Below are 113,382 nucleotides of genomic sequence, written 5' to 3' on the forward strand. Positions count from 1 at the left end.
GTTCCTCTATTAGTGGTCATGAAGGAACAGTACTTCCCTGTTCCTCTATTAGTGGTCATGAAGGAACTGTACTTCCCTGTTCCTCTATTAGTGGTCATGAAGGAACAGTACTTCCCTGTTCCTCTATTAGTGGTCATGAAGGAACAGTACTTCCCTGTTCCTCTATTAGTGGTCATGAAGGAACTGTACTTCCCTGTTCCTCTATTAGTGGTCATGAAGGAACAGTACTTCCCTGTTCCTCTATTAGTGGTCATGAAGGAACAGTACTTCCCTGTTCCTCTATTAGTGGTCATGAAGGAACAGTACTTCCCTGTTCCTCTATTAGTGGTCATGAAGGAACAGTACTTCCCTGTTCCTCTATTAGTGGTCATGAAGGAACAGTACTTCCCTGTTCCTCTATTAGTGGTCATGAAGGAACAGTACTTCCCTGTTCCTCTATTAGTGGTCATGAAGGAACTGTACTTCCCTGTTCCTCTATTAGTGTTCATGAAGGAACAGTACTTCCCTGTTCCTCTATTAGTGGTCATGAAGGAACAGTACTTCCCTGTTCCTCTATTAGTGGTCATGAAGGAACAGTACTTCCCTGTTCCTCTATTAGTGGTCATGAAGGAACAGTACTTCCCTGTTCCTCTATTAGTGGTCATGAAGGAACAGTACTTCCCTGTTCCTCTATTAGTGGTCATGAAGGAACAGTACTTCCCTGTTCCTCTATTAGTGGTCATGAAGGAACAGTACTTCCCTGTTCCTCTATTAGTGTTCATGAAGGAACAGTACTTCCCTGTTCCTCTATTAGTGGTCATGAAGGAACAGTACTACCTTCGTTTTTGTTTTTGTCTGGATAGATTTAGTATTTTTGTTCAGTGTACATATATGATGACATATTGAAAAAGCACTTTTTTATTTTTCATAACTTGAAAAAGGTCCTGTTCCAATATGTACAGATCGAGAGATATATCAGACAGCTCGTGTGAAACCTCTTCTCCTCTTTATTCATTAGTTCTGTGTGTATTTGTTGTTGTTTTTTGTTGTTGTAGAATGATAAATTACATATCAGTCTCACACAAAACCAAGCTTACTAAGCAACTATGAAATGCTGCATATAAAGATTGTGTCAGATTACGGTGCTTATTATTGTCAACCGCACTTGATTTATATGAATCTGGATAATCATGTTTGTTCACTGTCTGGACTTCTAGAGTGTTTTAAATAGGACATGTTTTTATACAGACATAGCTAAAAAGACCACATAAAACCTGTTGAAATGGTGACTATATTACTGTATATTTGTTACTGGTGCTAACAAGATCTGTACCCTCTTTTTAACTGACTCGGGCATTGATGGACAGTTATGTTTTTCCATATGCTGGGTATAAATACATTATACAAGTGGATACCAAACCAATCAAACCCCTTTGTTGTTTCTCATTGCCTCCTCTTCAATTTTTGGGAGACGCTGCTGACAAAATAACACACTCCTCAGATCGTTGCATCTCCTCAGATCGTTGCATCGTCATAAATTGTAGGCTTATCACGTATTGAGTCAGATTGTAGACCTCTACAGATTATAAACCTTCTTCTGATAGGGGCAACCATTTTGAGTATTAATTCATGCTCACATTAGTCAATCATAACCATGTAATAATAGGCCCATTCACTAATACTCAGTGCTTTGCTGGGGTAGGAGCGAACTGGAGCTGAATACTGCCACCTCAAATGTTCTACTGCTTGAGCTCCTGTTCCTCTTATAGACTATTAGCTCAAAAGTATTGTGGAGCTCCTACAAAATACATATCAACAGTACCGGTACCGACACTTAGTGCATTCCAAGTCAAGCACTGCTACTAATGTAATCGATTAGGCATCTGTTGCATTGATCTGTCTTAACATATGCTGAATATAAATCAGCTCAACGCAGATAAAGATTTCACTGGTGCTTTCATTTTACTAAAACACAGAGCTGGAAATGTTTGATTGTTTGGTTTTTGTCATCTTTTTTCTGTTGTTTTTCTCTTTGTTTCTCAGGTGTGAGTGAGGTTATTAATTTACCCAGGCTTCAACCCAACTAGGGCATTACCCAGGCTTCAACCGAACTAGGGCATTATCCAGGCTTCAACCCAACTAGGGCATTACCCAGGCTTCAACCCAACTAGGGTATTACCCAGGCTTCAACCCAACTAGGGCATTACCCAGGCTTCAACCCAACTAGGGCATTACCCAGTCTTCAACCCAACTAGGGCATTACCCAGTCTTCAACCCAACTAGGGCATTACCCAGTCTTCAACCCAACTAGGGCATTACCCAGTCTTCAACCCAACTAGGGCATTACCCAGTCTTCAACCCAACTAGGGCATTACCCAACCCAACTAGGGCATTACCCAGGCTTCAACCCAACTAGGGCATTACCCAGGCTTCAACCCAACTAGGGCATTACCCAGGCTTCAACCCAACTAGGGCATTACTTCAACCCAGGCTTCAGGCTTCAACCCAACTAGGGCATTACCCAGGCTTCAACCCAACTAGGGCATTACCCAGGCTTCAACCCAACAAGGGCTTCAACCCAACACAGTCTCCTAAAAAACGCTGTCTTCCAATAGTGTCTTTAACAGATTCACAAAGTCAAACCATATACTTAGACCTTTCCTCTGAGATAAGTATGTTGACACATAGATTGAATACATTTTATACAAGTAGAAAGGTATATACAGTACATATATAGTCAATTACATTATATTGAATGTAGGCCGTTGCAAGTTACTGATGTGGTAGAAAACAGTCACTTTAAAATGTTTACACCTTTACATAAGACAGTTTGTAAGAAAAAATATGATCCTGTAAACTTTTGTAATTTCTTCACTTGAAGATTTCTCGGATCTTCCTTTATGTGTGACTTGAAAAATGTAACTTACATCAAGGAGGAAAAACTAGCACCAGCATTTAAAACTCAAGGTTTTTATTGGAATAAAACTTTATAAAATACACATCATGTGAAACGGACTGTTTTTACTGTACTATTCATGGTTTGTAGATAACGAGCAGTCTTGCTATTTTGAAACTGATTTCCAAAATGACTGTATTTAACTGTGTATATCAATTTGACAGACTTTTAAAAAAAATACTAAATTCAGCATTCCTGTCAAAGGCTGCTGTCTGGTGATTTTGAAATAAAGATGTATTTATATTTTGGACTTGTGTGTCTGTTTTTGCTTTATTGACAATAAGCTACTTCAAACTGTACAAGTTCTAATACAACATTGTGTGTGTGTATGTGTGTGTGTGTGTGTGTGTGTGTGTGTGTGTGTGCGTGTGTTCTGTCTGTCTACTGTGTCACATTGACCCATTTTGAAATGTGAATTAAACCCATTCAGAACAGAGAGGAAGAGGCAAAGCGATAGGGATAACCGGGCCCAAAATCTTTCTCTAGCAGGTGGCGTTTTTGTCTTGTTTTGCTCACCAAGCTAGGAGTTTTTGAATGGAAGTTAATGAGAGTGTCAAATTTGGTTTAACAAAATATTATATGGCTTATTTTCTACCTGTGGCTTATTTGATCAAATATATGTTTTGTAATGCTTAGGTTGTTGCGAGTGTACTGATATAAGTAGGCAAATTTGAGAAAAAACACTTTATATCGGAGTCGTAGTACAGAAGTCCAGAGATGACATTTTAATACATTTAAAAAATCCCTTGTTTTGTCGAGATCACAAGATAAACTCTATAAAATAGGAGTGGACTTACTGATGATAGATTGACACTGAAAGTTTAGCTGAGGAGGCAGAGTCCACAGTGGATCACCACATCCATGTTTATTTTGTTCAGGGATTATGTCTGTCAATTATAGATGTCTTCCAATTTTGTCTCCAATCTAATTTTAAAGACATGTAAAAGTGTGGTTGCACTTCTATTTTAAATGGATTGAATGTGGAATGTTCAGAGCAAGAAAAGTTAACATTGAGGTCTGTGGTTGCAGACTACCAATAAAAGTTGATTTTAATATTTTTAACAAGGAGGTTGTCCTGTCAATAGCAGCAAAAACACAGTCACAAACAACAATTAACAAGTTGCACAGAAAAATGCAAATAGTAAAGCAGGTGAAGTGAATCACATGTCGAGGTTTCTAAATGATCCAACATTTCAGGTAGGCTATAGTCTATTTGTCATTTCAGCCACAAATGGTGGGCAAAATGTTTTGGTGCTGAAGGACAACTCCTCCATTCATCCAGCTATAAAAATTGTCTCACTGACTAGACACATACTATAACACGTGCAGTTTGTTTGTAATTTGTTATTCCTCAGTTTGCCTTTTTTTCTGGAGCTTTGATAAGAAGGCCCAGGCTTATAGACTAACACATGGCTACTTACAGTACAACGCTATCATCCACTTACAGTACAACATTATCATCCTCATGCCCCAAAAAAAGAAAGTAACTGAACTGAATGATTACTGACCTGTAGCACTCACTTCTGTTATCATAAAGTGCTACAAGAGGCTAGTCAAAGACCATATCATCTCCTCCCTCCACGACACACTCAATCCTCACAAATTTGTCTACTGCCCTGACAGATCCACAGACGACACAATCGCCATTGCACTGCACATTGCCCTTACACACCTGGACAAAAGGAATGCATATGTGAGGATGCTGTTCATCTACTACAGCTCGGCCTTCAATACCATAGTGCCCTATAAGCTCATTACAAAGCTCACGGTCCTGGGTCTGAACTCACGGTCCTGGGCCGCCCCCAGGAGGTGACGGTAGGCAACATTATGTCCTCAACACTAATTCTCAACACGGGCCCACAAGGGTGCGTCCTCAGTCTCCTCCTGTATTCCATGTACCCACAACTGCGTGGCCTCACACCGATCAAATCAAATCAAATGTATTTATGAAGCCTTTTTACATCAGCAGATGTCACATAGTGCTATACAGTTCCAACTCCATCATCAAGTTCGCTGACGGCATGACAGTAGTAGGCCTAATTACCAACAACAACGAGATAACCTACAGGGAGGAGGTAGGCACAATTGCGGTGTGGTGCCAGGTAAACAACCTCTCCCTCAACGTTAGCAAAACAAAAGAGCTGATTGTGGACTTCAGGAGGAACCAGGCTGGACCACCCCCATCCTCATCAACGGGGCCGCCGTGGAGACGGTCAATAACTTCAAATTCTTCGGCATGCACATCTCAGAGAAGCTGAAATGGCCTAACCACATAGACAACATAGTGAAGAAGGCACAACAGCGATTCCTCAACCTCAGGATGCTGAAGAAATTCGGCCTATCCCTCAGGGCCCTCACAGTGTCCTACAGGAGCACCATCGAGAGCATACTGTCCAGGTGTTTCACAGCCTGGTACGGCAAATCCACCGCCGTGGACCGCAAGGATCTTCAGAGGGTTATACATGCAGCTAAACACACCATTGGGTGCACACTGCCTGCCCTACAGGACACATACAACACCAGGTGTCGATGGAAGGCAAAGAAGATAATCGGGGACCCCAGCCACCCAAGCAATGCCATTTTCTTCCTGCTTCAATCCCTCAAGACACGGGTAGTACAGGGGCATCATTGCAAAAACTGAACGACTGGCCAATTATTTCTACCCTAAGACCATCAGGCTGCTGAATAGTCACCACTAGAACTACATTATCTCTCCTGCTGCCCAAAGACAATCCCTTCTTGCCCAGTATCAAACCTTAGATCAAACACAAACTCAGACGGCTGATTCAGGTGTAGCTGGCTTTAGATACTTACAATAGTCTATCCACTCAGAAATCATGAAATTCAAGATTATGAATCAACAACATGCAACACTGTTGCAGTTGTTAATATGCATATTATTACAATTTAACTACAATTTGTATTTTTTAATTTTTTACTTCACTGGGTCCCCACATCCTCTCAATGGTCATGCTGCTCCCCCTATGGGCCATTTGAGCGCCTCCATATGGGACTCCCAATGACGGCCAGTTGTGATACAGCCCTGGATCGAACCTGGGTCTACAGTGACGCCTCTAGCACTGCAATGCAGTGCCTTAGACCGCTGCGCCACTCGGGTGGCCCAAAAAAACAACTTTTGTTACATCATGATCACGAGATAAATAAATTGTAATCTCGACATAATTAGGGAATTATTGTATTTTATTCATGTCCTCTCTGGACTTCCGTAGTTGCTCCGCGTATCTGGCCTCTCATTGGCTAGAGTGATCCCATCTGATTTTTTTATTTATTTATTTTATTTCACCTTTATTTAACCAGGTAGGCTAGTTGAGAACAAGTTCTCATTTGCAACTGCGACCTGGCCAAGATAAAGCATAGCAGTGTGAGCAGACAACACAGAGTTACACATGGAATAAACGATTAACAAGTCAATAACACAGTAGAAAACAAAGGGGGGAGTCTATATACAATGTGTGCAAAAGGCATGAGGAGGTAGGCGAATAATTACAATTTTGCAGATTAACACTGGGGTGATAAATGATCAGATGGTCATGTACAGGTAGAGATATTGGTGTGCAAAAGAGCAGAAAAGTAAATAAATAAAAACAGTATGGGGATGAGGTAGGTGAAAATGGGTGGGCTATTTACCAATAGACTATGTACAGCAGCAGCGATCGGTTAGCTGCTCAGATAGCTGATGTTTGAAGTTGGTGAGGGAGATAAAAGTCTCCAACTTCAGCGATTTTTGCAATTCGTTCCAGTCACAGGCAGCAGAGTACTGGAACGAAAGGCGGCCAAATGAGGTGTTGGCTTTAGGGATGATCAGTGAGATACACCTGCTGGAGCGCGTGCTACGGATGGGTGTTGCCATCGTGACCAGTGAACTGAGATAAGGCGGAGCTTTACCTAGCATGGACTTGTAGATGACCTGGAGCCAGTGGGTCTGGCGACGAATATGTAACGAGGGCCAGCCGACTAGAGCATACAGGTCGCAGTGGTGGGTGGTATAAGGTGCTTTAGTGACAAAACGGATGGCACTGTGATAGACTGCATCCAGTTTGCTGAGTAGAGTGTTGGAAGCCATTTTGTAGATGACATCGCCGAAGTCGAGGATCGGTAGGATAGTCAGTTTTACTAGGGTAAGCTTGGCGGCGTGAGTGAAGGAGGCTTTGTTGCGGAATAGAAAGCCAACTCTTGATTTGATTTTCGATTGGAGATGTTTGATATGAGTCTGGAAGGAGAGTTTGCAGTCTAGCCAGACACCTAGGTACTTATAGATGTCCACATATTCTAGGTCGGAACCATCCAGGGTGGTGATGCTAGTCGGGCATGCGGGTGCAGGCAGCGATCGGTTGAAAAGCATGCATTTGGTTTTACTAGCGTTTAAGAGCAGTTGGAGGCCACGGAAGGAGTGTTGTATGGCATTGAAGCTTGTTTGGAGGTTGGATAGCACAGTGTCCAATGACGGGCCGAAAGTATATAGAATGGTGTCGTCTGCGTAGAGGTGGATCAGGGAATCGCCCGCAGCAAGAGCAACGTCATTGATATATACAGAGAAAAGAGTCGGCCCGAGAATTGAACCCTGTGGCACCCCCATAGAGACTGCCAGAGGACCGGACAGCATGCCCTCCGATTTGACACACTGAACTCTGTCTGCAAAGTAATTGGTGAACCAGGCAAGGCAGTCATCCGAAAAACCGAGGCTACTGAGTCTGCCGATAAGAATATGGTGATTGACAGAGTCGAAAGCCTTGGCAAGGTCAATGAAGACGGCTGCACAGTACTGTCTTTTATCGATGGCGGTTATGATATCGTTTAGTACCTTGAGTGTGGCTGATCTTGCCCCCTCCCGAGAGCGGCCCGCTCCCGACAGTGAAGTATAATCAGAGATATTTTTAAGGAGATAGAAAACTTAATTGGAGTCGTATTAACAACCATTGTGGACGTTGCTCATGCTACGTCAACAGACCGCGCGGTGCATTCTGGGATATTTTGGGACAAGGCAAGCTCTCCTCTAAGGAGTGAATTGGGCGCTAGCTCAAAAATCCAACATTAGCATGAATTTCGTCAACAAGAAGAACAACAATATAATTATTTTCCAAGATGTGAGATAATTAACTTGCTATCTGTAACATTGTACAGCTTTGGAATCGTGACATTATCTACTTTCGAGGAAAATAGGCACGTTTCAAGACTCATACCCTGTCTTTTGAGAAGGAATTGCCTGCGATTAGTTTATCAACCGCGTGAAGCAGTATGACGACGTGAACACGATTGGTCGACAGTTTGCTGCGTTATACGTTTTTCCACTCTTGTCCATCGGGATTCCCATCTCCTTTCTCTAAAATATCTGGTATAATTAAGCCTGCCAACTGCCTAACATTTTTTAAGACATTTATTTTAATTGTTAGTTAGAGCCGCCACTTGAATATCAATCTGGTCAATAAAATAGATCATCTTTCTTCAGACACAACCTATAGCAATACTCCTGATATATGTGTTGGCCTACTCGAAATGTCAGGAATTTTCTTTTGTGAACAGAAGTCAACACATTTCCTTGTCACACAGTGACATATTTACCTATCAGTCAGGAGATGGAGATTGGAATGGAGATTGAAAGAGTTGTTATAATTGGCCATAAATAGTGATTACAAGTCCTGCGCGCGGAAAGTATACCCTCAGATATAGTGGGCTTACTCGGTTTCCGTAGATTTTTTTAGTGGTTCGTGACGCACTAGCGCGGAACGGACAGGTTAATTTTGACAGGCAAGATGGCGACTTCGGAGCCGGTAAGCGAGATTGAGGTATATGGACATTTCGTGGTACCACACGACACATAAGACAAAAAATAAACCAATCATGTTTTTATATCAAGTTTAATCTTATGATAGTTAAATATACCCGGTTTCAATTAAATATTTGGCTTCGGAAGCTGAAACCGCGGGTGTCTGGTTCCAACATGCTCAGCAATGGATGCTAACGTTAGCGATGGATTTAGGGGGTGGCATTGGTCATACGGAGGGACTGGACATCGGTGGTTCACACTTGGATCTTTAATTCAATATAATTTGATATATCATACCACCTATCATTTTAATTTTGTCCTTTCAAATATATTAATCGTATTTGTGATCGGTTTTATTTACACTAATCAAACTGGTGACATCTGGACACGTGTGTCCGTGCTGCCTGTGCTAGCTAAGTTTTACATTAAGTTGCTAACTAGTTGCTATGGGGCTACCTAGACCATTTTGAATCGGAAGGATTTTTCCAAATGTAACTACCTGCTCTGGGGCCATGGGGCTACCTAGACCATTTGAATCGGAACGATTTTTCCAAATGTAACTCCCTGTTCTGGGGCCAATCGTAATGAATTTGCAACGGATCTATCATTAACTATTCGAATATCTGTAGCTAACTAGTTGGCTAATTATTAGCTTCCTTTCTAGGCTAGGTAGCTAACGTTAGCTAAATGGTGTTCCTAATTTGAATTAGCTAATGTTACCTAGCTAGCTATGTAAACTAACGTTAGCTATACGACATACTCTGACATTAATTAATTAGGTAGCTAGATGCCAACATTAGTGTTTGAAAGGGGTTTAGCCAGATAACAACATTAGTGAGTGAGCCTCCCAGTCAAATGAACTACACTACAAGACCAAACGTATGTGGACACTTGTTCATCAAACATCTCATTCCAAAATCATGGGCATTAATAAGAAGTCCCCCACCTTGCTGCCATAAGTCTCTTCTCCCACCCTCCTTTGCTGCTACAAGTCTCACCTCTTCGAGGAAGACTTTCCACTAGATGTTTGAACATGTCTGCCAAGACTTTCTTCCATTCAGCCACAAGAGCTTTGATGAGATCGGGCACTGATGTTGGACTATTAGGCCTGGCTCGCAGTCGGCGTTCCAATTCATCCCAAAGGTGTTAGACAGGGTTGAGGTCAGGGCTCTGTGCAGGCCAGTCAAGTTCTTCAACACCAATCTCAACAAAACATTTCTGTATTTACCTGCACAGGGGCATTGTGATGCTGAAATGGGAAAGGGCCTTCCCCAAACTGTTGCCACAAAGTTGGAAGCACAGAATAGTTTACAATGTCATTGAACGCCGTAGCGTTAAGATTTCCCATCACTAGAACTACAGGGCCTAGCCTGAACGATGAAAGAAACAGCCCCAGACCATTATTCCTCTCCCACCAAATTTTACAGTTGGCACTATGAATTCAGACAGGTAGCATTATCCTTGCATCCGCCAAACCCAGATTAGTCTGTCGGACTGCCAGATGGTGACGTGTAATTCATCACTCCAGAGAACACATTTCCACTGCTCCAGAGTACAATGGCGGCGGAGCTTTACACCACTCCAGCCGATACATGACATTGCGCATGATGATCTTATGCCTCCATCACACCTACAGCGTCATTGTGCATTGCAGGACTTACAGTTGACCAGGGCGGAAATTTAACGAACTGAATTGTTGGAAAGATGGCATCCTATGATGGTGCCACATTGAAAGTCACTGAGCTCTTCGGTAAGGCCATTGAGCAGACTAGCTACCCAATGTCTCCTCACTCAAATTAGGGCAGTGTGTCAGTTGGAGCTTGTTCTTGATCTTTCAATAGTGAAAGTCTAGATCTTCACCACTCCTACAGAGATGTTGGTAGATATTCAGTAAGCATATTGAGTCATTGTATGCATCATTCAGTAGTAGAAATGGCAGACATGGATTTAAAATTCTAGGTTTGGCTTGAAACAAAATTGTATATTCTAGTCAGACATGGATGGAATACATGCACATTTAGTATTGATCTAGTATCAGAAGTAGTTAGTATACATGATTATCCTTGATTTTGTTATGATTGTAAATGTTTAGAACTATTGGCAGGATGGGTCTAAGGATATTATTATTGTCAGGTTTCCTGCGAACAGCTTATATTGTATTGATTCATGTTTTTGGTGTCATCCCATCCAGAATGTACCTGAAACAGAAGAGCCCCAACCTGAAGTTATCCTCACTGCACCACCTGTGGTTGCTGGTTCTCAGCAGTACATCAAACACCCCTTGCAAAATAAGTATGGACACCACTGTGTGTGTGTGTGTGTGTGTGTGTGTGTGTGTGTGTGTGTGTGTGTGTGTGTGTGTGTGTGTGTGTGTGTGTGTGTGTGTGTGTGTGTGTGCGCGTGTGTGTGCTTCTGTCTGTATTAGAGGTCGACCGATTATGATTTTTCAACGCCGATACCAATTATTGGAGGACCAAAAAAGCCGATACCGATTAATCGGCCAATTTTTTTATTTGTAATAATGACAATTACAACAATACTGAATGAACACTTATTTTAACTTAATATAATACATCAATAAAATCAATTTAGCCTCAAGTAAATAATGAAACGTGTTCAATTTGGTTTAAATAATGCAAAAACAAAGTGTTGGAGAAGAAAGTAAAAGTGCAACACGTGCTATGTAAGAAAGCTAACGTTTAAGTTCCTTGCTCAGAACATGAGAACATATGAAAGCTGGTGGTTCCTTTTAACATGAGTCTTCAATATTCCCAGGTAAGAAGTTTTAGGTTGTAGTTATTATAGGAATTATAGGACTATTTCTCTCTCTACCATTTGTATTTCATTAGCCTTTGACTATTGGATGTTCTTATAGGCACTTTAGTATTGCCAGTGTAACAGTATAGCTTCCATCCCTCTCCTCGCTCCTTCCTGGGCTCGAACCAGAAACACAACAACAACAGCCACCCTCGAAGCAGCGTTACCCATGCAGAGCAAGGGAAACAACCACCCCAAGGCTCCGAGCACGTGAGGTTTGAAACGCTATTAGCGCGCGCTAACTAGCTAGCCATTTCACTTCGGTTACACCAGCCTCATCTCGGGAGTTGATAGGCTTGAAGTCATAAACAGCGCAATGCTTGACGCACAACGAAGACCTGCAAAACGCCCCAAAGTGCTGTTTGAATGAATGTTTACGCGCCTGCTTCTGCCTACCTCCGCTCAGTCAGATACTTAGATACTTGTATGCTTGTATGCTCAGTCAGATTATATGCAACGCAGGACACGCTAGATAATATCTAGTAATATCATCAACCAGGTGTAGTTAACTAGTGATTATGATTGATTGTTTTTTATAAGATAAGTTTAACTAGCTAGCAACTTACCTTGGCTTACTGCATTCGCGTAACAGGCTCCATGTGGAGTGCGACGAGAGAGAGGCAGGTCGTTATTGCGTTGGACTAGTTAACTGTAAGGTTGCAAGGTTAGATTCCCCGAGCTGACAAGGTGAAAATCTGTCGTTCTGCCCCTGAACAAGGCAGTTAACCCACCGTTCCTAGGCCGTCATTGAAAATAAGAATGTGCTCTTAACTGACCTGCCTAGTTAAATAAAGATTAAACAAAGGTGTAAGAAAGAGAGAAAAAATCGGTGTCCAAAAATACAGATTTCCGATTGTTATGAAAACTTGAAATCAGCCCTAATTAATCGTCCATTCCGATTAATCGGTCGACCTCTAGTCTGTATGTCTCTGTTTAGGCATTACAATTAGTGCCTTTTCCAGGGAGACAAATTCTTGTGGTAATCAGCACATGCAACAATCAGTGACAAAGGTAGCCCGAAACATAAGCTTATTACTTTGCAGAATAACAGGTTTATATAGCATAACAGATAGAACTAGAAGAGATAGAATGTGTCCTAATTGAATCTACTCTGTTAGTGATTGCCATATTATTCACCATAGGTTAATACGCAAAGAAACTGCATAGTCTGCCACTGTATCCCGTGACACACTACAGCAAGTAGCTGAGACTTTCTCTCTGACCCAGGTGGTGTACAGTAGCTGTGTTATTAAGCATACATGACTTACAGGTAATTCGGAAAGTATTCAGAACCTTTAGCCTTTTCCACATTTACAGCCTTATTTCAAAATGGATTAAATAAATAAAAATCCTCATCAACCTACACACAATACCCCATACTGACCAAACGACAACACATTTTTAGAAATTGATCACCCTTGAGATGTTTCTACAACTTGATTGGAGTCTGCCTGTGGTAAATTCAATTATTTGGACATGATTTTGGAAAAGCACACATCTGTCTATATAAGGTCCCACAGTCGATAGTGCCTGTCAGAGCAAAAACCAAGCCATGAGGTCGAATAAATTGAGCGTAGTGCTCTGAGACAGGATTGTGTTGAGGCACAGATCTGGGGAAGGGTACTAAAAAGGTCCCCAAGAACACAGTGCCCTCCATCATTCTTAAATAGAAGAAGTTTGAAACTCCGAGACTCTTCCTAGAGCTGGTTGCCCGGCCAAACTGAGCAAGCGAGAGAGAAGGGCCTTGGTTGGGGAGGTAACCAAGAACCCGATGGTCCCTCTGACAGAGCTCCTCTGGGGAGATGGGAGAACCTTCCAGAAGGACATCCATCACTGCAGTACACCATCAATCAGGCCTTTATGGTAGAGTGGCCAGACGGAAGCCACTCTTCAGTAAAAGGCACATGACAGCCCGCTTGGAGTTTGCCAAAAGGTACCTAAAGGACTCTCAGACCATGAGAAACAAGATTCTCTGGTCTGATGAAACCAAGATGGAACTTTTTGGCCTGAATGCCAAGCGTCACATCTGGAGGAAACCTGGCCTATCTACGGCGAAGCATGGTGATGGCATGATCATGCTGTGGGGATGTTTTTCAGTGGCAGGGACTGGGAGTCTAGTCAGGATTGAGGGAAAGATGAACAGAGGAAAGTATAGAGAGATCCTTGATGAAAACCTGCTCCACAGCGCTCAGGACCTCAGACTGGGGAGAAGGTTCACCTTCCAACAGGACAATGACCCTAAGCACACAGCCAATTTGATATTTCATTTTTTTTTATTTTTTATATATGTATATAAATTTGCAAACATTTATAAAAATCTGTTTTTGATTTGTCATTATGTGGTATTGAGTGTATATTGATGATGATAAATTTTTTTTTAAATGTGGAAAAGGTCAAGGGGTCTGAATACTTAACGAATGGGGTCCTGTAGATGTTTCAGCTTGAAGCAGTGCTTGTTTGGTACAATAGTTCTACTTTTTTGATAACTGGCTGCTGATTTACAACACACTTGCTGCTCATAGTTGACACCAGGGTTGTGTTTATTCATTAGGCATTGGCACCAAACAGAAGGAAAAGGACAGCTGGGCTTGTCAAATTAAGTTTGGACTTCAGTTACAAAACATCTTAACACACGTTATTGTGTGCCCAAATGAACACAACCCAGTTGGGATACAAGGGTCACGCACACTAGGCCAATAAAACGCTTTGGTGCTTCCCAAAATGTTTTTCCCATATTTCCCTTTACATTCTCACAGCTAGCTTTAAGCCTAAACCTAGATGAAGAACGAAGCTTATCATACTTGCACTCTACAGATGTGACATAAGTGATACCACCACTTTTGTCTCTTCTAGCACATCCCATCCAGTGGCTGTCTATTCAATAGGGCCCTAGGCCATAGACTACTGTAGGCAGTACAGCAGGCTGGGTAAAACTGCTGACATAGAGCACAGCCTCAGGATAGACACTCTCTAGACCTTTCCGTCTGTTCTGTCTCTGCCTCTCAGGTGGAAGCTGTTCCTCCCTAGCCACTGATTCTGGACTAGTATGATGCTTTAAAACTCCATGGTTCTGGTCTTTTGTCCTGTTTGAAAATGTGATCTTAGTCCAGTGGATTTCAGATTCTATTGGTTTTGGTGTTGTTACTTTACAGCTCTCTGAATGTTACTTTGGGGTGTCTGCACCAGAGAAAAAACAAGGCCAAACACTGCCTTGTGAAATCTCTTCCTCCTGTTTATTATGTTTTTCAGGGTGATACCAGGGATAGGAAGTCTGGAGTCACTCAACACACACACTGTATGACTACAGTAGGAATTACCTAGTGGAGGTCATTCCTACTAGTCCATAAGTCCACAGACTTTACCTCAAGTGACAGATTAGTGTTTGTTTACGCGTCTGTGACCTCACCCTGGTTCACCAGACGAGTCATGGCACACGTCGTCTTGTTTCTCAACATTATTGATGATTTGAGAAAGTCGCTAAAAAAGCTTGCGCTCTGTTCTCTTTCTAGTATTCTTTTCAGTGTTTAACTTATTGGATATGACCCCAGCCTATTCGTCAGATGCCTTTTTTACACTATGCCAGCCATGATTGGGAAAGGGGGATACCTAGTCAGTTGTCCAACAATGTATTGTGCTGAAATGTGTGTTCTACATTTAACCCAACCCCTCTGAATCAGAGAGGTGCGGCAGGCTGCCTTAATCGACGTCCACGTCTTCGGGGAACAGTTGATTAACTTCCTTGCTCAGGGGCAGAATGACAGATTTTTTACCTTGTCAGCTCGGGGATTCGATCCAGCAACCTTCCAGTTACTGGCTCAATCCTCTAACCACTAGGGCTGGATGTCGAGACGTGTGCGTTGGGGAAGGGTGTCCCTCCTACCCTAGAAAAGGTCAGACACAGCGTCAGACACAGCGTCTGAGTCATTCACACCTCCTCTCGCTTTTCATCAGAAAGCTTACCTCGACATGACTGCATTTTCCAAAATTAGCTTAACTGTGCACAGACAGAGCTTACAACTCACTCACCGGGGGCTATTCTCGGGACTGTGCGGTGGTGGCAATTTCCTTAACCATAGTTAGAGAGAGGAACGGCTACAGCTGTAACACAGCTAACTCGTTCACGACCAAGTTAGCTGTATCCAAAAAGTGACTGGTCGTTAGCTCGCTAGCTTTTGTGGTTTTACTATGACCTTTTTCTCTTTTTTTTTACTAGCTACACCAAGCTATCTTTTCTTTTCACTGAGTGCCACCGTCGGAGATCCCTAGTGATTAGTGGGTTATCGGACTAGCCTACCATGCTAATCATTTTCTGACAGCTAAAAACATAGCATTCCAGCTATGGCGAGAAAAGCATCACCCACCCCAAATGAGGAGATGACTCTGCTCCTGTGGAAACAAGATATTGGCCAAAGACACTGTGCTCCGCTTGCCTTGGGCTGCAACATGCCCAAAAAGTGTTAGCCTCCCCTGGCTCCTGTCCACATTGTGCCCCCTTCACCGTGAAGATCTTCTGTCGCAGGCTAGCACACCAAGCTAGACTGAGTCAACAGGACCCTAATATGGGGTCTGGCATCCCCGATGGCTCATCGGAGGCCATGGATATCCCCACAGGGTATCCAGAAGCGACTGCTAGCTGGCTGGGGCGACCAGCTCGAAGACATTGCCCCGCTTTTGGAGGACTCCAGCAACAACCTCGCGACCTCCCTGCCGGGCTTCCTGATTGGAGACAACATAGGGTTTTCCGGCAGTTTCCTTTTGGAATCATCTGACGGAAACCGACTCCATCTCCTCAGGCCACCAAACCTCCTGCTGGGGAAACTGAACACACAGGCAGGGCACCATCCCCACCAGCTCTCGGTGTGGACCTGCAGGATGTGTGTGAACTCCCAGATAAACCGGTGATTTCCTGGTCTAATGCAGTAGCGGAAACCACCACATCCCGCTACGAGGGTAAGAGGATACCCAAAGCCAAACGGGCAATTAGTACCAGTCTTCCCAGAATGTCTGGAAGGGGTTACCTGTGACTGGAGTACGCCTTTCTCCTCCGAGAACCCTGTCCAAGGTGTGTCGGTGTTAGCCTGTGTTGGCATGGAAGGGATTGGGCATGCCTTTTCGGTCCCACAGTCAAGATTATGCAGAAACGGTGCAAGGAGAAAATGAGGAAGGGTGAAGCCCTCCAGCTCTGTCTGCCCAGGAAGACACAGCCCTGTGCCTCGCCACACCCAGGTCGACCCCACTTAACCTTTTAAGATCCCCTGGAAGGTTTATGCACGCTGGCACGGTCAGAGACAATCTCTTTTCTAGGTTTAACCCTGTATAAGAACATTCCAGAATTGCCTAGTACTGTTTCGCAGAGGGAACCTGGTCAAATCAAATTTATTTATATAGCCCTTCGTACATCAGCTGATATCTCAAAGTGCTGTACAGAAACCCAGCCTTAAACCCCAAACAGCAAGCAATGCAGGTGTAGAAGCACGGTGGCTAGGAAAAACTCCCTAGAAAGGCCAAAACCTAGGAAGAAACCTAGAGAGGAACCAGGCTATGTGGGGTGGCCAGTCCTCTTCTGGCTGTGCCGGGTGGAGATTATAACAGAACATGGTCAAGATGTTCAAATGTTCATAAATGACCAGCATGGTCGTATAATAATAAGGCAGAACAGTTGAAACTGGAGCAGCAGCACGGTCAGGTGGACTGGGGACAGCAAGGAATCATCATGTCAGGTAGTCCTGGGGCATGGTCCTAGGGCTCAGGTCCTCCTCCGAGAGAGAGAATTAGAGAGAGCCCACAAAGATCTCCGCCATGGCACAACCCAGACAGGATGACCACATCAGTGAATCAACCCACTCAGGTGACGCACCCCTTCCAGGGACGGCATGAGAGAGCCCCAGTAAGCCAGTGACTCAGCCCCTGTAATAGGGTTAGAGGCAGAGAATCCCAGTGGAAAGAGGGGAACCGGCCAGGCAGAGACAGCAAGGGCGGTTCGTTGCTCCAGAGCCTTTCCGTTCACCTTCCCACTCCTGGGCCAGACTACACTCAATCATACGACCCACTGAAGAGATGAGTCTTCAGTAAAGACTTAAAGGTTGAGACCGAGTTTGCGTCTCTGACATGGGTAGGCAGACTGTTCCATAAAAATGGAGCTCTATAGGAGAAAGCCCTGCCTCCAGCTGTTTGCTTAGAAATTCTAGGGACAATTAGGAGGCCTGCGTCTTGTGACCGTAGCGGCGTGTAGGTATGTACGGCAGGACCAAATCAGAGAGATAGGTAGGAGCAAGCCCATGTAATGCTTTGTAGGTTAGCAGTAAAACCTTGAAATCAGCCCTTGCTTTGACAGGAAGCCAGTGTAGAGAGGCTAGCACTGGAGTAATATGATCAAATATTTTGGTTCTAGTCAGGATTCTAGCAGCCGTATTTAGCACCAACTGAAGTTTATTTAGTGCTTTATCCGGGTAGCCGGAAAGTAGAGCATTGCAGTAGTCTAACCTAGAAGTGACAAAAGCATGGATTAATTTTTCTGCATCATTTTTGGACAGAAAGTTTCGGATTTTTGCAACGTTACGTAGATGGAAAAAAGCTGTCCTTGAAATGGTCTTGATATGTTCTTCAAAAGAGAGATCAGGGTCCAGAGTAACACCGAGGTCCTTCACAGTTTTCTTTGAGACGACTGTACAACCATTAAGATTAATTGTCAGATTCAACAGAAGATCTCTTTTGTTTCTTGGGACCTAGAACAAGCATCTCTGTTTTGTCCGAGTTTAAAAGTAGAAAGTTTGCAGCCATCCACTTCCTTATGTCTGAAACACATGCTTCTAGCAAGGGTAATTTTGGGGCTTCACCATGTTTCATTGAAATGTACAGCTGTGTGTCATCCGCATAGCAGTGAAAGTTAACATTATGTTTTCGAATAACATCCCCAAGAGGTAAAATATATTGTGAAAACAATAGTGGTCCCAAAACGGAACCTTGAGGAACACCGAAATTTACAGTTGATTTGTCAGAGGACAAACCATTCACAGAGACAAACTGATATCTTTCCGACAGATAAGATCTAAACCAGGCCAGAACTTGTCCGTGTAGACCAATTTGGGTTTCCAATCTCTCCAAAAGAATGTGGTGATCGATGGTATCAAAAGCAGCACTAAGGTCTAGGAGCACGAGGACAGATGCAGAGCCTCGGTCCGACCTGGTCTCCTTCAAAACATGTCTGAGGCTGCTAGGTTTGATGGCATCGGCTTTACTAGTCATCCCATTAGGATGCTTGAATATGAGAGGGTTTCAATGCTGGATCTCTTCTCTAGGTCTGAGCTCATTACGTTATAACCATCACTGTGTACAAATTCTATAGATTGCATGGTAGCACTGCATTCCTGGAGACACCCAACGTTTTTGTCACAGGGTGCCAAGATGTGCACTGTTTTATCCAGAGAAGTAGTCACGTCGGACGCGTCTCTCTCAGGTTGGGGTGCAACCCACAAGGGCAGAACGGTCAGAGGGGTGTGGGGACCCCATTAATGTTCTGCTCACACAAACTGCCCGGAACTCCTTGCAGTGTCCCTAGCATTAACGTTTTGGACACGTTGGCGCACAAGTGGCCACGGGTCATCCTGGACTGGCCCTGTTTTCGCCCACCTTTAGCCAAAGTGCAGGAGAAGGGTCTCTCTCTCTCTCATACTAATAGCACCACATTGGACAGAGAAACACTGGCTAGCGGAAATCACTCAACTACTATGGCCCTTCCCTCTGCGTCAGCAGTGCCACCCCCCAGGCGCGCCGGGAGATTTCCTCAACCAGAATGGTTGGCACTCTGGGCATGGCCCGTGAATGATTCAACTTGAACACTGCTGGCCTTCCCCAAAATGACATTTCAACTATTCAGAGTAGAGTTCGACCGATTTATGGTTTTTCAGCGCCGATACCGATTATTGGAGAACCCCCCCCAAAAAAAGCCGATACCGATTAATCGGCAATTAAAATAAAAAAATATGTTTAAAAAATGTAATAATAACAATTAAAACAATACTGAATGAACACTTATTTAAACTTAATATCATACATCAATAAAATCAATTTAACTAGGCCAGTCAGTTACTCGCCAATGAAATTGCAGGGCGCCAAATACAAATCAACAGAAATCTTCTCATAAATCAAATTTCTCAAACATACAAGTATTAGGCACAATTTTAAAGATACCATTCTCATTAATCCAGCCACTGTCTGTTTTCAAAAATGCTTTACAGCAAAAGCTCCACAAACGAATGTTAGGTCACCACCAACTCACAGAAAAACCCAGCCATTTTTCCAGTCAAAGAGAGGAGTCACAAAAAGCATAAATGGAGAGAAAATTAATCACTAACCTTTGATGATCTTCATCAGATGATGCTCAAAGGACTTCATGTTACACAATACATGTATGTTTTGTTTGGTGAAGTTCATATTTATATCTAAAAATCTCATTTTACATTGGCGTATTACGTTCAGTAGTTCCAAAACATTAAGTGATATTGCAGAGAGCCACATGAATTCACAGAAATACTCATTATAAATGTTGATGAAAATTCAAGTGTTATGCATGAAACTTTAGATAAACTTCTCCTTATGCAACCGCTGTGTCAGATTTCAAAAAAACTTTACGGATAAAGCATAATCTGAGAGCGGCGCTCCGAGCCCAAACCAGCCAGAGAAATATCCGCCATGTTGGGGAGTCAACATTATTCATAAATAGCATTATAAATATTCACTTACCTTTGATGATCTTCATCAGAATGCACTCCCAGGAATCGCAGTTCCACAATAAATGCTTGTTTTGTTAGATAATGTCCATTATTTATGTACATTTATGTCCAATGGCTTCTTTTGTTAGGGTGTTTCCAAAAGCGCGATCTGGTCCAGTTGGACGAAAAGTTCAAAAAGTTATATTACAGGTCGAAGAAACTTTTCAAACTAAGTATAGAATCAATCTTTAGGATGTTTTTAACATAAAAGTTCAATAATGTTCCAACCGGAGAATTCCATTGTCTGTAGAAAAGCAATGGAACGAGAGCTACCTCTCATGTGAAAGCTCGTGACTGAGAACGAGGCTGCAGGCTGACCCCTTAGTCAAACAGCTCCCATCCGGCCCCCCTTCACATGAGAAGCCTGAAACAACGTTCTGAAGACGGTTGATATCTAGTGGAAGCCTTAGGTAGTGCAAAATAACCCATATCCCACTGTGTATTTGATAGGGGTGAGTTCAAAAACTACAAACCTCAGATTTCCCACTTCCTGTTAGGATTTTTTCTCAGGTTTTTGCCTGCCATATGAGTTCTGTTATACTCACAGACATCATTCAAACAGTTTTAGAAACTTCAGAGTGTCTTCTATCCAATACTAATAATAATATGCATATATTAGCATCTGGGACTGAGTAGGAGGCAGTTCACTCTGGGCACGCTATTCATCCAAAAGTGAAAATGCTGCCCCCTATCCCAAAGAAGTTAAGAACAAATTCTTATTTACAATGACGGCCTAGGAACGGTGGTTTAACTGCCTTGTTCAGGGGCAAAACGACAGATTTTTACCTTGTCAGCTCGGGGATTCAATCTAGCAACCTTTCGGTTACTGGCCCAAAGCTCTAACCACTAGGCTACCGGCCGCCCCTGAAAGTACGCAGGTACTTTCCCGAAACGGATGACGGAAACAACTGGATTCGTTATCCTTTTCATGTTCTGCCTCCAGTCCACTTACCGATATCTGAACAAGAGAGGCTCATCGAAATTGCAACAGGCGATTTTGTGAAAATAGAATTTAATCAGAAGCCACTGCCAGATTTCTGGATTGGGCTGCAGTCAGAGTATCCTGCCTTGGCAAATCGTGCTGTTAAGACACTGATGCCCTTTGCAACCACATACCTATGTGAGTGTAGATTCTTGGCCCTCACTAGCATGATAACTAAATACAGGCACAGACTGTGTGGGAAATGATTTAAGACTGAGACTCTCCAATACAACCCAACATTGCTGAGTTATGTGCATCCTTTAAAGCACACCCTTCTAATTAACCTGTGGTGAGTTATTCACCATGTTTTATGAAGAAATAAGGTTTTGTATATAAGATGGCTAAATAAAGAGCAAAATTATTGATTATTATTATATTATTATTTGTGCCCTGGTCCTATAAGAGCTCTTTGTCACTTCCCATGAGCGGGGTTGTGACAAAAACTCACACTCATTTGTATGTTTAATAAATGTATCGTATAGTGTCTGTGTGGCAGGCTTACAATGATGGCAAAAAACAACATTTGAGAGTGCGCTGACCCTGGTGCTTGAGGGGGTACGCAGCTGGAGGTTGAATGTTTGAAGGGGTACGGGACTAAAAAGTTTGGGGACCACTGCACTAGAGGAATGGCTACGTCCAGTTAACTTTTAATTTTTAAAAACTGAATTGCTGAATTTCTAAAAACCTGTTTTTGCTTTGTTATTATGGTGTTTTATGTGTAGATTGATAAGACAAATATATATTTTAATCAATTTTAGAACAAGGTTGCAACGTAACAATGTAGAAAAAGTAAATGGGTATGAATACTTTCCGAATGCACTGTATAAATGTCTGAGCTATGTGTATGCATAAACTCTAATATGCGTTTTTAATGAATCAATCTTAGAAAGCTGTCCATTTCGTTGTTAGGCTTTGAAACAACATCTACAATGCCATATTTTCCACTAAGTTTCAAACAGTTGTTGAACTATTTTCTTCAAATTGCTCAATCATGGTGAGGTTGAGTTTTTGAATGCAGTTGCATTGTCAGAGTGGTTAGAGGGACAATTGAGCACTGAGTACTAGCCCATTAGCTACCTGATGGTCATTAACGAGTTAGGTACTACCAACGCATGTCCAGAATGCATAAGAGGAGATCACGGTTACTCAACATTCACATGGAATTTTACTGCAATCAGGTCTCTGTCATGACTGCTGATTCATGACAGTAAACGTCCAACCTGTTCTGTCTGTGGGTACTGGGGAACACGATAGGGAATCTCTGACTTGAGTCTTCTCTCCTCAGATGGGCCCTGTGGTATTTCAAAAACGACAAGAGCAAAAGCTGGACAGAGAACCTTCGTCTCATCGCAAAGTTTGACACAGTGGAAGACTTCTGGGCGTGAGTACTCGTCCTCTTTCTTCTCCTTATCCTCTTTCTCCTCTCCACGCTATGACGTAACCATGACAATCAGAGTGCGTTGTACAGAATTGATACAAGTGTCTATGTGGAGTAAAGGACTGGCAGTTCTATGCATTGCATTGCTATCTGTGCCTCATGTATTATATATATATATATATATATAACCTTTATTTAACTAGGCAAGTCAGTTAAGAACTTTTTATTTTATTTTTTACAATGACGGCCTACCCCGGCCAAATCCTAACCCGGACGTCCCTGGGCCAATTGTGCGCCGCCCTGTGGGACTCCCAATCACGGCCGGTTGTGTTACAGCATGGAATCGAACCAGGCTCTGTAGTGATGCCTCTAGCACTGAGATGCAGTGCCTTAAACCGGCGCGCCACTCAGGAGCCCAAATGAGTCATTAGTTGTCTCCAAATAGAAATGATGGAGAATAACATGGAACAGGACATTGATATTTATAATCGTGGTGTCTAATATTGTTGCATATGGGCCTTTGTTTAAGTGTGCCTCTTGGTTTTGTGTTGTAGATTATATAACCACATACAGCAGCCCAGCAAGTTGGGCTTCGGCTGTGACTACTGCTTATTTAAGGTAAGTTCACTTCTGAAACCGTATCCCTTCAGAGGACTTGTCGCTGTTCTGTTAAATGAAAACATCAGGGTCTGTATGCATAAACCATCTCAGAGTAGGAGTGATGATCTAGGATCAGGTTTCTCCTGTCCATTTAAATCTTATTATGATCTGATAGGCAAAACTGATCCTGGATCGGCACTTCTACTTTAAGACACTATGAATAAGGGCCCAGGATCAGGGTTTCCATTAAGAAAATGTGGCGCCGGACAATATGTCCAGGAAGATTTTAATTTACAGGCCATTTTGAGAAATGTACTGGACCCATATGCGTTGGGTGCATAACCCATTAGGGTGTCTACCCATGGTGATCAGAATGACAGAATTCAAATTTAGATTATGGTAATGAATCTTAACAGAACATGCAACTCATGTAATGAAGCAGCCAATAAAATGTTATTTTCAAACATTTCCCAAAATACAATTTGGCAAAACAGCACACCTGGGAAAACACCATTGTAAACAGCGCACCTGATAGTGGGTCCATTTGTGACAGAGACGGAAAACTGAGGGGGGGAATCTAAAGATGCAACAACTAAGATGTGTTGCTAATGTGACTAGGATTGTGCCTTTGGCTTCTGGACAATGAAAGATTGCTATGAAGTTGCTATGAAAACCAGTAGAACAGGAGAGAAATGGCATAGTGGTGGGTCTAATAGGGAAGAAAATGGAAATATATTTGCCAAAAATTATTTAATTTCTCCTGTCTATACAGAATTATTTAAAAAATCATTCCACATACTTCACCAGAAAGCAGAACTTAGCCACAGAGGAATCGAGGATCATTAGCTTCTTGTAAAAAAATTGCTGTGGATTCTTTCAAATCACAAGCTCGTAGGCCTATGCCTATTTGGGAAGCCCGCCGTTTGGGCAGTGCACGTGGCAATAGGCCTAGTTGCTTATTGAGCTGGGCTGTCAGTGAAAAGCATCTAAAATATGTGTGAAGAGAATGTGTCTTGAGTATAATTAAAAATTGAGACAAGAAGGGGAGGGGTGTGTGCCAAAGATATAGACGAGCCTCTCCAGAATGGCTCAGCTATCTCCTGCCAATACTTGTGCATTCATTGTGTGAATTGTTTGCACTTAGATGATTAAAAAGTATTTAAAAAATTACCCATTTCATATGTCACCAGTAGTAAATGTACTAATAATCCCCATTTTGGTTACATTTATTTTAATGCATGTATTAGTCATTTGCCGTTCTCATTCTCAGAGTGGAAACATTATTTGCGGAGTTCACAACCGGCTACACTTGTGAGAAACAAGTTTTGGTTTATTTCATAACCATCATTAATGCGATTTTTTTTTCATTGTCTTTTATTTGGAGTGCTCCATGTGAGCAATGAGCATGCCTGGTTTCTCTGTCCTGATAATGTTGAGGGAGTGTGTGTGCCTGAGCACGCATAGAAGTACCTGGCCTGCTGCGCGGACATGAAGGAAAGTGTTGTTTTTTTACATCCATTGCGAATGATAATACACAATGAACAAAAGTATAAATGCAACATGTAAAGTGTTGGTCTCATGTTACATGAGCTGAAATAAAAGATCCCAAAAATGTTCCATATGCACAAAAATCTTATTTCGCTCAAATTTGGTTACACGTAATGTATTTACATCACTGTAAGTGAGAATTTCCCCTTTGCCAAAATAATCCATCCACCTGACAGGTGTGGCATATCAAGAAGCTGATTTAAACAGCATGATCATTACACACGTGCACCTTATGCTAGGGACATTAAAAGGCCACTCTTAAATGTGCAGTTTTGTCACAACACAATGCCACAGACGTCTCAAATTGAGACAACTGAAGAATTGCTGCTCAAACTGTCAGAAATCGTCTCAGGGACGCTCATCTGCTTGCTCGTTGTCCTCACCAGGGTCTTGACCTGACTGCAATTTGGTGTCATAACAGACTTCAGTGGGCAAATGCTCACCTTCGATGACCACTGGCATGCTGGAGAAGTGTGCTCTTTACGGATGAATCCCGGTTTCAATTGTACCAGGCATTTGGCAGACAGCGTGTATGGTGTCGTGTGGACGAGCGGTTTGCTGATGTCAACGTTGTGAACAGAGTGCCCCATGGTGGCGATGGGGTTATGGTATGGGCGGGCATAAGCTACGGATAGCAAACAATTGCATTTTATTGATGGCAATTTGAATGCACAGAGAAACTGTGACGAGATCCTGAGGCCCATTGTCGTGCCATTCAGCCGCCATCATCACCTCATGTTTCAGCATGATAATGCATGGCCCCATGTCGCAAGGGTCTGTACACAATTACTGGTTGCTGAAAATGGCCCTGTTCTTCCATGGCCTGCATACTCCACCAGACATGTCACCCATTGAGCATGTTTGGGATGCTTGGATCGACGTGTACAACAGCGTGTTCCAGTTCCTGCCAATATCCAGCAACTTTGCACCGCCATTGACGAGTGGGACAACATTCCACAGGCCACAATCAACAGCCTGATCAGCTCTATGCAAAGGAGATGAGTCGGACACGAGGCAAATGGTCACACCAGATACTGACTGGTTTTCTGAACCATGTCCCTACCTTTTTTAAAGGTATCTATGACCAACGGATGCTTATCTGTATTCCCAGTCATTTGAAATCCATAGATTAGGGCCTAATGAATATATTTCATTCGACTGATTTCCTTTTATGATCTCTAACTCTGATTTTGCTTATAGGCTACTTTAAGGCAAGGTAAGACATGTCTCAAAATTTGCCGGCTAATGGAAACCCTGCTCAGAATGTAGATTGGGGTCAAGTTACCTAACGTTCCCCTACTGCTCTGTGTGTTTCAGGATGGTGTGAAGCCAATGTGGGAGGATGACAAGAACAAGCTGGGTGGGAGGTGGCTAATGACCCTCAGCAAACAGCAGAGACAAATCGACCTCGACCGCTACTGGATGGAGACGGTCAGCATCATTATTCTTAAACCTGGGTCCTGTTCTTAGACACCAAATGGAAGAAAATGAGACTGAAACAAGGATGGACTACCTGAACTGAAAGCTCATTTTCATTGCTAAATGTTTCCCGTTGTGTACCCTGACGAATACGGCTCTGAGTTTGGAATAGTTCATTAGGACACACAAAAATAGTTTTGGATGGTCCAGTCAGTCAATTTTCTTCCATATGGTACCTAATGAACACAACCCTGCTGGAACTGTCCATGACTATACTTCAAAAGTATTGTCAAATAATCTAATGTATGGAATGGATTGCTAGAGGGCAACTTAACACGTAAATAACATTTTATTAATTCCATAACATCATGTACTGTGTGTGTGTTGTAGCTGTTGTGTTTAATCGGTGAATCGTTTGACGAGGCCAGTGAAGATGTGTGTGGAGCGGTGGTCAACATCCGACCCAAGGGAGATAAAATATCCATCTGGACCGGAAACTGTCAGAACAAGGAAGCCATCGTGACAATAGGGTAGGTCATCTCTCTGGCCTTTTGTCAATTGGGCAAAAGGCTGTCCTTTACTCCACTCCTCTGTGACTTGGAAACCGATAAGTGTTCACTTTGTTAATAAGTGTAGAGGATTTTCTTCCTCGAATGCCTTTCTCCAGTAGAGGATGCTCAGGTGTATCAAAGAGTTTTGAAATCAGCCACAGTTTTCTGGAAGGAGAAAAGCGTGCACACATTGATTAAAAACAATATGCTGCTTATTGTTTTATCAAAAAATGTCTAGCACAACTAGCTTATTTCTTTTTACCACTTTACTCATGTATTTTGGGATTGCACCCCTGTAAACGGAATTTGCTTAATTTCATACGCGCGCATTGGTTTCTACATTTTCTCGCTTACCATTGACCTTTTTCAAAAGGAGGTGAGGAAAGAACGTGAGGAGTTGAGAGAACCCAATTGAGTCTCTCATGCGCACACACACTTTTATCCACCAATTACACATTTCATTTGGCACATAAGCAAATTCTGTATATTATGTGAATTGAACAAGTTCAGATAATCATATATGTATGTTATTCATATGTGAAACTTTTCAGATGAAAAGGTTTTCTTTTAAGTTAACCCGGGAGTGCAAAAAGTGTGCAAAAAGTGTGTAGTTGGCAGAAATGCCATTGGTTCTGAGACTAACAGTACTGCTCTGTTTCTAGTTGCCCACTAAGTAGAGACAATGCATGTAAGACTGTACTGAGAACCTATTCAATATTATCTCACTCATCTCTCTCCAGACAACAGTATAAAGAGCGCCTGAGTATCCCCATCAAGCTCCTGATTGGCTACCAGTCACATGACGACACGTCTAGCAAGAGTGGTTCCACTACCAAGAACATGTACTCAGTCTGATCAACACCTACCCCCAATCTCAGCTCAACTATCAACTCCCTTTATCACCAACCCATTAATACTTTTCAGTTGTCAACTGCTGTTAGTGTCCTTCCTTTTTACAGACGAGAGAATTGTTGAAACGTATATAAAATTAGAGCTGCCTCCCTGACACCCGATGGACCGGCTGGCTAACCTCCGGTTCTTGTCGGGAAGAAGAGGAAAGAAAGAAAGGACAGCGTCAGCTGAAGCTGTTGGGATTTGAGCTAGAAGATCGTTAAATTAGTTAATTTTAGAATTGGAGTATATGTGACTAATAATACCAGTGGCTTTCCCCCTACTAACGTAACTGAGGAGAAGGTCTGTCGTTTATGGCTTGATTAAAAGACAGACAACTTTCTTAGCTGTAAAACCTTTTCCTTTTCTCATACAGAGTTTATGATCATTCCCTGTTATGAAAAGTGTTTCTCACCAACCACCCAGGATAGAAAAGTAGACGAGATTCATTCATTCAGCAGATTTTAAAGGGCAACCAGCGTTTTAACCTTCTTTAGTTGGAGGTGTTTGGCATGAGAAGGGATTGCAGATGCACCTGTTGCAGAAAAGACAACGGTACCTTAATTTGTTTTTGTGTAAAAGAATAGTAGCGGTAACAGAAGAACGGCCACATATAGTTTCAGCCATGCTGGGATTGTGGATCCTTTGCTTGTAGAACTATTTTGAACTTTTGTTTCCCTTACGTGCATTTATGATATATGCATTGCAGTTGAACTACATAGTTGGAGGACAACCAAGAAAAAGAAACTTGAGTTCCTTACAATTTTTTGTTTTTGAGGAGGTTAACGACATGGACTACTGCTTAATAATATAGAACATTTTTTACAGTGTATCATACTAAGTGAAGATGCCTGGACAAGTTTTAGGTCTGCTTCTTACCGTTTTCTTCCTAACAAACTGTAGAACATTTCGCACTACTCTGGGGCCTGTGCGAGTGGAGAAAAAAGGATATCTATCCATCGTGAAATGATTTAGCTTATAATGTATCTTTATTATCTGTAATTCCAGGATGTATATTACCTTCTTTCAAGTAAAGGTTAAGTGCTTTGCATTAAAACCAGAACCACACGGTCTCCTTTTCTGTGTCGTCTGTTTAGCATCACTTCCTATAGTGTCATGGGGGTGCGTTCAATATACAGATTATACATAGATCAGAGCCCTATACCACATACAGTGCATTTGAAAAGTATTCAGACCCCTTGACTTTTACACATTTTCTTAAGTTACAGCCTTATTCTAAAATTGATTTAAAAAAGTTTTTAAATCTCAATCTACACACAATACACCATAATGACAAAAGTTAAGACAGGTTTTTAGAAAAAAATTCAAATGTATTCAAAGTAATACAGAAAAATGTACATAAGTATTCAGACGCTTTACTCAGTACTTTGTTGAAGCACCCCTGGGAGCAATTACAGATTTGAGTCTTGGGTATGATGCTACAAGCTTGGCACCTGTATTTGGGGAGTTTCTCCCATCTCTGCAGATCCTCTCAAGCTCTCAGGTTGGATGGGGAGTGTCGCTGCACAGCTATTTTTCAGGTCTCCAGAAATGTTCGATCAGGTTTAAGTCCAGGTTCTGGCTGGGCCACTCGGACATTTAGAGATTTGTCCCGAAGCCACTCCTGCGTGCTTAGGGTCATTGTCCTGTTGTAAGGTGAACCTTTGCCCCAGTCTGAGGTCCTGAGCGCGCATCAAGAATCTCTGTACTTCACTCTGTTCATCTTCCCTCAATCTTGAATAGTCTCCCAATCTCTGCCGCTGAAAAACATCCCCACAGCATTATTCTGCCACCCATGCTTCACCATAGGGATGGTGTTAGATTTCTTCTAGATGTGATGCTTGGCATTCAGGCCAAAGAGTTCAATCTTGGTTTCATAAGACCAGAGAATCTTGTTTGTCATGGTCTGAGAGTCCTTTAGGTGCCTTTTGGCAAACCAAGCGGGCTGTCATGCCTTTTTACTGAGGAGTAACTTCTGTCTGGCCACTCTACCATAAAGGCCTGATTGGTGGAGTGCTGCAGAGATGGTTGTCCTCCTGGAAGGTTCTCCCATCTCCACGGAGGAACTCTAGAGCTCTGTCAGAGTGACCATCAGGTTTTTTGTCATCTCCCTGACCGAGACCATTCTCCCCTAATTGCTTAGTTTGGCCAGGTGGCCAGCTCTAGGAAGAGTGTTGGTGTTTCCAAACATCTTCCATTTAAGAATGGAGGCCACTGTTTTCTTTGTGACCAATGCTGCAGAAATGTTTTGCTCCCCTTCCCCAGATCTGTGCCTCGACACATTCCTGTCTCGGAGCTCAACGGACAATTCCTTTGATCTCGTGCCTTGGTTTTTGCTCTGATGTACTGTCAACTGTGGGACCTTATATAGACAGGTGTGTGCCTTTCCAAATCATGTCCAATCAATAGATTTTACTACAGGTGGAGTCCACTCAAGTTGTAGAAACATCTCAAGGATGATCAAAGGAAACCGGATGCACCTGAGCTCAATTTCGATTCTCATAGCATACTTATGTAAATAAGGTATTTATGTTTTTATTTTTAATGCATTTGCAAAAATGTATAAACTTGTTTTCACTTTGTCATTATGGGGTATTGTGTGTAGATGAGGAATACTATTTATTTAATCAATTTTAGAATAAGGCTGTAATGTAACTGTGGAAAAAGTAAAGGGGTCTGAATACTTTCTGAATGCACTGATATGTGGTTTGAGCAGTTAGTTAGGTAACTTTGGTCAACTGAGTTCAACTCGGGATAACTGGTACCACGAAAGTGGCTCACCTTTTAGACAGGTACATTTTTATGGTAATGAATCCTTTAGAACTAACCCCGATTGATCCTGAATTAAGTGTCTGATTATTGGTTTAATCGGCTCCCCATTAGCTTTTGCTGAAAAAGCAGCTACACTTCTTGGGGTCCACACAAAAACATAAAACACAACAAGTAGCAAACACTAATACACTAATATACAAGAACAGTCACACAAATTGTAAATACAATAGACAAACAATACTACTAAATACTGTGTAGATTGTGTTTGTATGTCATGTCACAGTCCCTATTGTGCCATGATGGTTTTTTTTAAATGTAAAGGTACTTTTTCTGTTTGCTTGAGTAATTGGAGATGGGGAGTTCTATACGATTATGGCTCTGTATATAACACTGCATTGCCGTGAATTTGTTTTGGACTTGGACTCTGAAGAGACCCCTGGTGGCTTGTTTTGTGGGGGCAAGTATGGGTGTCAGCTGTATGTTATTTGATAATGCAGACAATCTAGAATTTGACTAATTTTTATTTAAAAACTAGAAGATAAGCAGTTCATCTCTCAACCAGGAAAGACTGGCATGCATGTTGTTGATGTTCTGTATGTGCAGTTAAGGGCAAGATGTGCTGCTCTGTTTTGAGACAGCTGCAGCTTTGCTCAGTCTTTCTTTGCTGCACTTGACCATATTACTGGACAGTAATCAAGTTGGGACAAGACCAGAGCAGAACCTGAACAACTAGTACAGTTGATTTGTTATAACAGACATCTTTACAACAACTTTGTCAATGTACCGTGACCATGATAATTGACCTTCCAATGTTATACCTAGGAGTTTAGCTTCCTTAATTTGTTCAATGGTTACACCCTTTATGCAAAACTCTGGTTTAGGTCTTAGAGAATATTTTGAACCAAATACAATGCTTTTAGTTTTAGATGTACTTAAGACCAGTTTGTTATTAATCAACCACTCTGATACTGACTAACATATTATTTTGAATTTCAGTGAGCTCACTGGCTTAGGGTGCTGACAAAAGTGTGGAATCATCCATATACATATTAATTCTAGCTTCGTGTAAGACCAGTGGCAAATAATTTGTAAAAAAATATAAACCATTAACAGCACAGCACACTGTACATATCTTATGTTAGAGAAGCTCCCGTTGAAGAACACTGGGTTATATTGGATAAATAACTCCAACCATGTGATGGCAGTTTTTTCAATAACAATTTATGATCAATGACATAAGACTACACTGAAATCTAACAATGCAGCACCAACTACAGTATCACCTTACAAAAAATATTGCCATTTTGAAACTGCAGTCTACTGTGGTATTTTGGACGCAGTAATTGCAGAATAACTGCAGTTATACTGCAAAATTACTTTAGTAAAAAATACTGTTCTTTTGGACGCAGTATTTGCATACTGCACTCTGACTGCAATCTTTTTTTGTAAGGGTATCCATTTATTTTAACCAATCATCAGTCACCTGAGTCAGCGCAGTACAAGTTGAGTACCCTTCTTTATTTATGCATGCTGAAAGTAAGTAGTTAACGTTTTCTCTGAAAAATGGCGTTGTATTTGGTAAAACTCAATTCTCTCCATCAGTTTACTATCAGTTACTAACAATTCTCAAACTGATTGGGCGGCTGTTAGAGCCAGCAAAGAGTGCTTTCATTTTCTGTATGCAGGGGAATTACATTAGCTTCCTTCCACCCCTGTGGACACAAATTCCTTTAGGCTTTGGCTAAAGATATAGCAAATAGGGGTGGCAATACAGTCTGCCTCCATTCTCCATTGTTGCCCATGGGCAACCCTATTTGCTATATCTTTAGCCAAAGCCTAAAGGAATTTGTAGGCATGAACGATAAGGAATAAAATAAAGACGGCACTTCAACATTTCACAGCATAGTCTGCGGAATTTTCAAGAGCACTTGTCTTTATGTGGCACGGAGTCGCCCATAGGTTGATGTGTCAAGCATTGTGGCAATGGACCGTTCAGCTTTCGTCAAGCCACTTGCGACATGCGCGCGCTCCTAAACCTGCTGGAGTACGCTTCGTGGTCGTTATAAAGTGGAGAGCGTTCGATTTGCCTGCTGGGGGACAACGAGACTCCAAGCTCCGCTAAAACGTGCCAGCAGAATGTCGCATTTGCCGATGTACGGTAGTTTATAGGCATAATGTTTGCAATGCAAGCTACCGGTAGAAACGTTGTACAGTTGGCTAAACATATTGGTAAGTTAAGTAGTGCTCATGTATTTTTTTTCTCCAACCAACGTAGGCCTAGTGAAGTTAGCTAACATTATTTTATCCCCTTTTCAACATTGAGAGTGTTTAATCACGATTCATGTTGACAAACATGATAACAGATCACATCCATATGGCAAGTTAGACAAGTTAACTTTCAGGGGATAAACTAGATGGCTATGCTATATTTGCTTGGCATCTAGTGGTGATGACAGTAGTCCGACAGTAGTCCGACTGACAACTTTATCAGGATGAGGATCAATGGATGTTTACTGATCATGAAAAGCATGCAGTTACTTGCTGTGCAACTGATGATAGAGCTAAATGTGGAATAATCGGAAATGTGTAGTTCTGACTACTATGCTCTTCAAGAGGTGATATTATTTAAAACCAAATAGTTAACGTTTATTTAACAATCCCTTAAACGGCACGTAGTTGTCAATGGTTTTAGCAGCGCTGGGGGTCTCTACAGATGAAGCCTGGGCTGGAATGTGAAGATGGTAGCCTACTAGCTTTAGAAAACCCTAGGTAGAACTTGATTCAAACATAGTATACCGCTCTGGTCTGAATAGATAATCAGATCCTGTAGAAGCCTGTAGAAGTGTTTAATAACAATCCCAGGAAACATATTGTATGAACATCATATAATCTCCCAATAAAATGCACAGAATCTGGATCTGAAATGCACCCAGTATCTACTTTTGCTCTATGTTGAAATCCAGATCGTTCCCTACCCCTACAATGTATGTAGATCTCAAAGGATTGGATATAGTAGCTTCACCTTGCCATATTGCTTACCTTGCTTACCTTACCGGTTGGAGTGTTCGTCGCTGGTTCGAATACCTGATCCGATAAGGTGAATAATCGGCCAATGTGCCCTTGAGCAAGGCACTTAACCCTAATTTGCCCCAATGGACCCGTACTACTATGGCTGACTCTGTAGAACAACACATTTCACTGCACCTATCTGGGGGAAGTGACAATAAAAATCTATTTATATATATTTTTTTATAATCATGCACCCTTTGTACATAAAGTAGGCTAATCAATTTCAAGTACTTCTTGTTCTGTAGATTCCTAAGTCTTCCTCAGCCAGTGCACACACCCAACAGACATTCATTCTTCCAAGACCCTAAAATTCAGACAGCAATCAGTCCACAGTGAGAGTCAACAACACAATGACTAGGTTTCCCAAACATCTCCGGTTCAAACTCCACCAGAGTTACCTGTGCACCTACAGTACACACCTCTCCCCACGCAAATACCACCTGGGAGCCAATAACTTAACACCCCACAATGCCATAGTAATTATATAATGATGGGACAACACCTACTGTACCGAACACCACTGATATGAGTCATGCCTGTGTTCTAAGAACACTTAATACTTGTGTTCCAGAGGTAAGCACGTTTTTGACATTCATTGTGTTTGTACATTTCCTCAGACAATTGAGCAAGAGTAAAGAGTCAGCACTACTTGTTTCCACATCTTCCCACATATGAGTGAGGCAAGAGGGATGTTTTTGTGGACACAACTCATATACAGTATCAGGGTTGACCCCAACTCTGTACAGTATACCCCGGGAATAGCTAAGTCAGACCCCCCTTAGATATGTTAACATTCCATGTTTTTCACTGACTCCTGCCTGCATTCCTACACACACACACCTATAACAAACGGCCTACACACTGTCCCCTTTGGAGCATTACATAAACACATGACAGATCCTGGAGTGAGGTGTGTTGATGCGGAAACCATGCGGTTGAACTTGTCAAAGAAGTTTTCACGTCACTGATGACAGCTTAAGGGATGTGACGACTAGATCTTGTCATAAAGTGTGTGATATCATGGGACAGTCCTGCAGAGGAATCACAAATACAACAATGATTTCATTTGATCTTACACACGTTTTATTACTCAATTACGCTTGGCAAAAGAAATGCCTCCAAAAATTAAGAGCCTTTTAAGGAAACCTTCCAAGTTGATATTTTCATACTGAATTAGGCTAAATGCTTTTATTTATTTCTACCCTTAGTAAACATCAGTTTGTCACTATTTCGTTATATATTTATTTATTTATGTACCACTTGGTTAAGATGTAACTATATAGTCCATGATATATTGTTGTTGTAAACAAGTCTGAATCATCGTTACACAAATGCCTGAATAGGAACACTGTAGAAAAGCAGTAGAAAATGAGACCGATACATAAGAAGAAAGGAACAAATACAAAGTATTATGCCTTGCTAAGAAATTTGTTCTGTTCATAACATTTTCAGTTAGATTGTTTCTGGATGAAGGATTGCTTTTGTTCTGGTTCTTCTCTCATCTGCCATGTATGCAGTAAAACTTGTACAACCAGCTGTTCTACCATCAAAAAGCTTTCCAGAATGATCTATCACAAAAGACAGACACCTGCCTGAATTTCCTGCCTCCTTCACATTACATCACCTATTTTATCACAAAGGTTTAGAATCATCACTGGCTTCTAATCTCCACACCAATAACCAAATGACTTGATCATCATTTGAATGTTAAAGCTGTCGAGAGATTACTGGCCTCAGATTCCATCACAACATTACACCTCAATACTTCAATTTGCAGACAGTTACATTTTTTATACAACTTTTTTCTGTTGTTGCCTGGCATAGTAATGCCCCGAAGACTTTACGTTTTAGACATATAGACAAAACATTGAAAGAATAACATCATTCACAATTCTCCATGGCCCATAAAATAGGAAATTTCACCTTGATCAGAACATGAGAATAGAAATTATGATTTTAGTACTTACAGTGACTACTACGCAAATGCTAAGGTGTCCTGGTATTGGTCCATCAGTGGCTATGAAAGTTGTAGCATGGACAGTTTTACTTTTCCAAAGCTTTCAGAAATACTTAGATTTGTTGTGACCCGAATAACTCATCTTTCGTTTTGTATTTAGGGGCTTGCATAAGAAAAATGATTTCAGCCCTGATTAAAAGAATTAAAAACCACTTGGTCTGAGAATGAGATCAAAGGTTATGTTTGATCCCCATCTTTGATGCCACTAGGTCAGTGTTTCCCCGAACGGTGGGTCGTGGACGATTCAGCTGATTCATTTTTTGGTCGCAGCCAGAACCGGTTACAAACAATTGTTCCCTTTACTTGGTTGGTCCAATTCCACAAGCTTTAGATCAGTCACAACATAGAAAAGTTTGTAAACTACTGGGTTATTTCATTAGGGCACAACGTGACATTTTTTTTAACCGACACTTTATGGACAAGTCCAGCTGGTCTCTCCATTTTGGAACGTTTTCTTCCATTTCATGCATCACATGACCCAAGTGTCTCTTACAGTAGGTCCCCCAGCCCAGTAGCATCTCATCTTCTTAGGCCAGAAGGATAGGCTTCTCCTCATCTTTCTTCCCCAGCAGTGTACACAACATGGAGGAGGAGAAGAAACAGAACTCAACAGCGAAGCTGAGCTCAAACAGCTCCAGGTTGACGCTCAGTATCCACTCAAACACGGCCGCTGAGTGCTTGTACATGTATTCCTCCTGTACAAACAAGATTGCATCTGTCGTGGTCAGAGGTCAAGGAGGGAGAACTGTAGTTGTTAATAGTAACCCTATGCATATGTTCAAAGGAACGTCAAAGATGTTCAAACATTACTCATCAGTAAACAGACAAAACACACAGATAGGCAACCTCACTGTCAATGTTCTGGACGGTATCTTGTTGTTATCAAATACCACTACTACCTAGAACGTCCTGTGCCTTTCTGGGCCTGTGAGCGTTTGCAAAGTTGAAGACGTATGGAAGAGGACACTCCTGTTCTTATATATTTACTCTTGCATTGTGTCGTCTCTATAATTCTCCTGAGTGTATGCACACCCAGCAGAATTTAATAGGTTCAGGGGTTATATGGTCAGGGTTCAGGGGTAAGGCTTATAGTGTTCATCAGAGCAAGTGAAAGGATACAGCCAATAGTGACAATGATTTGGACCGCAGTAGACATGACCCGTACTGGGTAGAGGAACCACTCCATCCGGGTCAGAACACACTTCCCTGTGAGCACCGTGAGGAGCAGGCTGTAGAAACAGATACACAGGAAGCTTACCGCAGCCCCCAGGTAATGGGCCAGTGTTAGGTACTTGGGCTGGAGGAGAGAGGACAGGTTACAGTTAGTATTAGGTACCTTGGATAGAGGAGAGGCTTAAGACAAGGTTCCATTTAACTATTCTAGCTGCAAATGACAAAGCCAAAGCACTTCTAAGAAACCATTATGCCACACAATACTCCAATTCCTCAATGATGGATATGTTTGTGTTACAGAGAACATTCTAGAAACCTCTGCTGTCAAGCTCCTGCCTCTTCCTCTCTTTGGATTGGTGGATACATCTCGTTATTTTAATACTTTTTTTGTAATATTTGGTGAGAGGTGTTGATGTCAACCGCCTATATTCAATGGAAAGTGAGATGCTATGCTAGCCTCATGAATATGCATAGACCGTCCTGAATTTCAACAGGGATAACTCCGATAAGTGTTTTTTCTCAAAGTTGCTAGGATGTCACGTGCATCACACTTATATCAGTACACTAGTAACAACCTAAGCATAATGAAACTTGTATTAGATCAAATAAGCCTCACGTATGAAAATAGCAACACATGTTTATCTTGACTAAATTTGACACTCATTGCCCCTATACAAAAACTCCTTACTTGCTTAATATACTGAACAAAAATATAAACGTAACATGTAAAGTGTTGGTCCAATGTTTTATGAGCTGAAATAAAAGAGCCCAGAAATGTTCCATATGCACAAAAGGCTTATTTCTTTCAAATTTGGACCACAAATTTCTTTACATCCCTGTTAGTGAGCATTTCTCCTTTGCCAAAATAATCAATGGACTTGACAGGTGTGGCATATCAAGAAGCTGATTGAAATGCATGATCATTACACAGGTGCACCTTCTGCTGGGGGGGGCAATAAAAAGCCACTCTAAAATGTGCAGTTTTGTCACACAAGACAATACCACAGAAGTCTCAAGTTGAGGAAGCGTGTAATTGGCATGCTGACTGCAGGAATGTCCACCAGAGCTGTTGCCCGAGAATTCAATGTTCATTTTTCTATCATAAGCCACTCCAACGTAATTTTAAAGAATTTGTCAGTACGTCCAACTGGCCTCACAACCGCAGATCATGTGTAACCATGTCAGCCCAGAACCTCCACATCCGGCATCTTCACCTTCTGGATCGTCTGAGTGGATGCTGGGGCATATTTCTCTCTGTAATAAAGCCCTTTGTGGAGAAAAACTAATTCTGATCGGCTGGGCTTGGCTCCCAGGTGGGTGGGACTATGCCCTCCCAGGCCCACCCATGGCTGCACCCTTGCCCAGTCATGTGAAATCCATAGATTAGGGCCTAATGAATTTATTTAAATGGACTGATTTCCTTATATGAACTGTAACTCAGTAAAAATACATCATTGCATGTTACGTTCATAGTTTTGTTTAGTATAATTAATGATCTGCTTAACGTGGACAGATTTTGGGCGGAGTAAACCCTCTCGCTTTGCCTTCTGAATGTGTCTTTGTGGCAGCTCTAGAGACAAACGGAAAGGTCGTACCGTTCAACTTCATAGGTGTATGTATGATTCTCGGTCGCTAACTAAGGCAGTACGACCTTAAGGGCACAGGTCACGACATCTACCATTTTTTGGCCTATACAGACTTTGTGTGTTCCTCTGCCCAGGTGTTGCTGATGCATGCCAGATCTTACAATGCCTGGATAGTTATTTTAAGTATCAGCTAACCACATCATAAATTCTAGCAATGGGCAGATTGGATTATGCTGAGCCGCAGGGCACACACCAGTCTATGGCCTGCAAAAGCGGTGAGGGAGGAGCTCCCTTCTCAGTAATCTATGCCACACTGTCATGTTGTCAGCATGGTGTATCGTCCAGAAACATACATCACCTCTTTTCCATAAAATATACAGTATGTTTGAATTTGGGCAGATTAAGCGTTTTTTCACTTTTGCATGTGAAAACACAGAATTCTACTCATTATTACATCACTTTTGTTTTGAGCCAACTTCGCCTTGGGCTTTGAATGTGGCACCTGGCTCACACCCGGGAGTTAACCCGGTTCCAAAACGAATGGTGCAAAACACGCCTACCCGGGTGCCCGAACCAGATTAATCAAATCCCCTCAATCTGTCAGACAATGACACAGTCGATGACATGGCACACAACCATTGGTTGATGCATGCAACGTCTGACCATGGGAACTGGCTGCATCACCGCTTGGTATGGCAAATGCACCTCCCTCGACCGCAAAGTGCTATAGAGGGTGGTACTGGTGCCGACAGCCCAGTACATCACTGGGGCAGAACTCCCTGCCATCCACAACCTCTATACTGTATCAGGCGGTGTCAGAGGAAAGCCCGAAAAATTGCCAAGACTCCAACCACCCAAGCCATAGACTGTTCACTCTGCTACCGTCCGGCAAACGGTACCGGAGCAACGGCTCTCGGAACAATACGCTCCAAGACAGCTTCTACCCACAAGCCATAAGGCAGTTAACAGTTAATTAAGTGGTTACCCGGATGATATGCACTGACCCTATCTTGCACTGACTATGCACACTCACAAAACTATACACTCAGTGTCCAGTTTATTAGGTGCATCCATTTAGTACTGGGTCGGACCCCCTTTGCCCCCAGGACAGCCTGAATTCTTCTGGGCATGGAAACGTTGCTCTATTGGTATCAAGAGCCCTAACGGGTGCCAGAACAACATTCCCCACATCATTACACCACTGCCACCAGTCTATACCGTTGACACCAGACTCATGCTGCTTACCCCAAATCCTGACTGCCATCAGCATGATGCAACATGAACTGGGATTCGTCGGACCAGGCAATGTTTTTCCACAATTGTCCAGTGTTGGTGTACCCACTGGAGCTTCTTCTGCGGTCTCTTCACACTTGCTCAATTGTCTGAGGCAATGTACAAACACAATTGGGGTGTTGACAGCTGATAGGAGTGGAATCTGGTGTGGTCGTCTGCTGCAATAGCTCATCCGTGACAAGGACCGATGAGTTGTGCTTTCCGAGATGCCGTTCTGCACACCACTGTTGTATTGCACCGTTATTTGCCTGGTTATGACCCGCCTGTTAGCTTGAATGATTCTTGCCATTCTCCTTCGACCTCTTATCAACAAGCTCCTTTCGCACACAGGACTGCCGGCGACTGGATGTTTTTCATTTGTCCCACAGTTCTCTGTAAACCCTAGACACTGTCGTGCCTGAAAAGCCCAGAAGGCGAGCCGTTTCTGAGATACTGGAACCGGCGAGCCTGGCATCGACGATCATACCATGCTGAATGTCGCTTAGGTCACTCGTTTTGCCCATTCCAACATTCAATCGAACTGTAACTGAATGCCTCAATGTTTGTCTGCCTGCTTTATATAGCATGCCACATCGACGTGACTCAATGTCTGTAGGAGCAAACCATTTTTGTGAAAAGGGTGGTGTACATACACACACACACTACCATTCTCACATAAAACCCCCACACATTCACATACACTACATATGCATACTCACTCACATACTCATTCCAACCACTACAATGAGCCCATCCTCCTATAGCTCCTCCCACCAGCCTCCACTGACAAACACACATTCTGACACCACAAACACACACACACACACACACACACACTTTTGCACTCATCATGTGCTGCTGTACTTTGTTCTTTATTTTATTCTTATTATTATCATCTATCCTGATGACTAGTCACTTAGGATAGATGATAACTGTACATATCTACTTCAAATACCTCATACACCTGCAACTTGAACTGGTTTTGGTCCTCCCTGTATATAGCTCCATTATTTTATTTTTTCTTCTCTGCATCGTTGTGTACAGTGTAGCCAGCCGCACAGGCCTAAGTCGCCTGTAAGTTACTTTGGATAAAAGTGTCTACTAAATGGCATATATTATATTTACTGTTTGTAATACATGAAGTACTAACATTGCAGTTCCCAGCTACGAAGGCCCCAACGGCTGCCACTCCACCAAACACCAGGGCGATTCTACTGAGCATGGAGTGGACACTGTTCCTCTCCAAGATGTGAGCATGGTGGAAGATACAGAACACCATAACTAAGGAGGAGAGAGTAAAAATATTGATATTATAATGCATCTATAACAGTATATTTGATCAACTATTCATAAGATGTTTATTACATGTTTATACAATCGGTGCAACATCCCATCTGATCTAAAACCATGTGATTATATGATTATTATTCAATAACACAACAATCAACTCGTAATAACTTTTCTTTCTGGAAAAAAAAAATTCTCTAGCAGGACAAGCAACACATTTGATATGAAATATGACTAGGGCCCTGTGCTTTGGTTAATCATGTCATATGACCTGGATTTGAACCTTCATTTTAAGCCTTTCCAGAAACAAGAATTCAACAAAAAATATAAGCAATTGTCTGAGGATGGTGCTGGACCATCTGATATAAAAAAAAAGTGACAGTTTGATGAAAAAGCTTTAACTAAAGGTTAAAATCCAGGTCATGTGACATGATAATCCAAAACACAGGGCCCTAAATATGACACACCAAACCCTTTTATATTTATTGTCATTTTTTGGTACTTTCAACACTTTTTCTCCTCAATTTTGTGGTATCCAATTGGTAGTTACAATCTTGTCCCATCGCTGCAACTCCCGTACGGACTCGGGAGAGGCGATGGTCGAGAGCCGTGCGTCCCTGACACACAACCCCGCCAAACCACACTGCCCGTTTAACCCGGTAGCCAGCCACATCAATGTGTCGGAGAAAACACCGTACTCTTGGCGACCGTGTCAGCGCGCATTCGCCCGGCACGCCACGGGAGTTGCTAGAGCACGATTGGAGAAGGACTTCCTGGCTGGCCAAACCCAACCCTAACCCATATGACGCCTCATGATTCTCCCATTACATTACAACATTATGAGCACATACTCGCACACTCTCATCTTTGTGTCAGTATAGACATCTGCATAGTGCATAGAGATCCAGGTTGATTTGTGTATGTATAGAGTGGGTAATCTGCACAGTCACAGAGGTAATCTTACACAGAAATGAAGCAGCATTGATGGTGGCTGTGAACAAAGAGTTTTCAGGTGAGCTTGTTCCACTCGTGCTGCAACAAGGCCAAAGCATGTGTAAGAAACAATTATTTCAAACAATACTCAAATTCCCCAGTGACAGAAAACATTCTAGGAATGTCTGTCAAAAAGCTGACTAAGTGTTCTGATGTGAATGGAACAGAGTTAAAGTTCAAATTCTAATTCAATGTTAAATTCAATTTAAATTGATAAACTTAAAAATGAAAGGCCGTTTCAAAAAATGTATGTTCAGTAAGTATTTGTATTAATTTTTTACTGTAATTTCAATTATTTTCTTCACTTTCCTTCACTGAGATTAAATTCTGTTAGTTGACCCCAGCCTTGGTATAGTGGTCTATGGTTACCTTATGGTGGGAACTTGACAACATGCCATAGTTGTATTGTTTCCGCAGGGGTTCCCGGGGGCCCTGAAGACAGAGGGGAAATAATCATGGTTACAGACCTTCCTTTTATGTATAGTGTGTATACAGTATGCAGTGGTTTTCACCCTTGGTCTTGGAGGGCTACAGGGTGTGCAGGCGTTTGTTCCAACCCAATAGCAGCAACACACCTGATTCAACTAATCAAGTTGATGATTAGTGGACTAATTTAATCAGGTGTGTTGGTGCTGGGATAAAACAAAAAGACTGGACACCCTGTCAATCTCCAGGACTTGTGTTGAACAATACTGCTTTATAAATATGCTTGTGTTACATTAAAGCAATGTATTTCATTGACATATAATTGGCTGAGATAACCATTCACAATGGTCTGTAGGAATTCTCACAGACAGAGCACAACGTACCAGTTGTTGAGGGAACACACATGGTCATAGCTGTATGCCAGGCCATACCTGAAACAACAAAACAAACACACCCATTTGATATGATTGAAGTGCCTAATTATCTATATTAGGGCGTATGTTTTTTCAATGTATAATATTGTACTAATATTGTAATAATTATTTTATGAGCATAATTATTTAAAGCTCATAAAGCTCCTCCTTATCTCAGTTCACTGGTCACGATGGCAACACCCACCCGTAGCACGCGCTCCAGCAGGTGTATCTCACTGATCATCCCTAAAGCCAACACCTCATTTGGGCACCTTTCGTTCCAGTTCTCTACTGCCTGTGACTGGAATGAATTGCAAAAATCGCTGAAGTTGGAGACTTTTATTTCCCTCACCAACTTCAAACATCTGCTATCTGAGCAGCTAACTGATCGCTGCAGCTGTACATAGTCTATCGGTAAATAGCCCACCCAATTTACCTACCTCATCCCCATATTGTTTATATTTATTTACTTTTCTGCTCTTTTGCACACCAGTATCTCTACCTGTACATGACCATCTGATCATTTATCACTCCAGTGTTAATCTGCAAAATTGTAATTATTCGCCTACCTCCTCATGCCTTTTGCACACAATGTATACAGACTCTTTTTTTTCTACTGTGTTATTGACTTGTTAATTGTTTACTCCATGTGTAACTCTGTGTTGTCTGTTCACACTGCTATGCTTTATCTTGGCCAGGTCGCAGTTGTAAATGAGAACTTGTTCTCAACTAGCCTACCTGGTTAAATAAAGGTGAAATAAAAAAAATATAAAAAAATATTTATGAGTATTTATATTTTGTCAAACTTAAATAACCTGTTCCCTTTGGCCTTTATACACATTGCTTACAGCACATGTGGTGAATCGGTCTTTTAGGAAATAACTGTTTACCTAATTCTTTACCTAGTAACTAATTACCTGTTTTCTTATTGGCCAATTCATTAATTGTATGCTTTATATGCTTTATTGAAACAGAAAGTGACAGTCAGTTCTAGTGTGGTTGCTTATGGTGTTCAATGTGGTTTGACCTTTAAAGCTGCTAAATAGTTATCCGTCTCCATCTAGGCTTTGCTCCTACAGAAAAGTCATCCATCCACTTGTACTCACACCCTCAACTTACAATATGATACACAGTACGCTCGCATAATAAAACACTGATAATCTTGAGAGGTACAATGGGTAACCAGGAACTGATGAGTGTGACTAAGCAAGAGTACACAGTTGGAGGTCATTAGAATATTATTAGCATGAAGGTTAAATAAAATGTCTCACAATGTATGAATCAGTGAAACAATTGGTTTATATTTTGCACGTTGTGAGGTGGGGTGTAAGGTGGTGGCTCTGGCTCTACAGGTATCTTAAACAATAACTCAACCGAATAAAAATATTTAGTATCAGCATGGGACTTTCTTTCTGGAAAGTTTTGTTCAGGGTCGGCCCTAGCCACTAAGCGACATTTTACTTATTTAACTAGGCAAGTCAGTTAAGAACTAATGCTAATTTACAATGATGGCCAACCAAAAGGCCTCCTGCGGGGACGGGCACAACATGGCAGCAGCACAACATGGGAGCAGTACAAAACAGGTTACAAACATTATTGGGCACAGACAACACCACAAAGGGCAAGACGGTAAAGACAACAATACATCACGCAAAGCTGCCACAACTGATCCAGAGGCGGCACTCCTAGTGGCTGGGGACTTTAATGCAGGGAAACTTAAATCAGTTTTACCCAATTTCTATCAGCATGTTAAATGTGTAACCAGAGGGAAAAAAACTCTAAACCACCTTTACTCCACACACACACGTACAAAGCTCTCCCTCGCCCTCCATTTAGCAAATCTGATCATAATTCTATCCTCCTGATTCCAAGCAAAAATTAAAGCAGGAAGCACCAGTGACTCGGTCAGATGAAGCAGATGCTAAACAACAGGACTGTTTTGCAATCACAGACTGGAATTATGTTCCAGGATTCTTCCGATGGCATAGGAGTACACCACATCAGTCACTGGCTTCATCAATAAGTGTATCGATGACGTAGTCCCCACAGTAACTGTACATGCATACCCCAACCAGAAGCCATGGATTACAGGCAACATTCGCACTGAGCTAAAGGGTAGAGCTGCCGCTTTCAAGGTGTGTGACTCTAACCCGGAAGCTTATAAGAAATCCTGCTATGCCCTCCGATGAACCATCAAACAGGCAAAGCGTCAAAACGGGCTAAAATTGAATCGTACTACACCGGCTCCGACTCTCGTCTTATATGGCAGGGCTTGCAAACTATTACAGACTACAAAGGGAAGCACAGCCGTGAGCTGCCCAATGACACGAGCCTACATGACGAGCTAAATCACTTCTATGCTCGCTTCGAGGCAAGCAACACTGAGGCATGCCTGAGAGCATCAGCTGTTCCGGACAAATGTGTGATCACGCTCTACGTAGCCGATGTGAGTAAGACCTTTAAACAGGTCAACATTCACAAGGCCGCGGGGCCAGACGGATTACCAGGACGTGTGCTCTGGGCATGTGCTGACCAACTGGCAGGTGTCTTTACTGACATTTTCAACATGTCCCTGTGCCCAAGAACACTAAGGCAACCTGCATTAATGACTACAGACCCGTAGCACTCATGTCTGTAGCCATGAGGTGCTTTGAAAGGCTGGTAATGGCTCACAACAACACCATTATCTCAGAAACCCTAGACCCACTCCAATTTGCATACCGCCCAAACAGATCCACAGATGATGCAATCTCTATTGCACTCCACACGGCCCTTTCCCAACTGGGCAAAAGGAACACCTATGCGAGAATGCTATTCATTGACTACAGCTCAGCATTCAACACCATAGTATCCTCAAAGCTCATCACTAAGCTAAGGATCCTGGGACTAAACACCTCCCTCTGCAACTGGATCCTGGACTTCCTGATGGGCCGCCCCCAGCTGGTGAGGGTAGGTATCAACACATCTGCCACGCTGTTCCTCAACACTGGGGCCCCTCGGGGATGTGTACTTAGTCCCCTCCTGTACTCCCTGTTCACCCACGACTGCATGGTGCCAGGACAACAACCTCTCCGTCAATGTGAGCAAGACTAAGGAGCTGATTGTGGACTACAGGAAAAGGCAGGCCGAACAGGCCCCCATTAACATCGACGGGGCTGTAGTGGAGCGGGTCGAGAGTTTCAAGTTCCTTGGTGTCCACATCACCAACGAACTATCATGGTCCAAACATACCAAGACAGTCATGAAGAGGGCACAACAACACCTTTTCCCCCTCAGGAGACTGAAAAGATTTGGCATGGGTCCCCAGATCCTCAAAAAGGTTCTACAGCTGCACCATCGAGAGCATCCTGACCGCTTGCATCACCGCCTGGTATGGCAACTGCTCAGCATCTGACCGTAAGGCACTACAGAGGGTAGTGCAAACGGCCCAGTACATCACTGGGGCCAAGCTTCCTGCCATCAAGGACCTATATAATAGGTGGTGTCAGAGGAAAGCCCATAAAATTGTCAGAGACTCCAGTCACCCAAGTTATAGACTGTTTTCTCTGCCTCTGCATGGCAAGCGGTGCCAGAGCACCAAGTCTAGGACCAAGAGGCTCCTCAAGACCTTCTACCCCCAAGCCATAAGACTGCTGAACAATTAATAAAATCGCCACCAGACAATTTACATTGACCCTCCCCCTCCCTTTTGTACACTGCTGCTACTCGCTGTTTGTTTGTTACCTATGCATAGTTACTTCACCGCCATCAACATGTACAGATTACCTCAACTAACCTGTACACCACACACTGACTCACTACCGGTGCCCCTTGTATATAGCCTCGTTATTGTTATTCTTATTGTGTTACTTTTTTATTATTACTTTTTATTTTAGTCTACTTGGTAAATATTTTCTTAACTCTTCTTGAACTGTACTGTTGGTGAAGGGCTAAAGTCTGCACTTGTTGTATTCGACGCATGTGACAAATAAAGTTTGACTTGATTTGATATACAGTCCATGTCACCTGTTTCCTCCCCTTCATCTACACTGATTGAAGTGGATTTAACAAGTGACATTAATAAAGGATCATAGCTCTCACCTGAATTCACCTGGTAAGTCTGTCATGGAAAGAGTTCCTCATGTTTTGTACACTCAGTGTAACGTAACATACTAATTTGAGTGTCCCAGATTTACGTTTACTAAATTACATCTAGTCTATGAGACCAGGCTGAAGAGAAATCTAAGTCAATAAACTCAAGAACATGTTATTATTATCTTATAAAACATTAGAAGAAAATATAAATATAACTTACGTCACCCATGTGCCAATGAGAGACACCAAGGAGAGGGAGATGGGGAGTAGACTCCAGAGGACCATGTCTTGGTAGTTTAGTGAGAGCAGCAGCAGAAGTACAGTAGTGACAACCTGGGTCCAGACACGGTCTGTCTTTCTGGCACTTTGAAGATTTCTGCCTCTAGATTCCCCCACAGCAGAGTCAGTCACCCATAAACCTGACGCCTCATCGTAACTGTAGAATCCCAATAAGTATGTCCTGTTACCAAACTAGATCATTCAAGTATATCCAGCAGATTGACGTAGTACCAGTTTGTCTGTGTACCTTCCACCACCCAGGCAACATTCCTGCCATTTGAGAGCAGCAGAGGAAACTAAAGTTCTAACCAATATTGCCACTCCTTTTGGAAGGGAGTACCACCTTGTCCTGTCAGAGGACAGACGTGAGGAAACATGGGGTGGGCCCTCTCGACGCTATCTCCCTGTTTGTTTTAAATTACATAGCACACACTGTAGACTGCATAGCGGTCAAACTCTAGTTCCCCAGGGGCAGTGTGGAACTCTAGCCAACTATACGTTTCTTAGATTCCTTTACTGAACTGTAAACTATAACTTTCAGATTAGCTTAAAAATGTGTTATTAAAGTTGTCCAGAAATCAAACTTTATGCTATGGTAAATGATGAGATTGATTTGAAATAATTGGCCAACACAACTTGTGAAAGTGGAGGAGAGAGAGAGAAGGAGTGTTAAGGAAGAGAGAGAGAAAGAGAGAAAGAGAGAGAGAACTGCAGCTTTGTAGTAAATGGGCTGTCGAAGTTCTGCATTGAATGCATGTCTTGTCATTCCTGTGTTTAACATCTTGTTGCAAATTCCGGAAACTATAGTGGCAAATTTGACAAAATGCATACCAAATTTAGAGATGATTATTTATGTAGTTTATCACACATATTCCCACTTCAGTGATAATTTACATTAAATACCTATATTTTGCTTTAGTACCAGCAACAAAATCCCAATACATTACATGCAAGAATTCTGATTTATGTTTATCATTGCATAGTCTGCAGAACCAACAGTTAATAAATCTCAATAGTAGCTGGCTGTTCAGATGCCAATAGTCGTACATTCTATAAATGTATCTAGCTAGCTATATAGGTTGAATTTATGTTTATTTATTGTAATGACTATGAATATTTACTTAGTAAACGTACGATTAATGAACAGTGGAGCAATTGGAATCAATTTTAAACAGGATATGTCAAGCCAGCTGTCTGGAGTCCTCATTTTCAAAACAAATAAAATCATGGCGGCCCGCTTAAAATCGAGTTTTCTACAGTTGATTCGGTCACGAAATACAGCACATTTTAGGTTTGAGTTTAAACATTTTCTATGAAATTAAGAGTTCTACTTGGGTATACCAACTTAATGAAAGTCTTGCTGTGATTTCAACTCAGTAGCTAAACCCTAACTGCCACATCGTCGATGTCAAACCAGGTCCTAGCCTAATCCCATCCTCATGTTGCGCAGCTGAAATTTCCCTAAATGTATTAATGATAAAGTTCAGCCAACAATCACGATGGGCCATGAAGTATAACAATAACTCTGTTTGCCTGGGTCTTCTTCGGTTATGTAGCTAACGTTAAACCCGTCATCAGCAACTTGATTGAGTGACGTAGCTAACGACGTTAGCTAGGTAGCTAAAAATCATTCCGTTTTGTTCTGCAGTCTGGTCATTGAGGCATTCCCTAGCTTAGTCAGTGTCACTGCACAACCATAGGTAGCTAACGTTAGCTGCTTTGTTGTTTCTTTGCTTTTTGACAGTTTTAATTTAATGTTTCAAGACCATCGGACATTCATCCAACAGATTGGGTTTGTAAGGACAAACCCACTCTGTTGAATGAATGTCCGACCATCTAAATACATGACCTGGCATAACTGTCTGTTAAAGGTTTACAATTAAAACGAGAAACCAGTTCCACACACAATACACATTGGCCAGAACTTCCGAAAACGTCTGCCTCTGACAGTACCCACACAGTTCGCAGGTGAGAAACCGTCCTTTCTGACCACATTTACTAACTAGAATAACCACATTCAAAGGCTACAGTTGTCATGTTTTCTGTAGTATATACAGAGTATGCCTACAAGTGGAACTACAGGTTACTGCCAAAATAAAGGAAACACTTGCGTACATTTTGGATGCAAAGTATATTGAAAGCAGGTGCTTCCACACAGGTGTGGTTCCGGAGTTCTTCGTGTGAATTTCTGGCAGACTAGACGCTATGTTGCATATTTCTGCCTTTCTCACGTCGGATTGCACATTTTGGTCCCCCCCAAAAAAGTGGGAGGGGAAACTCTTAAATTGCACCACCATCTAACCCCTTTTCTCAAAACTCCTTGTAGATCTTCTGCACTACAATCTCTCACCCAAATATTTTTCTGCCGATGCGACTACCACATCTATGTTCTGTGATTTGCAGTCCATCAGTGCAGTGCAGTTGATCACCTTTGCTATAAATCGCAAGATATCCAAACTTACTGAAAAACTCATCCTCTCTGGGTCTTTCTTCAGACCTACTCACTGGGGAACTCCCAGTTGATTATCTCACCTTTGGGCTATCCTCTAGTCTCTTCACTGCCTCATAGGAAACTTTCTGCCCCACTCAACCGGTCTCTCTCTCACAGGGCACTTCGGATCTCCAACTGCATGGGCGCCCCCGCAGTTGACACATTGCTTTTTGTAACCCAACTTTACACTCCCATTGACTATGCCCTTCTGCACATTTCTCACATTGTGGGATCTCCTTTCTACACACTGCTGCAACATGTCTGAATCCTTGACACCTAAAGCACCGTAGCGTGTTTGGAACATATTCCCTCACAGAATAGCAAATATAACCTAACCTTCTCAGGTAGAAACTCTGTTAAAGTTCAACAAGACAGACAGGATATTCTCAGTTGCATTGCCACTGGGTCTACATCTTACCAAAAGGTGGGTGTCACAAACACCAGGGATATTCTTTTTCATTTGATCCACCTCAACGCTACCCACCAGTCACCCCTTTGAGACACGACACAGGTTGAGCCACGAGATGTGTGATGCACTGCGCCCGCTGCCTCTGGGCAGAGGATACAGAACAAATCTCAACAATTCCACTTTTCTAAACTTTCGAAGATGTAACCGCTCGCAGCTTGTCCTTTACCGTGACTTAATCAATGTACAGTTTGGCCAAAAAGCAGGAATCCACTTTTTCCTTAAATCTCACTCCAATCGGTCCAAAATCATTTGTGACAGGACTCCCATGCCAAACACTGGAAGTGTCTACCACACCTGTAGCTGCAGGTACTTCATCCTGGTCTGGCTTGACTTCAGAGCACTCACTACTGCTGACTGATGTTCTCAAGAGCACAAGTAGATTTATAGGTAATTTTACTTGGTTTGTATTCAGGAGATGTAGGTATGTACTTGCCTTTTTTATGCTTTTGTGTCATCGCACCCTGGTTCCCGAGTTAATTAAGAAATTAACATCCCATCATGCTTAGGGTCATGTATAACAATGCCCAGTTGCCCATCATTTTGGTTACCATGGCTAGAAGAAGAGATCTCAGTGCCTTTGAAAGAAGGGTCTCAATGGTGCATAGTGGGATTAAAGGGTGTGTCTGTGTCTGTCACTAGATCTCAACCAAATTGAACAGTTATGGGAGATTCTGGAGCGGCGCCTGAGAAAGCGTTTTCTACCACCACCATCAACAAAACACCAAATGAGGGAATTTCTCGTGGAAGAATGGTGTCACATGCCTCCACTAGAGTTCCAGACACTTGTAGAATCTATGTCGAGGCCTGTGGTGGCCCAACTCCCTATTAAGACACTTTATGCTGATGTTTCCTTTATTTTGGCAGTTACCTGTAGCTATATGCTCAAATGATTGCGTTACAGTTGTATTGATAGCAATATAGATTTATTGATGTATAATGTTTTGAGAGTCTGGGATAACAAATGATGGGAATAGGATAGGTTGACTATCTCTTATTTTAAATGTATTTATTCTATGCTGTGTAATACCAGGGTGTTTTTTTACTGTAGGGATTACTGTTGTTTTCTGGTTTTGTCTATATTGTGTTTATTCCATCGGGGGTCACGTTGGAAACAAGTGGAATTGCTTTAATGTGTTATTCCCTGGGTTGTACTCAGTGCATCTTTCCCATATTGGAAATATGAACAATGAGCAGTAACCATGACAAAACCAGACAGTGTGAATAAACTGAGGTTTTCCAACGTGAATCACAAATTGTTCTCTAAACATCAGCTTGTTTGCTTTTCAGAGTGTGGGAGAACCAGTGACATTTGTACATGAACTGCTGTAGGAGAACTCGAACCGAAGATAATCATTTGTGCTCTAGGAACATATTTCTTAGAGGTTTACTGTACCGATTAACCTAAGTTACAGTTCTATGCATGCCTCAAGTAAAAAATCTATTGCAATGTGCTTCTCCACTGTTTTTTGACCCCCCTTGGTTTTCACAGAAACCTGTTTGAAATGGAAGGAGTGAAAAGTGTGTTCTATGGCCCCGACTTCATCACAGTGACCAAGGTACCCAATAAATACACTAAAGTTTAAACCCTCATTTACCAACCCTATCCATTTGCTCTGGGATATGGTGTGCAATTAGACCATGATGACTGAATGGATCATGTCACAAATACAATTTAACTTACATTTTCTGATTCAATTCATGGGCCATGTCCAAATTTTCAACATTCTCCCAAATTGTGCACTTGCACAATCCTTGTCATTGATTTGAAAAAGTTGATAAAGATGAGCAAAAATGATAGTATAAAATAAATAATTAAAATATTGTCTATGTTGTATGCAAAAAAAATGGGATATTATTTTGTACTGATACAACTGCTCAGAGAAAGAGAAAACAATAATTAATTGAAGGATCTTTGATTATTCCTCCATATAGAATTTTTCAAGATCCTTGATATCATTCATCTGCACTTATGGACTGCTCTCTTCAATTCAAACCACAGGTTTTCACTAGGCTTGCCATTGCAAACTGTTGATGTTGTGGTCAATTAATTCTTTTTGTGGATTTTGATGTGCTTGGGGTTATTATTTTGCTGGAAGATCCACTTTTAGGCCAAGTTTCAGCCTAATGGTAGCAGCAACCAGGTTTTTGGCTAAAATGTCCTGGTACTGGGTAAAGTTCATGATGCCGTTGACCTTAAGGGCCCCAGAGGCTTCCCGAGTGGCGCAGTGGTCTAAGGCACTGCATCGCAGTTTGCGACCAGGAGTCCCATAGGGCAGCGCACAATTGGCCCAGCGTCAGTTTATTTTTAATTGAACCTTTATTTAACTAAGCAATTCAGTTAAGAACAAATTCTTACTTACAATGACGGGTTACCCCAGCCAAACCCTCCCCTAACCCGGACGATGCTGGGCCAATTGTGCGCCGCCCTATGGGACTCCGATCACGGACGGTTGTGATACAGCCCGGGATCGAAACAGGGTCTGTAGAAACGCATCTCGCACTGAGATGCAGTGCCTTAGACTGCTGCGCCACTCAGTGTTTCCTCCGACACATTGGTGCAGCTGGCTTCCGGGTTAAGTGGGCTGGTGTTAAGAAGCGCGGTTTGGCGGGTCATGTTTCTGAGGGCGCACGACTCAACCTCTCCCGAGCCCGTTGGGGAGTTGCAGCGATGAGACAAGATCGTAGTCACGAAATTGGGGATTAAAAAAAAGATATATATATATTTATATACTAAATAAAAAAACAAAAGGCCCCAGGACTAGTGGAAGAAAATAACATCAAAGATCCACCACCATATGCATCTTTCTTTCGACGCAAAACCCCCAACTGGTGTGCGTAGCCAGGGAGCTCTATTTTCATGTCATCCAACCAATGTAAATGCCTGGAGTTTGCTAAATGGCATTGGCACTTGGATTGGAACTGGTGCTTTGGTCAGATGACATGAAATTAGAGCTATTTGGCCATGCACACCAGTGGTGGATTTGTTGTTGAAAGAAAGATGCATATGCAATAGAAAAAAACATACCTAACCTAAAATATGGTGGTGGATCTTTAATGTTATTGGGCTATTTTCCTTCCACTGGTCCTGGGGCCCTTGTTAAAGGTAGATTCAGCAACTATAACATAGATGAAGAACGTAAACAGCATAGTGGGTCATGCTGTCAACAGCGTGAAGTGAACCCGTGCACATGCGCAGATACTGTCTGTGACTGTGAGAGCGAAGTCTTGCATCTTGCTCATCTCAATATCTGCGGTGCTGCTCGTGGCAACGTAATTTCGCAGTCGACCTTTAAGGTTAACCGCATCATGAACTTTACCCAGGACATTTTAAACAGAAACCTTGTTGCCTCTGCCAGGAGCCTGAAACGTGACCGGAAGTGAATCTGTAGTGTTTTCGGTCATAATCATTACAGAGCATGCACTTTTAACCCCACCCCTCAGCTACTCTCAGCCCATTCCACCTATCTCTGTAGACCACCCTCAGGCAGATTGTTTGGGCACTGAAGTTGTTCTACAAACAAATTATAGAAATGATGTTGATATGAAATAAAGACTATAGTAATGTCATCTTCAAGGACAGCTCAGTACAAATTCTCCCATCCCATCCCCCCTCTTAAACCTCTCTTCTTCATCCCCTCCATTCTTCTCTCCCTCCTAGTTTTTAATAACAATTGTAATATTACCTGTTATGTTGTTCAGTGACAAATAAACTCAACAAATAAACCCTCCCGTTTCACACAGACCCACAGTGATGGAGGATGGCGGTGATGTAATCTTTAAGGGCTTTGAGAATGGCACGGTAAAGCTGAAGCCGGTTGGCTCGTGCACCGGATGCCCCAGCTCCACTGTCACCCTGAAGAATGGCATCCAGAACATGCTGCAGTTCTATATCCCGGAGGTGGATGACGTGGAACAGGTGAGAGGCAGAGAGGAGGAGAAGAGGAAAGTGAGAAGGAGGGAGAAACCCATAGAGAGGCAGAATGAGGATAAAGTGAGGGAGGAGGGGAACAGTATTAAGCTTTTATGTCTGTTATAGCTGTTCTTTTTATTTTGTTTCTCTAGGTGGAAGATGAAGTGGATCATGTCAACGCAAACGTTTTCACCAAGTTGGAACGCAAGTTTGGAGACAAAACTGTCGGCCCCCATGCCTATAGATAAACGGCCTGTTGTATCAATGTCATGCAAACCAGGAAGACACTGCTTACCCTAGTGCAATGTTCATGATGAGAGAATAATATTCAGTATTGCAATTTCAAAATACCTAGAAGTGTTCTGTGCGCTGTTGTCTATTAGTGTGGAGAGAAAATTACTGTTATTGATTCTACATAAATATTTTCAGTGCACAGTAATTGGCCGTAATTTTGTAGGACTAACCTTGCTTCTGAATTTAAAAAATGTAGTTCACCGCACTGAAGAACTGGAAGTTGTCATTCCCACGAATCTAGCAAAAACAAGGATTATAAAATGGAAGTACATGCTCTAAAAGGAATTCTCCGATATCATAGCACTCTGCAAACAATCGCTTGTGCTGGAATATATGATCAATCATGATCTGACCAATTCAGTATTACCATTAAAATAAATCCAAATAAATACCTTAAATTCTATCACACCCTTCCCCTCCCCCTAAAAAACTCCCCAACCCCCCTGATCTATATCATGCTGAAACACTCCACCCTTAGGATTGTTCAGCATGTCAACAACCATTTCAACATTAACATCTCATACCCCCAATATCTCTTTTGCCGTCTCCACAAGTACCTTCAACCTGGCATTTCTGCTTTCCACAACCTGAGTCGTATTGATAACCTTACCAATAAAAGCTATGAAGTCAACTTCATTATCAGTGTCCTTTGCCAGTACACATTCATGAGCGCAAGATTTCTGAACAGGTGTCCAAACCATGCCAGGACCAGCCGGGTTATTCCTACAATGCGGTGCCATTTGGACCTCAAATCTTTTGGAAAAATGTTTGTATATTGTAGCAGGTTCAAGGGTGTGGGGTTTCCATGTCACAAGTTCAATAACCAAACACACACAAGGAGCACAACTAGAATGCAAATGGGGAGTTTATTTGGGAGTTTTGCACACTGGGGAAAGGGGGAATTCACCAACCATGTCACAGTCCACAATCCGCTTCTCCAAGGGTAATTAAAAAAAACTCAGGTCCTCGGCCAAACCGGTTCGGTACACAGTGGGGTAACCACACAGCCATTTCACTTGCTTCCCTCCCCATTCTCTGCCGCAACCTCTTTTATCCCCAAGCATTCCCTGGCTTAATGACCCACAGGCTCGCCTCCTTGGGGCAGGAAGTCCATATAAGGCTCAGGGGTGGAGCCAGCGGGCTGCAAGGCATCTCCCTTCAATTACCACTCCCCTCACCTCTCCCTGCCACAAATGTATGTGTTCTCTCAGAAAAAGGACATGTTTGACTTTCAGAAAAACATATTGATCAAGCTCAGGCACGTAAACATTGGGGTGCATTTTCCAATTTGTTAGGTGCATAATCCTAACAAGGTGAAACCTAACACGGTGGAAAGATTGAGCTATTGTATAATTTTTTTTCTCTATAATTTAGCCTAACAGTGTAATTTATGAGTGGAACATACAGACTAACAACATGAAACATGGACAAATAGATCAACTTAGTGTTTATTTCTTTAGCTTCACACTTCTTTTTTTTTTACCCATAAGAAATGATGACACTTCCTGAATATTGTAGGAAGGGGTTGATTTCTTAAATATAGAATTACAACAAACTAACAGGGTGGAAAGTGGTATCGGGGACACACAGAAAATCTTAAATAAAATAATAATAAATACAATAATCATGAAGAAAAAAAATATTGATACTTTAAAATAATTAAGAAAAATGTTAAACGTTATTATTTTAAGACTTGATAACACCTTGGGACATGGCAAAAACTCCTACACCCACTGACAAAAAGTGTTTATAATGCATTAAATTCCCTTTCAAGATCCATATTTGGTGTAAAGGACACCTGAGATTATATTTAAGCCTTTTGCAATCCACATTTTACACTAAATAAGAACTTCTATTTTCTGGGGACAGAAAAGGCACCGCTAGGCCTCCTGAGTGGTGCAGCGGTCTAAGGCACTGCATCACTGTCCTTGAGGCGTCACTACAGACCCAGGTTCGATCCCGGGCTGTGTCCCAGTCGGCCGTGACCAGGAGACTCATGAGGCGGAAAAAAGCCTCTTGGACCTAGACTTGGCGCTCCGGTACCGCTCGCCGTGTGGTAGCAGAGAGAACAGTCTATGAATAGGGTGGCTGGAGTCTTGGACAATTTTCAGGGCCTTCCTATGATACTGCCTGGTATAGAGGTCCTGGATGGCAGGAAGCTTGGCCACAGTGATGTACTGGGCCGTTCGCACTACCCTCTGTAGTGCCTTGCGGTCGGAGGCTGAGCAGTTGCCATACCAGGCAGTGATGCAACCAGCCAGGATGCTCTCGATGGTGCAGCTGTAGAACCGTTCTGCCCTCCTTTTCCTGTAGTCCACAATCAGCTCCTTTGTCTTGCTCACATTGAAGGAGAGGTTGTTGTCCTGGCACCACACGACCAGGTATCTGACCTCCTGCCTATAGGCTGTCTCATTGTTGTCGGGGATCAGGCTTACCACTGTTCTGTCATCGGAAACAGGGAGAGGGAGAGGTTGAAAATGTCAGTGAAGACACTTGCTAGTTGGTCAGCGCATTCTCGCTGTACACGTCCTGGTAATCCGTCTGGCCCTGCGGCCGTGTGAATGTTGACCTGTCTAAAGGTCTTACTCACATCGTCTGAGGAGAGTGTGATCACACAGTCTTCCTGTACAGCTGGTGCTCTCATGCATGTTTTCAGTGTTATTTGCCTCGAAGTGAGCATAGAAGTACTTTAGCTTGTCCGGTAGACCCGTGTCACTGGGCAGCTCTCGGCTGTGCTTACCTTTGTAGTCTGTAATGGTTTGCAGGCCCTGTCATATCCAATGAGCGTCACAGCCGGTGTAGTACGGGATCTTAGTCCTGTATTGATGCTTTACCTGTTTGATGGTTTGTCAGAGGGCATGGCGGGATTTCTTAAAGCTTCTGGGTTAGAGTCCCGCTCCTTGAAAGTGGCAGCTCTAGCCTTTAGCTCAGGGCAGATGCTGCCTGGAATCCATGGTTTTTGGTTGGGGTATGTACGTACGGTCACTGTGGGGACGATATCGTTGATGCACTTATTGATGAAGCCAATGACAGCCAGTGTACTCCTCAATGCCATTGGAGGAATCCCGGAACATGTTCCAGTCTGTGCTAGCAAACAGTCCTGTAGCTTAGCATCTGCTTCATCTAACAACTTTTTTATTGATCTAGTCACTGGTGCTTCCTGCTTTAATTTTTGCTTGTAATTTGCCAAATGGAGGGCGAGGGAGAGCTTTGTATGCATCTCTGTGTGTGGAGTATAGGTAGTCCAGAGTTATTTTCCCTCTGGTTGCACATTTAACATGTTAGAAATTCGGAAGAATTTGGGAAATTAGGAAGTTAGGTAAAACTGATTTAAGTTTCCCTGCGTTAAAGTCCCCGGCTACTAGGAGCGCCGCCTCTGGGTGAGCATTTTCTTGTTTGCTTATAGTGGAATACAGCTCATTCAATTATATGTTGGTGCCAGCCTCTGACTGTGGTGGTATGTAAACAGCTACAAAGCATATAGACAAAATCTCTCTCGGTAGGTAATGTGGTCTGCAGCTTATCATGAGAAACTCTACCTCAGGCGAGCAATGGCTCGAGACTTCCTTCGATATCGTGCACCAGCTGTTGTTTACAAAAATACATAGACTGCCAGCCCTTAGACCGCCAGCCCTGGGGTCAGGAGAGGCCTGTAATTTTCATCATAAGTACACTTCAACTATGACAGACAAAACGAGTAGAATAGGTGTGGCATATAAAGAAGCTGATTAAACAGCATGATTATTACACAGGTGCACTTTGTGCTGGGGACAATAAAAGGCCACTAAAATGTTCAGTTGTGTCACATATCACAATTCCACAGTTTTTGAGGGAGCGTGCAATTGGCATGCTGACTTCAGGGATGTCCACCAGAGCTGTAGCCAGAGAATATAATGTTAATTTATCAACCATAAGCTGCCTCCAATGTCGTTTTAGAGAATTTGGCAGTACGTCCAACCAGCCTCACAAACACCGACCACGTGTAACCACGCCAGCCCAGGACCTCCACATCCGGCCACGCGGACAGCTGCACAAACTGCCGGAAGCTGTCTCAGGGAAGCTCAGCTGTGCTCATCTTCCTCACTGGGGACAACGAACACGATTGATTCATTATCAATTTCAATTTGAATGCACAGAGACACTGTAATGAGATCCTGAGGCCCATTGTCGTACCATTCATCCACCACCATCACCTCATGTTTCAGCATGATAGTGCTGTCGCAAGGATCTGTACACAATTCCCAGAAGCTGAAAATGTGCCAGTTCTTCCATGACCTGCATACTCACCAGACATGTCACCTATTGAGCCATTTTTGGGATGCTCTGGATCGACATGTACGAGACAGCGTGTTCCAGTTACCGCCAATATCCAGTAACTTTGCACAACCATTGAAGAGCAGTGGGACAACATTCTACAGGCCATAATCAACAGCCTGATCAACTCTATGCAAAGGAGATTTCGCACTGCATGAGGCAAATGGTGAACACACCAGATACTGACTGGTTTTCTGATCCACACCCCTACTTTAAAAAAATAAGTTATCTGTAATCAACAGATGCATATCTGTATTCCCAGTAATGTGAAATCCATTAATTCATTTATTTGAATTGACTGATTTCCTTATATGAACTGTAACTCAGTAAATCGGCAGACTCATTCATTGTAACCTCATCGGCAGACTCGATAGCCTTGGTTTCTCAAATTATTGCCTCGCCTGGTTCACCAACTACTTATCTGATAGAGTTCAGTGTGTCAAATCGGAGGGCCTGTTGTACGGGCCTCTGGCAGTCTCTGGGGGTGCCACAGGGTTCAATTCTTGGGCCGACTCTCTTCTCTGTATACATCAATGATGTCGCTCTTGCTGCTGGTGAGTCTCTGATCCACCTCTCCGCAGACGACACCATTCTGTATACTTCTAGCCCTTCTTTGGACACTGTGTTAACAACCCTCCACACAAGCTTCAATGCCATACAACTCTCCTTCCGTGGCCTCCAACTGCTTTTAAATACAAGTAAAACTAAATGCATGCTCTTCAACCGATCGCTGCCTGCATCTGCCCTCCCGTCCAGCATCACTACTCTGGACGGTTCTGACTTAGAATATGTGGACAACTACAAATACCTAGGTGTCTGGTTAGACTGTAAACTCTCCTTTCAGACTCACATCAAACATCTCTAATCCAAAGTTAAATCTAGAATTGGCTTCCTATTTTGCAACAAAGCATCCTTCACTCATGCTGCCAAACATACCCTCGTAAAACTGACCATCCTACCGATCCTCGACTTCGGTGATGTCATTTACAAAATATCCTCCAATACCCTACTCAATAAATTGGATGCAGTCTATCACAGTGCCATCCGTTTTGTCACCAAAGCCCCATATACTACCCACCCACCACTGCGACCTGTATGCTCTCATTGGCTGGCCCTCGCTTCATACTCGTCGCCAAGCCCACTGGCTCCAGGTCATCTACAAGACCCTGCTAGGTAAAGTCACCCCTTATCTCAGCTCGCTGGTCACCATAGCAGTACCCGCCTGTAGCACGCTCTCCAGCAGGTATATCTCTCTGGTCACCCCCAAAACCAATTCTTCCTTTGGCCGCCTCTCCTTCCAGTTCTCTGCTGCCAATGACTGGAAGGAACTACAAAAATCTCTGAAACTGGAAACACTTATCTCCCTCACTAGCTTTAAGCACCAGCTGTCAGAGCAGCTCACAGATTACTGCACCTGTACATAGCCCATCTATAATTTAGCCAAAACAACTACCTCTTCCCCTACTGTATTTATTTATTTATGGCAAGACTTGAAAATGGCTGTCTAACAATAATCAACAACCAACTTGACAGATTATGAATAGTTTTTTAAAATAATGTGGAAATATTGTACAATCCAGATGTGCAAAGATGTTAGACATACCCAGAAAGAGTCACGTTGTAATTGCTGCCAAAAGTGACTGACATTTGTTGGCTCAGGGGTGTGAATGCTTATGTAAATGAGATATTTCTGTATTTAATTCTCAATAAATTTGCAAACATTTCTACAAACGTTTACACCTGATCATTATTTTTTAAATTTTACCTTTATTTAACTAGGAAAGTCAGTTAAGAACAAATTCTTATTTTCAATGACGGCCTAGGAACAATGGGTTAACTGCCTGTAACTGTATTATGGGGTATTTGTGTAGATGGTCGAAAATTTAAAAAATGTTTTTATCAAATTTGAATTCAGGCCGTAACAAAGCAAAATATGGAATAAATCAAGGGATATGAATACTTTCTGAAGATTACACAGATGCCTGACCGACCTTGTTATTTTGTCGTCAAAGAAAAGTATGTAGCGCGCGTGCGCGCCCCCTGATCTACGCATGCGCGGCGACCGTTTTTGCTCCATCTCCGCCGGCGAATGAACAGAGGACAGAGGTAAAGGCGTGAGGCCAATATTTTTTCCTCTATCTGTTAATGTAATAAACATTTTGGATGCTCCCATACTGCAGTTATTGTCGCAAAATTGGAATGCCCATCAACCTTGCTGTCCATCGGTCTTTTATAGAGCTGCGTCGTGTGTTGCCTTGCTTAGGCCTCGTTATAGCTAACGTTAGCTACGTTACTAGTCGTCTTTGCTTTGATAACAAAACCCACGAGTCATCATCGAAGCTAGCTATCATCATAGCAAACTAGGTAGCTATCTAGCTATTTATCTCCGTTTGCAAGGTAACCCAGCAAATGTTGTTAGTTAGCCTATGGCTATTTAGAGTTAAAGGCTAACCAGGTAGATTATATCTGTAATTGTCTAGCATGTGCATTAGCTAGATGGCCTGTGAAACTCTCGGTAGTTTTGAGCACGGTACAGGTACCCACCAAAAAATGTTTGTTCATAAAATAGAAAGTAAAAATCAATTGAAAGCTACATCTTTTGTAAGACCCCCCCCTTAATAAAGGCCATAAATCATGCGCAATGGGCATATTCATAGTGTGCAATGTAGGTCAAGTCACTAATTAGTGCAAACATTTAGTAGGAAAGGATACACACTCATTGTAAAACAATGCATTTTCTTCTCCATCCACATTACATTGTATGCATCCTCCACATGCACCGTTGATTTCTCACCTATTTACAATAGGAAACGTGAATGATGAAAATATGTTTTCTCACCTCGATAACTTGAAAGGCCTGATTGCTAGGATCATTTTAATATGTCAGGCTTGGAAATCCATTCAGCCTTTTTAGCACAGTGACAACTGATTTTACTGCATGGTCGGAACTAGAAGCACATGACATGCATTAACATTTGCTAACCATGTGTATGTGACAAATAAAATTTGATTTGATTTTAAAGTGGCCAAGAGACATCATGTGATCTACTGCTGTCTAGTGGACAAACTGGGAATCTGTTGTATCTCAGGCTCTGTAGTAAACACACTGTTTCCCACCTTTCTAACAGTACTAAGCTTGTGTTTGTCAGACTTAGTTCTGAAGTATAGAATATTATGCGTAGTTTAGAAAATGCCACCGGAGGGCATCAGAGTTGAAGAGGCTAACTAAATAGTATGCCACATTCATTCATTTTAATTTTTCTAATTCTAAGGCTTTCTAATTATTAACAAAAGGTCCCATACAGAAGATGAATTCGTCCAATGACTCTTATGTGTAATGTAATAAAACTGAGAGTCATGATCAAGGGATAGCTAGCTGGCCAACTAAGCGACATTTTCCAGCAGTGAAAGTTTTGCTAACCTGTCCATTAATTCTGTTGTTGCTAGTCTCACTATCCCGCCTAGTAGAGGCAGCTGTCAAGAGGCCCAACATTGTTGTTGTTTTAGCCAAGGTGGTAACTTAACGATATATTAGCCAAGCTAACGTTAGCTGATATGATTTAGCTAGCTAGGTATTGTATTAGCTGTAAGTAAATCTGTAACAATTTCCTCCTGTATTGTTTGTTTTTGTTGCTAGCTGCCTGTGTTTGTGGTCAATGAAAGCAAGGTAAATGTCAAATGAAGAATCCTTATACAAATAGGCCCGTTTCCGGTTATTGTTTTGACAGGATATAAACCTAAATCAGTTCTGTCAATACACTTAAGTTCGAGCCGTGACTCATGGCCCAGTTTGGGGGACAGAAGAACCCACCGTGGGCGGCTCAGTTCACTGCCACGGGGGTGTCCCAGCCCAGCCACTCAGGACAGTCCCTGGACCTCAACAGCCTACACTGTGAGTATGACATTTTTCTGGATGACTGCCTTTCCTTCTATAATCTGTACTCATCTGTGGGATACAATTAATGTGAGGTTGAGGCAGGGTTTCAGATAGGAAAATGTGACGCCGGACATTTGACCGGCAGTATTTTAATTTACAAGATATTTGTGATTAGGGTGTCCATCCAGAAGACTGACAGAAATCACATTTAGATTATGGTAATTCATATTCACCCCCTAGAGTCTACATTAATTAACACAAAACATTTCCCATCAAAATCCATCCGTTTTTTTGGCATGGGCTGCGTCTCAACCCACAGCATCTGCCGATGTCGCCCTTCCGCATCTGCGGTGAAGGTGGCAGAGCTAGAGCAGTGTTTGTCAGATCATGAGACATTCCGAAAATTTGTCTTCTCACGAAAACGTCTATAACGTCAGAACGGTTTGACCTACAAACTAAAGATGACTCCCACGAACACAATGGTGTTCTCCGTTTTGCTCTACGACCCCCAGAAACGTCACAGGACTTATCTGAAGTCGATACAGCCGATGTGCCAACTTCTGTCAGTAGTGTCCAAACAGTTTGGGCTACACACTAATATGCCCCCTCTAAGGAAAGGTGAGTCTCTCACAAACAGGTGGGTTGTTTTGCGCTAGGACACCCACAAGCCTCACAAGACTTGTCTGAAAGTAGCCCGGTACCAGCTTAAAAAATTTATGGAAGTACAGTATATATGGAGATAGTTTTGTGCCTAAAATAGGGGGTTAAAAACATGTTAATCTTTCATAACTTCATTTTTTGAATTATTTTGTTTTACTCTATATTTATCCATGTATGAAGCTGTTATTCAATGTGTTTCATCAAATTTTAGATTTAAAAAAAACATATGTATACCTTAAGGGGTCCTAATATTCTATATCATGTAGTCATACCACGGATTTTTAAATATTTTTATTGTTATATTTTTTTACCTTTATTTAACTAGGCAAGTCAGTTAAGAACAAATTCTTATTTTCAATGACGGCCTAGGAACTGTGTTTTTTTTGTACCTTGTCAGCTCGGGGATTTGAACTTGCAACCCTCCGGTTACTAGTCTAACGCTCTAACCACTAGGCTACCCGCCCCAAGAATCATTTAGCTATCTGAAGAATTCCATATGTTATTTTAGTAGACCGAACCCCCAGCTTAGACACTTAAGGATTAACAGAGCATGAATGTTGAGGACGATGTGCGGTCTTTCCTACGAAATTCTGATGTGCACTTTTAAGATGTTAGGCTAGTAAATGTGAACAGTTATTCTATGTCAATCTACTATCCCCCATAGTAAAAAAGTTGACACATTTTTTTGGTCAGCTGGTGGAGAAAGAAATGGCCTATTCCAGACTTTGGGACAGTTGTGGGACGATGGATTTCAAATTCATACAACCAGTAGACCTAGGCTACATTAAAGAAATTAAAATAAAAAATGGAAAGGGGGATACCTAGTCAGTTGTACAACTGAATGCATTCAACTGAAATGTGTCTTCCGCATTTAACCCAACCCCTCTAAATCAGAGAGGTGTGGGGGGCTGCCTTAATTGACATCCACATCTAAGCAATGAGTGATGCAATAGATCAGAACGTTTATCTTAAAATGTATAATGTTCTCTAATGCCTTGTGCGCAGCAATGCGCACTAATGTTCGTTCCATAATGCAATTAGCAGGAAAACACCATTATCAAAAGGACACCGCTCGTGCAAGTGGTTTCATGTGACAGAGAAAATAATTTGGCTACTGGACAATGAACTACAGTTGTCTAGGCTACACATTTTGAAGCTGGTAAGACATGTATGATAATATGTATTAAAATGTTCGGGTTTCAAACAATTAAGTATATGTTTTCAAAATGATACTGCCTCCAGCTCATTGCAAAGTGGTGTGTGATGCGCTGATGAAGCCTGACTTCCATTGCCTATGTTTGCTGTTTGAGATGCTGTAGCAGCAGCTTTTGCTGCTGACTGATTTTCTGTTCAAAGGCTCTGTATATGTTTGCTGTAGGGCTACGCCTGTGATAAATAAGATGCATAAAGAATATACTGTGCACCAATTTAATTCCACTAAATTATGCAAATGTACCTATAGACCGATAAGCATGACCACTCACATGTATTTACATTGACTGGTATTTCCATCAATAAATAGGCCAAAAAGCATTATTTCGCAAATTGGCTGGTGCCAATTTTATTTATCGTTTTTTTCTATTGTTATGTTTTGGGACAAAGGCTTGCTATTACCGGATAACGGTAACCATGGGTTGAGTGTACAGTGCTTGAAGGAAACTGAATCTCACTGATCTCTTTGGCAAAGTTTGTGATGGAGGGGGTTCAGATTAGTCCGCTGGATATTCAAAGTACTATACTTTTTTCTTTCTCTCTCTCCCGTCATTTGTTTTCTGTTTCTCGTTCTGCCGGTCTATCACTCCATTCCTCTCACTTGCCATACATCCTAACACCACTCTTTATGCATTCTTCTATTCCCACACCCATCTCTCTCCTGCAGCTCTAGGTGTGCAGCAGCCATCTCTCCTGGGTGCGTCTCCCTCTATGTACTCCCAGCAATCGGCCCTGTCTGCAGCCTCCCTCAACTCCCAGTCGTCCGCCTCCAACTACCAGCTATCCCAACAGACTGCAGCCCTGCAGCAGCAAGCCGCAGCTGCCGCCGCTGCAGCACTGCAACAGGTGAGCTACGCTAGGGTCAGCTGGGCAGTGTTCTGCTAGGCACAATGCAGCTAAATGTTCTTTAACAGAATATGATAATATTTGTGACTCACCACCTGGATTCGGTCTTATCTAGCAAAATGTGAAATGGTGTTTTTTTACATTGGATAAAAGTAGAGACTCAGAGCTACAAAATGGTTTATTATACTCTGCATTTGAGGAACAATGGGAAAGTAATTCTGCTTTGAAAGTTGATGAACTTGTAAACTCACTTTTGAGAAAATCACCTTTGAATGTTTTGGTATCTAGCTCTTCTTTGTCTACACCCATTCAGCATCGTTCACACCCTCTTAAGCTTTAGCCCCACCCATCTTGTTTCGCTCTTGGAGTGCACACTTGACGCACTGGCCGATGATTTGTTTACCTCTGGATAACATGAAAACAGCCTAACCAGCTCTGCTGGCAACAATTTAATTACGCTTTTTTGCAGACGTTTACTGACACCGGCCATATTCAGCAGGTGTTGTACACAAGCCACGTAATGTTAGCAAATGAGCCAGCCAGCTAACGTTAGCTAGTTAAACAACAATGAACAAAGTGCCAACAATGTCACAGTGCTAAGAGCTAACCAACCAGGTTCAATGTTAGCTAGCTAACATTAGGCTCTAACTAGAAAAGCAAACGGTACTGGGAAACAAAGAATAACGTTAGCTAGGGAGCATTATTTTGGTCAGACAAACTGGTTTGGGAACCACCGAGGTACAGAGATTGGTAAGTGGCCAAACCTCAGAAGACTTGAAGGAGCTGTGATGTTGGAAAACCTGTTCTCATGTTCTGATTTGTGGGTGATCAACTGATGAACACCCCCACACCATGAGACAGATCAGTGTGAACAACATATTCTTTAGATTCTGAGTGAAAGTCTGAGGAAAATAAAATTTGTTTTTCTCATCGCTGTGGTTGAGTATGAAGTCACTAACTGTTTAGTAAATGGTCTTCCCTTCAAAGCAACATCAAGTCATTTTAACTTTTTCTTTCTGTCTCATCTCACTTATTGTTTTAGTCTCAAATCAACTCGGCCTTGCAGCAGTATCAGCAGCAGCAACAGCAGCAGCAGCAACAACAGCAGCAGCAGCAACAGCAGCAGCAGCAACAACAGCAGCAGCAACAACAGCAGCAGCAGCAACAACAGCCTCCTCCTCAGCAGCCGCCTCCTCAGCAGCTCTACAATGTACCCCATCAGGTGAGACACATGGCCATTACACCAAGTGAAATACCCTGTTCTAGGTTGAATAGGATGAAGTTTCACTTCGAAGCTATTGACCTTATGTGTTTTGAGTTTTGCCCCTGATGACTATGATTGGAGAAGATGTTTAGTATGTCATATAATGTTAGTTCATCTGACGATCAATCTGGAATTCGTAATGTCTTCAATTTCTCCTGATGAGTACATATCTTTCCTTATTAGTTATACAAAATATTCTGTGGTTATAAAGGCTTTGAGAATGCCACTGGGTCTTATCTGGAGTAGTGCTCTGTTGTTGGGGGTTTGATACATGTTTTTGCCGCTTGGTTTTTAAACGAATTAGAGCTTGTCAGCAAAACTGTCGAACTGGGCAGAATTCCAGAACTTTAACCCACTTTAAGAACACAGTGTTCTAACCCAGAGCAGCCAGTTCATATCACGTCAGTTAGACCTCTCAGTCACTTAGTCACAGGCTTTCATTGACAAATGGGTTTCACTTAGATAAAAGAAAATGGCATCAGTGTTTGTCAAATCAGATTTTTTAGAGGCTAGACTCTGCAGCATAGTTTTCCCTCTTGTTCTCTTTGACCTATGTAGTAGTTGTCTTATACTACATTCCACAGGAGGTTGGTGGCACCTTAATTGGGAAGGACGGGCTTGTGGTAATGACTGGAGCGGAATCAGTGGAATGATATCAAATACAGTTGAATTCGGAAGTTTACATACACCAAATACATTAACTCAGTTTTCACAATTCCTGACATTTAATCCTAGTAAAAATGTCCTGTCTTAGGTCAGTTAGGTTCACCACTTTATTTTAAGAGTGTGAAATGTCAGAATAATAGTAGAGTGATTTATTTCAGCTTTTATTTCTTTCATCACATTCCCAGTGGGACAGAAGTTTACATACACTCAATTAGTATTTGGTAGCATTGCCTTTAAATTGTTTAACTTGCGTCAAACACTTCAGGTAGCCTTCCACAAGCTTCCCGTAATAAGTTGGGTGAATTTTGGCCCATTCCTCCTGACAGAGCTGGTGTAACTGAATCAGGTTTGTAGGCCTCCTTGCTCACACACGCTTTTTCAGTTCTGCCTACAAATCTTCTATATGGTTGAGGTCAGGACTTTGTGATGGCCACTCCAATACCTTGACTTTGTTGTCCTTAAGCCATTTTGCCACAACTTTGGAAGTATGCTTGGGGTCATTGTCCATTTGGAAGACCCATTTGTGGCTAAGTTTTAACTTCCTGACTGATGTCTTGAAATTTTGCTTCAATATATCCATATTATTTTCCTACCTCATGGTGCCATCTATTTTGTGAAGTGCACCAGTCCCTCCTGCAGCAGAGCACCCACACCACATGATGCTGCCACCCCTGTGCTTCACCCTATTTTTCCTCTTAACATAACAATGGTCATTATGGCCAAACAGTTCTATTTTTGTTTCATCAGACCAGAGGACATTTCTCCAAAAAGTACAATATTTGTCCCCATGTGCAGTTGCAAACATAGTCTGGCTTTTTTATGGCAGTTTTGGAGCAGTGACTTCTTCCTTGCTGAGCGGCCTTTCAGGTTATGTCAATTATAGGACTCGTTTTTACTGTGGATATAGATACTTTTGTACCTGTTTCCTCCAGCATCTTCACAATGTCCTTTGCTGCTGTTCTGGGATTGATTTGCACTTTACGCACCAAAGTACATTAATCTCTAGGAGACAGAACGCGTCTCCTTCCTGAGCGGTGTGACGGCTGTGTGGTCCCATGGTGTTTGTACTTGCGTACTATTGTTTGTACAGATTAACGTGGTACCTTCAGGCATTTGGAAATTGCTCCAAAGGATGAATCAGACTTGTGGAGGTCTACAATTATTTTTCTGAGGTCTTGGCTGATTTCTTTTGATTTTCCCATGATTTCAAGCAAAGAGGCACTGAGTTTGAAGGTAGGCCTTGAAATACATCCACAGGTACACCTCCAATTGACTCAAATAATGTCAATTAGCCTATCAGAAGCTTCTAAAGCCATTACATAATTTTCTGGAATTTTCCAAGCTGTTTAAAGGCACAGTCAACTTAGTGTATGTAAACTTCTGACCCATTGAAATTGTGATACAGTGAATTATAAGTGAAATAATCTGTCTGTAAACAATTGTTAGAAAAATGACTTGTGTCATGCACAAAGTAGATGTCCTAACTGACTTGCCAAAACTATAGTTTGTTAACAAGAAATTTGTGGAGTGGTTGAAAAACGAGTTTTAATGACTCCAACCTAAGCGTATGTAATCTTCCTACTTCAACTGTACATCAAACATGGTTTCCAGGTGTTTGATGCCATTCCGTTTGCATCGTTCCAGACATCATTATGAGCCGTCCTCCCCTCTGCAGCCTCCTGTGCTGCGTTCTCTAAGATTTTTTTTTTTGTGCAAATTATTGATGTTCAACACATCTTAAAAAATACCTCACTAAAGCTGGTCACTTGATATGTGTCAATCAAACAATGTAATGTTTATTCAATGAAAGACTTATTGCAATTTCTGCATTTGTGTGTGTACCCCGTCTCTTCAGCAACATCAACAACATACAGACTCATACGGGGTAAATTATTGATGTGCAACTCACACAGACAACTCTGAATCGCCTTGATTTGAAAAAGGCTATACTCATGATATCTATCAATCAACAAATGTATTATTTACTCAATGAAATACTTATTGCAATTTCTGCGTGTGTGTATCCCGTCTCTTCAGCAACATCAACAACATACAGACTCATATGGGGTAAATTATTGATGTTTGCAACTCGCACAGACAACTTTGAATCGCCTTGATTTGAGAAAAGCCATACTCATGATATCTATCAATCAACAAATGTATAGTTGACCCAATGAAAGACTTATTGCCATTTCTGCGTGTTTGTGTACCCTGTCTCTTTAGCAACATCAACAGCATACAGACTTATACGGGGTAAGCAGCAGCGGCTCGCAGTCGCAGCACAGTCAAATCATTCAAACCACAAGGCACTTCATGCTTGGTGCTGGGGTGTGGAATGTACTCTATTCTATATACGCACAGTAGTAACTGTTCTCTATTCTCTTTCTCTCCATCTTTCCCTGTCTATTATTCTCTCCACAGCTCCCCCAGCCCCAGCAAGCACTGCTTTCACAGGTAGGCTAATTAGGAACAAACTTGTCTCTCTTGTCAATTTAATGCACCTTTCAGAAAAAGTATTGCCACTTAAGTCATCTGGTCTTGAGTAGAATTATTTAGTCAAATATAATAGGCTTAAAAAAGATGCCATTTTGTCATGAAAATTGGGGAAAGAATTGTGACGGCATCATAATAGTCTAACATGACCGTGTCTCTTTTTCTGCCATCGGCACGGATGTTGAAAGAACTGGAGTGGTGAAAACAAATTCCCGGTAGGCATACCCACCTTATCACTTTTCAGTTTTAAAATCCAGGTTAAATGTTTTAACCTTCTTCATAGCCAAATACAATAACAGGACGTGTATGGCCACAATGAGAGTAATAATCAACACCTTGTAATAAATGAAGAGAACAGCTAAGGGACATTTGATTCAATTAAATCACAAATAACATGATAGGCTCGATATACAGTAGACACTTCAAACAGTTCCATTATTAGATACACAGATTTAGAATTTAGTGGGACTTCATACAATTAATCCATTTAGGACTTATACAGAAGGTAGGAGTAGGATGAAGATGTCCCTGGACACTGACCTATAACTTTCCTCCTCCCCAGCCCCCCGTGGCTCTCCCCACCAGCCTCTCTCTGTCCAACCCCCAGCAGACAGCCCAGATCACCGTGTCCTACCCCACGCCTCGCTCCAGCCACCAGCAGCAGAGCCAGCAGCAGAGCCAGCCCCAGAAACAGCGCGTCTTCACCGGCGTTGTCAACAAGCTGCATGACACATTCGGCTTTGTGGATGAGGACGTCTTCTTTCAGCTCAGGTGAGTGTTCAGACTCTGGACCAAGTCCTCTCAGATCTCCACAAGTGCATGGAGTTTAGGAGTCCGTTTAGGATCGGGCCATAGAAGACATCAGACCAATTGTCTTTTTTTCCATGGGTTTTCTATATTTTGCTGATCGCATTCCTAATTTGTGTACCTTTTTATTCTAAAGCAGTAATGTTTTGTTGAATTTCAAGTGTGAAGTCTCTGTATATTGCAGTTTCTAAAGCAATTTCAAGTGGGTAAATAATGGGTGATGTCTCCACAGTGCGGTGAAGGGGAAGACCCCCCAGGTGGGTGACAGGGTCCTAGTGGAGGCCGTGTACAACCCCAACATGCCTTTCAAATGGAACGCCCAGCGCATTCAGACCTTACCTCAGCTGGCCAACCAATCGGTGAGCCTCACCTAGCCCCTACACACACCTGGGACACATTCAGTAGACAGCCCTGAAGTAAAACTGAATAACTTTTGTCTCCCTACTGAAAATGATGGTGGTGACCATGTCAACAGCTAAAACCAAAGCCTTACGCCTTGATCAGACCGACAGCGGCATTTTGTTTTGGTACACCAGAAGTATATTAATTTCCAATGGAACTCTGAATTTGCCTTGCAGCATTGGGTTGCAGAAGCATTTGCAGTGCGTTCTGTGTGGTGCATTGTGTACAATTGTGTACAGACCCTTTCCACATGGGGCCGTGCATTATCATGCTGAAACATGAGGTGATGGTGGCGGATGAATGGCACAACAATGGGCCTAGCTTAAGTCTGCCCATGCCATAACCCCCTCCGCTGCCATGGGGAACTCTGTTCACAACGTTGGCATCAGCAAACTGCCAACGCCATACACGCCGTCTGCCAGCTGCCCGGTACAGTTGAAACTGGGACTCATCCATGAAGAGCACACTTTTCCCACGTGTCAGTGGCCATCGAAGGTGGGCATTTGCCCACTGAAGTCTGTTACGATGCTGAACTGCAGTCAGGTCAAGACCCTGGTGAGGAAGGTGAGCACACAGATGAGCTTCCCTGATACGGGTTCTGACAGTTTGTGCAGAAATTCTTCAGTTGTGCAAACCCACAGGCTTCCCCCATAATTTGCAAATAAATTCATTAAAAATCCTACAATGTGATTTTCTGGATTTTCTTTCCTCTTTTTGTCTGTCATAGTTGAAGTGTACCTATGATGACAATTACAGGCCTCTCTCATCTTTTTAAGTGGGAGAACTTGCACAATTGGTGGCTGACTAAATACTTTTTTGCCCCACTGTATATATATTTTTAAATGTAACTGTCATTCTGATCGAGGCATAAGCTAGTGACACCTTCCACCTCAATTTGAATGCTTCCAGGGTTTGAATCCAATCTGATCACTGGCTCGCTCTTCCTGTCTGCCCTGCTTGACTCACTCTCTGATTTAAATGTAATGTACTTGTAGCCTTCAAGCAGTATAGATGGAGCCATTGCCATATTCACCCTCCGATCTCAGTGCAGAGGTGAAGTTTGGGAGTGATCAGATTGGAACCCAGCCCTGTGTGTGTCTGTTATTAACCACTCTGATCTCCACCCTCCTCCTAGCTTCAGCAGCAGCCCCAGTCCTTACCTCCAGTTCCCCCACAGCTGAGCAGCTTCTATGCTGACCAGGGGATGCAGCAGCGCTACTCAGACATGCACTCCGTCGGCATGGACAACAGACAAAATGTAACCCTCTCCTTCCTCACCCTGCCCACTCCCACACACACCTCTATGGCCCTCTTATTCTCTTTCTTTTTTCTTTATATATATTCCTGCTTCTTTCACACAATCTGTGCTTCTCCCTACTCTCTTCTATTTCTCTCTCCTCAACTTTCTGTCTTCTCTCTCTTTTCCTTCACGCTGAGCATTTATTTGTGTTTCAGACCCAGGTGGTTTCCTGATCTATAAAAGCACATAAAATTCATTGAATACATTTTATCTCTGAGAAATGTGCAATTTTGAAGGTGCAATCCATAAGATTTAGGCTAACCATGCGAGTCCCATTGATGGTAATGCTTTTTGTGTTTTTCGCTTACATTTTTACAGACATTAAAGAAATTAAATAAACAAATACTAGGATTTCTAGGATATCGTTCAGAACGCACTTTTGACACACTTTTTCTTCACTTTTCTAACCCTTCTTCAATGTTATGATTACCACCTTTTCACCTCACAAACAGGTTAGGAACTACTATCAAAACTGTAAAGTTCTCCATACATCAAACAGAAAGTCATACACCTATCATTCCAGGGTTATGCAGAGTTTTATAACTTCACCTTTTTTTCTTTCTTTTTTTCTCGTGGAACCTGTCCTGTCTTTGCAGATAATGCAGACCGAATATGTGCTACTTTGGCAGTAGTTTTCTTGTTTGTTGACAGAAGTTAGTCACTGTACCTGATTGAAACAACTGAACCTGCCAAAAACATTTTGGGTGAAAGAAATGGTCGCCTTCCAAACCTCACTCCTCTAGTTCTGTTTTGCTTTAGCACATGGTTACCTGTTGGCAGCGACACAAACCTAATTTGGTGTATGTCCTCTTTGCATAATGATATCCATGAAGCACATTTCTTTAACTTACGCTCATATATGGGACAAGAAATCAAAATAAATCACTTACTCTGATAAGATACCTCATGGGACAGCCCTGGGGTAATGCTAACCTCTCTTCTCCCATACCCCACCCCAGAGCCAGCCTCCAGGCCCTAATATGATGAAGCCGGGTCCCAACATGCTCCAGTCTCTGCCTCCCCCCACCAATTTCAATGTACAGGCCCAGGGTCCCCCTCCTCCCCTGCTCCAGGCCCAGCTCTCTGCTGCCTCCTTGGCCCCGCTCCTCCATAACCCCCCTCCGCCCCTGCTATCACAGCCACCACCCAAAGGTAGGGGGCGCTATGATGTCCATTTGTCTTTTTCTGATGCTTTTAGATTTAGTTGTGACCTTTGCAGAAAATAAATAATTTGATTTGTTATATATCTGTCTGTGTTCATGTATTTGTCTGTCTGTGTCTCTTTCTCGCTTTGCGTGTTTCCCCTTTCCTCTAGATGTGTTCTCAGGTGGTCTGCTTCAGCCCCCAGTGAGGATGATGCCTCAGCCTGTCCGGCGTCTGGACCCCTCCCCCCGCTTCCCCAACCGTATCGACCGCCCTGAACTCATCCTCAGGACCAAAGATGAACGCAGTCGTGAAAGAGACCGTGAGCGCAGGAGGTCCAGAGAGCGCTCTCCCATACGTAAACGCTCCAGAGACCGTTCTCCGAGACGTGATCGCTCCCCTCGCCGCCCTCGCAGGGTGGTGCCTCGCTACACCGTCCAGTTCTCCAAGTTCAGCCTGGACGGGTGGGTCAATCAATCATTATAATGATTGGTCAGTTTCAGATTTTCATTGCTACTATATCAGGGTGTAATCTCGAACACCCGACCATTGGCAACACAGTGACTAGGGTCTGATTTAAATGATGGACTCTTGGCATAGAGGAACTACACCACTGCCTACATCACTAGTTTATCCTATTGAATAAAATGCTAAATAGTAGCTAGCAAGATGGAGATCAGAGGTCATCGTTAAAGAGTGCATTTCACAAGTGGCTAGTTTGCATCAACTACCTTAACTAAAATCACTGAAAAGGTTTTGCCTGCACACTTTGGTTTTCAATTGTGACGTTCTGGCTTGTCTTCCTTTTAATTTGGGGGGAGAGTTCCCTGAATTTGTTTTTTCCCCTTCATAGACAGTGACGTAGTTTCTCTTTGCCAAAAGAGTCAATTGAAACCAGAGGGCTATACTACGAAGGAAGCTAGATCTACTCAGGGTTTTCTAAAGCTAGCCAGCTTCAGTTAGCTTCACATTCCAGCACAGGCTTCCTCCTTACAAAAGTGTTTACTATGCTTGAAGATTCAAATGCATTCTGTCATTATTAAATGTGTAATGTGATAGGTATTTTAACATTACTATTTTTTTAACACTTCCTCAAATGAAGGGGAGGATGCTGCAATCTTTGCAAAAGGGAGGAAATCTGATTTAATTTGTCCTCAACTCGGTGCTCAGACACTTCATTCAGGATAAATGGAGTTAGCCCTGAGTTAGCCTGCCTCGGAGCAGGTTAGTTTTGAAGCGTTCGTTGCCATAGAAATGAACCTGGCTAAAAGGTGAGCCACTTTCGTGGCACTGGTTATCCCGGGTTGAACTCGAGATTGACCAAAGTTAACCGGGTACCTCCTCAAACCTGATTTGTAGTATAGGGCTCTGACCCTAGTCACTGTGTTGCCTTGGGTCAGGTTTTTGTCACTACTCAGGGGTGCAATTGACTGTAGAACTGTGTGTGTGTGTGTGTGTAGGGGCCTCCCGCATTGGTCTAAGTGCCAGAGGCATCTCTACAGATTCGAATTCGATCCTGGGCTGTGTCACTTTCGTCCGTGACCGGGAGACCCATGACGCAGCGCATAATTGGCCCAGCATCGTTAGGGGAGGGTTTGGCCGGCAGGGATGTCCTTGTCCCTTCTCGCTCTGGCGACTGCTGTGGCGGGCCGGGGGCATGCACGCTGACACGGTCGCCAGTAGTACGGTGTTTCCTCCAACATATTGGTGCGGCTGGCTTCCGGGTTAAGCAAGCAGTGTGTCGAGAAGCAGTGCGTTTTGGCAGGATCATGTTTCGGAGGACACATGGCTCGCGATATTCACCTCTCCCGGATCCGTACTGGAGTTGCAGCGATGGGACAAGACTGTAGCTACCAATTTGTATATCACGAAATTTGGGAGAAAAGGGGGTAAAAAAATAAGAAGTGTGTGTAGTGGAGGACTAGGTGAACTGTATATATTCCTGGGTTTCGGTACCAATTCTGAACCTCTCGGGGCCTTTCTTACAGTTGCTGCTCCTCGTGTGTCCCTGTTGTTTCTAATTGTTATAAAGAAGTGCATGTGAGGAGGTAAATTGAGGTTGTATTGAAGATGTTTTGTAATTGATAAAACAAAGCTATGTGGCTGCATTGAAGCAGGTTCTAGGTGCTTTGCTAGAACCGTTTGTAGTGACTACATTTGGTAGAACTGTACTATTTTCACTCCCCTCCAGTTCTAACTGTGACATGATGGAGCTGAGGAGGCGCTATCAGAGCCTGTACATCCCCAGTGACTTCTTTGATGCTGTGTTCACCTGGGTGGATGGCTTCCCCCTGCAACGGCCCTTCCAGTTCGGCAACTACTGTAACTTCCACATCATGCACAAGGAGGTAGACTCTCTGGTCAAGAACACTGCAGTGCTGGACCCTCCCGATGCCAACCACACATACAGTGCTAAGGTAAGGTATACACACAGACAGGTTGCATGCGCATGTACATACACCTGTACAGCGCTATGTTGTGATGCATACACTACTAATACCACATACAGCGCTAAGATATTCCACCCACACCCTCACCTGTCCTGTCTGTTGTAATGCATTGAATAGGTGATGTTGCTGGCCAATCCCAGTCTAGAAGAGCTCTACCATAAGTCCTGTGCTCTGGCTGAGGACCCTCAAGAACTCAGAGACTCCTTCCAGCACCCCGCCCGCCTCATCAAGGTCAGTTAGGTGTTAACCAATCAGTTTTTTCCCCAAGCCTGGTGTACAGTATGTCTAAGTTATAGAGTAAGCATGGCTTAGGCTTGTTTTTGACCTCTTGTTTGTCTCTCTTTCGGTCTCTCTCTGTCGCTCAGTTCCTGGTGGGGATGCGGGGTAAGGACGAGGCCATGGCCATCGGGGGCCACTGGTCCCCCTCCCTGGATGGAGCGGAGCCTGAGAAGGACCCGGCCGTGCTCATAAAGACAGCCATACGCTGTTGTAAGGCCCTCACAGGCATAGACCTGAGTCTCTGCACTCAGTGGTAAGTCCCGCTCTTTTCTCAACCTCCTTTCTCTCTTTTCTATCGCTGTCTTTTCTCTGTCTATAACAAGGCCAGTGGTAGTATTATAAAAATTAGAAAAGCGACAATCCATGATGCATGGTTTTGTTAACTCCCAACGATTAATATATAGCTTTTTTTTGTTGTTGGTTTTTGGACATTAATGACTGATTCTGTCATTTGATTTGCCTCTTAATTATTTTTTGTTTTCCAATGTCTTTGGCTACCATATGACGCCGTCCTGCTTCTATCTATCTTTGTATATCTATGTTGTGGATGAATGAATGCATTGATTTTTGTGGCTCGAAGCGCAGTCTCCCGGACCAGAAGACACCACCATTACTTTTCGTGTTTTAAATGTTTTCTTTTCATTCTGTTAAATATCTTACATATTTAACTTCTTGCTTTCACTGTCCTGTCCTCTGATTCTGTGTCTTCTCTCACAAACTCTCCCGTCCGCGAGGTCATAAGCTACACAAACACAGAAATACTGAGCTTTGATTGACTGAAGGCAAGGGTTGAGACGGGTTTGGGGTGTTACCAGGCTTGATGTTTTGTCAAAACAAAAAATGGCCGCTGTTTTCCCTGAAAACCAATGGACAACCAATGGAGAGCTGCAGACTGGGTTCCATGCTAATGTTGTGTGTTGGGTGTATACTGTAACAAGTTCAAAAGTCATTGGGGGGTAATGTAGCCTAGGCTAGCCCTAGCCCTGTTTTTGAGAGTTGTGTCCCTGACCCCAATGTTTCTTTCCAATGCGCCTTCTTCCTTTGCGACAGGTATCGTTTTGCAGAGATTCGCTATCATCGCCCTGAGGAGACTCACAAGGGGCGGACAGTGCCCGCACATGTGGAGACAGTGGTTTTGTTTCTTCCGGATGTTTGGCATTGTCTTCCTACCCGCTCAGAGTGGGAAGGGCTGTCGCGGGGACTTCGGGAGCAGCTGGCTGAGAAGCTGTCCGCGGAGCGGAAGGAGGCTGACGGAGAACAGGCACTGAACCGCTAATCCCTCTTCTCATTTCCCCCGCTTCTCACAGGAAGAACACAGCCACAGGATATTCACTAGACATAACCACCCCAGATACACACAGTACATTATGTTATACAAATCTAAACACACACAGAGGGCAAACCAGATATCACCATCGCAGGCAGGATATTGAACTACCTGGTCCCCTTTAGGTTCAGTTCCTCTCACTGGTCCCCCCCTCTCCTACCATCCTGCTACCTGGTACTACCCCCACTGTCCCCTCGCCAACACCCTCACCTGCCCTCACACTCAGCAGACGGAGACTAGGTCTTATCTTAATGACAATGCCGCGACTGGCCAATCAGCTTCCAGCTTAATAAATGACTCATAATTGGGTACTAAACTTGATATAGCTTAATTTTAATTGGCTTTATTTGCTTATGCCAAAATCACAATGAATAAAAAATTAACCCGCTTGCAATTTTGGCTGCTTGTATGAGGGGAGGATAAAATTACATAATTTGATTATTTGCTTTGGACCACTGAGGATTCTAAAAGAGAATGCTGGAACCTGCAGAGCCAGTTGCATTGGCATGTGTTTGTTCTAGATTTTGTTTTAGATTTTTTTTAAATATATTTTTTTCTTCAGTTCAATATCTGCTGAACTTGAAAAGAGAGAAAAACCCCTTCCCTAAGTTCTGTCTGTTCCTGTTTTGATTGGACTGTATCTAGAACTTAGTTTGTTCCAGGGCAGTTGTTTGGGCAGATGGTTTTCTATGATCTTCTAGAACCTAAAGAATGCAGAATCCTGAACTATCCAAATCAGAATCTCTGCCAGACTGGGATGGCTAGCTAGGGAACCCACATACAGACAGTTGGCATACACACTGAGTTTGGCAACACAAGCTTTGAGTTGAACCTGATGTACCTACCACTACACAGATACAGACCACACCCCCTTTGGAACCCACTGTCATTGATTTACCTTTTTGTGTTCCACAGAACGTGATTGATTGGCCGCTGGGGATGGGGGGCGGGGTATTGGTTTTCCGTGATAAAGGTTTTATATTAAAGAGATAGAGGGCGTCCCTGTGTTACCTACTACCCACCTTGCTGTAGCAGAGGACTACTTTATCATCCCAGAGCAACTCACTAGGACCAGAGAAACTATCAGACACATGATGTGAAGGATCACCTTTTGTTTTTTCACTATTTAAAACGACAGGAGAACGACTGTTTTAATGGTTTTCTGTCCCTCTTTCTTTTTCTTTCTCTATCTCTCTATCTCGGTTGGACATTTCTTTCTCAAAGGAGGAAGAGGAGAAGGATGAAGAAGATTCGAAGGAGGTGACCACCCCGACACACTGGACTAAGCTTGATCCGAAATCAATGAAGGTAGTATTTCGGATAGTTGATAGTTGAATAGCCTATACCTGAGAAATGACTGAATATTACTCAGTACAAAGTAGGTTACTTTGACTTTTAAAGCCACTTAGCAGATATACTTTTATTTAGAGTACAGTGAGTGCATAGCCTACATTTTTAATATGTGTATGTGATGCAGGATTTGAACCCACTACCTTAGCATTGCTAGCGAGTCAGGATAATGTTCTTCTGACATGCTGTTTTGTGGTTCCCCACATTTATACCTGGCATCATCTGGAACTGTGCAACTTAACAACAATCCTAACCAAAAAATTGCAGGGGGTGAAATGGTCCGGGATAGGGGAGGATTCAGGGTCCCCCTGGATAATTTTATTTAGAAGGGTGGAGAAGCTCAGTTCTGGCTTTTTAAAGGAGATTCTACTAGAAAATTATACTGAAAGAATCTAAAATATAATGTCCACCTACAGAAATGAGCCCAATAACATAATGGTAAAATTATTTAAACATATTGGCCCTTCAGGGGTTGCAGAAAAGGAAAGATAAAACGCTCATCTAAAATACTTCTCGGCTTCAGTCAGCGTTTGCTCCAAATCAGAATGTAAAATTGCTAATTTTGTGCTTCAGTCGCACTTCTCAATTCAGATGAAATATCTTTGCACTCTGACTGCTGTGTGGGCCACTTTTCTCCGGTGCTTTCCTTCTGTGTAGTTTTTCTCCGGTAGCAAGATTGACTTCAAACGAAACATTTGGAAATGTAGCTGGGTACATTCTTTTTATGATAAACATTAGAAATATGATGGCCATGCATCGTTTTTGCAAAACAAATACCTTGCTTTTTCATTGTAAGCTAATTTACTTGTGTGGCTGCTAGCCAAATAGCGTTGCGCTTCTGTTGTCTTCTGAGAAACGATGTTCTGCCGAATGTGTTGCACTAATGTATTTTGTGTGAAGAGAAACTATAGTCACACGGCCCTTATCACTCCATTGAAGCAAAACACCACTGTTGACTTTCAATATAACACTCAGGTTAAATGGTTATGAAAATGCAGGTTTCTGACAGCTAATACAACCCCTGGACCAGGCATAACGTTATAGCCAATTGATACAAATCATTATGCCAGGTAACGTCAGGTTAAGTTTATTTAGCCTTTAACATTTAATTTGGTGTAGGCCATCATATGATTCCCATGCCGTTACGTCTTCAGAAAGTTGCAAGAAATACACATCACTGATACATTCTTTACTATTCTCTACATGTAGACTTTGGATTGAACAAATCTGCGTGCACCGTTTTCTCTAGGGCATTCGGGAAAGAATTGCACAGTTAAACCTAGCACTACAATTGTTCTCTGGGTGATTTATTTAGATTTTTGTGGGGGTTGCACTGGTGCTCCCAAAATAAAATGTCAGGACACACAGCAAAATATCTAGGCTCGACCAAAATTGTCACACTTTAGAGCCCTGATCACAAGTCAATGCATTCTTGTCTGTAGCACCTCAGCAGGGCTAGCATTTTGGTAGTTTACTTGTGCACTTATATTTTATGTATTGTGTGTCTCATTCCAGCATTCCTGTATTGATGTGTAGTAAAGTGGTACAAAAAAAAGCAATCCATTTGTTCAGCACAAAATACATACAGCACAAAATACATTAAAAAAATAAAACACAAAATACATTAAAAAAAATAAACAATCCTTGGGAGTTTCCTATTTTGAATCACATTGTATATCCAGTCCATCCTAAATGTGTAACAAAATAGTTATAAATGATGAACTGACCACCTCTCCTGTAGGTGAATGACCTGCGCAAAGAGCTAGAGTCACGCTCCCTGAGCTCTAAGGGGTTAAAGTCCCAGCTGATCGCACGCCTCACCAAGCAGTTGAAAGTGGAGGAGCAGGTAGAGGAGGCCAAGGAGCCTGAGAAACCAGAGAGCCAGGTCCCTGAGGAGGAGGAGCCTCAACACATGGAGGAAGACAGAGAGGTACAGTACAGGAGGCTAGGGTACTTAAGACTAAGACACTTACTGCTAGGACACTTCTGCTAGGACACTTATGTCTACTGTACTAACACCAAAGCTGAACAGAGGTATGCTTTTAGTGCATTTAGATACAATTAGCACGATGACAAACAACATCACCAGGGATGGCTGATTTCTTGTTTCTGATTATCCCTTCTCTTCATCCCATTTCTCTCTGACTGTCTGTCCATCAGGAGGAAGAGAGGAAGAAGCAGGAGGAGTTGGAGCGCCAGCGCAGAGAGAAGCGCTACGTCCTGCCAGACGAGCCCACTATCATAGTTCACCCCAACTGGGCGGCCAAGAACGGCAAGTTTGACTGCAGCGTCATGTCTCTGAGCGTGCTACTGGACTACAGGGTGGAGGACAACAAGGAACACTCCTTCGAGGTGAGACAACAGTCACACACACAAACACTCACACTTTCAGAGGACATTCAGGACACACACAAAGTCTCAGGACACTCAGTGAACACGAGCATAGACACACGTATTAGCAGCAGCTGCACTGAGTATTGGTATCTCCCAGTCATACACTGAATTTTACACCCCTTCACGAAAATGGTTTGCTCCTACAGACATTGAGTCACTGGCTGTGGCTTGCTATATAAAGCAGGCATTGAGGCATTCAGTTACTGTTTGATTGGTTAGAATGGACAAAACGAGTGACCTAGTCACACCATTTCAGTATCTCAGAAACTGTCTGCCTCCTGGGATTTTCACGCACGACATTGTCTCGGGTTTAAAGAGAATGGTACTACAAACAAAAAACATCCAGTCAACGATACTGTTCCCTCTAAGCTGCGTTCATGCGCAGGTGCACAGCTCCCCTTGGACTGCCGCACAGAAGAAATATCAGCCTCCCCAGAGATGCACGAGATTGAACTTCACTCAACTTTCTAGAGTTTTCCCCTTTAGTTAACACTATCAAGAACGGCATCTCGGAAAGCACCACTCGTTGGTTCTTGTGGTGTAATTGCGTAGGGAATGTTTTCCTAGCACACATTAGGTCCCTTGATGCCAATTGAGCAACGTTTGAACGCCACACCTTGTAGAATCCATTCCCGCAGAATTCAGGCTGTTATCAAATTGTATTTGTCACATCCGCCGAATTCAACAGGTGTAGTAGACCTTACTGTGAAATGCTTACTTAACTTAACCAACAACTCAGTTCAAGAAATAGAGTTAAAATATTTACTAAATAAACTAAACTAAAAAAATAACAATAACGAGGCTATATACAGGGGGTACCGGTTAGTCGGGGTAATTTGTACATGTAGGTAGGGGTAAAGTAACTATGCATAGATAATAAACAGCGAGTAACAACAGTGTAAAAACAAAGGGGGGGTAGGTGTCAATGTAAATAGTCTGGGTTGCCATTTGATTAATTGTTCAGCCGTCTTATGGCTTGGGCGTAGAAGCTGTTAAGGAGCCTTTTGGACCTAGACTTGGCGCTCTGGTACCGCTTGCCGTGCGATAGCAGAGAGATCAGTCTACGACTTGGATGACTGGAGTCTTGGACCATTTTTGGGGTCTTCCTCTGACACCACCTAGTATTTAGGATCTGAATGGCAGGAAGCTTGGCCCCAGTGATGTACTGGGCCATACGCATTACCCTCTGTAGCTCCTTATGGTCTGATGCCAAGCAGTTGCCATACCAGCCGGTGATGCAACCGGTCAGGATGCTCTCGATGGGACAGCTGTAGATCTTTTGGAGTATCTGGGGACCCATGCCAAATCTTTTCAGTCTCCTGCGGGGATAAAGGTGTTGTTCGGCCCTCTTCACGACTGCCTTGGTCTGTTTGGAACATGATAGTTAGTTGGTGATATAGACACCAAGGAACATGAAACTCTCGACCCGCTCCACTTCAGCCCCGTCTATGTTAATGGAGGCCTGTTCAGCCCTCCTTTTCCTGTAGTCCACGATCAGCTCCTTTGTCTTGCTCACATTGAGGGAGAGGAGGTTGTCCTGGCACCATGCAGTCGTGGGTCAGTGAAGACACTTGCCAGTTGGTCTTTGCATGCTCTGAGTACACGTCCTGGTAATCCGTCTGGTCCTGCGGCCTTGAATGTTGACATGTTTTAAAGGTCTTACATCTGCTAAGGAGTGCGTGATCACTAATTTTGGGAGTAAAGGGGTGTCCGACCCGGTATTAGATGGGTGTACCTGATCAACTGGCCACTGAGTGTATACGTATGTACACCGGAAGAATGTACACAATATATGCTAACAATTATATGTACAGCAGTAGATATATTTGTGAGCTATGTCAAGAATCCAGTATATAAATAAATATGTGGTGTGTACAAACAGTGTAACTAAAATACAGAGTGTGTGTTTGAGTTAGAGGTCGACTGATTATGATTTTTCAACGCTGATAGCGATTATTGGAGGACCAAAAAAGCCGATACCGATTAATCGGCCGATTTATAGTAATAAAAATAACATGTTTTATTTGTAATAATGACAATTACAACAATTCTGAATGATCACTTATTTTAACTTAATACATCAATAAAATCAATTTAGCCTCAAATAAATAATGAAACATGTTCAATTTCGTTTAAATAATACAAAAACGCAGTGTTGAAGAAGAAAGTAAAAGTGCAATATGTGCCATGTAATAAAGCTAAAGTTTAACCTCTAGCGTCGAGCAATCCCGTATCCGGGAGCGTAATTATAGCCTCAAGCTCATTACCATAACGCAACGTTAACTATTCATGAAAATCGCAAATGAAATGAAATACATATATTGGCTCACAAGCTTAGCCTTTTGTTAACAACACTGTCATCTCAGATTTTAAAAAATATGCTTTTCAACCATAGCTACTACACAAGCATTTGTGTAAGAGTATTGATAGCTAGCATAGCATTAAGCCTAGCATTCAGCAGGCAACATTTTCACAAAAACAAGAAAAGCATTCAAATAAAATCATTTATCTTTGAAGAACGTCGGATGTTTTCAATGAGGAGACTCTCAGTTAGATAGCAAATGTTCAGTTTTTCCAAAAAGATTACTTGTGTAGGAGAAATCACTCCGTTTTGTTCATCACGTTTGGCTAAGAAAAAAATCTGAAAATGCAGTCTCTACAACGCCGAACTTTTTACCAAATTAACTCCATAATGTCGACAGAAACATGGCAAACGTTGTTTAGAATCAATCCTCAAGGTGTTTTTCACATATCTATTCGATGATAAATCATTCGTGGCAGCTGTGTTTCTCCTCGAAGCAAACGAAAAATACACGCAGCTGGAGATTACGCAATAATTGCAACGGAGGACACCAAGCGGCCACCTGGTAGATGTAGTCTCTTAAGGTCAATCTTCCAATGATTTGCCTACAAATATGTCACAATGCTGTCGGCACCTTGGGGAAACGACAGAAAGTCTAAGCTCATTCGTGACCCATACACAGCCATATAAGGAGACATTGGAACACAGAGCATTCAAAATCTGGGACACTTCCTGTATGAAATTTCATCTTGGTTTCGCCTGTAGCATTAGTTCTGTGGCACTCACAGACAATATCTTTGCGGTTTTGGAAACGTCAGTGTTTTTTTTCCAAAGCTGTCAATTATATGCATAGTCGAGCATCTTTTCGTGGCAAAATATCTTGTTTAAAACGGGAACGTTTTTTTATCCATAAATTAAAAGAGCGCCCCCTATATCCAATAAGTTAAGTTCCTTGCTCAGAACATGAGAACATATGAAAGCTGGTGGTTCCTTTTAACATGAGTCTTCAATATTCCCAGGTAAGTACCTGGTACTTGAATTTCTTGAACTTGAATGCTGTCTGTGTGAGTGGACCAATTCAGTTTGTCTGTGATGTGTATGCCGAGGAACTTAAAACTTGCTACCCTCTCCACTACTGTTCCATCGATGTGGATGGGGGGGGGTGTTCCCTCTGCTGTTTCCTGAAGTCCACAATCATCTCCTTAGTTTTGTTGACGTTGAGTGTGAGGTTATTTTCCTGACACCACACTCCGAGGGCCCTCACCTCCTCCCTGTAGGCCGTCTCGTCGTTGTTGGTAATCAAGCCTACCACTGTTGTGTCGTCCGCAAACTTGATGATTGAGTTGGAGCGTGCATGGCCACGCAGTCGTGGGTGAACAGGGAGTACAGGAGGGGGCTCAGAACGCACCCTTGTGGGGCCCCAGTGTTGAGGATCAGCGGGGAGGAGATGTTGTTGCCTACCCTCACCACCTGGGGGCGGCCCGTCAGGAAGTCCAGTACCCAGTTGCACAGGGCGGGGTCGAGACCCAGGGTCTCGAGCTTGATGACGAGCTTGGAGGGTACTATGGTGTTGAATGCCGAGCTGTAGTCGATGAACAGCATTCTCACATAGGTATTCCTCTTGTCCAGATGGGTTAGGGCAGTGTGGTTGAGATTGCATCGTCTGTGGACCTATTTGGGCGGTAAGCAAATTGGAGTGGGTCAAGGGTGTCAGGTAGGGTGGAGGTGATATGGTCCTTGACTAGTCTCTCAAAGCACTTCATGATGACGGATGTGAGTGCTACGGGCGGTAGTCGTTTAGCTCAGTTACCTTAGCTTTCTTGGGAACAGGAACAATGGTGGCCCTCTTGAAGCATGTGGGAACAGCAGACTGGTATAGGGATTGGTTGAATATGTCCGTAAACACACCGGCCAGCTGGTCTGCGCATGCTCTGAGGGCGCGGCTGGGGATGCCGTCTGGGCCTGCAGCCTTGCGAGGTTAACACGTTTAAATGTCTTACTCACTTCGGCTGCAGTGAAGGAGAGACCGCATGATTCCGTTGCAGGCCGTGTCAGTGGCACTGTATTGTCCTCAAAGCGGGCAAAAAGTTATTTAGTCTGCATGGGAGCAAGACATCCTGGTCCGTGACTGGGCTGGGTTTCTTCCTGTAGTCCGTGATTGACTGTAGACCCTGCCACATACCTCTTGTGTCTGAGCCGTTGAATTGAGATTCTACTTTGTCTCTGTACTGGCGCTTAGCTTGTTTGATAGCCTTGCGGAGGGAATAGCTGCACTGTTTGTATTCAGTCATGTTACCAGACACCTTGCCCTGATTAAAAGCAGTGGTTCGTGCCTTCAGTTTCACACGAATGCTGCCATCAATCCACGGTTTCTGGTTAGGGAATGTTTTAATCGTTGCTATGGGAACGACATCTTCAACGCACGTTCTAATGAACTCGCACACCGTATCAGCGTATTCGTCAATGTTGTTGTCTGACGCAATACGAAACATCTCCCAGTCCACGTGATGGAAGCAGTCTTGGAGTGTGGAGTCAGCTTGGTCGGACCAGCGTTGGACAGACCTCAGCGTGGGAGCTTCTTGTTTTAGTTTCTGTCTGTAGGCAGGGATCAACAAAATGGAGTCGTGGTCAGCTTTTCCGAAAGGGGGCGGGGCAGGGCCTTATATGCGTCGCGGAAGTTAGAGTAACAATGATCCAGGGTCTTTCCACCCCTGGTTGCGCAATCAATATGCTGATAAAATTTAGGAGTCTTGTTTTCAGATTAGCCTTGTTAAAATCCCCAGCTACAATGAATGCAGCCTCCGGATAAATCGTTTCCAGTTTGCAGAGAGTTAAATAAAGTTCGTTCAGAGCCATCGATGTGTCTGCTTGGGGGATATATACGGCTGTGATTATAATCGAAGAGAATTCTCTTGGTAGATAATGCGGTCTACATTTGATTGTGAGGAATTCTAAATCAGGTGAACAGAAGGATTTGAGTTCCTGTATGTTTCCTTCATCACACCATGTCACGTTGGCCATAAGGCATACGCCCCCGCCCGTCTTCTTACCAGAGAGATGTTTGTTTCTGTCGGCGCGATGCGTGGAGAAACCCGCTGGCTGCACCGCTTCGGATTGCGTCTCTCCAGTGAGCCATGTTTCTGTGAAGCAGAGAACGTTACAGTCTCTGATGTCCCTCTGGAATGCTACCCTTGCTCGGATTTCATCAACCTTGTTGTCAAGAGACTGGACATTGGCAAGAAGAATGCTGGGGAGTGGTGCACGATGTGCCCGTCTCCGGAGTCTGACCAGAAGACCGCTTCGTTTCCCTCTTTTTCTGAGTCGTTTTTTTTTTGGTCGCTGCATGTGATCCACTCGGTTACACTGGTTGTAAGGCAGAACTCAGGATCCGCATCGCGAAAAACATATTCTTGGTCGTACTGATGGTGAGTTGACGCTGATCTTATATTCAGTAGTTCTTGTCGGCTGTATGTAAAGAAACCTAAGATGACCTGGGGTACTAGTGTAAGAAATAACACAAAAACAAAAAACTGCATAGTTTCCTAGGAACGCGAAGCGAGGCGGCCATCTCTGTCGGCGCCGGAAGTAGTACCTGATTTTGATTTGATTTTTGATTTGATTTGATTTTTGAAGTTTTAGGGTGTAGTTATTATAGGAATTATAGGACTATTTCTCTCTCTACCATTTGTATTTCCTTTACCTTTGACTATTGGATGTTCTTATAGGCACTTTAGTATTGCCAGTGTAACAGTATAGCTTCTGTCCCTCTCCTCGCCCCTACCCGGGCTCGAACCAGGAACACATCGACAACAGCCACCCTCGAAGCATTGTTACCCATCGCTCCACAAAAGCCGCAGCCCTGGCAGAGCAAGGGGAACAACTACTCCAAGTCTCAGAGCGAGTGACGTCACCGATTGAAACGCTATTAGCGCGCTAGCTAACTAGCTAACCATTTCACATCGGTTACACCAGCCTAATCTCGGGAGTTGTTAGGCTTGAAGTCATAAACAGCTCAATGCTTGAAGCATTGCGAAGAGCTGCTGGCAAACGCATGTAAGTGCTGTTTGAATGAATGCTTACGAGCCTGCTGCTGCCTACCATCGCTTAGTCAGACTGCTCTATCAAATATCAAATCATAGACTTAATTATAACATAATAACACACAGAAATACGAGCCTTGGGTCTTTAATATGGTCAAATCTGGAAAATATCATTTCAAAAACAAAACTTTTATTCTTTCAGTGAAATACGGAACAGTTCCGTATTTTATCAAACGGGTTGCATACCTAAGTCTAAATATTACTGTTACATTGTACAACCTTCAATGTTATGGCATAATTATGTACAATTCTGGCAAATTAATTACGGTCTTTGTTAGGAATAAATGGACTTCACACAGTTCGCAACGAGCCAGGCAGCCCAAACGGCTGCATATACCCTGACTGCTTGCACGGAACGCAAGAGAAGTGACACAATTTCCCTAATTATAAGAAATTCATGTTAGCAGGCAATATTAACTAAATATGCAGGTTTAAAAATATATACTTGTGTATTGATTTTAAAGAAAGGCATTGATGTTTATGGTTAGGTTTGGTGCAACAACAGTGCTAAATCATCACCCGTTTGGCGAAGTAGGCTGTGATTCGATGAGAAATTAACAGGCACCGCATCGATTATATGCAACGCAGGACACGCTAGATAAATTAGTAATATCATCAACCATGTGTAGTTAACTAGTGATTGTAAGGCAGGTGGATGGACTGGTAACCGGAAGGTTGCAAAAACAAATCCCGAGCTGACAAGGTAAAAATCTGTCGTTCTGCCCCTGAACAAGGCAGTTAACCCACTGTTCCTAGGCCATCATTGAAAATAAGAATGTTTTCTTAACTGACTTGCCGAGTTAAATTAAGGTGTAAAAAAATTAAAAATAAATCCGATTTCTGATTGTTATGAAAACATTCTCGGTCGACCTCTAATTTGAGTATTAGGTTTGTGTGTGTGCATCACCTGATATATGGCTAGGGATGGCTGTTCAACTGATGGCATGGTAATCAAAGCTGTTTTTTAGTCTTGGTCTTGGTACTGATGCACCTGTACTGTCTCCGTCTGCCAGAAGGTAGCCCAGTGACGTCCTTAATAAGATTTGCATCAAAAGGTATCGTGTCTCTGTCTCCTCTTCTCTCCAGGTTTCTCTGTTTGCGGAGCTGTTTAACGAGATGCTACAGAGAGACTTTGGCTACAGGATTTTCAAGGCCCTGGCCTCTGTGCCTTGCAAGGATGACAAGAAAGACAAGAAGGATAAAGCCAAGAAGGAGGCAGAAAAGAAGGAGGCAGAGAAGAAATCAGATGTGAAGAAAGTGAAAGAAGAGGAGAATGGAGAGCCGGTGACAAAGAAGGCAAAAGAGGAGGAACCGGAGAAGAAGGTAGGTGGTTCATAGCTCTCGAGAGTGAATTGTATTTATATTGAGAAAAAGTAGGTGGGAGGTTCATGGCTCTTGAGTGAATTGTATTTACAGTGCTTTCAGAAGGTATTCATACCCCTTCCTTGACTTATTCCCCATTTTATTGTTACAGCCTGAATTCATTAAATTTTTCCTCACCCATCTACACACAATACCCCATAATGACAAAGTGAAAACATGTTTTTAGAAATGTTTGATTACAGCTGTGTCTTTCTGGGTAAGTCTCTTAAGAGCTTTCCACACCTGGATTGTGCAACATTTTCCCATTATTCATTGTTAGACAACCATTTTCAGGTCTTGCCATAGATTTTCAAGCAGATTTAAGTCAAAACTGTAACTCAGCCACACGGGCACATTCACAGTCTTCTTGGTAAGCAAATCCAGTGTAGATTTGTCCTTGTTAATATCCCAGTGTCTGGTGGGAAGCAGACTGAACCAGGTTTTCCTCTAGGATTTTCCTTGTGCTTTGCTCCATTCTGGTTCTTTTGTATCATGAGAAACTCCCCAGTCCTTAATGATTACAAGCATACCCATAACATGATGCAGCCACCACTATGCTTGAAAATATGGGGCGTGGTACTCGGTAATGTGTTGTATTAGATTTACCCCAACCATAAGATTTGTATTCAGGACAAAAAAATAAATTGCTTTGCCACAGTTTCTGTACAGGCTTCCTTTTTTTCACTTGATCCATCCTCAGTTTTCTCCTATCACAGCCATTAAACTCTGCAGCTGTTTTAAAGTCACCAATGGCCTCATGGTGAAATCCCTGAGATGTTTCCTTCCTTCCGGCAACTGAGTTAGGAAAGATGCCTGTATCTTTGTAGTGACTGGCTGTATTGATACACCATCCAAAGTGTAATTAATAACTTCACCCTGCTCAAAGAGATATTCGATGTCTGCTTTTTTAAAAATTGTATGACCAATAAGGTGCCCTTATTTGCGAGGCATTGGAAAACCTCCCTGGTCTTTGATTGAATCTGTGTTTGAAATTCACTGCTCGACTGAGAGACCTTAAAGATAATTTAAAATGTGGGTTACAGAGATGGGGTAGTTATTAATAAAATCATGTTAAACACTATAATTGCACACAGAGTGAGTCCATGCAACTTATTATGTGGTTTGTTTAGCACATTTGAACTCCTGAACTTATTTAGGCGTGCCACAACAAAGGATTTGAATATGTATGGACTCGACATTTGAGCTCAAGACATTTGTATTTTTCTATTTTGAAAAACATAATTCCACTTTGACAATATGGGGTATTTTTTGTAGACCAGGGACACCATTTTTAATCAGGCTGTAACACAACAAATTGTGGAAAAAGTCAATGGGTGGTGAAGGCACTGAACATACAAAGTTTGCTCCATGATGTAAAGGAAGTGCTTGGTTTTTCAAACAGCCTGCTAGTTCTAAGTTGTGCCTGTGCTATGTATTTTCCAAACCCAGGAGGAGGGTGAGAAGGAGGAGGAGAAAGTGCTGAAGGAGGATTCTATAGATGCGGAAGAGAAGGAGGAGGAGGATGAGAGCAGCAACACTAATGCTGAGGAGTACGACCCTCTGGAGGCCGAAGATGCTGATGACGATGACGAAGATGGTACATACAATGCAATGCCCCTGTCCTGATTCATTATGGGCCTGTGTCCAGGACACAAATTAGCACTAGTTCTGGACTAAAAAGCATGCTCAAGAGGATCACTATAACAAACCCTAGAAGTGTTAAGAAATTATTCCCTGTACGTTTCACACAATTTCACCAGTACAAATCTGACTGACGGACTTCTGGCGATTCTTTCTCAGATAAAGACGATGAGGACTCTAACGGCAGGGACAGGAGAGATGACCGCAGCAGCAGAGATGACAGGAAGTCCAAAGAGCGGTCCTCTAAAGACAAGGAGAAGAAGCAGATGGTGACCTACAACAAGGACCTGCTTATGGCCTTTGTCTACTTTGACCAGAGCCACTGTGGCTACCTGCTGGAGAAAGACCTGGAGGACATCATGTACACACTGGGGTTACATCTGTCTAGAGCCCAGGTATATATACACACACACACACACACACTGGGGTTACATCTGTCTAGAGCCCAGGTATACACACACACACACACTGGGGTTACATCTGTCTAGAGCCCAGGTATATACACACACACACACTGGGGTTACATCTGTCTAGAGCCCAGGTATACACACACACACACACACTGGGGTTACATCTGTCTAGAGCCCAGGTATATACACACACACACACACTGGGGTTACATCTGTCTAGAGCCCAGGTATATACACACACACACACACTGGGGTTACATCTGTCTAGAGCCCAGGTATACACACACTGGGGTTACATCTGTCTAGAGCCCAGGTATATACACACACACACACACACACTGGGGTTACATCTGTCTAGAGCCCAGGTATATACACACACACACACTGGGGTTACATCTGTCTAGAGCCCAGGTATATACACACACACACACTGGGGTTACATCTGTCTAGAGCCCAGGTATATACACACACACACACACACTGGGGTTAAATCTGTCTAGAGCCCAGGTATATACACACACACACTGGGGTTACATCTGTCTAGAGCCCAGGTTTATACACACACACACACACACACACACATACTGGGGTTACATCTGTCTAGAGCCCAGGTATATACACACACATACTGGGGTTACATCTGTCTAGAGCCCAGGTATATACACACACACACTGGGGTTACATCTGTCTAGAGCCCAGGTATATATACACACACACTGGGGTTACATCTGTCTAGAGCCCAGGTATATACACACACGCACTGGGGTTACATCTGTCTAGAGCCTAGGTATATACACACACACACACACACACACACACTGGGGTTACATCTGTCTAGAGCCCAGGTATATACACACACACACACACTGGTTACATCTGTCTAGAGCCCAGGTATATACACACACACACTGGGGTTACATCTGTCTAGAGCCCAGGTATATACACACACACACTGGGGTTACATCTGTCTAGAGCCTAGGTATATACACACACACATTGGGGTTACATCTGTCTAGAGCCCAGGTGTATACACACACACACACTCTGGGGTTACATCTGTCCAGAGCCTAGGTATATACACACACACACACTGGGGTTACATCTGTCTAGAGCCTAGGTATATACACACACACATTGGGGTTACATCTGTCTAGAGCCTAGGTATATACACACACACACACTGGGGTTACATCTGTCTAGAGCCTAGGTATATACACACACACATTGGGGTTACATCTGTCTAGAGCCTAGGTATATATACACACACACACTGGGGTTACATCTGTCTAGAGCCTAGGTATATACACACACACACACTGGGGTTACATCTGTCTAGAGCCTAGGTATATACACACACACTGGGGTTACATCTGTCTAGAGCCTAGGTATATACACACACACACACTGGGGTTACATCTGTCTAGAGCCTAGGTATATACACACACACACACTGGGGTTACATCTGTCTAGAGCCTAGGTATATACACACACACATTGGGGTTACATCTGTCTAGAGCCTAGGTATATATACACACACACACTGGGGTTACATCTGTCTAGAGCCTAGGTATATACACACACACACACTGGGGTTACATCTGTCTAGAGCCTAGGTATATACACACACACACTGGGGTTACATCTGTCTAGAGCCTAGGTATATACACACACACACACTGGGGTTACATCTGTCTAGAGCCTAGGTATATACACACACACACACTGGGGTTACATCTGTCTAGAGCCTAGGTATATACACACACACATTGGGGTTACATCTGTCTAGAGCCTAGGTATATACACACACACACACTGGGGTTACATCTGTCTAGAGCCTAGGTATATACACACACACATTGGGGTTACATCTGTCTAGAGCCTAGGTATATATACACACACACACTGGGGTTACATCTGTCTAGAGCCTAGGTATATACACACACACACACTGGGGTTACATCTGTCTAGAGCCTAGGTATATACACACACACACTGGGGTTACATCTGTCTAGAGCCCAGGTGTATACACACACACACACTCTGGGGTTACATCTGTCCAGAGCCTAGGTATATACACACACACACACTGGGGCTTGAGCTCAAGGTTACACACGCCTGCCCTGCTATTTTTATATTCATCACAATATATGTGATTGTTCATTTGTTTTTTTCATAATGTTGATTAATTTGCAGGTAAAGAAGTTGTTGAACAAGCCGGTGGTGAGAGAGTCGTGTTACTACCGTAAACTGACGGACGCAGCTAAAGATGAGTCTGCTCCTTCCTTCAGTGAACCCCTGCTAGACAACCTGCTAGGTGAGGGAAGGAGACCTGGCACTGGAATGGGTTATTCATTTTCTCTTTTTGACTTGTCTCAAAGCATTTTTTAAAGCTTCACTAAGGTGGATTGGAATGATCCATTCCTTCACCAATGCTTTCTGTGAATATCCAACATCCTAGTTAGAACTGACATAGTGTGGTTTATTTTTGAGTCTGACACTCTCTCTCTCTCTCCCTCCCTCTGCCTTTCCTCCTCGATCACCACCTCTCTCCTCCCTCCTCAGGTAACCGTGCCTTGCTGCCCATGCTTGTGTCTCGTGGCCAGGCAGCGCCAGTGGAGGCTAGTGAGTCTGGAGGCGGCAGCAGTCTAATAGTGTATAATGGAGCCATGGTGGACGTGGGCAGCATCATGCAGAAACTGGACAAGAGTGAGAAGGCCAGGGAGGAGATTGAGCAGAAACTCATGGTGCAGGACTCCAAGATGGGTAAGAGACAAGTCACCTCAACAGATTTACTCAGGCCACTACGAGCTCCCTCTACTTACTATCCGTGGCATCATTCTGTGCCTCACTCCAAGGGAGCCACTACTTATCTTTTCTGATCATTGTTAAACTCAGACTGGCTTTTTTAGGTCTTCAAAGGTCTTTTAAGCTCAGACGGCTTTGACGCAATGTTATCTTAATTCTACGACCTGATGGCATTAGAATTGCCCCTTGTGGGAGGAAAAAAATATCCTATGTATTTATAATACCTGCAATTGGTGAATGAACTTCAACCGGAAAAAAGTCTAATTTAATCGAATGTATTCCTGAGTGTCTAAACCTGTATGTGTGCGTTGTTGTGTTCCAGCCGAGGACACCAAGCAAATCCTCCAGCTGGTATCAGCTAACCGAGCCCTGTCTAAAGATCTGGAAGAGGTGAAGGGAACTCTGGGCCAGACGGAGAACAACTTCAGAGCTACGGTGGAAGAGAAGACTGTCTACCACGACCAGCTCAGCAGGACACTCAACAACCTGGGCAACACCATTAAGGAACTTCAGGGAGTCCTCAAAAAGGTAGAATTGATTTATTGGTAGACATGAGTTGGTTTTAAATGGTGATATTCATGGATTTACATTAGGTCTGGAAGAAAGCACCTTACAATTGCTGGTGGATTGAGTTAGTTGTTAATGGGAGATTTGCATGAAACTTTAAGTTATGTTTAATAATCAGCCCAAACCAACTGTGATAAGAAAGAAATGTACTTGTCGTACAACCGTCAAAGTTTCACTATTGCCCCTTTCAGACAAATGGAATGTGGCGCCTTGAAAGTGCCTCGGCTACGGCATGTTTGTTTGTCTGAAAAGGTGCGCAATGAATTTTTAAATGCGGCCACAAAACCTTCTCTGGAGATAGTTAAGAAGCGCCACTGAACAGGCAATTAACTTGTCTCTAACGGCTGCTTCTATAGCGGGACTAACGTCCATCACTTGGTCAATCAAATGACCTCGAGCTGCCTGCGCGCAGCCTGCCTTCACACAGACTCCTCCCTCCTAAAAAAAGTACTTTGAATTTTGTTAAATACAATGGCTTACCAATACATTTAGTCTAAAGAAAACACATCTATCTACCTTGCTATAAAGAAACAGCAGAAAAACAACACAACAACCCATCAATCAGCAATGTTTATTGTTGTCAGGGAAACGATACCGAGCAGAATTCTACTGGCTGAAAAAGTACAGACACTTCTGATGCGGCACTTTAAAAAATTGTCTGAAAGGTTATCAATTTCTGTTATCAATTGCTGCGTTACTGTAGTGACGTCCTATGTATGAAAAGGGTATATGTTACATAATGCATTCATAAGCAGTACAGCTATAACGTGACACATACGCCTAAAATACTGTTCATAAAGAGCTCATTAGTTTGCAGAATACCGCCAAACATTGTTCTATTTTTGTATGTTGAAATGAACTGAAGAATTCCTGTCTTGTTTCTCCAGGAGGTTCCTTCAGAAGCCGCAGCTGACCAAAAATCCCAAACAACTAATGGTTCAGACGAATGAAAGAATGAGTTGTGTAATCGGACACACTTCTTACAAATCCTGTACATATGCACTAAAAACCAGTTTCATTTGGGTCTATAGTAGTTGTTTTCTCTCTCATGGCCATAAATAGATTGGCATTGTGTGGCTGAATCCCAAAGGGCACCCTATTCCCTATATAGTGCACTACTTTTGAACAGGACACATTGGGCTCTGGTCAAAAGTAGTGCCCTATGTAGGGAATAGGGTGGCATTTGGGACTTAGCGTTCACTTAATTAGTTCTAATGTTTTTAAGTGACCTCACTGTTTCTACCTGAAAATAAAATGTTAATTTCATTGGTTTGAAATGTTAGTTTGATTCTCGGGTTATTATGATGCGTTCTAATTGTGAAACTATTAATAACTATTTTGTTCAAAATTGTGTTCATTTCATTGAGAAGTGCTTCTTTGCTTACGGTATACATTTTTCATTTTTGTAGCTGCCTCAATTGCTCATGATAATTTAAATGTTTTGTTTTAGTCTGCATTGGTTTACTCGTTCATAGCCCTACCCAAATTAGTAACACAACATTGATGCCAGTATGTGTGAGTAGTACCTTATATCAGATCATTCTAATTAGCAATAATGGTGTTATTTATGTTCAAGTGAATTCATAAAAAAATATATATTTAAAATAAATAAACAATGATATTTAGAGGGGAGGGATGAGGACCTTGAAGAAGATATGTTTTTGATGAGTCAACAGAATGACTATAACATGTTCCTCCTCTTCTCCCTGACAGCTGATCAATAAAGTAATTGATAATTTTGTATTTCCTCATCCTACTAATCTATGTAACTGACAAGACTGGCTGCCACTGTGTTGAGACATGGGTTGTATTCATTAGGAAACACTAACAAAGTAACGGATTCTTATTGGACATGTTCAGATAGTACCTCCCCATTTTGGCCAGTTTGCTTCCGTTTAGTCCCCAATGAATACGACAGTGGTATTGCATGCATCTCCTTATGAGAAACCTCAGTCTCTTGAGGCCTCTTCCAGTAGCAAGCTTGTTTGATCCCAGGAGTTGTGAGACCATGGTAGTCAGTCAGTCGTGTGGTCTATGTTACATCTATCCAGGGTGGGATTGTTTAGCATTGAGTTGTTTGTTTATTGAAAGTGAAGTAAATGCAAAGCCAAACCATAAGCTGATTGTCACAACTAACATCAAAGGAACTGGAGCCCTAGGTCTCATCCTGCCTTTTGACCACAGATAGAATGGTTGTGATTCTAGACTAAAACAACATGAGAATACTACTGGAGTTCTGTTGTAGAATTATGGATGTTCTAGAAGTGATGTTTTCTGTTCTGGGGTTGTTGTAAAACTGTGTGAGGAGTTATGATTCTGTCCCTCAATGTTTGGGCACCAGGTGTGATGGTGTATGTATGCATTTCTGGATGAGAGCCTAACTTGACACATGAGCCCAAAGCATATACTTTTTCTATTGAAAATGTACTGTATGGCTGTCCTGTGCAGAATTAAAGGAGTCCATTTTAACATTTTGTCTTATTTTTTTTTGTCCTGTATTTTAGAGATGTTTTGTATGTAAAATAAAATGTGTACAGTATATTTTGGTTAACATTGATATTGAAATGCTTATTGCAATGAAAGATATGGAAAATGCTTATTGGAGAGCAATTTATTCAAAATATTCTTATGTGTAAAAGTCTGTTACTGGAAGTAGAATTTAGAAAGATGTAATAGAATGACAACCACCAGGGGGCATTGTATGTTCTTTGAATGGTTTCAACACATCTGACGTCTGTGCATTGTTTTGGTGTGTGTTCCTCCTGGTGATGTATTGTTGCTAGTCAGTTTTTGTCCCCGGCAGCTTCACACCACTCCCATCACACAAACAATGTTGTAGTGGTAAGAACATTGGTGGTGGTGGTGGTGGAAATACTAAACGCTCACTATACTGCAATGCAGTTTTCTGCAAAAAAATGGGTAAACTATGTTTACCCTCCACTGCGTGCACACACACACACACGGAATAATAATGGATGTGATGGGAAGGAAGATCTTCTTTCCTTCCACATTCCAAAACATAACTCAAAGACAAATGATTGTATGTTCCCTGAAGGTGATAAAACAAAACAATGTCTCTGTGTATTGAATTTGTTCTCGTTCACATTATGTGCCTCTTACTCCCTATGAATGTGGGTCAAATCAAATCAAATCAAATTTTATTTGTCACATACACATGGTTAGCAGATGTTAATGCGAGTGTAGCGAAATGCTTGTGCTTCTAGTTCCGACAATGCAATAATAACGAGCAAGTAATCTAACTAACAATTCCAAAAAAAACTAGTCTTATACACAGTGTAAGGGGATAAAGAATATGTACATAAGGATATATGAATGAGTGATGGTACAGAGCAGCATAGGCAAGATACAGTAGATGATATCGAGTACAGTATATACATATGAGATAAGTATGTAAACCAAGTGGCATAGTTAAAGTGGCTAGTGATACATGTATTACATAAGGATGCAGTCGATGATATAGAGTACAGTATCAACGTATGCATATGAGATGAACAATGTAGGGTAAGTAACATTATATAAGGTAGCATTGTTTAAAGTGGCTAGTGATATATTTACATCATTTCCCATCAATTCCCATGATTAAAGTGGCTGGAGTAGAGTCAGTGTCATTGACAGTGTGTTGGCAGTAGCCACTCAATGTTAGTGGTGGCTGTTTAACAGTCTGATGGCCTTGAGATAGAAGCTGTTTTTCAGTCTCTCGGTCCCAGCTTTGATGCACCTGTACTGACCTCGCCTTCTGGATGACAGCGGGGTGAACAGGCAGTGGCTCGGTGGTTGATGTCCTTGATGATCTTTATGGCCTTCCTGTAGCATCGGGTGGTGTAGGTGTCCTGGAGGGCAGGTAGTTTGCCCCCGGTGATGCGTTGTGCAGACCTCACTACCCTCTGGAGAGCCTTACGGTTGAGGGCGGTGCAGTTGCCATACCAGGCGGTGATACAGCCCGCCAGGATGCTCTCGATTGTGCATCTGTAGAAGTTTGTGAGTGCTTTTGGTGACAAGCCGAATTTCTTCAGCCTCCTGAGGTTGAAGAGGCGCTGCTGCGCCTTCCTCACGATGCTGTCTGTGTGAGTGGACCAATTCAGTTTGTCTGTGATGTGTATGCCGAGGAACTTAAAACTTGCTACCCTCTCCACTACTGTTCCATCGATGTGGATGGGGGTGTTCCCTCTGCTGTTTCCTGAAGTCCACAATCATCTCCTTAGTTTTGTTGACGTTGAGTGTGAGGTTATTTTCCTGACACCACACTCCGAGGGCCCTCACCTCCTCCCTGTAGGCCGTCTCGTCGTTGTTGGTAATCAAGCCTACCACTGTTGTGTCGTCCGCAAACTTGATGATTGAGTTGGAGGCGTGCGTGGCCGCGCAGTCGTGGGTGAACAGGGAGTACAGGAGGGGGCTCAGAACGCACCCTTGTGGGGCCCCAGTGTTGAGGATCAGCGGGGAGGAGATGTTGTTGCCTACCCTCACCACCTGGGGGCGGCCCGTCAGGAAGTCCAGTACCCAGTTGCACAGGGCGGGGTCGAGACCCAGGGTCTCGAGCTTGATGACGAGCTTGGAGGGTACTATGGTGTTGAATGCCGAGCTGTAGTCGATGAACAGCATTCTCACATAGGTATTCCTCTTGTCCAGATGGGTTAGGGCAGTGTGCAGTGTGGTTGAGATTGCATCGTCTGTGGACCTATTTGGGCGGTAAGCAAATTGGAGTGGGTCAAGGGTGTCAGGTAGGGTGGAGGTGATATGGTCCTTGACTAGTCTCTCAAAGCACTTCATGATGACGGATGTGAGTGCTACGGGCGGTAGTCGTTTAGCTCAGTTACCTTAGCTTTCTTGGGAACAGGAACAATGGTGGCCCTCTTGAAGCATGTGGGAACAGCAGACTGGTATAGGGATTGGTTGAATATGTCCGTAAACACACCGGCCAGCTGGTCTGCGCATGCTCTGAGGGCGCGGCTGGGGATGCCGTCTGGGCCTGCAGCCTTGCGAGGGTTAACACGTTTAAATGTCTTACTCACTTCGGCTGCAGTGAAGGAGAGACCGCATGATTCCGTTGCAGGCCGTGTCAGTGGCACTGTATTGTCCTCAAAGCGGGCAAAAAAGTTATTTAGTCTGCCTGGGAGCAAGACATCCTGGTCCGTGACTGGGCTGGGTTTCTTCCTGTAGTCCGTGATTGACTGTAGACCCTGCCACATACCTCTTGTGTCTGAGCCGTTGAATTGAGATTCTACTTTGTCTCTGTACTGGCGCTTAGCTTGTTTGATAGCCTTGCGGAGGGAATAGCTGCACTGTTTGTATTCAGTCATGTTACCAGACACCTTGCCCTGATTAAAAGCAGTGGTTCGTGCCTTCAGTTTCACACGAATGCTGCCATCAATCCACGGTTTCTGGTTAGGGAATGTTTTAATCGTTGCTATGGGAACGACATCTTCAACGCACGTTCTAATGAACTCGCACACCGTATCAGCGTATTCGTCAATGTTGTTGTCTGACGCCTACGAAGAGTTTGCTTCAGAGAAAATGAACTAGAGGTGACATTAAAGAGGGTACAGATCAAAGGTTGTGGCCAGAAGTCAGCTCACTGGGAAGCCAGTGTGACATTTCTAAACTTCTCTGTCTACCTTTCACAAAATGTCACCTCATACTCCTCAGGTATTTTACATTTCAGGGGTCAATGGTTCACTTTCGTCTCATATTTACGCATTCAGAAAACCTTTTCAGATGGTCAATATTTCAAAAAAGTATCTTTGTACTGTAAAAGCTCATTGTATAAGGGATTTTACCCAGTTTTTCCCTAATGGTGGTGTTATGATATGGGGGGGGGACAAACACACTACCATGATGCACTTACACACTCCATCCCCAGGTGGCAGCAGCAACTGGGTCTAGCCGCTGAGCCAGGCCTTTATTGACACACAGGTGGTGATCTTCATTCAGTGTCCCAGCGGGCATAGCCGTGAGGTTGCTGGTTTTGTTTGGTGGCCATGATAATTTCGTTGTTTTTTCTCTTTATTTTGGGCATGCCAGTGTATTTTATTTATATATAAATATATATTTATGTTTCGTTACCATCTGAACAAATAATAAACTGTTTGTACTGGCTGACCAAGAGGTCAAGAAGCAGCCAGCCCTGGACCTAAGGTAAGATGGCTGTCTCCTGTAAACATATTTTCAATACCTTCAACACATGCTTACATCCCACATTTATGCACACATCAAATCAGGTTACAGACCATGTAAGTTAACCAACCAACTTTATACATCGTTTGCTAGGCATAAGACTCCTAGACCTAATGAGTGCAGCAAAATCAGCAGGTTAGTAACATAGTTTTGTAACAGTGGGAAGGGATCACTGGTGGTAGGTTGCAGCTGACTCCTTTTGAGTCACAGATCAAGACTGGATCATGGCTAGAAATAGTTGTATTTCTTACATGGTGGGTCACAAGAAGAAAGACCAGTTTGTATGAACTTCTGACTTTACATTTTGTTGACATTTAGTCAACAGCTCTCTATATGTCATTTCCTGGGGAACAGTCAGAGGAACTGCAGTATGACTATCCTAAATCCTTAGTTCGTCTGTCTGTATGTGTTGTGAAATCAGACCCCTGCCAGAGAGATTGATGCAGGTAACCTCACTCCCAGACTGAGACAGGGCCTTTGTGGCCTCCTCCCCTCTCTCCTCTTTAACCCAGTGAATCAAATGGTCTCTCACACACACACACAAAAATCTAGACAGGGTTGGTGTTTTTAGGGTGGGGTCGGGTTGTGTTTATAAAGGGAGAGTTTTGGAAAGTAACTGATCAAGTTGCAATTCTTTCTCCCTTGATCTGGTTATGGTGTTACGCTGGTTCCATTAATGGTTGGATATAGTCAGAACGTGCTTTTAAAAAGTTAGACCTCTTACTTGCAGGTGTTGATCGCTGATCTGCTTATCATTACCCTCTCTGTCACCTCTGTTCAGCTCAGTCTGCGTTCCTATAGATGTGTATAGTAACTATCTATAGGGGTTGATGGCCATCCTCTTGTAGTGTAGCTGTGTAGAGTTGTATGGTCTGATGGCATTCCATTGTCCTGTGGCAGTGGGGCCTTTCTCTCCTCATTCTCTCATGTGTCTGTCTGGGAGTCAAACACGTCCCCTGTCTACCATTACCATCAACACCTCCCCCATCTCAAGAAGAGACACACAATCATTCAACAGTTGTAGGAGTTGTTTCCCTTACTCAACACTTGATCTCTCTTAACTACCAAAGCTTCCCATTTTCTGTGTGTCGAAAGTTCAGTGTCGTGATTATCATGACACAGCCTGTTCCCCCAACTTCCCTCACAGCCTTTAGTGGCCTGATGTGTCTGCTTTTCATAACTCGCCCCAACTTCCTGTCTGTTTGCTTTGGGTTGTTGTCTTGATTTCCTGCAAGTGCCAGTAGTTATGATATGTGGGTTAGGGAAGTAATCTTGCCGAGTCAGAAACTTGTCTTAAATCTGGCATACGAGATTAGGAGGAACAAAATTGGTTTGGTGTGCCTCAGAAGATTGCTTTTAAACAGCCCTACCCTGTATAGTTCAATTTCACGCCATATGTACAGTATATATTCACATAGAATTTGGAGCATGTTTCCTCTAGTCTAGTGGGAACTAAGGTAACGCACTGTTGTGGATTCTCTCTCTCACCCTCTCCCTCTGTCCACCTCTCGATCACCCTCTCTCTACTTGAATTTCAACAGAAGACTGTCCACCGTAGTCAGGTAAACTGCCCAGTGCTGTTTGATACTTTAGTTAATTGATACATGAGTGGTCCTATTGATTTTATCCTCCTTGTCCTCTTCTGGGCCTATCCACAGCCTCGGCCCCCTGTGTACACACACACACACAGGCCCTTATGTAGGGTGTTCAGGCCCTTTTTGTCCGATCTGGGACCCCTGGATTGCCGGTAGGCGGGGTTACAGTGGGAGAAAGTTTCTCAGCTGTTTTTGACAACATTGTCTCTAGGGGTATACAGTGGCTTGAGAAAGCATTCACCCCCCTTGGCATTTTTCCTATTTTGTTGCCTTACAACCTGGAATTAAAATTGATTTTTTGGGGGGGTGTTTGTATCATTTAATTTACACAACATGCCTACCACTTTGAAGATGTAAAATATTTTTTGTGAAACAAACAAGAAATAAGAGAAAAAAACTGAAATTGAGCGTGCATAACTATTAGCTTGTGGAAGGCTACCCAAAATGTTTGACCCAAGTTAAACAATTTATAGGCAATGCTACCGAATACTAATTGAGTGTATGTAAACTTCTGACCCACTGGGAATGTGATGAAAGAAATAAAAGCTGAATAAAGCATTCTTTCTACTATTATTCTGACATTTCACATTCTTAAAATAAAGTGGTGATCCTAACTGACCCAATACAGGGACATTTTACTAGGATTAAATGTCAGGAATTGTGAAAAACTGAGTTTAAATGTATTTGGCTAAGGTGTATATAAACTTCCGACTTCAACTGTATATACTGAGATCATGTGACACTTAAATAAAGTCCACCTGTGTGCAATCTAACAAATGATGTGAGTTCTGAAGGTAATTGGTTGCACCAGATCGTATTTAGGGGCTTCATAGCAAAGGGGGTGAATACATAAGCACACACCACTTATCCAATTTTTGTAATTTTTTTCATTTCACTTCACCAATTTGGAATATTTTGTGTATGTCCATTGCATGAAATCCAAATAAAAATCCATTTAAATTACAGGTTGTAATGCAACAAAATAGGAAAAACACCAAGGGGGATAAGTACTTTTGCAAGGCACTGTACCCAACTAACAAACTGTATATACAGGAGTGGCTTTATTTTGTGTGTGCGTGCATCCATCTACTTAACCCATTGCTATAAAACATTGCAATTTACAATATAATTGACTAAAGTAAAACTGTAAAGTTATTGACCCTTTCCAAAACATAAATATAGGCAGTCAGGTAGCAACATGTCTCATCCACAACTCTCTGCATGTTATAATCTCCTTGCAAAAAAATTGAAAGGATATTCAAAAAGTCAAACTCCACACACTAATATCACATTTAATAGCATGTTTCAGATTTCACAGACAATATGCACATAAATCTTAGCATTCATCTACGCTTGGCGTTTACAAAAATGGGTTAAAAGCCCATTTTAGCTTAATTGCCCTCCTGTAAGCTGCCCTGAAGGAAAGCGTGTCACTCAATAGGATAATCATATACAGTTGGAGCCAGCGGTTACCGGTACCAGCCTGCAATTTGAAAAAACAAACATCTCCATTGTGAAATTACATAGTTGGCTTTGTCGTGGTGGTGCATGCGGGTCAACACATCCAGCAAGCAACATTTATGAGAACAAAAGCAGAAAAATACACAGCCCTCCACATTTCCGTTCGTACCAGTTGTTACAATGAGTCATTCACAAATGAACCCCCCCCAGTCCAGGAAGTCACAGTGAGGTATTTCCTGCATGCTTCAAGTCACCTTGGTGCAGGGGTCACTAGGAACAGTAGGAGGGTTCTCTTCTTTGCCAGTGTGTGTGCATGTGTGTGTCCGGATGTGTGTGTATTTGTCCCCTAATGAACTGCATGTGTGGTGGCTGTTTCATGTCGCTCTGCCACAGCAGTTTTCAGGCTTTGGTTGTTCAGTTCAAAGCTCTGGTCATTTAGACCTGGGCTGTAATGTAGTTAAGCTTCTGCATTAGGCCCTATGTTAACTTGGTGACAGGTGATGGAGAACAGATCTACACAGGGCTGAATCACAACTCATGTTTGTGTAGTTAGCCAATCACTCCAAAGTCTTCATGTTTCAGTCATACTGAGAAGGATGGGAGGGATGTATATTTGTAAAACATTTCCTATAAGTATACATTGGCAGAAGAACCACATGTGAATGTTACCATATGCACTGCGATTCCACATCATGCCCGGTTATGCTTTGTCACTAATTCAAATAGTCAGTGTATCATTCAAACCCTCTCGACTAGAGTGTAGCACAAGTACACAGAATTCCAGATGGCCACGTGATAACAATGGATGTTGTGAAATCACATTTTATTGTCTACACCACCTGACTCAATGCACTTGTGGTGTGAGCTCCACATTTGTGGTTTCTGTCCGCGTTGGATGGTTTCAGTGCACAGTGGTGTTGATGGCGATGAGAGAAAGGAAGCCCACCCATCTCACACAGGTTCGAAGTGCAGCTGTGAACACCTCCCATAAGACTGTGAGCTGTGTGCGTAGGAGTCGGAAGGTGCTAAGGACCTTCTTTGTGTGAATGACTGAGCAGATTGCCAGTTGTCAACTCAACAGTTCTCTGAGAGAATGCCTGGCTACTGCTTCCTGCTCAGTATGGACCTTCCTGAATGTTCCTTTCCCACGTACAGTACCAGTCAAAAGTTTGGACACACATACTCATTCAAGGGTTTTTCTTAATTTTTTACTATTTTCTACATTGTAGAATAATAGTGAAGAGATCAAAAATATGAAATAACATACGGAATCATGTAATAACCAAAAAAGGTGTTAAACAAATCTAAATATATTTTATATTTGAGATTCTTCAAAGTAACCACCCTTTGCCTTGATAACAGCTTCTCACACTCATGGAATTCTCTCAACCAGCTTCATAAGGTAGTCATGAAAAAAATAAAAAATAAAGAAAAACCCTGGAATGGGTAGGTGTGTCCAAACTTTTGACAGGTACTGTATGCACATACACACGCACAGCACACACACATCCCTCAACACACATCATGGATCTATGAAAATAAAAATGCACGACTTCTTATTGAGTTTAGGCTGATTTCTCATTGAGATTGATTTGCTCAATGGGCCATATATCCCCATGTATTTTCTTTGATGTGTAAAAACCACCCTGGAAAATCTAAAAGCAGGGAGCACTTTCACATAATGCTCTGAGAGTTAAGTGCTGTTTTAGAAAAATTCTCCTCCCATCCACAAGTTATTAAAACAAGATGACCCAATTTAGGATCTGACTTCAGCAATCAAGTTATACGACCGAGCCAGCTCTCAGTACCTTAGTCGGTGGCTGTCTGCACCCTGTGTGTGTGTGTGTGTGTGTGTGTGTGTGTGTGTGTGTGTATGTGTCTGCATGCATGTTGATTTATCCACTAAAGCACCCGGGCATTCGCTTGTTTCTGTCTTATAAACATCAATACACACTATTAGGCTTGAACAGGAACCAGGTTCAGGCTGCTTTGATGTTAATAGCAGAGGGAGTGGGCTGGGGGAGTAGCCTGTCATAATAAAATAGGAATTAGAGAGTGCCTGAGTTGGCAACTTGGCGTTGGGAGACATATCATCTCTCCTCTCAGGCTGATACATCATACAAAAACCGAAACACTATGAAATATGGAAAACAATATTCTAATTGAAGAAGCCTGGTGAAAATGTGAAGGCTTAATGAAACAACCTTGGTATGAAGTGAACGTGAAATACATTTCTATACTATTTGAGGGGCAATTCAACATGTACATGTACAGTTGAAGTCGGAAGTTTACATACACTTAGTTTGGAGTCATTAAAACTCGTTTTTCAACCACTCCACAAATTTCTTGTTAACAAACTATAGTTTTGGCAAGTTGGTTAGGACATCTACTTTTTAATTTTTCCAACAATTGTTTACAGACAGATTATTTAACTTCTAATTCACTGTATAACAATTCCAGTGGGTCAGAAGTTTACATACACTAAGTTGACTGTGCCTTTAAACAGCTTGGAACATTCCAGAACATTATGTCATGGCTTTAGAAGCTTCTGATAGGCTAATTGACATCATTTGAGTCAATTGGAGGTGTACCTGTGGATGTATATCAAGGCCTACCTTCAAACTCAGTGCCTCTTTGCTTGACATCATGGGATAATCAAAAGAAATCAGCCAAGACCTCAGGGGAAAAAAATGTCTGGTTCATCCTTGGGAGCAATTTCCAAACACCTGAAGGTACCACGTTAATCTGTACAAACAATAGTATACATGTATAAACACCATGGGACCACACAGCCGTCATACTGCTCAGGAAGGAGACGCGTTCTGTCTCCTAGAGATTAACGTACTTTGGTGCAAAAAGTGCAAATCAATCCCAGAACAACAGCAAAGACCCTTGTGAAGATGCTGGAGGAAACAGGTACAAAATTATCTACAGTAGTGGCCAAAGGTTTTCAGAATGACACAAATATAAATTTTCACAAAGTCTGTTGCCTCAGTTTGTATGATGGCAATTTGCATATACTCCAGAATGTTATGAAGAGTGATCGGATGAATTGCAATTAATTGCAAAGTCCCTCTTTGCCATGTGAATGAACTGAATCCCCCAAAAACATTTCCACTGCATTTCAGCCCTGCCACAAAAGGACCAGCTGACATCATGTCAGTGATTCTCTCGTTAACACAGGTGAGTGTTGACGAGGACAAGGCTGGAGATCACTCTGTCATGCTGATTGAGTTCGAATAACAGACTCAAAGCTTCAAAAGAAGGGTGGTGCTTGGAATCATTGTTCTTCCTCTGTCAACCATGGTTACCTGCAAGGAAACACGTGCCATCGTCATTGCTTTGCACAAAAAGGGCTTCACAGGCAAGGATATTGCTGCCAGTAAGATTACACCTAAATCAACCATTTATCGGATCATTAAGAACTTCAAGGAGAGTGGTTCAATTGTTGTGAAGAAGGCTTCAGGGCGCCCAAGAAAGTCCAGCAAGTGCCAGGACGTCTCCAAAAGTTGATTCAGCTGCAGGATCGGGACACCAAATCAAATTTATTTATATAGCCCTTCGTACATCAGCTGATATCTAAAAGTGCTGTACAGAAACCCAGCCTAAAACCCCAAACAGCAAGCAATGCAGGTGTAGAAGCACGGTGGCTAGGAAAAACTCCCTAGAAAGGCCAAAACCTAGGAAGAAACCTAGAGAGGAACCAGGCTATGTGGGGTGGCCAGTCCTCTTCTGGCTGCGCCGGGTGGAGATTATAACAGAACATGGCCAAGATGTTCAAATGTTCATAAATGACCAGCATGGTCAAATAATAATAATCACAGGCAGAACAGTTGAAACTGGAGCAGCAGCACAGCCAGGTGGACTGGGGACAGCAAGGAGTATACATGTCAGGTAGTCTCAGGTCCTCCGAGAGAGAGAAAGAAAGAGAGAAAGAGAGAATTAGAGAGAGCATATTTAAATTCACACAGGACACCGGATAGGACAGGAGAAGTACTCCAGATATATGGGCTGCCATCAGTCAGGATGTGGCCCAGGAGTTAATCGAAAGCATGCCAGGGCGGATTGCAGAGGTCTTGAAAAAGAAGGGTCAACACTGCAAATATTGACTCTTTGCATCAACTTCATGTAATTGTCAATAAAAGCCTTTGACACATGAAATGCTTGTAATTATACTTGTAATTATACTTAAGTTTTCCATAGTAACATCTGACAAAAATATCTAAAGACACTGAAGCAGCAAACTTTGTGGAAATTAATATTTGTGTCATTCTCAAAACTTTTGGCCACGACTGTATATCCACAGTAAAACGAGTCCTATATCGACATAACCCGAAAGACCGCTCAGAAAGGAAGAAGCCACTGCTCCAAAACCGCCATAAAAAGAGCCAGACTATGGTTTGCAACTGCACAAGGGGACAAATATCGTACTTTTTTGAGAAATGTCCACTGGTCTGATGAAACAAAAATAATACTGTTTGGCCATAATGACCATTGTTATGTTTGGAGGAAAAAGGGGGACGCTCGTAAGCCAAAGAACACCACCCAACCGTGAAGCACGGGGGTGGCAGCATCCTGTGGTGTGGGTGCTCTGCTGCAGGAGGGACTGGTGCACTTCACAAAATAGATGGCATCATGAGGTAGGAAAATTACGTGGATATATTGAAGCAACATCTCAAGACATCAGTCAGGAAGTTAAAGCTTGGTCGCAAATGAATCTTCCAAATGGACAATGACCCCAAGCATACTTCCAAAGTTGTGGCAAAATGGCTTAAGGACAACAAAGTCAAGGTATTGGGGTGGCCATCACAAAGCCCTGACCTCAATCCCACAGAACATTTGTGGGCAGAACTGAAAAAGCATGTGTGAGCAAGGAGGCCAACAATCCTGACTCAGTTACACCAGCTCTGTCAGGAGGAATGGGCCAAAATTCACCCAACTTATTGTGAGAAGCTTGTGGAAGGCTACCCGAAATGTTTGACCCAAGTTAAACAATTTAAAGGCAATGCTACCAAATACTAATTGAGTGTATGTAAACTTCTGAACCACTGAAATGTGATGAAGGAAATAAAAAGCTGAAATAAATCATTCTCTCTACTATTATTCTGACATTTCACATTTTTTAAATGTGGTGAGGGTAGGCAACAACATCTCCACCCCGCTGATCCTCAACACTGGGGCCCCACAAGGGTGCGTTCTGAGCCCTCTCCTGTACTCCCTGTTCACCCACGACTGCGTGGCCACGCACGCCTCCAACTCAATCATCAAGTTTGCGGACGACACAACAGTGGTAGGCTTGATTACCAACAACGACTAGACGGCCTACAGGGAGGAGGTGAGGGCCCTCAGAGTGTGGTGTCAGGAAAATAACCTCACACTCAACGTCAACAAAACTAAGGAGATGATTGTGGACTTCAGGAAACAGCAGAGGGAACACCCCACTATCCACATCGATGGAACAGTAGTGGAGAGGGTAGCAAGTTTTAAGTTCCTCGGCATACACATCACAGACAAACTGAATTGGTCCACCCATACAGACAGCATCGTGAAGAAGGCGCAGCAGCGCCTCTTCAACCTCAGGAGGCTGAAGAAATTTAGCTTGACTGAAACACAGCTTCTATCTCAAGGCCATCAGACTGTTAAACAGCCACCACTAACATTGAGTGGCTGCTGCCAACACACTGACTCAACTCCAGCCACTTTAATAATGGGAATTGATGGGAAATGATGTAAAATATATCACTAGCCACTTTAAACAATGCTACCTAATATAATGTTTACATACCCTACATTATTCATCTCATATGTATACGTATATACTGTACTCTATATAATCTTCTGCATCTTTATGTAATACATGTATCACTAGCCACTTTAACTATGCCACTTTGTTTACATACTCATCTCATATGTATATACTGTACTCGATACCATCTACTGCATCTTGCCTATGCATGTATCTTTATGTACATATTCTTTTTCCCCTTACACTTGTGTGTATAAGACAGTAGTTTTGGAATTGTTAGTTAGATTACTTGTTGGTTACTGCATTGTCGGCACTAGAAGCACAAGCATTTCGCTACACTCGCATTAACATCTGCTAACCATGTGTATGTGACAAATAAATTTTGATTTGATTTGATTTGAAATAAAGTGGTGATCCTAACTGACCTAAGACAGAGAATTTTTACTAGGATTAAATGTCAGGAATTGTGAAAAACTGAGTTTAAATGTATTTGACTAAGGTGTATGTAAAATTCCGACTTCAACTGTACATATTAATCCATTCAATCATGTTTGATTTCTACCCTACGGTGACGTTCTTTCTTACATTAAACAATAAACTGTCAACATTATTGATCCCCCACCAGCCTCCCAGTATTGCTTCCACGCTGTAAAGACGATGAATTACAGGTCATTTTATCCACAGGCAGTCAGTCTCAACATGTACACTAACGTTCAAATGTTTGTGGTCACTTAGAAATGTCCTTGTTTTTGAAAGAAAAACATATTTTCTGTCCATTAAAAATAACATCAAATTGATCAGAAATACAGTGTAGACATTGTTAATGTTGTTAACAACTATTGTAGCTGGAAAAGGCAGATTTTTTATGGAATATCTACATAGGCGTACAAAGGCCCATTTTCAGCAACCATCACTTCTGTGTTCCAATGGCACGTTATATTAGCTAATCCAAGTTTATAATTTTAAAAGGCTAATTGATTATTAGAAAACCCTTTTCCAATTATGTTAGCACAGCTGAAAACTGTTGTTCTTATTAAAGAAGCAATAAAACTGGCCTTTAGACTAGTTGAGTATGTGGAGCATCAGCATTTGTGGGTTTGATTACAGGCTCAAAATTGCCAGAAGCAAATAACTTTCTTCTGAAACTCGTCAGTCTATTATTTTTCTGAGAAATTAAGGCAATTCCATGTGAGAAATTACCAAGAAACTGAAGATCTCGTACAATGCTGTGTACTACTCCCTTCAAAGAACAGAGCAAACTGTCTCTAACCAGAACAAAAAGAGGAGTGGGAGGCCCCGGTGCACAACTGAGCAAGAGGACAAGTACATTAGAGTGTCTAGTTTGAGAAACAAACATCAACAGTGAAGAGGCAACTATGGGATACTGGTCTTCTAGGCAGAGTTGCAAAGAAAAAGCCATATCTCAGACTGGCCATTAAAAAGAAAAGATTAAGATGGGCAAAAGAACACAGAGACTGGATAGGGGAACTCTGCCTAAAAGGCCAGCATCCCGGAGTCGTCTCTTCACTGTTGATGTTGAGACTGGTGTTTTGCGGATACTATTTAATGAAGCTGCCAGTTGAGGACTTGTGAGGCGTCTGTGCCAATCAGTTTGCATAACCAAAGACTTTCTGCTCAAAATGTCAGAAACCGTCTCAGGGAAGCTTATCTGCGTGCTCGTCGTCCTCACCAGGGTCTTAATCTTACTGCTGTTTGACGTTTATAACCGACTTCAGTGGGCAAATGCTCACCTTCGATGGCCACTGGCACTGGAGAAGTGGGCCCTTCACGGATGAATCCCGGTTTCAACTGTATCGGGCATATGGCAAGTAGTTCAGTGATGTCAAAGTTGTGACCAGAGTGCAACATGGTGTCAGTGAGGTTATGGTATGGGCTATGGTATAAGCTATGGATAGCGAACACAATTGTATTTTATTACTTTGAATGCACAGCGATACCGTGACGAGATCCTGAGGATCATTGTCGTGCCATGTTTCAGCATGATAATGCCGCATGTCGCAAGGATCTGTACACAATTACTGGAAGCTGAAAATGTCTCAGTTTATCCTTGGCCTGCATCCTCACCAGACATGTCACCTATTTGAGCATGTGTGGGATGCTCTGGATCGACGTGTATGACAGCATGTCCAGTTCCTGCCAATATCCAGCAACTATGCACAGCCATTGAAGGGGAGTGGGACAACATTCCACAGGCCACAATCAACAGCCTGAACCAAACTATGTGAAATATATGTGTCGCGCTGCATGAGGCAAATGGTGATTACACCTGATACTGACTGGTTTTCTGATCCACTTCCTTTTTTTTAAGGTATCTGTATTCCCAATCGTGTGATATTCATTAGGCCTTAATCTATAGATTTATTTAAATTGACTGATTTCCTTATATGAACTGTAACTCAGTAAAATCTTAGAAATTGTTGCATGTTGCGTTTTTTTTCTTCTTTGGTGTACATAGATGTATTAAAGACATTATGAATCTCTGTTCTGACTGGTTAGGAATGGAAAGACCGAGTATAGGGCCACGAGTCTTTCCTGACCATGGGAGCTGACCAGGAAAAACTCAAGCCCCTCAGACAGACATATCCAGATATCTATTCTGGTCTTTGACAGCAGTATTGGAAGGCAGGAGAATGAATTGCTCACACCAGACATTCTAATGATCACCCTGACCTCATTTGGCCTGACCCCTTCTCTTCTATGGCTGATTCCAACTCTACTGCCCCTGACAAGGGCTGGGTCACTAGGGTAACATCCTGATTCCTGAGACAACCCAAACAGCTTGGAGAGATTTGGAATAAAGGATTCCAATCAACAATAGGCTGACAGTAGACTCCCCATTTCCGATGTAGTGCACTACTTTACACTGGACTAAAATAGTGTAGTAGGCTATGGCCAAAATGAATGCACTGGGTACCATTTTGGCTTGGCTCGCACTTGAGTGTCTCAGTATGGCTATGGTTTTGTGGGAGGGTGTTCCATATGTGTTGAGTCCTACAGTGGTTTTTAGAATGAATCATGCTATTCTTGGCCAGGGAGGAATAGGGAATTCGGGAAAGTATTTCTGGGGTTTAGTCCGAATCTGTCCCAAAGCCAGAGCTGCTGTAGTAGTTAACGATGTATTGGCATGCAGGGGGAAATTCAGTCGTCTTGTTTAAACATTCACTTCATTGATATATCTGATTGGAAACATACAGTATAATAAAATCAGGGATATCTGACATACACAAACCTAAAGAGACATCTGATACTGCCTCAGGTGAAATTGTTTCAAAGCTACACGTGTGCACACACGCACGCGCACGCGCGCACACACACACACAAACGCGCATGCAGACAAAATGAAATCATGGGAGAGGAGTGCAGAATTTCATATAATTATAGTAACTTGCTGAAGTATGCGTTGTGGTAATCAGTTCCACCAGTAGACTAAACATCTAGGGGCAAAGGCCCCTCACATTCTAAATACTAGTCTGGAGGGGCTCCCAACTACCATTGTTACTTTCCCACAAAGTTACCCACAGTCTGCCAACTACAGTGCCTTCAGAATGTATTCACACCCCTTGACTTTTTCCACATGTTGTTACAGCCTGAATTTAAAATTGATTAAATTGAGATTGTGTCACTAGCCAACAAACAATACCCCATAATGTCAAAGTTGAATTATGTTTTTGAAATGTTTACAAATACATTTAAAATGAAAAGCTGAAATGTCTTGAATCAATAAGTATTCAATCCCTTTGTTATGGCAAGCTTAAATAAGTTCAGGAGTAAAAATGTGCTTAACAAGTGTCATAATAAGTTGCGTGGACTCACACTGTGTGCAATAATAGTGTTTAACATGACTACCTCATCTCTGTACCCCACACATACAGATAATTGTAAGGTCCCCCAGTCGAGCAGTGAAGTGAATTTCAAACAGATTCAACCACAAAGACCAGGGAGGTTCTCCAATGCCTCGCAAAAAAGGGCATTCTGTTTGCAATAAGGCACTAAAGTAAAACTGCAAAAAAAATGTACTGTTTGAACAGTCGCTGAGATTATATTTGGTTATTAATGCAAAATAAGCTACTTTGATGATTAGCCTATATAGCATAGATCAGATCCAAGGAACCAAGCGACCACACTGCCCCCAAGGCTGCAGAAGGAATGATATGGAGTGTCTATATTTTCAGGTAATAAAGAAGTTGTCAAATG

General features: G+C 42.6%; 4 protein-coding genes and 1 long non-coding RNA gene across 12 annotated transcripts; 3 read left to right on the forward strand and 2 right to left on the reverse strand.

The window, feature by feature from the left end:
• The first annotated feature begins 7,949 nt into the window (after window positions 1–7,949).
• eif4e1c (eukaryotic translation initiation factor 4E family member 1c) lies at window positions 7,950–28,748 on the forward strand. Of its 3 annotated transcripts, none has more exons than XM_024429492.2 (7): window positions 7,950–8,040; window positions 10,912–11,012; window positions 22,576–22,671; window positions 23,223–23,286; window positions 26,134–26,247; window positions 26,626–26,765; window positions 27,527–28,748. In XM_024429492.2, the coding sequence occupies exons 1-7, from the start codon at window positions 7,993–7,995 to the stop codon at window positions 27,639–27,641; spliced, it is 678 nt and encodes a 225-aa protein (XP_024285260.1). In that variant the 5' UTR covers window positions 7,950–7,992; the 3' UTR covers window positions 27,642–28,748. The 3 variants fall into 3 exon arrangements, with proteins under 3 accessions (XP_024285260.1, XP_024285269.1, XP_024285276.1); XM_024429501.2 differs by lacking the exon at window positions 7,950–8,040 and adding an exon at window positions 8,582–8,739; XM_024429508.2 differs by lacking the exon at window positions 7,950–8,040 and adding an exon at window positions 8,582–8,724.
• Window positions 26,566–33,929, reverse strand: LOC112256340. The gene is made up of 2 exons (XR_002954392.2): window positions 33,489–33,929; window positions 26,566–26,951 (listed from the first exon to the last, which is right to left on the reverse strand). It is a non-coding gene; the product is annotated as an uncharacterized LOC112256340 (long non-coding RNA).
• A 649-nt stretch (window positions 33,930–34,578) lies between these two features.
• Window positions 34,579–61,464, reverse strand: si:dkey-228d14.5 (transmembrane protein 150A). Of its 3 annotated transcripts, XM_024429566.2 has the most exons (8): window positions 61,356–61,458; window positions 46,980–47,195; window positions 42,656–42,703; window positions 42,216–42,278; window positions 41,818–41,885; window positions 40,717–40,847; window positions 36,655–36,832; window positions 34,579–36,250 (listed from the first exon to the last, which is right to left on the reverse strand). In XM_024429566.2, the coding sequence occupies exons 1-8, from the start codon at window positions 61,388–61,390 to the stop codon at window positions 36,063–36,065; spliced, it is 927 nt and encodes a 308-aa protein (XP_024285334.1). In that variant the 5' UTR covers window positions 61,391–61,458; the 3' UTR covers window positions 34,579–36,062. The 3 variants fall into 3 exon arrangements, with proteins under 3 accessions (XP_024285334.1, XP_024285352.1, XP_024285343.1); XM_024429584.2 differs by lacking the exon at window positions 46,980–47,195 and having other exon boundaries at window positions 61,356–61,464; XM_024429575.2 differs by lacking the exon at window positions 61,356–61,458 and having other exon boundaries at window positions 46,980–47,351.
• On the forward strand, window positions 48,148–54,833 carry LOC112256382 (NFU1 iron-sulfur cluster scaffold homolog, mitochondrial). Its single transcript, XM_042328857.1, has 5 exons — window positions 48,148–48,168; window positions 48,320–48,329; window positions 48,910–49,006; window positions 53,740–53,914; window positions 54,061–54,833. The coding sequence occupies exons 1-5, from the start codon at window positions 48,148–48,150 to the stop codon at window positions 54,154–54,156; spliced, it is 399 nt and encodes a 132-aa protein (XP_042184791.1). The 3' UTR covers window positions 54,157–54,833.
• On the forward strand, window positions 60,525–96,642 carry ccar1 (cell division cycle and apoptosis regulator 1). 4 transcript variants are annotated; one of them, XM_024429526.2, is made up of 28 exons: window positions 60,525–60,622; window positions 62,245–62,408; window positions 64,933–65,111; window positions 66,154–66,333; window positions 68,897–68,926; window positions 69,079–69,108; window positions 69,265–69,294; window positions 69,463–69,495; window positions 69,723–69,749; window positions 70,097–70,305; window positions 70,574–70,700; window positions 71,879–72,001; window positions 73,003–73,195; window positions 73,359–73,650; window positions 75,378–75,603; window positions 75,754–75,867; window positions 76,002–76,168; window positions 76,966–77,176; window positions 78,467–78,550; window positions 80,334–80,522; window positions 80,753–80,944; window positions 88,475–88,711; window positions 90,200–90,347; window positions 90,551–90,786; window positions 92,995–93,115; window positions 93,364–93,564; window positions 93,929–94,134; window positions 95,061–96,642. In XM_024429526.2, the coding sequence occupies exons 2-28, from the start codon at window positions 62,297–62,299 to the stop codon at window positions 95,121–95,123; spliced, it is 3,960 nt and encodes a 1,319-aa protein (XP_024285294.1). In that variant the 5' UTR covers window positions 60,525–60,622; window positions 62,245–62,296; the 3' UTR covers window positions 95,124–96,642. The 4 variants fall into 4 exon arrangements, with proteins under 4 accessions (XP_024285294.1, XP_042181238.1, XP_024285304.1 ...); XM_042325304.1 differs by lacking the exon at window positions 68,897–68,926; XM_024429536.2 differs by lacking the exons at window positions 68,897–68,926; window positions 69,079–69,108.
• Window positions 96,643–113,382: the final 16,740 nt, after the last annotated feature.

The sequence above is a fragment of the Oncorhynchus tshawytscha genome, linkage group LG01, assembly GCF_018296145.1.
Source record: "Oncorhynchus tshawytscha isolate Ot180627B linkage group LG01, Otsh_v2.0, whole genome shotgun sequence".
Classification (NCBI taxonomy): domain Eukaryota; kingdom Metazoa; phylum Chordata; class Actinopteri; order Salmoniformes; family Salmonidae; genus Oncorhynchus; species Oncorhynchus tshawytscha.

Bases quoted from the DNA above. Each gene is read 5' to 3' on its own strand.
- eif4e1c (XM_024429492.2), top strand. From the start codon at position 7,993: ATGAATTTCGTCAACAAGAAGAACAACAATATAATTATTTTCCAAGAT. The intron at 11,013-22,575 runs GTATGGACACCA...TTCTCTCCTCAG, and splicing joins AAACACCCCTTGCAAAATAA to ATGGGCCCTGTGGTATTTCA. The intron at 26,766-27,526 runs GTAGGTCATCTC...ATCTCTCTCCAG, and splicing joins GAAGCCATCGTGACAATAGG to ACAACAGTATAAAGAGCGCC.
- si:dkey-228d14.5 (XM_024429566.2), bottom strand. From the start codon at position 61,390: ATGATCCTAGCAATCAGGCCTTTCAAGTTATCGAG. The intron at 41,886-42,215 runs GTAACCATAGAC...GCCTTGTTGCAG, and splicing joins TGTCAAGTTCCCACCATAAG to CACGAGTGGAACAAGCTCAC. The intron at 36,833-40,716 runs GTTAGTACTTCA...TCTCTCCTCCAG, and splicing joins TCGTAGCTGGGAACTGCAAT to CCCAAGTACCTAACACTGGC.
- ccar1 (XM_024429526.2), top strand. From the start codon at position 62,297: ATGGCCCAGTTTGGGGGACAGAAGAACCCACCGTGGGCGGCTCAGTTC. The intron at 73,196-73,358 runs GTAGGGGGCGCT...CCTTTCCTCTAG, and splicing joins ATCACAGCCACCACCCAAAG to ATGTGTTCTCAGGTGGTCTG. The intron at 88,712-90,199 runs GTAGGTGGTTCA...TTCCAAACCCAG, and splicing joins AGGAGGAACCGGAGAAGAAG to GAGGAGGGTGAGAAGGAGGA.
- LOC112256382 (XM_042328857.1), top strand. From the start codon at position 48,148: ATGAATATTTACTTAGTAAAC. The intron at 49,007-53,739 runs GTGAGAAACCGT...CGTTTCACACAG, and splicing joins AGTACCCACACAGTTCGCAG to ACCCACAGTGATGGAGGATG. The intron at 53,915-54,060 runs GTGAGAGGCAGA...TTGTTTCTCTAG, and splicing joins AGGTGGATGACGTGGAACAG to GTGGAAGATGAAGTGGATCA.